The sequence below is a fragment of the Triticum urartu genome, chromosome 4, assembly GCF_003073215.2.
Source record: "Triticum urartu cultivar G1812 chromosome 4, Tu2.1, whole genome shotgun sequence".
Lineage (NCBI taxonomy): Eukaryota > Viridiplantae > Streptophyta > Magnoliopsida > Poales > Poaceae > Triticum > Triticum urartu.
In genome coordinates this window covers 120,789,417-120,930,197 of record NC_053025.1, presented here as the reverse complement: position 1 = coordinate 120,930,197, position 140,781 = coordinate 120,789,417, and the positions used below count along the sequence as shown (strand labels likewise).

The 140,781-nt window shown below is 45.4% G+C and overlaps 6 protein-coding genes, 1 long non-coding RNA gene and 1 other non-coding gene across 15 annotated transcripts; 4 read left to right on the top strand and 4 right to left on the bottom strand.

The window, feature by feature from the left end:
* The first annotated feature begins 27,717 nt into the window (after nt 1-27,717).
* Nucleotides 27,718-31,477, top strand: LOC125551008. Of its 4 annotated transcripts, none has more exons than XR_007302156.1 (7): nt 27,718-27,974; nt 28,578-28,657; nt 28,766-28,858; nt 29,104-29,660; nt 30,671-30,822; nt 30,979-31,054; nt 31,144-31,477. It is a non-coding gene; the product is annotated as an uncharacterized LOC125551008 (long non-coding RNA). The 4 variants fall into 4 exon arrangements; XR_007302154.1 differs by having other exon boundaries at nt 28,117-28,657; XR_007302153.1 differs by having other exon boundaries at nt 27,718-28,657.
* A 201-nt stretch (nt 31,478-31,678) lies between these two features.
* Nucleotides 31,679-33,435, bottom strand: LOC125551007. Its single transcript, XM_048714152.1, has 3 exons — nt 32,812-33,435; nt 32,557-32,726; nt 31,679-32,119 (listed from the first exon to the last, which is right to left on the bottom strand). The coding sequence occupies exons 1-3, from the start codon at nt 33,329-33,331 to the stop codon at nt 32,108-32,110; spliced, it is 702 nt and encodes a 233-aa protein (XP_048570109.1). The 5' UTR covers nt 33,332-33,435; the 3' UTR covers nt 31,679-32,107.
* A 6,228-nt stretch (nt 33,436-39,663) lies between these two features.
* LOC125553665 (NDR1/HIN1-like protein 13) lies at nt 39,664-40,797 on the bottom strand. Its single transcript, XM_048717416.1, has one exon. The coding sequence runs from the start codon at nt 40,702-40,704 to the stop codon at nt 39,886-39,888; it is 819 nt and encodes a 272-aa protein (XP_048573373.1). The 5' UTR covers nt 40,705-40,797; the 3' UTR covers nt 39,664-39,885.
* An 8,060-nt stretch (nt 40,798-48,857) lies between these two features.
* LOC125551006 lies at nt 48,858-52,441 on the bottom strand. Of its 2 annotated transcripts, XM_048714150.1 has the most exons (3): nt 51,980-52,441; nt 49,966-51,556; nt 48,858-49,896 (listed from the first exon to the last, which is right to left on the bottom strand). In XM_048714150.1, the coding sequence occupies exons 2-3, from the start codon at nt 51,518-51,520 to the stop codon at nt 49,205-49,207; spliced, it is 2,247 nt and encodes a 748-aa protein (XP_048570107.1). In that variant the 5' UTR covers nt 51,521-51,556; nt 51,980-52,441; the 3' UTR covers nt 48,858-49,204. The 2 variants fall into 2 exon arrangements, with proteins under 2 accessions (XP_048570107.1, XP_048570106.1); XM_048714149.1 differs by having other exon boundaries at nt 48,858-51,556; nt 51,980-52,440.
* Nucleotides 52,442-56,847: 4,406 nt separating this feature from the next.
* On the top strand, nt 56,848-60,711 carry LOC125551005 (pentatricopeptide repeat-containing protein At5g43790-like). 2 transcript variants are annotated; one of them, XM_048714148.1, is made up of 4 exons: nt 56,848-58,843; nt 59,434-59,718; nt 59,797-59,917; nt 60,431-60,709. In XM_048714148.1, exon 1 carries the CDS (start codon nt 56,855-56,857, stop codon nt 58,643-58,645), a length of 1,791 nt encoding a protein of 596 aa, XP_048570105.1. In that variant the 5' UTR covers nt 56,848-56,854; the 3' UTR covers nt 58,646-58,843; nt 59,434-59,718; nt 59,797-59,917; nt 60,431-60,709. The 2 variants fall into 2 exon arrangements, with proteins under 2 accessions (XP_048570105.1, XP_048570104.1); XM_048714147.1 differs by having other exon boundaries at nt 59,797-60,711.
* Nucleotides 60,712-60,930: 219 nt separating this feature from the next.
* TRNAV-CAC lies at nt 60,931-61,004 on the top strand. The gene has a single exon. It is a non-coding gene; the product is annotated as a tRNA-Val (tRNA).
* A 569-nt stretch (nt 61,005-61,573) lies between these two features.
* Nucleotides 61,574-63,723, bottom strand: LOC125551003 (mitochondrial import inner membrane translocase subunit TIM8-like). Its single transcript, XM_048714146.1, has 2 exons — nt 63,522-63,723; nt 61,574-61,990 (listed from the first exon to the last, which is right to left on the bottom strand). The coding sequence occupies exons 1-2, from the start codon at nt 63,567-63,569 to the stop codon at nt 61,802-61,804; spliced, it is 237 nt and encodes a 78-aa protein (XP_048570103.1). The 5' UTR covers nt 63,570-63,723; the 3' UTR covers nt 61,574-61,801.
* Nucleotides 63,724-72,402: 8,679 nt separating this feature from the next.
* On the top strand, nt 72,403-79,247 carry LOC125551002 (alpha-L-arabinofuranosidase 1-like). Of its 3 annotated transcripts, XM_048714144.1 has the most exons (18): nt 72,676-72,817; nt 73,087-73,303; nt 73,689-73,743; nt 73,851-74,047; nt 74,262-74,383; nt 74,465-74,612; nt 75,022-75,091; nt 75,622-75,767; nt 75,855-75,900; nt 75,984-76,036; nt 76,338-76,482; nt 77,045-77,163; nt 77,299-77,370; nt 78,068-78,171; nt 78,262-78,318; nt 78,400-78,592; nt 78,670-78,813; nt 78,935-79,247. In XM_048714144.1, exons 1-18 carry the CDS (start codon nt 72,708-72,710, stop codon nt 79,055-79,057), a joined length of 2,121 nt encoding a protein of 706 aa, XP_048570101.1. In that variant the 5' UTR covers nt 72,676-72,707; the 3' UTR covers nt 79,058-79,247. The 3 variants fall into 3 exon arrangements, with proteins under 3 accessions (XP_048570102.1, XP_048570101.1, XP_048570100.1); XM_048714145.1 differs by lacking the exon at nt 72,676-72,817 and adding an exon at nt 72,403-72,669 and having other exon boundaries at nt 74,262-74,612; XM_048714143.1 differs by having other exon boundaries at nt 74,262-74,612.
* Nucleotides 79,248-140,781: the final 61,534 nt, after the last annotated feature.

Below are 140,781 nucleotides of genomic sequence, written 5' to 3'. Positions count from 1 at the left end.
ATAAAATGTTCCCCCTCTCTTGAGATCTATTCGATGTAATCTTCTTTTTGCGGTGTGTTTGTTGAGATCGATGAATTGTGGGTTTATGATCAAGTCTATCTATGAACAATATTTGAATCTTCTCTGAATTCTTTTATGTATGATTGGTTATCTTTGCAAGTCTCTTCGAATTATCAATTTGGTTTGGCCTACTAGATTGATCTTTCTTGCAATGGGAGAAGTGCTTATCTTTGGGTGCAATCTTGCAGTGTCCTTTCCCAGTGACAGTAGGGGCGGCAAGGCATGTATTGTATTATTTCCATCGAGGATAACAAGATGGGGTTTTCATCATATTGCATGAGTTTATCCCTCTACATCATGTCATCTTGCTTAAGGCGTTACTCTGTTTTTAACTTAATACTCTAGATGCATGCTGGATAGCGGTCGATGAGTGGAGTAATAGTAGTAGATGCAGTCAGGAGTCGGTCTACTTGTCTCGCACGTGATGCCTATATACATGATCATACCTAGATATTCTCATAACTATGCTCAATTTTGTCAATTGCTCAACAGTAATTTGTTCACCCACTAGTGAAACCTATGGCCTCCGGGTCTATCTTTATCATATTAATCTCCTACTACTTAGTTAGTTCCTTTGCTTTTTACTTTGCCTTTATTTTACTTTGCATCTTTATCACAAAAATACCAAAAATATTATCTTATCATATCTATCAGATCTCACTCTCGTAAGTGGCCGTGTAGGGATTGACAACCCCTATTAGCGTTGGTTGTGAGGATTTATTTGTTTTGTGTAGGTATGAGGGACTCGGGCGTAGCCTCCTACTGGATTGATACCTTGGTTCTCAAAAACTGAGGGGAATACTTACGCTACTTTGCTGCATCATCCCTTCCTCTTCGGGGAAAACCAACGCAGTGCTCAAGAGGTAGCAAGAAGGATTTCTGGCGCCGTTTCTGGGGAGGTCTACGCAAAAGTCAACATACCAAGTACCCATCACATACCCTTATCTCCCGCATTACATTATTTGCCATTTGCCTCTCATTTTCCTCTCCCCCACTTCACCCTTGCCGTTTTATTCGCCCTCTCTCTCTCTATCTATCCTCCCTCTCTTTCTCTATTTGCCTCTTTTTGCCCGCTTGCTTTTTGCTTGTGTGTTAGTTTGCTTGCTTGTCACGATGGCTCAAGATAACACTAAATTGTGTGACTTCACCAACACCAACAATAATGATTTTATTAGCACTCCGATTGCTCCTCCTACCGATGCTGAATCTTGTGAAATTAATACTGCTTTGCTGATCTTGTCATGAAAGATCCGCTACCCATCTAAATAGCTTCGTTGATTTGTGTGATATGCAAAATAAGAAAGATGTGGATAATGATATTGTTAAATTGAAGCTATTTCCTTTTTCGCTTAGAGATCCTGCTAAAGCTTGGTTTTCGTCTTTGCCTAAAAATAGTATTAATTCATGGAATAAGTGCAAAGATGCTTTTATCTCTAAGTATTTTCCTCCCGCTAAGATCATCTCTCTTAGAAACGATATTATGAATTTTAAGCAACTTGATCATGAACATGTTGCACAAGCTTGGGAGAGAATGAAACTAATGATACGTAATTGCCCTACTCATGGTTTAAATTTGTGGATGATTATACAAATATTTTATGCCGGATTGAATTTTGCTTCTAGAAATCTTTTAGATTCGGCCGCGGGAGGCACTTTTATGGAAATCACTTTAGGAGAAGCTACTAAACTCCTAGATAATATTATGGTTAATTATTCTCAATGGCATACTGAAAGATCTACTAATAAAAAGGTGCATGCGGTAGAAGAAATTAATGTTTTGAGTGGAAAGATGGATGAACTGATGAAATTATTTGCTAATAAGAGTGTTTCTTCTGATCCTAATGATATGCCCTTGTCTACTTTGATTGAGAATAATAATGAATCTATGTATGTGAATTTTGTTGGTAGGAACAATTTTGGTAACAACGCGCATAGAGGAAATTTTAATTCCTACAACAATTCTTATGGAAATTATAATAAGATGCCCTCTGATTTTGAATCTAATATTAAAGAATTTATTACTTCGCAAAAGAATTTCAATGCTATGATTGAAGAAAAATCGCTTAAGATTGATGAGTTGGCTAGGAACGTTGATAGAATTTCTCTTGATGTTGATTCTTTGGAACTTAGATCTATTCCACCTAAGCATGATATCAATGAGTCTCTCAAATCCATGAGAATTTCCATTGATGAGTGCAAAGAAAGAACCGCTAGGATGCATGCTAAGAAAGATGCCTTTAGAAGAGCGGGTTCTTCTAGTTCCTATGAAAATAATGATGAAGATCTAAAAGTTATTGATGTGTCCCCTATTAAATCTTTGTTTTGCAATATGAATCTTAATAATGATGGGACTGAATCTGATCCACCTTTACCTAGAATGCGTTCCAAGAATTCAGAATTTGTTGATCTTGATGCTAAAATTGATAAAAGTGGGATTGAAGAAATTAAAACCCTAGATGTCGCTAAACCCACTATTTTGGATTTCAAGGAATTTAATTATGAAAATTGCTCTTTGATTGATTGTATTTCCTTGTTGCAATCCGTGCTAAATTCTCCTCACGCTTATAGTCAAAATAAAGCGTTTACTAAACATATCTTTGATGCCTTAATGCAATCTTATGAAGAAAAACTTGAATTGGAAGTTTCTATCCCTAGAAAGCTTTATGATGAGTGGGAACCAACTATTAAAATTAAAATTAAAGATCATGAATGCTATGCTTTATGTGATTTGGGTGCTAGCATTTCCACGATTCCAAAGACTTTGTGTGATTTGTTAGGTTTCCGTGATTTTGATGATTGCTCTTTAAACTTGCACCTTGCGGATTCCACTATTAAGAAACCTATGGGAAGAATTAATGATGTTATTATTGTTGCAAATAGTAATTATGTGCCCGTATATTTTATTGATCTCGACATAGATTGCAATCCTTCATGTCCTATTATTCTTGGTAGACCTTTCCTTAGAACGATTGGTGCAATTATTGATATGAAGGAAGGAAATATTTGATTCCAATTTCCATTAAGGAAAGGCATGGAACACTTTCCTAGAAAGAAAATTAAATTACCTTATGAATCTATTATGAGATCCACTTATGGATTGCCAACCAAAGATGGCAATACCTAGATCTATCCTTGCTTGTTATGCCTAGCTAGGGGCGTTAAACGATAGCGCTTGTTGGGAGGCAACCCAATTTTATTTTTATTCCTTGCTTTTTGCTCCTGTTTAGTAATAAATAATTTATCTAGCCTCTGTTTTGGTTGTGTTTTTTTGTTTTTAATTAGTGTTTGTGCCAAGTAGAACCGTTGGGAAGACTTGGGGAAAGTCTTGTTGAACTTGCTGTAAAAAATAGAAACTTTAGCGCTCACGAGAACTGCTGTCATTTTTATTTGGAAAGTGATATTTAGTTAATTATTTTTGAAGATGATTAATAGATAAATTCCTCACGTCCAGCAATTTAGTTTAGAATTTTTGGGGTTCCAGATCTTGCGCTAGCTACAGATTACTACAGACTGTTCTGTTTTTGACAGATTCTGTTTTTCGTGTGTTGTTTGCTTATTTTGATGAATCTATGGCTAGTAAAATAGTTTATACACCATAGAGAAGTTGTAATACAGTAGGTATAACACCAATATAAATAAAGAATGAGTTCATTACAGTACCTTGAAGTGGTCTTTTGTTTTCTTTCGCTAACGGAGCTCACAAGATTTTCTACTTTAAGTTTTGTGTTGTGAAGTTTTCAAGTTTTGGGTAAAGATTTGATGGATTATGGAACAAGGAGTGGCAAGAGCCTAAGCTTTGGTATGCCCATGGCACCCCCAAGATAATCTAAGGACACCTAAAAGCCAAAGCTTGGGGATGCCCCGGAAGGCATCCCCTCTTTCGTCTACTTCTATCGGTAACTTTACTTGGAGCTATATTTTTGTTCACCACATGATATGTGTTTTGCTTGGAGCGTCTTGTATGATTTGAGTCTTTACTTTTTAGTTTACCACAATCGTCCTTGCTGTACACACCTTTTGAGAGAGCCATACATGATTTGGAATTTGTTAGAATACTCTATGTGCTTCGCTTATATCTTTTGAGTTATATAATTTTGCTCTAGTACTTCACTTATATCTTTTAGAGCACGGTGGTGGATTTGTTTTATAGAAACTATTGATATCTCATGCTTCACTTAGATTATTTTGAGAGTCTTAATAGCATGGTAATTTGTTTAAAATCCTAATATGCTAGGTATTCAAGAATAATAAAATTCTCTTATGAGTGTGTTGAATACTATGAGAAGTTTGATGCTTGATAATTGTTTTGAGATATAAAGATGGTGATATTAAAGTTGTGCTAGTTGAGTAGTTGTGAATTTGATAAATACTTGTGTTGAAGCTTGTGATTACCGTAGCATGCACATATGGTGAACCGTTATGTGATGAAGTCGGAGCATGATTTATTTATTGATTGTCTTCCTTATGAGTGGCGGTCGGGGACGAGCGATGGTCTTTTCCTACCAATCTACCCCCCTAGGAGCATGCGCATAATAGTTTTTTTTGATAACTTGTAGATTTTTGCAATAAGTATATGAGTTCTTTATGACTAATGTTGAGTCCATGGATCATACGCACTCTCACCCTTCCACCTTTGCTAGCCTCTCTAATACCGCGCACGTTTCGCCGGTATCATACACCCACCATATACCTTCCCCAAAATAGCCACCATACCTACCAATTATGGCATTTCCATAGCCATTCCGTGATATATTGCCATGCAACTTTCCACCGTTCCGTTTATTATGACACACTCCATCATTGTCATATTGCTTAGCATGATCATGTAGTTGACATCGTATTTGTGGCAAAGCCACCATTCATAATTCTTTCATACATGTCACTCTTGATTCATTGCATATCCCGGTACACCGCCGGAGGCATTCATATAGAGTCATATTTTGTTCTAAGTATCGAGTTGTAATTGTTGAGTTGTAAGAAAAATAAAAGTGTGATGATCATCATTATTAGAGCATTGTCCCAGTGAGGAAAGGATGATGGAGACTATGATTCCCCCACAAGTCGGGATGAGACTCCGGACGAAAAATAAAAAAGGAGAAAAGTGGCCATAAAAAAAGAGAAGGCCAAAAAAATGAGAGAAAAAGAGAGAAGGGACAATGCTACTATCCTTTTACCACACTTGTGCTTCAAAGTAGCACCTTGATATTCATGATAGAGAGTCTCCTATATTATCACTTTCATATAGTAGTGTGAATTTTTCATTGTAGAACTTGGCTTGTATATTCCAATGATGGGCTTCCTCAAAATGCCCTAGGTCTTCATGAGCGAGCAAGTTGGATGCACACCCACTTAGTTTCTTTTTGAGCTTTCACATACTTATAGCTCTAGTGCATCCGTTGCATGGCAATCCCTACTCACTCACATTGATATCTATTGATGGGAATCTCCATAGCCCGTTGATACGCCTAGTTGATGTGAGACTATCTTCTCCCTTTTTGTCTTCTCCACAACCACCATTCTATTCCACCTATAGTGCTATGTCCATGGCTCACGCTCATGTATTGCGTGAAGATTGAAAAAGTTTTGAGAATGTCAAAAGTATGAAACAATTGCTTGGCTTGTCATCGGGGTTGTGCATGATTTAAATATTTTGTGTGGTGAAGATAGAGCATAGCCAAACTATATGATTTTGTAGGGATAACTTTCTTTGGCCATGTTATTTTGAGAAGACATAATTGCTTTGTTAGTATGCTTGAAGTATTATTATTTTTATGTCAATATTAAACTTTTGTCTTGAATCTTTCGGATCTGAATATTCATACCACAATTAAGAAGAATTACATTAAAATTATGCCAAGTAGCACTCCGCATCAAAAATTCTGTTTTTATCATTTACCTACTCGAGGACGAGCAGGAATTAAGCTTGGGGATGCTTGATACGTCTCCAACATATCTATAATTTTTGATTGCTCCATGCTATATTATCTACTGTTTTGGACATTATTGGGCTTTATTTTCCGCTTTTATATTATTTTTAGGACTAACCTATTAACCGGAGGCCCAGCCCAGAATTGTTGTTTTTTGCCTGTTTTAGGGTTTCGAAGAAAAGGAATATCAAACGGAGTCCAAACGGAATGAAACTTTCGGGAACGTGATTTTCTCAACGAACAAGACCCGGGAGACTTGGACCCTACGTCAAGACACAAAAGAGGAGGCCACGAGGTAGGGGGCGCGCCTACCCCCCCCCCCCAGGCGCGCCCTCCACACTCATGGAGCCCCTGTTGCTCCACCGACGTACTCCTTCCTCCTATATATACCTACGTACCCCCAAACGATCAGATACGGAGCCAAAAACCTAATTCCACCGCCGCAACTTTCTGTATCCACGAGATCCCATCTTGGGGCCTGTTCTGGAGCTCCGCCGGAGGGGGCATCGATCACGGAGGGCTTCTACATCAACACCATAGCCCATCCGATGAAGTGCGAGTAGTTTACTTCAGACCTACAGGTCCATAGTTAGTAGCTAGATGGCTTCTTCTTTCTTTTTGGATCACAATACAATGTTCTCCCCCCTCTTGTGGAGATCTATTCGATGTAATCTTCTTTTTGCGGTGTGTTTGTTGAGATCGATGAATTGTGGGTTTATGATCAAGTCTATCTATGAACAATATTTGAATCTTCTCTGAATTCTTTTATGTATGATTGGTTATCTTTGCAAGTCTCTTCGAATTATCAGTTTGGTTTGGCCTACTAGATTGATCTTTCTTGCAATGGGAGAAGTGCTTAGCTTTGGGTTCAATCTTGCGGTGTCCTTTCCCAGTGACAGTAGGGGTAGCAAGGCACGTATTGTATTGTTGCCATCGAGGATAACAAGATGGGGTTTTCATCATATTGCATGAGTTTATCCCTCTACATCATGTCATCTTGCTTAAGGCGTTACTCTGTTTTTAATTTAATACTCTAGATGCATGCTGGATAGCGGTCGATGAGTGGAGTAATAGTAGTAGATGCAGGCAGGAGTCGGTCTACTTGTCTCGGACGTGATGCCTATATACATGATCATACCTAGATATTCTCATAACTATGCTCAATTCTGTCAATTGCTCAACAGTAATTTGTTCACACACTGTAGAATACTTATGCTCTCGAGAGAAGCCACTAGTGAAACCTATGGCCCCCGGGTCTATATTTATCATATTAATCTCCTACTACTTAGTTATTTCCTTTGATTTTTACTTTGCCTTTATTTTACTTTCATCTTTATCACAAAAATACCAAAAATATTATCTTATCATATCTATCAGATCTCACTCTCGTAAGTGGCCGTGTAGGGATTGACAACCCCTATTCGCGTTGGTTGCGAGGATTTATTTGTTTTGTGCAGGTACGAGGGACTCGCGCGTAGCCTCCTACTGGATTGATACATTGGTTCTGAAAAACAGAGGGAAATACTTACACTACTTTGCTGCATCATCCCTTCCTCTTCGGGGAAAACCAACGCAATGCTCAAGAGGTAGCATGCCTCTACTTGACTAGCTCGTTGAATCAAAGATGGTTAAGTTTCCTAGACATAGACATGAGTTATCATTTGATTAACGCGATCACATCATTAGGAGAATGATGTGATTGACTTGACCCATTTCGTTAGCTTAGCACTTGATTGTTTAGTATGTTGCTATTGCTTTCTTCATGACTTATACATGTTCCTATGACTATGAGATTATGCAACTCCCGTTTACCGGAGGAACACTTTGTGTGCTACCAAACGTCACAACGTAACTGGGTGATTATAAAGGTGCTCTACAGGTGTCTCCGAAGGTACTTGTTGAGTTGGCGTAGTTCGAGATTAGGATTTGTCACTCCGATTGTCGGAGAGGTATCTCTGGGCCCTCTCGGTAATGCACATCACTATAAGCCTTGCAAGCAATGTAACTAATGAGTTAGTTGCGGGATGATGCATTACAGAACGAGTAAAGAGACTTGCCGGTAACGAGATTGAACTAGGTATAGAGATACCGACGATCGAATCTCGGGCAAGTAACATACCGATGACAAAGGGAACAACGTATGTCGTTATGTGGTTTGACCGATAAAGATCTTCGTAGAATATGTGGGAGCCAATATGAGCATCCAGGTTCCGCTATTGGTTATTGACCGGAGACGTGTCTTGGTCATGTCTACATAGTTCTCGAACCCGTAGGGTCCGCACGCTTAAAGTTCGGTGACGATTTGTATGAGTTTATGTGATTTGATGTACCGAAGGTAGTTCAGAGTCCCGAATGAGATCGAGGACATGACGAGGAGTCTCGAAATGGTCGACACGTAAAGATCGATATATTGGAAGGCTATATTCGGACATCGGAAAGGTTCCGAGTGATTCGGGTATTTTTTGGAGTACCGGGGAGTTACGGGAAGTCGTCCGGGGAGTCAATGGGCCTTAATGGGCCTTAGTGGGAAGGAGAGGCAGCAGCCAGGAGGTGGTGCACGCCCCTCCCAAGCCCAGTCCGAATTGGACAAGGGGTTTGGGGCGCGGCCCCCCTCTCCCTTCCTTCTCCCCTTCCCCTCCTTTCCCCCTTCTCCTAGTTGGACTAGGAAAGAAGGAAACCTACTCCTACTAGGAGTAGGAATCCTACTCCCGTGGCGCGCCCCTCCTAGGGCTGGCCTCCTCCTCCCTCCCTCCTTTATATACGGGGGCAGGGGGCACCCCAACACACACAAGTTGATCAGTTGATCTATTCCAGCCATGTGCGGTGCCCCCATCCACCATATTCCACCTCGGTTATATCGTAGCGGTGCCGTGCTGACGGAACTCTCCCGTGAAGCTCTGCTGGATCGGAGTTCGCGGGACGTCATTGAGCTGAACGTGTGCTGAACTCGGAGGTGCCGTGCGTCCGATACTTGGATCGGTCGGATCGTGAAGACGTACGACTACATCATCCGCGTTGTGCTAACGCTTCCTCTTTCGGTCTACGAGGGTACGTGGACTACACTCTCCCCTCTCGTTGCTATGCATCACCATGATCCTGTGTGTGCGTAGGAATTTTTTGAAATTACTACGTTCCCTAACATCTACAAGCAACATCGACAAGTCGAGTTCCAAGAAAGCTTCATCATCTCCAAGTCATCCTCTTACAACAAGCAACTTCAAGCCGAGAGCTTCATCATCATCTACTCCAACCGATGAGACCGTCAAGACGAGTTCCTTCAAATGCTTCACATGCAGAGGCCGAGGCCACAAGTCCTACGAGTGCACCAACAAGCGGACCATGATCCTCAACAACGATGACACTTATGACTCAATGAGCGAAGGAGAAATGGGCGCCCTTGGGCAAGTCGCCATGCACCGGCAAGTGAATGATGAAGAGGAACACGTCTTTTGCGATGAAGATTCAAGTCCCGCTCTCGTTGTCTCCAAGGTCTTGACTCTTCAACATCAACAAGAAGAAGACCAATGATGCCACATATTCCACACCAAGGCCGACATCAATGGAAGATCCGTCAAGGTCATCATCGATGGAGGGAGTTGTCATAACCTCGCAAGTGAAGAACTTTTCTCCAAGCTCCAATTGCCAAAGATGAAGCATCGACATCCCTACAAAGTTCAATGGCTTAGCGACTCCGGCACTATCCAAGTCGAGCATCGAGTACAAGTCTCCTTCAAAATTGGTGCCTATGAAGACACTTTGGAGTGCGATGTCATTCTAATGACCGTTTGCCACCTTCTTCTTGGACGCCCATGGCAATTTGATAGAGGTGTCATCCACAACGGTCGAACGAACCACTACATCTTCAAGATGAAAGGAAAGGAGTACGTACTTCCCCCCATGTCTCCAGCCCAAGTGATGGCCGACAAGCAAGCCACCCATCGTGGAGAAAATAGTGAGAGAGCAAGCAACCAAAAAGAGAGTGAGCGCCACAAGCCCAAATCGAGCGCCTCCACGATGAGCGAAAAGAAGAACTTAGTCCTATTTGCCACCAAAAGTGAGATAAGAGGAGTGTGTGAGAACCCATCTAGTGTCCTACACTACGTCCTTTTGTGCAAGGACAACGCACCAAACGCTAACACCTCTCACGCTCTACCTTTAGTGCTGTCTTCTCTTTTGCAGGAATTTCAAGATGTTTTCCCCGACGAGCTACCTCCGGGACTAACTCCACTACGAGGCATCGAGCACCGCATCGACCTCATCCCCGGAGCACCTCTTCCGAACAAAGCTCCCTACCGCTTCAACCCCGCAGAAACCAAAGAAATACAAAGGCAAGTAAAGCATCTCATAGACCATGGACATGTGCGTGAAAGTTTGAGCCCTTGTGCCGTCCCGGTCATTCTTATGCCAAAAAGAGACGGTAGCTTTCACATGTGCTCCGATTGTAGACCTATCAATGTTATCACCGTTCGCTATAGGTATCCCATTCCATGCCTTGATGATATGCTTCATGAACTTAGTGGTGCCACTATATTTTCCAGAATTGATCTTAAAAGTGGTTACTATCAAATCCGCATACACGAGGGTGATGAATGCAAAACCTCTTTCTAAACCAAGTCTGGGTTGTATGAGTGGTTAGTCATGCCTATGGGTCTATCGGAAGTACCGAGTACTTTTATGCGTCTTATGAATCATGTCTTTCGCCCTTACATTGGTGCGTTTTTTGTGGTCTACTTTGATGATATCCTTGTTTATAGCAATTCTCTTCAAGATCATGTCACCCATGTTCGAACCATTTTGCAAACTCTTCGAAACAAGCATCTCTTTGGTAACATGGAAAAGTGCCTTTTCGGCGTTGATAAGCTCGTTTTCTTGGGTTTTGTTGTTTCTTCTAAGGGTGTTCATGTTGATGACTCCAAGATCAATGCTATTAAGACTTGGCCCCAACCAACCAACTTGCAACAAGTGCGTAGCTTTCTTGTCCTTGCGGGTTTCTATCGTTGCTTTCTGAAAGATTTTAGCACCATTGCTTCGCCTTTGCATGCCTTGAGCAAGAAAAATGCGCCTTTTGTTTGGGGACCATCCCAAGATACCGCTTTCAATGAGCTTAAGAATTTGCTTACTCATGCTCCCGTGCTTGCATTACCCAACTTTGACAAGCCATTTGAGATTCATTGCGATGCTAGTGGTAATGGCATAGGAGGTGTGTTAACGCAAGAGAAGCGCCCCATAGCTTACTTTAGTGATAAACTTTCCGGAGCGCAACTCAATTACCCCATCTATGACAAAGAGTTATATGCTTTAGTGTGAGTTTTGCATGAATGGGAACACTATCTTCGCCCTCATGAATTTATCATTCATATCGATCATGAAACACTCAAGTACCTTAAGGGCCAAACAAGTTGAACAAGCGTCATGCTAAATGGAGTGAATTTATTGAGTCTTTTCCTTATGTCATCAAGTACATTTAAGGTAAGGAAAACGTTGTGGCGGATGCCCTTTCCCGCATATCCATGCTTGTTACTCAACTTGAATTGGATGTCATTGGCTTTGAGCACATAAAATACTTGTATGAGCATGATCCTACTTTTGCTATTCCTTATGCCAAATGTTTGAAGCATACCTTTTGGGAACGCTATTACATCAAAGATGGATATCTTATGAGAGCTAACAAACTTTGCGTCCCCGAGTCTTCTCTTCATTTGTTGCTTTTGCAGGAATCCCATGGAGGAGGACTAATGGGACATTTTGGACGCGACAAGACTTTTGCTACGCTCTCCAAGAACTACTATTGGCCCAAGATGTTTCGTGACGTAAATCGCTTCACCAACTGATGCTCTACATGTCACAAAGCTAAGTCTAAAGCCCAATCCCATGTCCTTTACATGCCTCTCCCAATTCCATATCAACCATGGGAAGACATTAGCATGGACTTTGTACTTGGATTGACTAGGACTAGAAATGGAAAGGATTTGGTATTTGTCGTTCTAGACCGTTTCTCTAAGATGGCACATTTCATTCCTTGCAACAAGATAGACGATGCTTCACATGTTGCGAATCTCTTTTGTAGGGAAATATTACGTCTACACGGAGTGCCAAAGACGATCATCTCGGACCGCGACATCAAGTTCCTAAGCTACTTTTGGAAGACCCTATGCGCCAAGCTCGGAATCAAGCTACTCTTCTCCATGGGTTACCATCCTCAAACCGACGGCCAAACGGAGATGATCAACCGCACACTCTCCACTCTACTTCGAGTGCTCATCAAAAAGAACATCAAGGAGTGGGAGGAGTGTCTACCTATCGCCGAGTTCGCCTACAACCGTGCAAGACACTCAACAACCGGCAAGTCCCCCTTCGAGGTCGTCTACGGATTCAACCCATTGTCACCATTGGACATCCTTCCTCTACCACTACAAGAGCGCATCAATATGGACGCAAGTGCACGTGTGACTGATACGTCTCCAACGTATCTATAATTTTTGATTGTTCCATGATATTATATTATCAACCTTGGATGTTTTATATGCATTTATATGCTATTTTATATGATTTTTGGGACTAACCTATTAACCTAGAGCCCAGTGTCAGTTTCTGTTTTTTCCTTGCTTTTGAGTTTCGTAGAAAAGGAAAACCAAACGGATTCCAATTGACCTGAAACTTCACGGAACTTATTTTTGGACCGGAAGAAGGACATGGAGTAAAAGAGTTGGGCCAAAAGAGTCCCGGGCTGCCCACGAGGGTGGGGGGCGCGCCCACCCCTCCTGGGCGCGCCTCCCTACCTCGTGGACATCCCGGAGACCCCATGACTTATTCTCGATGCCAAAACCTCTTATATATAATGAAACCTCCAGAGCATAACCTAGATCGGGAGTTCCGCCGCCGCAAGCCTTTGTAGCCACCAAAAACCAATCTAGATCCATTCCGGCACCCTGCCGAAGGGGAGAGTCCCTCTCTGGTGGCCATCTTCATCATCCCGGCGCTCTCCATGACGAGGAGGGAGTAGTTCTCCCTCGGGGCTGAGGGTATGTACCAGTAGCTATGTGTTTGATCTCTCTCTCTATCTCTCTCTCTCTCGTGTTCTTGAGTTGGCACGATCTTGATGTACCGCAAGCTTTGCTATTATAGTTGGATCTTATGATGTTTCTCCCCCTCTACTCTCTTGTAATGGATTGAGTTTTCCCTTTGAAGTTATCTTATCGGATTGAGTCTTGAAGGATTTGAGAACACTTGATGTATGTCTTGCATGTGCTTATCTGTGGTGACAATGGGATATCACGTGATCCACTTGATGTATGTTTTGCTGATCAACTTGCGAGTTTCGTGACCTCGTGAACTTATGCATAAGGGTTGGCACACATTTTCTTCTTGACTCTCCGTTAGAATCTTTTGGGCACTCTTTGAAGTTCTTTGTGTTGGTTGAATAGATGAATCTGAGATTGTGTGATGCATATTGTATAATCATACCCACGGATACTTGAGGTGACATTGGAGTATCTAGGTGACATTAGGGTTTTGGTTGATTTGTGTCTTAAGGTGTTATTCTAGTACGAACTCTATGATAGATTGAACGGAAAGAATAGCTTCGTGTTATTTTACTACGGACTCTTGAATAGATCGATTAGAAATAATAACTTTGAAGTGGTTTCGTACCCTACAATAATCTCTTTGTTTGTTCTCCGCTATTAGTGATTTTGGAGTGACTCTTTGTTGCATGTTGAGGGATAGTTATATGATCCAATTATGTTATTATTGTTGATGGAAGTTGCACTAGTGAAAGTATGAACCCTAGGCCTTGTTTCAACGCATTGCAATACTGTTTGTGCCCACTTTTATCATTAGTTACCTTGCTGTTTTTATATTTTCAGATTACAAAAACCTTTATCTACCATCCATATTGCACTTGTATCACCATCTCTTCGTCGAACTAGTGCACCTATACAATTTACCATTGTATTGGGTCTGTTGGGGACACAAGAGACTCTTTGTTATTTGGTTGCAGGGTTGTTTGAGAGAGACCATCTTCATCCTACGGCTCCCACGGATTGATAAACCATAGGTCATCCACTTGAGGGAAATTTGCTATTGTCCTACAAACCTCTACACTTGGAGGCCCAACAACGTCTACAAGAAGAAGGTTGTGTAGTAGACATCAAGCTCTTTTCTGGCGCTGTTGCTGGGGAGGTTAGCGCTTGAAGGTATATCTTTAGATCTTGCAATCGAATCTTTTTGTTTCTTGTTTTATCGCTAGTTTAGTCTATAATAGAAAATTACAAAAGTGGAATTAAGGGTACCTCATATACTTCATCTTTTTAATGTCTTTCATGAAAATAAGGATTCCGATAATTGTGCCAAAGTGTTAGAAGAAGAATGTATTAAAATGTTTGGCACTAAATCTTTGGATGATGAGCATTATTGCAATGTTGTTAGTATGAATTCTTTGAATATCCATAGTACTAATGATGATCGCACTAGTTATGATGAAAATGTCTCGTATAAGCATGTCAATTTTTGTGGAGTGCATAGGGTTTGCAAGTACAAACCAAATAGGGAAGATAGATTTTGCAAGAGGCATAAGTATTTAGAAACTAAATGGTTGCAAGAAAGGCTAGATGTTTGTGCTAAAAATTTAAATTTTCTTAGCCATCCTTGTGAACTTTTCAATGAACGTGGTCATTTAAATATCCAATGCAAATTATTTCATGATCGAATCGTGTCCAAAAATTGTGATGACTTGATTTCCCTTGCGCATCATAATGAACTTAGTTTGCTTATGGGTTATGAAGAAATGAAATGTATAATCAAGGATATTCCAGAATTTTCCCTCGATAATTGTGACGCCCCCGATTTGGCCGTACACTAATCATACATGCAAACGTGTACGATCAAGATCAGGGACTCATGGGAAGATATCACAACACAACTCTACAAATAAAATAAGTCATACAAGCATCATATTACAAGCCACGGGCCTCGAGGGCTCGAATACAAGAGCTCGATCATAGACGAGTCAGCGGAAGCAACAATATCTGAGTACAGACATAAGTTAAACAAGTTTACCTTAAGAAGGCTAGCACAAACTGGGATACAGATCGAAAGAGGCGCATGCCTCCTGCCTGGGATCCTCCTAAACTACTCCTGGTCGTCGTCAGCGGGCTGCATGTAGTAGTAGGCACCTCCAGTGTAGTAGGAGTCGTCGTCGACGGTGGCATCTGGCTCCTGGGCTCCATCGTCTGGTCGCAGCAATCAGGTATAGGAAAGGGGAAAAGGGGGAGCAAAGCAACCGTGAGTACTCATCCAAAGTACTCACAAGCAAGGAGCTACACTACATATGTATGCATTGGTATCAAATGAAAAAGGGGAATCATATGTGGACTGAACTGCAGAATGCCAGAATAAGAGGGGGATAGTAGTCCTATCGAAGACTACGCTTCTGGTAACCTCCATCTTGCAGCAGAAGAAGAGAGTAGATGGTAAGTTCACCAAGTAACATCGCATAGCATAATCCTAACCAATGATCCTCCCCTCGTCGCCCTGTGAGAGAGCGATCACCGGTTGTATCTGGCACTTGGAAGGATGTGTTTTATTAAGTATTCGGTTCTAGTTGTCATAAGGCCAAGGTACAACTCCAAGTCGTCCTGTTACCGAAGGTCACGGCTATTCGAATAGATTAACTTCCCTGCAGGGGTGCACCACATTTCCCAACACGCTCGATCCCCTTTGTCCGTACACACTTTCCTGGGTCATGCCCAGCCTCGAAAGATCAACACGTCGCAGCCCTACCTAGGCACAACAGAGAGGTCAGCACGCCGGTCTAAATCCTATGGCGCAGGGGTCTGGGCCCATCGCCCATTGCACACATGCACGTTGCGAGGGCGGCCGGAGAGCAGACCTAGCAACCTCCATTACAAAGGAAGTTGCGTTACGCGGTCCAACCCGGCGGGCGCCGCTCAGTCGCTGACGTCACGAAGGCTTCGGCTGATACCACGACGTCGAGTGCCCATAACTGTTCCCGCGTAGTTGGTTAGTGCGTATAGGCCAGTAGCTCTCAGATCAAATACCAAGATCTCGTTTAGCGTCTTATTTAGAAATAACCGCGGACGTCGACCAGGGCCAGGCCCACCTCTCTCCTAGGTGGTCTCTGTCTGCCCTATCGCTCCGCCTGCCCTGTCGCTCCGCCTGCCCTGTCGCTCCGCCTCAAAGTAACAGTCGAGGGCCGTCGGGAACCTAGGCCCACCACTACCTGGGTGGAACCACCTGCCCCTTCAGCCCCCAACATCGGAATCACTTGCGGGTACTCAACGAGCCGACCCGACTTTAGTCACAACATGTATAGTATGTATGCATAGTATATACCCGTGATCAACACCCGACGTGATCACGGCCCGATAGTATAACATGGCAGACTGACAAGAATGTAGGGCCACTTATGATAATCTAGCATCCTATATTAAGCATTTAGGATTGTGGGTAAGGTATCAACAGTTGTAGCAACAATGATAGGCTATGCATCAGAATAGGATTAACGGAAAGCAGTAACATGCTACACTACTCTAATGCAAGCAGTAGAGAGAAGAGTAGGCGATATCTTGTGATCAAGGGGGGGCTTGCCTGGTTGCTCTGGCAAGAGAGAGGGGTCGTCAACACCGTAGTCGTACTGGGTAGCAGCGGCGTCGGTTTCGGTGTCTAGCGAGAGAAGAGGGGGGAGAAATAATAAATATAATGCAAACATATGCATGACGATGCATGACATGACAAGTAACGGCGCTAGGTGTGCCCTAGCGCGGTAGTAGGTGATACCGGCGAAGGGGGAAAACATCCGGGAAAGTATCCCCGGTGTTTCATGTTTTCGGACAGATGAATCGGAGGGGGAAAGTTGCGTCTTCGCTATGCTATGGATGTGTGGCGGACGAACGGGCTGCATATCCGGATTCGTCTCGTTGTTCTGAGCAACTTTCATGTACAAAGTTTTTCCATTCGAGCTACGGTTTATTTTATATTAATTTTAAAAGATTTAAATCAGTTTTAGGATTTATTTAATTATTTAAATCAACATTATCCAGAATAGTGTTTGCTGTCGTCATCATGACGTCAGCAGTTGACCTGGTCAACCTGACAGGTGGATCCCACCTGTCAGCGACTGTTTGACTAATTAACATTAGTTAATTAGGTTAACTAGTTATTAGGTTAATTAATCTTAATTAGTTAATTTAAACAGAATTAATTAAGTTACTTATTTAGTTAATTAATTAATTTTATTATTATTTATTTAATTCTTTTTTAACGTCTTCGTTCTGGGGGCATGGGGCCCAATTGGCAGGGGGGCATTTGGCCTAACGGGCTCTAGGCGCTAGCGGGTGCCTGGGCAGTGGTTAACGGGGGGCTGGGCGGCAGAGCGGGGCGGGCGCAGGCCATCGGGGTGCGGTGGGGCGCCGACCAGGGGGTGGCGCGGTGCCTGGCAGAGGTGGCCGCGGGGCGGATGCGGTTCACCGCCGGCGAGGTCAGGCGGAGATGGGCTGATGAAGGCGGGTGCCGAGGCGGCCATGGCTGCGGCCTGGAGCAGCGAGGCTCGCGCGGGCGCTAGCTACAGGCGGGAGGCAGCAACGGCGGCGGGCGCTTGCGCGGATGGAGAGGCGCGCGCGAGCGCGGCCATGAGGCTGTGGGCGGGGTGCGGTCGGGTGCTGCCCAGGGCATGGCCAGGGCGCAGCTGGCGCGTCGGCGGGCATGAGAATGCTAGCGGGGACGGAGAGGGAGCGAGGCGAGCGGGCGCGCCTGGGCCTGCGAGGCGCGCGCCCGGAGGTGCGAGCTTGCGCGGGGGCCAACGATAGAGGCGGGCGCGGTCATCAACGACGGGAGCGCGGCGGGCGGCGCCGGGTGCAGTCAGGCGCGGTGGCCGAAACGGGCGTCGCGGACGGGGAGAGGGAGGTGCTCACGGACAGTGTAGGGGAGTGGCAGCGGGTTCAGGGAGGAGGACGGGAACGATGGCAAAGTCGAGGCGGGGCTCGACGACGGCTCCGGGCGAGGACGGGAGCGACCGTGTCGGGGCGGGACGACGCCGGGGACGGGCGTGGTGACGGTGACGAGGCCCTCGAGCGGCGGCGTCACGGCGAGGGCGGCGGGAGGTGTTGGGGCCGAGCCCCAGTTCAGATCGGGGATGGCATGACAGCGAGCGAGAGAGGTGGGGAGACGCGCGCGGGGCTCTCCCCTGATGGCGTTGGAGGGAGAGGGTGGAGATCATGGGGGAGTGGGGGTTGCTTCTAGGGTTCGGTTGCCCAGGGGGGGTTATGGGGGAGTGGGGAGCACCGCCTGGGCCGGTTTGGGCCGGCCTGGCTAGCAGCTGGGCCGACTGGCCCAGTGGGGGTTGGGGTTTCTTTTTTTTGTTTTTTTGTCTTGTTTTTATTCTTTTCCTTTTTCTGTTTTCTCCCATCTCCTAAACATTTAGTTTTCGGAAAAATACATAGGTGGCACCTAATTTAGTAAACTTAATTATGTCACAGTCCAAACATTTTAGTTTTGAATTTTGAAAAAAATTATTGTTTGTCAAAAATTCAAATTTGATTTTGAAACGTTTAGATCTAACGCGAGGTTAGCAACAATATCAGAGGTGACGTGTCATCACTAGCGTAGGTTTACTGTAGCATAATAATCCGGGCATCACAATAATGTTCTTGATTTTGATCTAGAGGAAATTTTTATGTATTGTGCGGTGAATTGCATTGAAAATCCTTATATTGCCAATTACATAAAGACAAGAAAACAGATAGAAGATGAAGAGAATACTAATGAAAGGGAAGAGACTTCCCAATATCCTCCTATTATTTCTTATGATGAATCAGGTAACGAGGAGGAGCCTTCTATTCAACCAATCTAATTAATAAGGAGCTCCAAAAAGAGGATTAAACCACATGATGTGGAGAAGAAAAAGAGAAGACAGAGAAGCAAAGGTAAAAGGCACCCCTCTCAAATGATGTTGCTCCTACTACTCATTGTGATGATATTAGTTGCTATAATATTGGTGCTATCCATACTATTATTGATGAGAGTGATTATGCTTATGATATGAAAAGGCCCAAGCTTGGGGGTGCTATGTTAGATGAAAATGACATGTTTGAGAATTTATTTGCTACAATTAATGTTTTTCCCAAGCTTGGGGATGCTATGTTTGATGAAGATGATATTTTTTGTCCCCCAAGTTTTGATGAGAGAATTTATTTTGATAATAGCATGCCTCCTATTTATGATGATTATATTGATGGAAGTGGGTTTGTAGGAGTGTCAACTTTAGGAAGTAATGATCCCACTATTTTGGAGGGTGTTGAATTTTATTCTGACAATTATGAAAGTGGGTTTGAAGAGGTCATGACTTTAGTTAATGTTAATCCCATTATTTTGGAAGAGTGTCAACTTTGCATACATGTGGATCGTGTTAAGAATATGTTTTGTGATAGCTATATTGTTGAATTTGCTTATGATCCTACATGTAATTATTATGAGGGAGGAACATATGCTTATAGGAATTGCAAAAATATCAAGTTTCATCTTTATGTGTTGAAAATCTTGAAGATTTGCTTGTTTTACCTCCCTATGCAAGTTGATTATTGTTCCCACAAGTTGCTCACAAAATCCCTATGCATAGGAAGTGGGTTAGACTTAAATGTGCTAGTCATATTCTTCATGATGCTCTCTTTATGTTATAATTCTTATCTTTTATGTGAGCATCATTGAAATCATCATGCCTAGCTAGGGGCGTTAAACGTTAGCGCTTGTTGGGAGGCAACCCAATTTTTATTGTTGTTCCTTACTTTTTGTTCCTGTTTAGTAATAAATAATTCATCAAGCCTCTATTTAGATGTGGTTTTATGTTTTAATTAGTGTTCGTGCCAAATAGAACCTTTGGAAAGACTTGGGTGAAGTCTTTGTGATCTTGCTGTAAAAAAAGAAACTTTAGCGCTCATGAGATTAGCTGCCATTTTTTACTGGAGAGTGCGATTAGGTTGATTCTTTTTGAATATGATTAATAGACAAATTTCTCAGGTCCACAAATTTATTTCAGAATTTTTGGGGTTACAGAAGTATACGTTTGATATATATTACTACAGACTGCTCTGTTTTTTTGACAGATTTTGTTTTCTATGTGTTGTTTGCTTATTTTGATGAATCTATGAGTAGTATCGGAGGGTACGAACCCTAGATAAGTTGGAATAAATTAGATATTACACCAATATGAATTTAGAATGAGTTCACAACAGTACCTAAGTGGTGATTTATTTTCTTATACAAACGGAGCTTACGAGTTTTCTGTTGTGAAGTTTTTAAGTTTTGGGTAAAAGATTCGATGGACTATGGAATAAGGAGTGGCAAGAGCCTAACCTTGGGGATGCCCAATGCACCGCAAGGTAATATTCAAGGACAACCAAGATCCTAAGCTTGGGGATGCCCCAGATGGCATCCCCTCTTTCGTCTTCGTTCATCGGTAACTTTACTTGGAGCTATATTTTTATTCACCACATGATATGTGTTTTGCTTGGAGCGTCGTTTTATTTTGTTTTGCTTTCTGTTTGAATAATATCCCAAGATCTGAAATTTTTAAATATTAGAGATTCTTCACATATTTGCATAATTATTCAACTAATCATTGATCTTCACTTATATCTTTCGGAGTAGTTTGTCATTTGCTCTAGTGCTTCACTTATATCCTTTTAGAGCACGGCGGTGGTTTTATTTTGAAGAAATAGATGAACTCTCATGCTTCACTTATATTATTTTGAGAGTCTTTTAGAACAGAATGGTAATTTGCTTTGGTTATGAAACTAGTCCTAATATGACGGGCATCCAAGATGGGTATAATAAAAACTTTCATATAAAGTGCATTGAATACTATGAGAAGTTTGATACTTGATAATTGTTTTGAGATATGAAGCTGGTAATATTAGTCGTGCTAGTTGAGTAATTGTGAATTTGAGAAATACTTGTGTTGAAGATTGCAAGTCCCGTAGCATGCACGTATGGTAACCGTTGTGCAACAAATTTGAAACATGAGGTGTTCTTTGATTGTCTTCCTTATGAGTGGCGGTCGGGGACGAGCGATGGTCTTTTCCTACCAATCTATCCCCCTAGGAGCATGCGCATAATGCTTGGTTTTTGATGACTTGTAGATTTTTTTCAATAAGTATGTGAGTTCTTTATGACTAATGTTGAGTCCATGGATTATATGCACTCTCATCTTTCCATCATTGCTAGCCTCTTCGGTACCATGCATTGCCCTTTCTCAACTTGAGAGTTGGTGCAAACTTCGCCGGTGCATCCAAACCCCGTGATATGATACGCTCTATCACACATAAACCTTCTTATATCTTCCTCAAAACAGCCACCATACCTACCTATTATGGCATTTCCATAGCCATTCCGATTGCCATGCAACTTTCCACCGTTCCGTTTATTATGACACACATCATCATTGTCATATTGCCTTGCATGATCATGTAGTTGACATCGTATTTGTGGCAAAGCCACCATGCATAATTTCATAGATGTCACTCTTGATTCATTGCCCATCCCGGTACACCGCCGGAGGCATTCATATAGAGTCATACTTTGTTCTAGTATCGAGCTGTAATCATTGAGTTGTAAAAAATAGAAGTTGTCCCAAAAAAGGCCAAATAAAAAAAGGAAAGGCCAAAAAAGGCCAAAAAATAAAATAAAATAAAATAAGAAGGGACAATGCTACTATCCTTTTTCCACACTTGTGCTTCAAAGTAGCACCATGATCTTCATGATAGAGTCTCTTGTTTTGTCACTTTCATATACTAGTGGAACTTGGCTTGTATATTCCAACAATGGGCTTCCTCAAATGCCCTAGGTATTCGTGAGCAAGCAAGTTGGATGCACACCCACTTAGTTTCTTTTGTTAAGCTTTCATACATTTATAGCTCTAGTGCATCCGTTGCATGGCAATCCCTACTCCTCGCATTGACATCAATTGATGGGCATCTCCGTAGCCCGTTGATTAGTCGCGTCAATGTGAGACTTTCTCCTTTTTTTGTCTTCTCCACACAACCCCCATCATTATATTCTATTCCACCCATAGTGCCATGTCCATGTCTCACGCTCATGTATTGCGTGAAAGTTGAAAAAAGTTTGAGATTAGTAAAGTATGAAACAATTGCTTGGCTTGTCATCCGGGTTGTGCATGATGAGAGCATTTTTGTGTGACAAAAATGAAGCATAGCCAAACTATATGATTTTGTAGGGACAAGCTTTCTTTGGCCATGTTATTTTGACAAGACATGATTGCTTAGTTAGTATGCTTGAAGTATTATTATTTTTATGTCAATATTAAACTTTTGTCTTGAATCTTATGGATCTGAATGTTATTGCCACAATAAAGAGGATTACATAGATAAATATGTTAGGTAGCATTCCACATCAAAAATTCTGTTTTTATCATTTACCTACTCGAGGACGAGCAGGAATTAAGCTTGTGGATGCTTGATATATCTCCAACGTATCTATAATTTTTTATTGTTCCATGATATTATATTATCAACCTTGGATGTTTTATATGCATTTATATGCTATTTTATATGATTTTTAGGACTAACCTATTAACCTAGAACCCAGTGCCAGTTTCTGTTTTTTCCTTGTTTTTGAGTTTCGCACAAAAGGAAAACCAAACGGAGTCCAATTGACCTGAAACTTCACGGAACTTATTTTTGGACCAGAGGAAGGACATGGAGTAAAAGAGTTGGGCCAGAAGAGTCCCGGGCTGCCCACGAGGGTGGGGGCGCGCCTCCCTACCTCATGGACAGCCCGGAGATCCCCTGACTCGTTCTCGACGCCAAAACCTCTTATATATACTGAAACCTCTAGAACATAACCTAGATTGGGAGTTCTGCCGCCGCAAGTCTCTGTAGCCACCGAAAACCAATCTAGACCCGTTCCGGCACCCTGCCGGAGGGGAGAGTCCCTCTCCGGTGGCCATCTTCATCATCCCGGCGCTCTCCATGATAAGGAGGGAGTAGTTCTCCCTCGGGGCTGAGGGTATGTACCAGTAGCTATGTGTTTGATCTCTCTCTCTCTCTCGTGTTCTTGAGTCGGCATGATCTTGATGTACCGCAAACTTTGCTATTATAGTTGGATCTTATGATATTTCTCCCCCTCTACTCTCTTGTAATGGATTGAGTTTTCCCTTTGAAGTTATCTTATCGGATTAAGTCTTTAAGGATTTGAGAACACTTGATGTATGTATTGCATGTGCTTATCTGTGGTGACAATGGGATATCACGTGATCCACTTGATGTATGTTTTGGTGATCAACTTGCGAGTTTCGTGACCTCGTGAACTTATGCATAAGGGTTAGCGCATGTTTTCGTTTTGACTCTCCGGTAGAATCTTCGGGGCACTCTTTGAAGTTCTTTGTGTTGGTTGAATAGATGAATCTGAGATTGTGTGATGCATATCGTATAATCATACCCACGCATACTTGAGGTGACATTGGAGTATCTAGGTGACATTTGGGTTTTGGTTGATTTGTGTCTTAAGGTGTTATTCTAGTACGAACTTTATGATAGATTGAACGGAAAGAATAGCTTCGTGTTATTTTACTACAGACTCTTGAATAGATCGATTAGAAATAATAACTTTGAGGAGGTTTCGTACCCTACAATAATCTCTTTGTTTGTTCTCCGCTATTAGTGACTTTGGAGTGACTCTTTGTTGCATGTTGAGGGATAGTTATATGATCCAATTATGTTATTATTATTGAGGGAACTTGCACTAGTGAAAGTATGAACCCTAGGCCTTGTTTCAACGCATTGCAATACCATTTGTGCCCACTTTTATCGTTAGTTACCTTGCTGTTTTTATATTTTCAGATTACAAATTCCTTTATCTACCATCCATATTGCACTTGTATCACCATCTCTTTACCGAACTAGTGCACCTATACAATTTACCATTGTATTGGGTCTGTTGGGGACACAAGAGACTCTTTGTTATTTGGTTGCAGGGTTGTTTGAGAGAGACCATCTTCATCCTACGGCTCCCACGGATTGATAAACCTTAGGATCATCCACTTGAGTGAAATTTGCTACTGTCCTACAAACCTCTGCACTTGGAGGCCCAACAACGTCTATAAGAAGAAGGTTGTGTAGTAGACATCAGTGACCCATCTCAAAAAGGTGCATGAAGATACAAGGCACACCATCGAGCGCCAAGTACAACGTCTTGCAACCAAGCGCAACATCAACAAGCAACCTATGATATTCAACATTGGAGATCTTGTGTGGCTACACCTTCGCAAGGACCGCTTCCCCAACGAACGCAAGTCGAAACTTCGACCACGAGCGGATGGACCCTTCAAGGTGCTTGAACGCTACAACAACAATGCCTAAAAGATCGACCTCCCGAGCGACAAGTACTCCGTGATCGACATATTCAATGTCAAAGATCTCTCGCCCTACCGTGGTGATGAGGATTTCGATCCAAGGTCGGATCTTCTCCAAGGGAGGGGAGATGTTGCGGAGCATCCTACGGTTATCCCTATGGACCTACCATCGTCTCACGAAGTGCCAAGAGGACCCATGACACGAGCACGAGCTAGAGCTCTCGAGACCGAGGTGACTTCTCTCCTTAGTGATATTACATATGATCCTCTCGAGACATGGCTACTACCTAAGTCCGAGATGTTGTGCATGATTAGGTACCAAGAGGACCCTCCCGAAGATGCACGTGAAGACGGACAAGTCCCCAAGTCCACAGATGAAGAGAACCAACGAAAGGAGACAAGAACACCTCCCAGGCCCCGGACATCCGACCGTGCCCCCGGACATCCGGCCCCTGGAGTGTCGTCCACTACAGCTGCTCAACCACCAAGCACCTATAGGCCCTGGACGTCCGGCCCCGCCAGCCCGGACATCCGGCCCTTCCCGAGCTCCCGGATATCCGGCCTCCATCCCGGAAATCCGGACACCCCTGAACCCGAGAGCGACAAGGCCAGCCACACCAGCCCGGACATCCGGCCCTCCCCGAACGCCCGGACATCCGGCCCGATGCCCGGACGTCTGGCCTCCCCTGTCTGCGCACAGTGTAAGGGTCGAGGCCCGTGTACCCCTTTGCCCACCTAGACTATATATACTCTTCTCCTACCTACGTTTTAGAGTTAGCATTGGTTTAGCTCATATTTAGAGATAGAGCATTGCTCATCCACATCGGATCCACTCCACGAGAGAGACCGCGGCCCCTCTTCGGAGAAGATCCCTTTGGATTCAAGACCCCGTTACGGGAAGATCCCCTTATGGATTCAAGACCTCCTCACGGAGAAGACCGGCTACCTTTGTATCGTCCTTAGTTGTCCGTGGATCGTGTGATTTCTTATGTACTCGAGGATCTAGCACATGTGTGACTATTTCTTGTTGGTTTAGTGTTTCTCTCGTGTTTCCCCCGTGTTTTCCCTTGTTTCCCTCCTCGTGTTCTTCGTGTTCTTCGTGGTATCCGCTCCTGTCGTGGAAGATCGGCCGATTGGGGTTCTACCCTACATCAAAATTGGTTACAATATTTTTTATAAAAATATTTAATGTTTCGTGATTTCCACTTTCTACGGTAAATATCTCATTTAGTGTTTTTTGAGAGGGGAGTTACTTTGTATTTTGACGGTGTTTCCTCAAATTTTGCCTTGAGGTAACCGGGAATAATTCTTTTTGAAGAAAAACACTAAGATGAGAATCAAACCTGTATCTATACCTAATAATAAAAGAAGGTGTGTTTTTCTGTTTTTTCTTCATTCATCCATATTATAAGTTTACTTCCGTCCAAAAGTAATGATTTGTTTTTGCGCGGTTTTTGGGCCTTACACGTTGTTATTGTTATAGGTGTTTGGGGCACAGTGCCGCTATGGGGCATCGACGCCATAGTGATATTTTTTCACCTCAACAGGAAAAGTACAAGAGTTCCAGGGATGGAACTCCTGATCCCCCAACCAATTTCGTAAGCAACAACCAACTCAACCACATCATCCTCACGTGTAGAAAGTAGGATTCCTTTTTTATATATAAAATTGTAGTACATCACTCCCTTACATCTCTACAATCCAAAATCGATGAACAACCTATTGATAGGAAGGGAATTAAAGGAAAAGGAGATCTATGTCAATACAACGGAGAAAGAACAAAAAACACGTGCCAAAACAAGGATCACTTCTTCAAAGAAAATGGATCAAATGAGGGCTACGAAGGGCAAGTTAATGGACGGAACAAGGCTATAAGGGCAAGTTATATAGTGAAATCATGGAAGGAGATTGGATAAAGAAGAGCAATCTTGGAAAAGGGAAGAGATCGAATGAGATTGAAAAACGAAAAAGGAAAATCCTGATCGAATCTTTGTGCTGGCAGTAGTGTATTGAACTGATGAGCTAGCCAAGTTTCTCAAAATTCTGAATTGATGGAAAGGACTAGGCAACATATTTTAACACCCTCCTCCTCATGTCTAGGTTGTGGACATACATAAAGACCTTAGGCGTGGGATCGGGATTAGATCGCAACTATTTTTATACTCCCTCCATCCCAAAATAAGTAACTCAAGTTTGTACTAACTTTAGTATAAAATTAATACAAAGTCGAGTCACTTGTTTTAGGACGGAGGGAGTATTAAATAGTGCATTGACCATGATTTGACCCCGAGACCTTGTGGCTCTGATACTATATTGAACTGATGTGTTAGCCAAGTTTTTCTTAAAATCCGAACTGATGAAAAAGATTAGATAACGTATTTTAACACAGTGCTTCAACAAGCGGCGAAAAGGCTCAACAGAAGCGCGTGCAAGAGACAGCAGGCGGCCATCTAGCCCTAACAACAACGGCTGCTCCAATTTGTATGTGTGGCTACATCATAATGATCTATTCAAACAATTTTCAGGCCGATAATTGAATACCATGCACATGAACATATCACGTAATTATTTCCACTAATATTCTTCTATTCTTAAAGTAAGAGGTGCTTCTTCATTTTTTATTCATTGCTTGAAATTGCCTCTACAGTTAAAAAAAATTACCCACAATGTCATCCTTAAATAGAAAGAAAAAAAATGCTTTGACCCCCTCGCGATTTTTCCATCCCTTGAATCTTCCTCCCCTGATCCTGCATCATTCCTCATGTGTGCCGCTCGGCTCGCTGCCGTTATTATTCTTACTTACAAAAAGTGGTTTGAGTGATAAATTAATTTTGTATCAATTGCAATGCACGAGCCTTTTTGTTAGTTATAAGATTATAAAAAACAGCCCACAGAATCAGCTTCTCTATGACAAAAACAAGAGCCCTTCTCAAACGAAGAGACACTGGTTTTTCATATCTCTACCTACTAATAAACCACCGATTGCTTCTGGTCGTACGTCGCGGCAGTCTCGCAGAAAAGTCCCTGAGTTTTTTAGTATTCAACCCGCAGTCCTTTCGTAAGTGAGAAAACGTTTTGTTCAGCCATTTTGCAAATAAATCCCTACAGTTTACGGTATTCAACCCATGGTCCTTTTTAAGTTAAAAAAATCAGAAACCCACGCGAGAACGGGCTCTCCTCTCTCTCCCTCGCCTCCCGATCCCAGCCGCCAGGAGCCCCACCCCACGCGGCGGTCGATCCGGAGGAGCTCGCGGCCAGGTTGGCGACCGGGGGCCCCGGCGGCGTCGGCGGACCAAGAGGAGGAGGAGGATGCGGGCCTGGGCGGACCGGGAGGAGGAGGAGGACGCGGGGAGGGGGAGGAGGAGGACGCGGGCCGAGGCAGACCGGGAGGAGGAGGATGCGGGGAGGGGGAGGACGCGGGCCTGGGCGCCGTGCCGGTGGTCGTCGCGGTGCTAGCCAAGCCCGGCGCGTCACCGGCCGCGCTCGTCCATGCGGCGGCCGCGGCGGGGAGCTTTGCTTGCGGCATAGAGGATGGCGCGTGGGCCGTGCTTGCTGCTGGCGCCGTGGGGCACCTTACGCGGCTCCCCGCCCACCCGCACGGCAAGGTCTGCTTCCTTCACTTGCTTATTTCCTTCATTCTGTATGCCTGCTCGGTTTGGGGGCTCCAAAACTCTATCGGGTTGAAAATTGAACTATAGATGAAAAAGAGACAATGCTTACTTAATGAATGTTTTGTTTGGGAATTAGTCTGTACATTGGCCACAACCGGATCCACGGGGAAGAGGTGCTTGAGATGGAGGAGGACATCCAGATTGAGGTGCGAGGTCGATACCAACGCGGTCCTGGGAGGCGTGCACGAGATCGAAGGCAGGGAGCTCCGGAAGGCAGACGGGGGCATCGCCTCACTCTCTAAATTTACACTTATCTACTCCCTCCGTTCGGAATTACTTGTCTCGGATATGGATGTATCTAGAACTAAAATACATCTAGATACATCCATTTCTGCGACAAGTAATTCTGAACGGAGGGAGTAGAATCCAGTGCTTCATGACCATGGCAATATTGGCTTGACAAAACGATATATGAAGTAGTATCTATCTTCTTTTTCAGTTGTATGAATTTGGAACTGAGTTCTAATGGCATACAGTTGTATGACGTGCTTTGATTATGCTCAAAACTGTTCATTCCAATGCTTGATCGGAGTGCAGATTATATATCAACAACCAGGAACTACCATACAATCTTCATATCACACATTCCACCTATGAGTATGAAGATCCGTGACAAGGTACATGCTCAACTGTTGCTTTCTATGATCTTACTTGATCAAGTACTTTATAAATCTCTGATGCCAAATGAGGTGTTATATATTTTTCTAATATTATGCCTCATTTAGGCAAGAGCAATCATGAGGCCTTATATGCTTATCTATCTCATCCATTGATGATCTCTTTCAAGGAACAGAAGGACTTCTTGTTCATTTAGAGAGGTAAGAATAACATTCAGCACACTTTCCTGACTGAGTGAAACTGATATTAGAGGTAGGATCTACATTTATACTTGGATGGTTGGATGCACAAACCTCTAACCGCATCAGTGAACTACAGTGTCATTTTTCTGGCCCTGTAAAATTCTAATTATGCATATCAATGCAACATGTGCATGCTGTAATTTTATATTCAGTTCTAATATGCTCGCTACCATGTTGGTCTTCTGAAGCCTTCATCCGTGCAGGATCAATCTTTTGATTTTGGTACTTAATAAACTAAATCTTGAGCATTGGAGGAGGTAGCCCCTGGATTGGTGAAGAGGCAAATGGGGACACGAGGAGGGTCATGGTGGTTCCAGGCTCATCTCTTCGGTGAGCAGCAGTGCGCTACGTTGGACAGTTACCAAGGCTGGACGGAGGTGTGCCCGTGCGGCCGGACGGTGTCGTCCTGGTCGAGCAGATCACCGTACCAAGGCTGCCTGCCGGACTCCAATTCCCTACCGCTGTCAAGCTCTAGATCAAGCTCCACATGGACCTGTCTATCCGTGCGATACTGTGTTTCCTCTGGTGGCCGTCTGTTCCGCTTGGCGTTTCGTCTGGATCTGAGAGGAGAAGGCCTCAAGCAGGGAGATGAGGAGGTTCATGGAACCATAGAAGTTTTCAGATGAGATTAGTTGAAAGAAAAGGGTAATTTCCCATGCTGCCATGCGAGAGTCAGAGGTGGGTGAGTTCCCTGATCCCCGGCTGTAGCAACATTGGCCACCACTCTATGCGCATCTGTGCCGCCAAAATCAGATTTCATGTAGGTAACAAGCATGCTTTCCTCTTTTCATCTGGTCTAAAATATGGTGCGAATGCATGGCTATGCTTTTGATTTTTCTTCCTGTGCATTGACTTGATAAGTATAGAGCCTAATGAGCACTGATGATCAGCGATGCCATAACATAAGAATTTATATGCCATCTCGATGCTCATGGTTTCTTCAACATATATAGTCTACTATGTAATTATCTGTGCAACCAAGTTAACTGTGTAAGAGCCATTAAATATATCTTTAGACTTGCACAGAAGTAATTCTTGTTAAACTGTTGTTTGGTGATTGTGTCTCTTGCAGCCAATTTCTAGAAGACCAAGTTAACTGTGTAAGAGCCATTAAATATATCTTTAGACTTGCACAGAAATAATTCTTGTTAAACTGTTGTTTGGTGATTGTGTCTCTTGCAGCCAATTTCTAGAAGATTCATTACATGAATAATCCAAGTTCCTTTTACTATTCTGGCTGCAGCAGACTATCCTGCATTTTTCTAATTGTAGAATTACTAAGTTCATGTTGACTAAGGACCTATTGCGGATGTTTGCAAATTGTTAGAATTTCATCACTCTTCATTTTCTTCAGCATTTGCTGTGTCCTGTAGGTTTCATATCTTTCTGGGTATAAACTACATACACCTAGCAGTAGATTATTTCTTAAGATTAATCTATCAATGTTGTATACACACACACACACACACATTGTTGGCATAAATTGGTGCACAGTATTGTGGCTGACTTCTGGCAGAAAGTTTGGTCCTAAATCCGAAATTCGTTGGTGGACTTATAGCAATCCATTGTGACATAATCTTGGATGAAGTTATGTTTTGATCAAATTATGATTTTTGACTGTAGTATATATAAATTATAAATAGCTAATCTGAGCTATTCATGGTTGGATAGGTTTCTATCAATCATTATTTTCTTCTCCGTCATAAAAATATTTCTCTTCTCAGTTATGTTGAGGTGAATGTAGCTGATGGTCACACTTTATCAATATAGGCCTATCAAGCAGATTGTGAAGAAAATGTACCTGAAGATGGTTCCTCAACATGAGAATCCGATTAACATTGTCTTCAAGAATTAAGGCAAATTGTTTGTATGTCACTAATCCTCTCCTGTGAAGATTCAGAATCATAAAAGATAGTATTCAGGTACGTGTACGTCCGCTCGAACGCAATCACATTCCGGAATAGTGACTTGCTGGAGTCGTTGAGCTCTAGCTGTGGGATCTCCCAGCAGCTCAAGTCTAGGAAGCTCGTCACCATCTTCCTTAAATTTCACTGACCGATGTTCTAGCTATTTTGTAGGTACAGATGGACAGGCTTCATGTTCAGCAATTTGACACACACGGTGGAGATTTAATGGACTAACTACTTTTTTTAGGTAACATCATGATTAATTACCGACACATGTAGTTATTGGCTGCATTCTATTAGACATACAGAGAGCCACACTGACAAATTTCTATTTAGAGGAAGAAGTGGGCACAAGTAGACTGGAAAAACACAAAACAGTGGGAGATGTCATGTTCAGCAGCGACAACACCATTGCTCTTCATGTTTTAAGTTAAAGTTGTATTACTTCAGAATGATTAGTCAAAGATCGGTGATTGTTAGAGGCCTGAACTTAATGTGAGAGGAAGGAGCATGAGTGGTCTTTTCAATACAGTAATTTTTCCTTACTGGCATAGGTTATCAAGGATTGTTCTATCCGTCTGAGAGAAATGTGTTCAAAGTGAATTCTTCTCAGGACTGAGACTTATTTTACAGTAATAACTTACATAAGCCCTTCGGTTGATCGGTTCAATGGCTGCAATCTAGAAGCTTTATGAGATTCCCCAAGTATCATTTTCTGAAAAAAGGTCATGTTGTATAAGGTAAGAACAACATAGAGAATTGATAGTAACCAAACTAATTGCTTGCTATTGATTACAACATACTCCCTCCGTCCTGTATTATATTATGGTTATGGGATGTGTTTCTATGCTACTTGGAGAAAAACGCAAACTGATGATACCGAGTGCCTTGCTACTAATTAGATTATACTTTCGTTAGTGAATGTGTTCCTGCGCCATCCCGAATAAATAGAAACTTCAGATACAATGACGTGGGTACGTGAGCCACATCGTTCTCTTTTGAATCTCCCCTTTAGATATAGTCCGCAAGATAAAAACTTTAGACACATTTTTTTTCTATAGCAACGCACACGCAATGACAGTGCCATTGGCCGGCCGCCGGCCTCGACTAACACAACAAGGGAGGATGCCCGTCATCTGGGCCTTGGCAAGGATGTTGGGCAGATGTGTAGTAGGAGGCCATGGTCGCATTAGGTCTATCCGATTCCGAGGATTCTCGAGACAGACTGTCATGCCCTATCATCATGGTGACAGTCAGGCTTCATTTTTTTTTACGGGAACAGTCAGGCTTCATTGTGGGGCTAGGATGGATCCTGGTAAGGCAAAAAAAAGATATCAATCAAGGGACGATTGTATTCCCGTTGCAACGCACGGGCCATTTTCCTAGTTATATTTAAAATACTCTTTTCATTCAAAAATGTAGTGTTGTTTTTTTAAAGTCAAACATGTCAACATTATAGACCGGACGGAGTACCATATTTTCGAATGCGAAAGTGAAGTTTGGCACAGATCAACGTTTCACGTGGATTACGTGGCGTGGCTTGTTCTACTCCATTCAGAAAATAAACGAGTAGTATCAGATTGCCCTGGAATTTTTTTTGTTTACAAAGTTTCATCGAATTTGTTGCATCTGGCTGGCTACCTAGCTACGAGTATACAACAAAAATGGAACTACTAGCTACGAGTACTCGTGCGCGCGCTGGAGCGCCGCGAGGTGCTGCTCCGTGGCGTGTAGCGATGGAAGTTTCACCGTGCGTGGAGGAGCGAGGTAGTCGCCGGATGAGCGGCCGGAGAAGAGAATGCTCGGGACGCCGTCCGCGTCGACTCCCTGCCGGTACAGCCGCTGCCCGGCAGCGAAGTCGCCGAGCAGCTGGTACGAGGTCGCGGAGCCATCCATGGCCAAGCACAGCTCGTCGTTACCTGATCGATGCGCCATAGCTTCATCGGAATTGGCAGGTTCAAATCAATTAAGTAAACTCGATCGTGGTGGATGAGGATGACGTACATGCCGCGAGCTCCTTCTGGGTGCGGTAGAGGAAGCTGAGCACGGCGGCGACCTCGTCCCGGAATCGAGAGAAGGGCCCTTGGTCGCCGTCGTCCTCCAGGCGCAGGCGGCGGAGCTTGCAGAGGCCTTCCCCGAGCTCCATCATGGCGCCGCGGTGGTTCTGGTTGAAGAGGTGGTGGAAGCCTACGGCGCACTGGAGGACGCCGTGGAGGAGCGTCCGGCCGGGGTCCTCGGCGCTGTACCAGAGCTCCTCTACCACGTCGTGGCACGCGTGGTACTCCCCGCCGTTGAATAGCGCCACCGCTGCGTCGAACCCAGCCACCTCCCCGTCGTCCTCATCGTCATCCGGAGCCGGGCGCTCTCCCCGCGCGCTGAGCAGGCGCCGGCGGCAGCGCAGGCCGGCGCCTCGCCGGCGGATGGTCCTCCGGTTGAAACGATGAAGAACGTATGGGCGAGCGGAGGCGGCCGCCGCGGCCGGCGAGCCGATATGCGCGCGGGACAGCGGCGCCAGGACGTCCATGCCGGAGACGGGGTGAGAGGCCGCCACCGCCAGAGAAAGAAAGCAAGTCGTGTCACGGCACACGGCAAATGGTGCCGTGTCATTTGTGGACGGCGGCGACAGCGCCGGTCAACCACACAAGAGTGCCCGTCTGAAAGAAGAAAAAAAACTGAAAGAGCGAAAATATCTAACAGCGGACCCACTGAAAAAGTTTTTTTTTTACGAAAACTAGGGAAAGGAAACGTTTGCGGGAGATATCGATCAAATCGAACGACATCATTGGCGCAAGGAAGGAGTTCATAACGAACGATTTCTTCATGCGATCTATTTCTACTGGCCCAACAGACACGAACCAGTCGGCCCAAAAATAAAAAAGGCCACTGCGATAGAGAAAAACATATATTTTCTACTAAAAAATATAGGAAAAACATATTACAAAAAAGACATGGCAAAATGGCAAGGCAAAAGTGCTTGCCATGGAATTGTTTTCGAAAGTGTTTTGTCCTGGCAAACTAAATGCTGCATACTTTTTTGCCATCATATCAATAGATACATGCAACATGACTTTGTCAACTTTTTTCCTACTTTTTAGCTTTTGATCTTTGAAAATTATTTTCCCCCAAAAGTAGCCATTTTTTTAGCACATGGCAGTATGCTATTCAAAGTTTACAGTAAAATTTAATTTGTGTTGCAAAAAAGTTAGAAAAAATACATGGCAAAACTTAGTTTATATCAATGGCAAATATATTGCATGTGCTATGGCATTTTTGTACTGATCACAAGAATATCCATGACAAGAAACACATGGTTTTTGTAATGAAAAAGAACAAGAAAATTTACCATGATCAGAAAAAATGCCATGGTAAAATTGCAACATATTTGCCATGTTCTGTTTACTAAGTTTACCATGGTCTAGGATTTTTTTGCCATGTAGTATGGAAAAATCTATTGCATGTGCTATAGCATTTTCATACTCAACACACACAAAATACCCGTGGCAAAACAAACATGAAATTGCTTATGGACCAAACAAAATTTGCCATGCCCATAAAATTCAAAATTGCCATGGTTCCAAAAATGTGATAGATTACCACAATCCGTTAAAAAACTATATTTACCATGGTGTGTGATCTAAATTTCCCATTATGTATGGGATAAATTTGCCATGGTCTATAGAGTACATTTTATGAAAAAGTGGCAATTTTTAGGGATTTGTTCTTACAAGATAAGACAGTGCTAAAACTTTTTTGGCATGGCAACAAGTTGTACTGGTGACATGGCAAAAGCTATATTAGATGCATGGGAAAAACTATAAAATCTTTTTTGGCAGGGCAAATAGATTAGCAAATCTGCCATGGTAAAAAAATATGTGTATGGCATGGTAAAAGTTGTGGTGGTGACATGGCGAAAGCAGTATTATAGGCATGGAAAAAAGCTATGAAATATTTTTTTGCCATGGCAAAAACAGTGCTAAATTTTTTGCAATGGCAAAACAGTGCTAATTTTTTTTTGCCATGGCAAACAGCTTAGCAATTTCATGGTAAATAATGTGTTTATGGCAAGGCAAAAAGTTTTAGACATGGCAAAAGCTATATTAGAGGCATGGCAAAAGCTATAAAATCTTTTTTGGCATGGGAAATAGATTACCAAAAATTGCCATGGTAAAAAAAGGTAATATCACCATGAGTCACAGAACTTGCATCGCATCTTCAGTTTGGTGCTAGAACTTTAAAAATACAGTTTTGTGGTCACCTAACTTGACTCAAGCATTCAGATACGGTCACGGTACGCGAAAAAAGTCAACCACCGCGACACATATTTGGCGTAAATTGACAAAAAAAACAAGGTCGCTGGGACTCAAACTTGCAAACAACAGTTTTAACACGGTACGATCTAGCCACTACAACCTCCAGGTTAATATGTCTAAAACCGATAACTAACTTATATATTGATTTCGAGGAAGTTAACTTTTTTTTGAATTGAAGACAACACATGCGGAGCTTAAATGGCCTGCATATACTGCGGCCCATTTGCACGCGCTATTTTTTAAGGTATCTGTAAAAAAAGTAATAAAGTTATGTTCAAATATTTACGTGTTAAATATATTATACATACATATGATGATTAGTAAATATAAGCATGTGTATCATATATGAAATATTTGGTAAAACGTAAGTAATAAGTACATTTAAGATATTTGAAACCATGAGTATTAAAATTAAGTTCAAATATTTGTGTGTTAAAATACTATACAAACAAACCATGATTAGTAAATAAAAACATTTAAATATAAACATGTGTATTATATAAAATATATTTAGTTAACATGGACATTGAAAATGTTTACTAAATAAATATGTTTAATGAATCCAAAAATTACAAACTTGTGGCTTATATTTAAACTATACAAAATGATGAATACAACCATTTACTAAATATTTATGAATATTCACTTGTTTATAATTTTTACTCATGACTTATATTCAGAAACAATTATATAAGTTAAATATTAGCAACGACTCAATGTCCATATTAATAGTTTAAATTTAAAATTATGAATATTTTTAATCATGCGAAAATCAAATTACACAAATGTGCGTATAATTATTGAAATGTTTTTATAATTTACATAATTTTTGAATTATAATTATGAAAACAAAATATGTGATACACCAATTTATATAACACACTAGTTTATATAATACTCAAGGTTTATAACATATTTAGTAAATGGTTTTTAGGGGTAAAGCCATTTATATAAAAACAGGAGAAAAATATGTAACAAACACATTTATATAACACACATGTTTTACAAATATCTTTAAAAAAGTACCGCGTCCAAAATGGGCAGAAATATATGCAATACAATTAAGCTTCACATGCGCCACTTTTGAGTACATAGGAGCTCGTTATGGAAATTAGACAGAATTAACTGGTGGTGAAAAGGCTAAAGCGTTTTGTGTTAAAAGAGAAGGTCGTGTGTTCGAGCCCGAGGGTTCCTTGTTTTCTTTTTTCTCCTTAGTTTTTCATATAAAATGTGTTGTAGTAGTTGACTTTTTCGCAAATAAAAAAATATGAGGGCTTTTTTTGTAAAAATATGTCATGCCCAGCTCCATCACTCACCGACAAGTGGGTCCATACACATAGATACACTCGCATACGGGTACTATGACCGTATCTGCACGCCTGAGTCAAGTTAGGCGACCACAAAATCATAATTTCAAAGTTCTAGCACAAAACTAAACATACGACGCAAGTTCTATGATTTCTGGTGATATTACCTCTAAAAAATATGTACATGACACGGCAAAAGTTGTAGTGGTGACAAGGCACAAACTATATTAGAGGCATGACAAAAGCTATGAAGTCTTTTTTGCTATGGCAAAATAGTGCTCAGCAGTATATACTTTTGATTCATGGCAAAATCTATAAAGAAAATTATTCATGACTCATGGCAAAGCTAGAGTTTGTATGTACTGGTCACATGGCAAGTTTACAAAATTGCACTACAAACTACTTGCAGGAGGACAAATGGCCATGACAAATTGTTGAATATAAATCTCGCACTACACACTACACACTAATTGCATATTGTACTGAATATCATGTTCTACACAATTCGCCATGATAAGAAAAACTTTTCACGAAAAAATGGCTACTCGATGTCTACCAATGTGAACCATTAATTTAAAGTAAAAAAAACTCGAGAGAAATGTAAACGGTAACACGGGTTTACGAGAAATGGAGCCTAGGGACAATTTTGCACACCATACCACTATTCCACACTTGCTACTTGTATTATATTGTATTTTTATTTAGGGGTCGCCTAACTTATATTATATTGTATTTGTATTTTTATTAATAAGCAAACCTATCCTTTTATACCCTCAACGTAGTTTTATTTCTCGTTTCTAGATAAAACAAATGTTCGGTGTACGTAGTATTGTATCAGTGCTAGATAGGACCTGAGAGAATACCAACCCTAGGCGATGCTCCTTCGCGAGTCTGGTGCTGCCCTTTTATGAAAGTGGTAGGGTTGGACGTCATGGCGCCGTTGGCATCTGGTACAAGCGTTCCAAACGTTGTCTTCTACTCTGTATTGACTGCCGCGCCTCCCAATTAATCTGTTCTTTCTTCATATAAGGCCTTTTTCTCGTGGAAACAAAATAAAGAGAGGATTTTTGCATATAGTAATAAAATTATTCCACCATTTGCAGTCTGTCTTGGTTGTGAGATTTTGAATCGAGCCTGTAAACCGGAAGGGAGGGCTTAGTGTTTGCATAGACAATCAATATTTAATAGGTGTCGTAAATGAAGTGGCTTAAAGTGGCTTAACGGGAGATTTTGGATGGCTTCGTCTTCATGATGAGCATTTTCACTTGCTGATGCTGACGCAGCTGCAAGTTTGAAAGTTTTTGTTTGGTTATTGACCATGTGCATCGTTTGATCCCGAGTTCAAGAGAGTATTCTCTTCCATTATTGTGACGAAAAGAAAACAAGACTATTAGAAAAGGAAGTCCATTCGATGGTCTTCTTGTGACGTATAAATACAGCTGCCCCGCACGCGCCTTTGGGTTTAGACTTTGAGAAACCGACGGTGAAGTCAGATGATAGATATGTGGGCAATGGTTAATTTGCGACGCTTTTTTCGCATACGACCAAAATCAACTCAGGCTCCACTATTTCCCAAACAACGAAACATAGATTAATCAATTTTCGCGTTGTTGGTGAGGTTTAAGTCGTACCAAGGAGGCTTTCGCCATCCATTGCTGACAAAACAGTTTTAGAAGTTTTAACACACCCCAAGGCGAATTTGCTTATGTGACAAGCAATTAACAAAAAGAGAGATGTTTATGGTAACATAATACATTCAGAGATAAAATGAATCTACATCTAAATAAATAAAGCTTTGCATGATACCACACATACATTATGTTACTACACATTACGAAGGTGATAACATAGACTATGCATGTAAAAGTTCCGGCATATAATGAGTATTCTGTGAGTCTACATCTAAATCAGTGTAAGTTACTTCCAACTATGACCAGCCTAAGGCTGGTTGTAACGGGGAGTATCATATACTAGTATCATGCATATGATACTAGTGTATGATACTACCTCCCTAATGCATAGTATCACATATTAGTATCATGTAGTACTCTATTTATTGCCATGCATGACACAAAGTAGCATAGCATTTATTATGATACGGTATCATGATATGATACCCCACCCTTTTTTTCTTCATTTAATATTATGACACGTCATCAAAATTGCCTAGTTGGCATGCATAATACTAGTTATGATACTACCATTACGACCAGCCTAAGAGTAAAAGTCACCAATGCATGTAAAAGTTTTTGTCATTTATTGGTCACGCATGCATACATTGCAATTAATACATTGATAAACACATTTTTTTTAGAGAAAGAGCCTACTCCCTCTCTCTCAGTTTACATGGCGTGCTCGTATCCCTAGATCGTCAATTTGGTCAACCTAATACAAATCATATATTACAAAAAATATACCAATATAAACTTCGGAGTTTCTATTTTCAAAAGATATATTTTTTGTGTTATATAGTTTATATTAATTAAGATGATAAAATTGGCAACCTAGTTATACGCGTAGGACTTGTAGACTAAAACGGAGGGAGTATTAGTTGTGTACTTTTGCAAATAATAAAAAGTATTCCATCATTTTCCATATGTCTTGGTTGGTGAGATTTTGAATTGATCCTATAAACCGGAACAGATGGTTACGTGTTTAATAATAGACAATCAATATTTAATATATGTCGTAAATGAAGTGGCCTGACGGGAGATTTTGGATGGCCTCATCCCCATGATTTGCATTTTCACTTGCTGATGCTGATGCAGTTGCAAGTTTGAAAGGTTTTGTTTGGTTTATTGACCATGTGCATTGTTTGATCCCGAGTTCGAGAGAGTATTCTCTTTTATAATTGTGACGAAAAAAAAACATGACTATTTAGAAAAAGAAGTCCATTCGATGGTCTTCTTGTGATGTATAAATACAGCTGCCCCGCACGCGCCTTTGGATTTAGACTTTGAGAAACTGGCGGGCGAAGTCAGATGATAGATACGTAGGCAATGGTTAGATTGCGACGCTCTTTTCGCACAACTCAGGCTCCACTATTTTCCAAACAACGGAGCATAGATAATCAATTTTCGCGTTGTTGGTGAGGTTTAAGTCGTACCAAGGAGGCTTTCGCTATCCACTGCTGACAAAACAGTGTTAGAAGTTTCAGCTACCGCAGTTACATGAACGTGGACAGCCCCAACCGTAATTGTAAAATGACAATGACAAATGACTGGTTTTTGTACCAGGGATTCATCGACATGTAGTTTATTTTTATGCAAGAAGAAGCATACATGCATCTACAACTGGTCAGAATGCTCTGCTGATTGATTGTACTATTTGCATGCACCCCACACAAAAATCCTCCAGATCACACGAATTAATCCACTTCACCGGCAGTAATAATCGAATTGGATTCCGTGATCTTATCAAAGAGCCTCCGTGCTTGGTTCACGCCGCCCTGGCCCCGGCGATCACCACCACCACCAGAGCGGCTTGGCCTTGACCGTGCACCCCCGGTTGGCGGCCGTGGTCTCGCCGTCGATCCTGTCCACCGTGACCTCGCACCGCGCCCACACGTCCACGGTCCACGTCCGCAGCACCTTCCCGAGCCTCACCCGCACCGGCACCCGCGCCTCCACCGTCAGCGGCACGGCGCCCGCCGCGGCCTGCTCCGCCAGCCGCGCCCTCTGGTCGTCCGTGAGGGCCAGGCCGTCCCTCCCGGTGAGCGGCATGGAGATGAGCGTCACGTTCCTCGGCGGTTGGTAGAAGGCCGGCCAGCGGCCCGTGGCGAGGAGGACGCCGGAGTAGGAGACCCTGACCTCGCCGCCGGCGCGGTAGTCCACGCCGACCTTCCTGTTGGCGCCGTTGTCCGCGCGCACGGCGGCATCGAGCCGCGCGGGGGAGGCGTCGAGGAGGCCGGCGACGGAGAGGGACGTGACGGAGAAGGAGGGCGCCCGGGGGCGGAAGGCGAGGTAGACGGCGCCGACGAACGCGGCGGCGAGGAGCAGCAGGAGGAGGAGCGCGCAGCACGCGCCGCAGCAGGCGCGGCGGAGCATGCGGCGCCGCGCCGGCCGCGCGGCGAGCTTGCGGTACCTGCGCGCGCGGTCCGGGGGCGGGACCCGGAGCACCTGGTCCTTGGGTACATGCACGATGTACGACGCGCCCGGCGCCGCCGCCGCTGTGGTGGAGCGCAGCGGGGTGTTCTCCGCGGCCGCGTCGCTGTTGTCGGGTGGCGGGGCGGGTGGGGTGGAGAGCGGCAGCAGCGGCGCGGGGTGGACGCGGTCCGCCATGGGTGGGGGTGCTGGGTCGCCTCGGCTGTGAGGTGTGTGACTGAAGCTCGATCGGGGAAACGAGACGGGAGGAGAGTGTGAGCTGATGAGCTGCTAGCTGGGTCTTATGTATAGAGACTGGAGGAGGTAGCGCGTGGAGACGAAGCCGAAAGGGACACGTGGGAAACGGTCGCCACACGCTGTTCAATTCAAACCTGGAGTGTTTCTTTTCTTTTTGGTGCTGCTTTTGAGACGAGGCTGCGAGTCGGGTCGGGGTTGCCGCCGTTTGATTTCGTTTTCTTTTTCTCGTGTTTCGGGAAACAACTTCACTTTTTTTTAAACTTATTAAAACTCGCGTCATTTGGTCGATTAATCTAAGCTTGTAACCACTCCAACCCGGTACGTCGTCTGTCTCGAAAGCAAGTCGTCGTGGAAGAAAGCGTCAGAGAACACGTAGTACAGGTTAACTTGTGAGCTAGACAAAGACCTGAATATTCCGAGGGGATTACTCGCGGTTCCAGAAGCAAAGCGATTCTTCTATGGAATAATGAACGAATATCTCTAATTTTTTTTGTCTGCTTGAGATTGCTTGTAAAATTAGTATAAAATTGAGTCATCTATTTTGAAACGGAACAAGTATATATCTTAAGTGTACAACAACGGTACCTCTACTCCACTCTACTCTGCTTAACAGTCCCGGTGTCGTCTTGTCTTGTAATGCTTGTAATGCTTGTAATAGCAGGTTTTCAATTCGGGATAGTTTGTAAATGCGCGTATGTGCACCAGATGAGGTTTTTCTTCATAGACAAGGAAACGTGTGCAAGTAACCACCCTGACTACGACAATGTAAATACTGTAGTTAGTACTAGGTCCTTGTGTGCAAGTCTCGCGTTCCAAATCAAAAAGGGAGGGCCATCTATGAAAGTAGGAAAAGCGTGTGAGGATGCACACGCATGCTACAATTGTTTTTAGCTCCTACGTAGGATGATGATCGGTATAGAGCTCGCGGCTTTGACTATCTGCCTATCCGGGGTTGCATTGCACCGCACCAAACCAACACCAGGTCCTACATATGAGTAGCACATACACGCGCGCGCGCGCGCTTGGTTCATGTTAAAGTCCTCGTTTAGCCTGCCTTGAGACGTGACACGAAGCCGTCGGTTCACCATTAATCTATACTCGGTTCAAAGACCTACACATGCAAATAGATCAGTCGGTCGGTGAACATGCACCGCAACATAAACATGTGTGCAACGATGATGATACGCTGTGGGCAGGTATACACACAGTCAAATAAAAATCATGGCCAACTTACATTAGCACACACGAAGATCATAGTCAGCTTAATCAATAATTAGAACTTCCTCCACTTGAGTTCTTCGGGAAGGAGGGGATCTTGGGCCGTTCACACCGACCTTCCCAGAGTTGGCAATCACCTGCACAGTCTGTTGCCAAAGGTCATTATCTTCTATTCTTAAATTCTTAAACAGTTGCCATTGTTTCACTAATTTTTGTGTGGGCATAAACGGTACTATATAGTCCCTCCGTTACTAAATGTTTGCCTTTCTAGAGATTTCATATGACTATCATATACGGATGTATATAGACATGTTTTAGAGTGCAAATAGTTAGAGTGCAAATTCTCTCATTTTATTTCTTATGATGGTGCAAGTTTGTAAGGAGCAGTGGACGCGGTGCTAGGATAACAGAGACACCCAAAAATGCGAAGACCATCATAAGATGGAACCGCACCGAAGAGGAGCTGGTGAGGAGTGTAGTTCCAGCGCGAACGACATGGGCGGATGTTAATGAGAAGGCTGGCGGTCGCAAGCGCGTCCGGCCAGAACCGAGGAGGTACGTAGGAATGGAAGAGCAACGTGCAGACACGGTCATTAAGGGTGCGAATAACGCGCTTAGCGCGACCATTCTAGTGTGGCGTGTAGGGATAAGTGAGGCGAAATATGGTGCCGTGCGACGCAAGAAGATTACGGACGGCGACGTTGTCAAACTCCTTGCCGTTGTCAGTTTGCAAGGCGAGAATAGGACGACCGAACTGTGTGGTGACATATGAATAAAAATCTGTGAGTGTGGCAAGAGCGTCGGACTTGCGACGAAGAGGAAATGTCCACACATAATGAGTAAAATCATCCAATATCACCAAATAGTATAGATAGCCCGTGTTGCTCGTAACCGGGGACGTCCAAACATCACTATGCAATAACTGAAACGGAAAGATGAAAATGTTTGTAGACTCGCTAAAGGGGAGACGAACGTGCTTGCCAAGACGGCAAGCCTCACACGTGTGGTCGTCAACCTTATTACATGAGAAAGAAAAACTCTGAAGAAGGATCCCCATCATATGATCATCAAGACCTCCCAAGGAAGAAGGATCTACCTAGATTATCAAGGCCTCATCTCCTTTGCATTTGAGAAGAACCTTACCTTTGTGTTATGTTTCCTTAATTGTTCATGTTATACTTGTGGATCTCATGTATGCTATTTTAGTGGGTGTGTGATTTGAGTTTGTTTGAGTGATTTTCTCTTTGTGTTCTTATAGTTCTTCCCCTTTCCCCCTCCATTTGTGAAAAGATCATGAACTAGGATTCCATCCTACATCACGTGGTCTACGCCGTGACTGGTGAAGAGTGTAGAGAATGATTTGGTGCATCGATAATTGATTGATCGTGCACTAGGCACACACACACACACACACACACACACACATATATATAGGTACAAGGGGTGCGACCGGTGTCTTGTCTCCCAAGATACTACAGGTGCGACATACAAAACCCAGACCTACGTACATGTACACATGTTCAACACCCCCCGCAGTCGAAGCGTCGCCGGTGACGCAAAGACTGGACCAAAAGCCCTCAAACGTCGAGGTGGGTAGTCCCTTCGTCATGACATCAGCGAACTGCTGATTGGTGGGCACATGGAGAATTCGAACACGACCAAGTGCGACGTACTCCTTGACGAAGTGAATGTCGAGCTCAATATGCTTCGTCCGTCGGTGATGGACAGGGTTGGCAGCGAGATACACCACGGAGACGTTGTCGCATAAACAAGTGTCGCCTTGGTAACCTCGCATAGCAACTCCTGAAGTAGCTGTCGTAGCCAAGAGCACTCCGCAATGGTGTTGGCCATGACCCTATACTCGGCCTCGGCGCTCGATCGTGAGATCGTGGGTTGTCGTTTAGACGACCATGAAATCAGAGAGGGCCCAAGGTAGACGCAGTAGCCGGAAGTGGAGCGTCGAGTGTCGGGACACCCAACCCAGTCCGCGTCGGAGTAGGCGACAAGGCTGGTGTCAGGTGATGCCATCAGGGTGAGACCCATAGCTGTGGTTCCACGTATGTACCGAAGGATACGTTTCACTAGAGCCCAATGAGTATCACGAGGAGCATGCATATGAAGGCACACCTGCTGGACAGCGTACTGAATGTCCGGACGCGTCAGTGTGAAGTACTGAAGCGCACCGACGATGGAGCGGTAGAAGGGAGAGTTGGACGCCGGAGATCCCTTGACGGCGGACACCTTAGCCTTCGTGTCGACAGGCGTAGGAGTAGGCTTGCAGTTAAGCATGCCCGCTTGCTCCAGAAGCTCGTAGGCGTACTTCTGCTGATGTAGGAAGAAGCCAGTAACCTGGCGCACAACCTCGATGCCAAGGAAGTAGTGGAGAGCCCCCAAGTCCTTGAGGGTGAATGATACGTCTCCAACGTATCTATAATTTTTGATTGTTCCATGCTATTATATTATCAACCTTGGATGTTTTATATGCATTAATATGCTAGTTTATATGACTTTTGGGACTAACCTATTAACCTAGAGCCCAGTGCCAGTTTTTGTTTTTTCGTTGATTTTGAGTATCGCAGAAAAGGAAAATCAAATGGAGTCCAATTGACCTGAAACTTCATGGAGATCATTTTTGGACCAGAAGAAGCCCACGGAGTACCGGTGCTGGGCCAGAAGAGTCCCGATGCCACCACAAGGGTGTGGGCCCCTCGTGGCTCCCCTGACCGACTTCTTTCGCCTATATATATATCCATATACGCTAGAAACATTGGATAGCAGAATAGATCGGGAGCTCCGCCGCCAGAAGCCTCCCTAGCCACCGAAAACCAATCTAGACCCGTTCCGGCACCCTGCCGGAGGGGGAATCCCTCTCCGATGGCCATCTTCATCATCCCTGTGCTCTCCATGACGAGGAGGGAGTAGTTCTCCCTCGGGGCTGAGGGTATGTACCAGTAGCTATGTGTTTGATCTCTCTCAGGTGTTCTTGAGGTGATACGATCTTGATGTATCGCGAGCTTTGCTATTATAGTTGGATGTTATGATGTTCTCCCCCTCTACTCTCTTGTGATGGATTGAGTTTTCCCTTTAAAGTTATCTTATCGGATTGAGTCTTTAAGGATTTGAGAACACTTGATGTATGTCTTGCACGTGCTTATCTGTGGTGACAATGGGATATCATGTGATCCACTTGATGTATGTTTTGGTGATCAACTTGCGAGTTCCGTGACCTCGCGAACTTATGCATAGGGGTTGGCACACGTTTTCGTCTTGACTCTCCGGTAGAAACTTTGGGGCACTCTTTGAAGTTCTTTGTATTGGTTGAATAGATGAATCTGAGATTGTGTGATGCATATCGTATAATCATACCCACGGATACTTGAGGTGACATTGGAGTATCTAGGTGACATTAGGGTTTTGGTTGATTTGTGTCTTAAGGTGTTATTCTAGTACGAACTCTAGGATAGATTGAACGAAAAAATAGCTTCGTGTTATTTTACTACGGACTCTTGAATAGATCGATCAGAAAGGATAACTTTGAGGTGGTTTCGTACCCTACAATAATCTCTCCGTTTGTTCTCCGCTATTAGTGACTTTGGAGTGACTCTGTTGCATATTGAGGGATAGTTATATGATCCAATTATGTTATTATTGTTGAGGGAACTTGCACTAGTGAAAGTATGAACCCTAGGCCTTATTTCCTAGCATTGCAATACCGTTTACGCTCACTTTTATCATTAGTTACCTTGCTGTTTTTATATTTTCATATTACAAAAACCTATATCTACTATCCATATTGCACTTGTATCACCATCTCTTCGCCGAACTAGTGCACCTATACAATTTACCATTGTATTGGGTGTGTTGGGGACACAAGAGACTCTTTGTTATTTGGTTGCAGGGTTGTTTGAGAGAGACCATCTTCATCCTACGCCTCCCACGGATTGATAAACCTTAGGTCATCCACTTGAGGGAAATTTGCTACTGTCCTACAAACCTCTGCACTTGAAGGCCCAACAACGTCTACAAGAAGGTTGTGTAGTAGGCATCAGTGAACTCAGTGCCGAGGCGAGCTGTGATCTGCTGAAGGAACGCGGGCGAGGAGGCAGTCAGGATGATGTCGTCGACGTACAGGAGGAGGTACGCGGTGGCGAGACCCTGGTGATAAACAAACAGGGAGGCATCGGACCGTATGGACCGGAACCCCTGCTGCTGAAGGAAGGCCGCGATCCGCTGGTACCAGGCCCGAGGCGCCTGCTTCAACCCGTAGAGAGAACAGGAGAGCAAGCACACGTGGTCCAGATAGTCGGTGTCGACGAAACCAGTAGGTTGCTGACAGAACACCTGCTCGTCAAGATGGCCATGCAAAAAAGCATTAGACACATTGAGCTGGTGAACTGACCAGGCGCGAGAAACAGCAAGCTGGAGGACAGCGTGAATCGTGCCCGGTTTGACAACTGGGGCGAAGGTGTCGGTGAAGTCCACGCCGGCACGCTGGCGAAAGCCGCGCACCACCCAACGCGCCTTGTAGCGCTCGAGAGAGCCGCCGGGGCGAGTCTTGTGGCGGAAGACCCACTTGCCAGTGATCACATTGGCACGAGGAGGCCGCGGGGCAAGATGCCATGTACGGTTGCGTTGCAGGGTGTCAAACTCCTCACGCATCGCAGCAAGCCAGTTCGGATTCCGAAGGACTGCGCGAGTGGAGGTGGGGAGTGGAGACGGTGCCGAGGTAGATGCAGCACACGCGTACTCGTCAGACGCGTAGCGCGTGCTAGGACGAAATGTCCCAGTCCGAGTCCGAGTGACCACACCGGTGAGGGGTGCGGCCGCGACGACGGGGCGGACGAGGGGTTGCGACGGGGGCCGCCGAGGGGGGCGGCCGAGGAGGCCGCGGCGACGGGGGCCCCCGAGGGGTCCACCAAGGGGGCCACAACGGGGGCCACAGCGACGGGGGCGGCCGAGGGGGCCGCGGCGACAGGGGCGGCCGAAGGGGCCGCGGCGACGGGGGCCGCTGGCGCGGGGAGCGCGGGCAGGGCCGAGCCCAGTGCGCAGCTGGGCGGTTCGCCAGAGGAGGAGGAAGGGGCGAACCGCGCCGCGGGAGACGCCGAGGGTGACGGCACCTACTGAAACGGGAACACCGGCTCATCAAAGTACACATGCCGCGAAGTGAAAACGCGGTGGGACACTAGATCATAGCACCGGTAACCTTTTGTGTTGGGAGGATAACCAAGAAAGATGCATGGAAGCGACCGGGGGGCGAGTTTGTGAGGAGCAGTGGACGCGGTGCTAGGATAACAGAGACACCCCGAAAATGCGAAGACCATCATAAGATGGAACCGCACCGAAGAGGAGCTGGTGAGGAGTGTAGTTCCAGCGCGAACGACACGGACGGATGTTAATGAGAAGGCTGGTGGTCGCGAGCGCGTTTCGCCAGAACCGAGGAGGCACGTAGGAGTGGAAGAGCAACGTGCGGACACAGTCATTAAGGGTGCGAATGACGCGCTCGGCGCGACCATTCTGCTGTGACGTGTAGGGACAAGTGAGGCGAAAAATGTTGTCGTGCGACGCAAGAAGATTGCGGACGGCGACGTTGTCAAACTCCTTGCCGTTGTCAGTTTGCAAGGCGAGAATAGAACGACCGAACTGTGTGGTGACATATGAATAAAAAGCTGTGAGTGTGGCAAGAGCGTTGGAGTTGCGACGAAGAGGAAATGTCCACAAATAATGAGTAAAATCGTCCAATATCATCAAATAGTATATATAACCTGTGTTGCTCGCAACCGGGGACGTCCAAACATCACTATGCAATAACTGAAACGGGAAGGTGAAAATGTTTGTAGACTCGCTAAAGGGAAGACGAACGTGCTTACCAAGACGGCAAGCCTCACAGGTGTGGTCATCAACCTTATTACATGAGAAAGAAAAACTCTGAAGAAGGATCCCCATCATATGATCATCAAAAGCTCCTAAGGGAGAAGGATCTACCTAGATTATCAAGGCCTCATCTCCTTTGGATTTGAGAGAACCTTACCTTTGTGCTATGTTCCCTTAATTGTTCATATTATATTTATGGATCTCATATATGCTATTTTAGTGGGTGTGTGATTTGAGTTTGTTTGAGTGATTTTCTTTTTGTGTTCTTATTGTTCTTCCCCTTTCCCCTCTTCATTTATAAAAAGATCATGAACTATGGTTCCATCCTACATCACGTGGTCTACGCCGTGACTGGTGAGGAGTGTAAAGAATGATTTGGTGCATCGATAATTGATTGATCGTGCACTAGACACATATATATAGATACAAGAGGTGCGACCGGTATTTTGTCTCCCAAGATACAAGTAAATACAGAGGGAGAGAGACACTACGTGTGCGGCATACAAAATCCAGACCTACGTACATGTGCACATGTTCAACAAGGAGTACGAGCAACAGATGGTGGTCATGCCCCCTCGCTCTATCCTCCACGTAAACAATCCGGCCTGCAGAGAGCTTTTTTCATGCCATTACCCTTTGGAAGCGAAACTCTGTGCTTGTATGGGAGGTTTCTCATTTTTCATGCCGTGGGTTAAACTGAATATTGTTGAGATGGATTCCATCATTGCAGTCAAGTTAGTTCAGTCACAGGAACTAGATAGATCGATTCACTCCTCTATTGTTACAGAGGTCAAGCACCTTATGTATCTTCGTGAAATTTGTATTACTCGTGTTAGCCGTACTCAGAATAAGGTTAACAATAATTTAGCTAAGTTCGCGACAACCGAGGGCAGAACTATGACTTGGGTTGGTTCGGGTCCCCCAGTTTCTTTAGAGCTTGCTCAAGCTGATTGTAATGGCCAAGTGACTTGAGCAATACTACATTGTTTACAGCCGCAAAAAAGAAAAAAGAAAAAAAAGAGGGAGTACATGACATTACTACAAACTGACAGTTAGAGTTATACAAGAAATAAACAGTAGAAAAAAAGAACCATATAAACAGAAAGAACATAGCCATGTACATCCATCGTTCTCCAAATATTTCTGAAACCCTTAGTGACTTGTCTCAATGCAGCATCTCAAATCAAAGCCTTTTGAAACCTCTACAAAACACATACTATATGTTTTTCTACAAGTAGCCGAAAACGAATGGCTGAATCCTGTCACGCAAACCTCACACACCTTCATTGGCATCTCTACAACAGCAGTAGCTTCAGCACAACTTTATAGCCGTCAGATGCATCATCCAGAGTTACGGCGCCGACAACCCGCGATCTAGAGAAAGCTCCACTAGATCGACCTCCACTTGACACAATCCATCTTGAGGAATGTCCATTTTGCTACGACCATTGCTCAGCTGCGCCTCTTCTTCAAGTTGCTCGAACAGCGAGTTCATCTCCTCGACCGAGACATTGACAACTTCTACGACAGGAAGCTCGTCAGAATAAGTAGCCAATGTCTCATTTGGTTCAGACATACCTGCAGTCTGCTGCTCTCCTGCGGTTGACAGCTCTGAACTCTGCTCGTATACCACAGGCAATGCTTCGCTCGATTGGTCTCGAATCGACTCACTGTGGCCATTGAGCCCAGAGGCAGCACAGGTCGTCGGTGCTGCTTCGTCGGCTGTCAGGAGCTGAAAATTCAATTCCTCGATCGAACTCGCTTTGTTGGCATGCATCCACGAGTCCGAAGATAATGGGGCACCCGGTATAGCTTCAGGCTTGACTCCCAAGGGCTGACAGACACTGCCCTCTGAAACGGACTGCACCAGCACCTCCTCCATACGGCACCTGAACAGTGAGTTCATTTCACTCATGGAGTCTGCTTCCACACCGTGCGGTTCAGAATCATGTGCTCCGGGTAATGAGGCTGCATCATCTCTGGCATTAGCGTTTCTGTTTCCTTCGTCTGTTTCTTGATTTACCTCTCCCAGCACGCCCACGTCTGAAATTGCGGCACTTAGTATTTTCATCTCTTCGCCTAAATGTGCTTCCAGCAAACCAAATAGCTTACCATTGCTCTCTTCTTGCTCAGCATCGCCGTCCGAGTGACTATCGCCCATCTCACCATTGTGACATGGCAGATAGGTAGAGTGATTTTGTCCAAAAGAGTTCCTGTACTTCGTGTTTTGTGCTTGCGCTGATGGAAAGTGCGAGCGAGGAGTCCAAGTTTCCTGAAATCGACTGTGCTGGTGCACGACTCGGTCGAACGGAAGATCAAATAGGTTTCGCCGTCGAAGGAGAACTGATGGTGCTGAGCCAGGAATCTGCGGCAACTCTATCGATTCCTCAGAATCTCTTGAAGGGTTGAATGGGTTATGCCTTGGTGTGCAAATGGAAGGGACCTGAACACGGAATCTTGATGCATCCTTCAGCTTCCGAGTTGCGTCAGCAGCTTGCAGGTCAATTGACCTCATGTCAAGCTCAAACTTGAGCATGTTCTTTGCTCTTTGAAGCTCCACCAGATTCCCCAATTTATCATTTTGCTCCATATCCAAACAATTTAGCTGAACAACATCCTTCCAATTAACTCCGTTATCTTGCTGCCGTTCCGCTCCTTCATCATCATCTGAGCTAACGCTGTCGTCCTGCTCCTCCGCCTCCTCAAGGTCATATTCATTTTCATCTGATGAGGAATTCAAGTTCTCTCTGGAGGCCAAGGAAAGCTGACCAGTCCCTAAATTTATCAGTGGGTGCAGGTCCTCAAGCATTGGGATAATGTCGGTCATTGACGCGTCAGGAGAAGAGCTCTCATCAGTAAGATCAGATTCAGAGCCACAGTAAGGAAGATCCTGCCTCATAACAGGTTGCCAACATGATCTCATGAATTCACCAAACTGATACTGATAGTGTACACCGTTGTTACAGCTTCCAGTACAGGTGCTTTCAGGCTCTTGCAGCTCGGCCTTCTCGCTGATTTCCTTGGCGCGCTCTTCGCATTCCATGGTGCCATTGATCTCAGGATGGTTACAAGGCTCTGCACTTGGAACAGTATCATCTGCCACAAATGTGACCCTTTTCTCTTCACAGTGAGTATCATGCAAATTATCACTGGGAGTTGTCTCCTCCTCAACATATGCTTCACTAAGAACAGCAGCATCAGAGGCAATGTATGTGACATTTTTGTCTTCGCACAGAGCGTCGTGCATACAATCATCGGAAGCTCTCTCCCTGACATGTACTACTTCACAGCTGTCAGTCTCAGTTCTCTTCTCCAACTGAACCTCGACAGCAATATTCTCAACCTCTTTGTCTGAACAGCCGCTAACATGAATGTTGGATTTAAGGGACAGAGATTCATGCTCCTCCAGTGTCTCCTCTCCATCCAAGGGCACAGCAGCTTCACCGTAACTCAAAAGCGCTCCGAGAAGAAGCGCGGTTAAAACGATGACCGGAGAGGAAGACAGCACAAAGGCGAACAGAGGAGGACACAGAGCATGAAGAAACAACAACGCTATGCCGGCGCCGAGCGCTTCAGGGTGTCGGCAAGCAGAATGATACCCAAGTCTGATGGAGGAACGCACTAGTCTCCTGATGCGCAGCACGAGATTGTTCGTATCAAAAGCCATAGTTTTCTCTCCTTGGATTTAGCACCGAGAGCTGACCTGGTAACAAAAGGAATGAGAGAAGCGGGTTATTTCTATTGTACCATTGGTGATGATTCAGACGAGCGAGCTAGTCGAATCGTGTCAAGGCGAATCAAAATGCGCAAATAAGGTGACCATGCGAGCATTATTTTAGGAACAGATCAGTAAAAGCAACACGTTTAGCGCAACAAACACTTCATCCCTAGTCCCGTAGAATTCAACAGGTGGTACTAATTTGGTCAGGCATTTCTGAATCCACTATTAATTTTCAGTCATAAGCGCCTGATATCAGCCGCAAAAGAGAGACAGGAAAAAAAAAAGGCAAATGGAATCTAGCAGGGTTGAGAAAATTGGACGGGCAGATCAAACTAGGGGAAGCAAAAGCAATGGCACTTTGGCCCAAGAACATATCAGCAGCAGAGCTCGGCAAGAAGCACACACCTTCGACGGCGGCGGCGGCGGCGGCGACAAGAACACGAAAGTCCGGAACCCTCGGCTGCCTGAAGCAGGTGAAGGTAGGGTGGAAGGGGAAAGCCAGGAACGAAACCCGAAGGATGGAGACAGGAGACAGGGCGCTGCTCTGCCTCTGCCTGCCTCCCTGCCCTTTTTTCCTTAGGATTCTTTGCTTTGGTCGACTTTTTCTTTAGCTGTCGTGCTCACCTCGCCTCATTATTTCCTCCTTCAAAACAGCGCCGCCCATCTTCTCTCTCACCTGCCCTGAGTTCGTGCAGATTATGGTTGCGTCTTTATCTCACCATGCAGATCATTGGCTCGGAAGACTGTTATTGCATTCTTTTTCCAAGAAAAAATAAACCAGGTCAAATGTGCCATTTGGATTTCTGGATTCTACTAGTGACTGAATTTTGCAGATACAGAGTGTGCAGAACGCACTGAACTCTGTCCTTGTCATTAACCTCTTCCCCCCATGCGTAGGGTACTACTGTGATGATCATGGAGCATCATCATGTGCTCCACTTTTTTTGGTGTGGGGTATGTGTATGACTGGATGCTGGCTAGATTGACAACCAGGAATGATAATAAACAAAAAAGAAAGCCAGACAAGAGAGGGGCCTCAACAGCTCACCCCATTTCACTCATCTTCTGTCCTACTGTAGAACGTATGTAACTGTTCACGATGAAACTGTAACTTTGTTTACAGTACAAATGTTTGACTGGACAGCCACGACTTTAAATATGCCTTGACACTAGAACGAGGCTGCAGACTGTGACTAGTATTGCTTATCATTGAATCAGTGGTAACTATGCTTAACCGGTGTTAATTTCGTGCTAAATGAAAAAGCTCCAACAGGAGCAAGGTTTAATTTAGCTGTTCTGCGCGAGCAATTAAAAATTGATATGAAAACATCACTTAAGGGAGAGGACAGCTTTTTAGGTGAGGCTTGTGTTGTACTCTCTCTGTTCACTATTATAAGATGTGCTAACTTTTTTCTGAATCGCATGTATATAAACGTAGTTTAATGTGCTTGTTCATTCATTTTAATCCGTATGTAGTCCATATTCAAATATTAAAAACATTTTATGATAGTGAAAGGAGGGAGTAGCATTTATGGTTCTGAAAAGGATAGAAAAGAAAAAAAGAAATACATATACGGTCTTCAATATACATGCCATCCCACCCATCTCAACTCGACTGGATGGCACAGAGACTATATGAGCTCGGGGGCTGTTTTGAGTTTCCAATATATTGTCCAGAGTATCATCTCTTTGAATTCTCACATTATGAGAACATCAAATAAAGCTACATGTTTAAGTGCTTGTGTTTGAGAAAAATAAAGATTATAAAAGAACACATCTTAGATGGTTGTTAAAACACTAATTGTCGAGGGGAAAATCACATAGACTTTATCGCGAGGATTTCACACCATAGTTTACGTCTCCAATCGATCTTATCATGTTCATGGACAAAGTAGAAAGGTGAAATGTCGATCGGCCTTTCCATGCGTAGAAACTGACTTGCAAAAGTGCTTACTGCTGAACAACACCCGACCACAGTCTAGCACATCGGCGGTGATCGGAACCCACACACCTATATCCATGCCTGCCTATGAGGCATATACAATAGTGGCATATGGATATAGATGCCTCATGACAAAAAGTAATTTGAGGTATATGTGTTGATTTTTTTCTCCCCAATGTAAGTTACTACTAGTGGGTCTTATCAAAAAATAAAAAGTGACTCTCACTACACTTGCATCCCTTCTCTTCACTTCAACTTTTTCCAACTTTATGCACCGGACCACACTTTTCTCTCTAAGCACCCGCCTCCTGAAGAGGATCCTGCTTCCCCATCCGAACCTACTTTTTCTGTCATCCGATCCTACATGGCATGTGAGGCATCACCCTGGGGCTATGCATTGGGCATGCCCTAAGAACCTTCAACCTTGAAACTGTAGGAGCAGGAATAGGGTGGATCTTGTCAATGCTGCCTCACCATCAGCAACTTAGAGCATCTCCAGCCGTTGGCCCCCCGGGGGCGCCTAAAATCGCCCCTGGGGGTGAGCCAGCGCAAAAACTCGGCCTGGGGCCGAGTTGGTCCCCAGCCACCGGTCCCAGGGCCGTCCCCAGGCGCGGTCATTTTTTTTTTAATATGTTGCAAAGTTCAAAGTTCGGCGAAGTTCGGCATATATTACATTTAAAAAGTGGGTTTTTATTACATATATAATTAAAAAAAAGAACTGGCTAAAAGCCGAATAGTCGTCGTCGTCGCCGCCGCCGTCATCGTCGTCTGGCTTCTCCTCCTTGACGCGGCCGTCCCTAGTGGACCCCTGACCGGCGTCGCCTATGCGGGCTGGTGGCGGCGGCGCGGCGTCGTCGTCGCTGTCCTCGATGACGACGATTCCTTCCTCGTCGCGCCCCCGGCGGCGCTGCGCGAATCGCCATAGGGCGGCGCACTGGCGCTCCCTCGCCATCTTCAGGGAGTCCGTGCGCGCCCACTCTAGGGCGGCGTCGTCGTCGAGCTCGACGTCGGCGCCGTGCTCCGTCTTCACCGCGGGGAGGCCCGGCTCTGTCTTCACCGGTGCCAGGCTCGGCTCCGTCTTGGGCTTGACGAAGCGCGGAGGAGCCGACGAGGGGGCGCGCTGGCCGCCCTCATTCATGACTATGTCGGCGCTGCGAGTGCACCGGCCGAGCGGCGTCTCCGCCGCGGGCTCGGCCTTGATGCCGAGCAGCGCCGGAGCGCCGGACGAGTGTGAGGAAGAGCAGGAGGAGGAGGAAGAAGAGGAGGCGCCGAACCTCCTGGGCAACCATTGCCCGTCGCGTCGGCGGTGAGCCGCGGCCGTGGCAGCCGCCCTCGCCGGGGGGTATGCCAACGGCGGGTCATTGCCGCCCTCGAGGTACGTTAGAACGCCCTCGAGGGTCCAGCCGGGGACACCCCATCAGGAACGCCCTCTACCGTCACTGGGATCGAGCACCGCAAGATTGAACCCAAATCTAAGCACTTCTCCCATTGTAAGAAAGATCAATCTAGTAGGCCAAACCAAACTGATAATTTGAAAAGACTTGCAAAGATAAACCAATCATACATAAAAGAATTCAGAGAAGAATCAAATATTGTTCATAGATAATCTGGATCATAAACTCACAATTCATCGGATCTCGACATACATACCGCAAAAGAAGATTACATCGAATAGATCTCCAAGAGAATCGAGGAGAACTTTGTATTGAGATCCAAAGAGAGAGAAGAAGCCATCTAGCTACTAGCTATGGACCCCGAAGGTCTGAAGTAAACTACTCACACATCACCGGAGAGTCCATGGAGTTGATGTAGAGGCCCTCCGTGATCAATGCCCCCTCCGGCGGAGCTCTGGAAAAGGCCCCAAGATGGGATCTCTTGGGTACAGAAGGTTGCGGCGATGGAATTTGGTTTCCGTGGTGCTCCTGGATGTTTGGGGGGTACGTGGACTTATATAGGAGGAAGAAGTAGGTCGGTGAAGTAACGAGGGGCCCACGAGGGTGGAGGGCGCGCCCAGGGGGGTAGGCGTGCCCCCTGCCTCGTGGCCGCCTCGTTTGTTTCTTGACGCCCACTCCAAGTCTCCTGAATCACGTTCGTTGAGAAAATCACGTTCCCGAAGAGCTCGGTCGTGCGAGCGTTCGGCGGCGTGACGGCGGAGATGTGATCCATGAGCTCGTACTTGCCGAGGAGAACGGTGATGAGCATGCGCCACTTGGTGTAGTTGTACTGCTACAGGGCGAAGACGACGGGGACGTGCGTCTTGACGCTAGCAACGTGGACGAACCTAAGAGGCTGGCGACGTGAGGGTGGGCAATGCGGCGACGGCGGTGGTGTTGGTGAGGGCCCGAAGGTCTGCGCCCCAAGCATTGATGACGAAGATGTGGAGGTGGACATGACGGCGATCTGGGAAGGGAGGAGGGACCGCGACGGCGCCTAGGGTTTGGGGCGGCGGCGGTTGGGGGTGGAGCGGCGGAAGCTAGGTTTTAGGAAAGGAAGGTTGATACCATATAAACGAGAATCGGTTTGAGGGAAGACACCTCTGAAAAGACGATCGGCTCATATATTTATAACAAGATTAGAAGTCATGGAGACCAAGAAAAAAACCTATACGTGTATATATACAACCGTATGCAAATGAAAATACGCGTGGTTAGCTACACAAAGTCATACTTTAACAGTGAACTACTCCCGCTCGTAAGAACCGAGTACTAAGCTTGGTCTTGCTTTTCTCTAAACATTTGTCCCAGTGGAGCAAAGTCATATGAGTTGGAGGTCACCGCTTGATACAGATTGAGGTTGTCCGTCTCAAAAAGCACACGACCCACCCCCAGCTGCTCAGCTATCCTTACTGCATTGGGGAGGGCCATTGTCTCGGCCTGCAGGGCGTCAGTTAGTCCATCGACCGAGCCAGCCGCCTAGAACTTGATTTCTGAATCTGAGAGCCTGTTCGGCAGCTCTCCGGCTCCGTGGCTCCGCTCTTGGAGTGGCCAGAGCAGAACGCCCCATAGTGTATTTTCTGGGAGTAGCTGAAGTGGCGCTCCGTCCACTCATGTATTCGACGGAGCTGGACGGTTCCTGAACAGGGCCTGAATCTCTACAGATCAAGCCCCATCCACCCTGGCCCAAACTTGCATCAAACGCTGCATCCACATTGATTTTAACAATATCTTGCGGGGGCGGTTCCCAGCTAGCTTGCACAGGTGCTCAGAGTTGGAGGTCACTGCTTGAAATTAGCTTTTATTTTTATTTTTAGACAAAGCGGAACCATGGTATGTCCAGTTTCTGGGCCAAGACTTTAGTGTTACTCGAGCCCATAAAGGCAAATGATTCCCAATCAGCCCATGGCGCAAATGAGCCGAGACGCGGCTCCCTCCCGCCACGCTCTGGCCGCCGACCCGCTGCCGGCGCTCCGCCGCCTCCGGGCCGCCGCGCCGCGCGTCTTCGGGCAGCTCCACGCGCTGCTCCTCACCTCTGGCCTCGCGCTCCACTCCCCCAACTTCGCCCTCCTCCTCCGCCTCGCCTCCTCCTCCGTCCCCTCCGTCTCCCACCGGCTCCAGCTCCTCCTCTGCTCCCCGCTGCCGCCCACCGCTTTCCTCGCCAACTCCCTCCTCCTCGCGCACCTCCCTTCGGCGCTCCCCCTCTACTCCCTCCTCTTCCTCGCCTCTCCCCCGCTCCTCCGCCCCAACGAGTTCACCTATCCGGCCCTCCTCCGCGCCTCCCCGCCCCGCACCGCGCTCGCGCTCGCCACCCATTCGCTTAAATTCCTCGGCGCCGGGGCCGCCTCCCGCGACCGCGTCCTCGGCGCCGCGCTGCTCGACGCCTTCGCCCGCTGCGGTAGGATCGCGTCCTGCCGCCGGGTGTTCGACAGGATCGTCCAGCCGGACCTGCCGGCCTGGAATGCGCTGCTCACGGCCTACGCGCGCCGGGCCAGGGATTCTTCGTGCGCCGGCGAGGCGGCGGAGATACTTGAGCTGTTTGCGCGCATGGTCTCATCGACGGTCACGCCAAACGAGATCACGCTCGTCGCCGTCATCAGCGCATGCGGGGAGCTCGGCGCTCTCGGACACGGCCTGTGGGCGCACGCGTATGCTCTCAGGCACAGGCTAACCGTGAACTGTTACTTGGCCACCGCGCTCGTAGAGATGTACACCAGGTGCGGAGAAATGGACCTGGCCGAGCAGGTGTTCGCTGGCGTTACGGACATGGACACACGCTGCTACAATGCCATGCTCCAGGGCTTGGCATTCCATGGGCGTGGCCGAGCTGCCCTCACCTTGTTTGACAGGATGTGTGCCGAGGGCTTCCCGGTTGATAGCGTCACGATGCTGGCGGTGATGTGTGCGTGCGCCCATGCTGGGTTGGTGGATGAAGGGCAGTGGCTCTTCGACAGAATGGAGATTCAGTTTGGGGTCACACCGAGGATTGAACATTATGGATGCATGGTTGACATACTGGGCCGAGCTGGTCAGCTTGATGTTGCCGAGAAGCTTATCCGAGGGATGGACATTCCGCCGAACGCTGCAATGTACAGGTCTTTGATACGGGCATGTGGGATTCATGGCAAGCTAGAACTTGGGGCGAGGACGATCCAAGAGCTGATGAGGCTCGAGCCAGAGCACAGTGGAAACTATGTCCTGCTGTCCAACTTCTACGCGAGAATGAGGCTATGGGAGGACGCAAAGAAGGCGAGGAAGGAGATGAAGGCCATGGGCATTGACAAGAGCCCTGGGTCAAGCCTCCTTGACATCGACGGTGTTCTCCATGAGTTCTTGATGGGTGACAAGACACACCCTGCCTCAAGGGAGATATACGCCATGGTTCAAGAGATCGAGGCCAGATTGAAGGAAAGCGGGCACCGGCCGAGCACCACAGCTGTGATGTTCAACGTCGAGGAGGAGGACAAGGCAGATGCTCTGTCCTACCACAGCGAGAGGCTCGCCATTGCCTTCGCCCTGATTGCCTCCTCTCCGGGTGCGCCCATCAGGATCATCAAGAACCTCCGGGTGTGCAGTGATTGTCACGAGAGCACGAAGCTCGTCTCCCAGGTGTATGGAAGGGAGATCATCATGAGGGACCGCACCCGGTTCCATCACTTCAGAGATGGCCATTGCTCATGTGGAGATTTCTGGTGACTGGTCATTAGCTGTTTGCCATGTGCATAAGAATGTGCTGTAGATTCGTGTTCCTACTTGTTCTGTGTCCTACTCCAGACTGGACGATGGACGGCGTCGTGAACACGAAGCAGCCGGAATCAGCGGTCGGCGACGGCGTTGAAGTCTGCATTTGTTCAAAGAACCCTCAAGAACCAAGACTAGCCCCGGAAGAACAAGGTAAAAATCCTAATTTTCTAGGATAATGTTGCAATGTCAAGTGTCAAGGATGAGATTCAAATGATAATTTGCTGGGGCCTTATGCAGTATAACTGAATTTATGTTTTATGATTTAGTCAATAGCCAAGGAATGTTATTGATAGATTCATTGGGATGGGACACGGAGTTTGATTACGCAATAGTTGTAACCTAGCGAAGTGAGGTTTTATGGCCAATCAAACTGTATGGGTATGCCATGTTAGCATCAGTGGCGGAGCTACCAAAGAAAAGCTGGGCGGGCCACAGAGTAGAAACAATGCTAAAATCAATGCATAGTTGTGGGCTGGGCTTCATACAATTATTATTTTTGCTTCAGTGCTGGGCGGGCCACAGCCCATCCGTCCTTGCCGTAGCTCCGCCATTGTAGCATTATGACAACGTGCTCAGCTCATGAATATGCAACATATGTTGATCTGCCAATCAGTTGATGTGAGGCTGTGCCTTATTCTGAATTTAGTAAGATACGAAATTTCTGATCACAAATTTACAATTGCTTGGTGTATGCTCCAAAGGTTTAGTGTTGTTTGCATTAAAAGCCAGCATGTTGACAGGTGTTGCCATTTGCCTGCTTGCGTGTGAAGAGGAAAACACATGAATTCCAATTTTTAACAACAAGGGCGGGAGGTTTGTCCAAGCTGTGTATATAAGCAGGGAGTTGAGGGGTGGGACTGCAGGAAGATTCAGTTTCAGTCATCTATGCGAAGGTGTAGTTGGAGCAAGATCAAGTTTTAGTGGGAGGAGAAATAGAGTTAATGGCTCCGACCGAGTTATCTAGCACCTCCTCTGCGGTTACGCGGCTCAGAACATGCTCAACTGATGATGGTGGATTAACAGCTGTAAGTTCAGAACATTAGCTTGGTTCCTGTATATTCTGTATTTATATTTTGTAACCTGAAAGTGCCGTGACGGTGCAGGAAGCGGATGCGTCCGAATCGTCTGTGAATCAAGCGATAGGATCAGGCATGGCGGTCAGTGCAGCTTCAGGTGCCGTGACGGTGCAGGAAGCGATTGATGCCTGTAAAAGATTTGATCACTGTGTGTCCATGAAGTCTCCCTTAATTTGCAGCTAATATATAATGTAAAAGTCTTGATTTTACTTGCTATGGAAAGATGGCATAAGAATTGACTTCAAGTTCTGAACAAGGATTATATCACTATCGTCAATCCAATCACAGTTTCTGATTTGCTATTATTTTAAATCTGTGAATAAATCCACCTTTTGGTGTATTTGCTAACTTGGTAATTGGCCTTCTTATTAGTATAGTACATGCAGTCCGCTTATTGTTGTTGAACCACTCCCACCGTATCAAAATATACTTATATTTTGGTACAGGGGTAGTAATAAAGATTATTTCTGTGCTCATCTTAAGTTTGCCAAGGAAAAATGTAAGGAAAATCGCAGGAGCTTGTAAGCGTAGGCTTGAATTATGTTGTTTTTAGCTCTTGTTATGAAACAAATGCCCTCTTTACTACGTGAATTGCAGGTATTGTTTCTTTAGGCTTTCTTCTTGTGGTACACTCTGAAAGTATTATTTATTTTTGTTGCAGTTCATATATCTGTGGATCAACCTGAAGATTCCAGCCCACAGTGCTGACAAGGGACTGTTTACTTGCTTCTCTCTACAAAAATTTGAGTCATGCCAAAACATGATAGAAATAGGAGTCAAGACTGTTATGCCCAATTGATGTAAATGTGGATAGGCGTAGTGGTTGCTTGCTATGTTATTGTGTTTTGTGAATTTTGATTGACGCAAAAAGAAAGTGTTCTGTGAATTTTGATGGTATGTGGAATGCCCACTAAACCCACTTGTCCCACTTAAAATTATGTTGGTAGATGCGGGTCTCCCACTTAACATATGCGGCAGTTGTGGGGCGGATACGGGCCTCCAGCTTAGTGTACCACTTGCAGCCTGAACTCCAGTCCATAACATCTCTGACGCATCTGAGTCCATACATCTATGTTTTGTTTCATCTGACAGTCGGCGTGGTTGCGTTTAGCGAGACTCTCATACTATTATAAGGATTTGGGTTAGAAGTCTGAGCAAGTCGTCTGGGTGGTGTAGTTGGTTATCACGTTAGTCTCACACACTAAAGGTCCCCAGTTCGAACCTGGGCTCAGACAAACATTTTTTATTTTATATTTATGCTTATGTAATTATGTCAAAAACTATAGTTTCTTATCAAAGGGTAACAAAATTTCTGGCGCTTCGCTGGAATTTCCTATTGCAAGAGCTTAGCTATGTAGCGTATGTCATATATTGATTAAAAGTTGCTGAATCATCATGTTTTCTTTTGAAACTCTGAAACAGCACTAAAACCAACCCATTTCAGGTTGGGAGGCGGTGCATGCTTTTCCACTCCTTTTCTCGGCATCGGAGGCGACTGCAAGATTTGCATCCTCCTTCTGCATCTCATCATTGGTGGCCGTGTCGGCTGGTGTGTGCTCGCCGGTGCCGAGTCGTCTTCCTATCAGCGATGGCGACATATAAGGTTTCTGATACAGGCTGGTGTGAAGTCAGCGTGTCCATGCTAGTTTTCATGGGGATTTAGAGGGGATTGACAGGGATTGTGGAGGATAAAATCCCCTACAAGCCAAATTCCCCTTCAATCCTCTCCAAACCCCTAGGAGGAGGTTGAACAGAACAAAGGCCCAAGTACCATAAGAGCAGGGTGTTTCATACAAAAACATAATTGCTCAAATCTAATCACGCCGTAGCATCTGCCCATATCAAAGTGAAAACATAGTAGCAGTAACATTTTAATCACCATCTACAAATTTCTGGCAACCGTCACACTAACTACGGTCCAACAGCAAAAGAAGTAACAAAATCATTAATGTTGCGGAGAAAGATAGGTGGTTTGCATCAACTTTATTGGACTCCATATTCAGATGCGGCAGGCAGGAGACCTATTCTGGTCCTAGCTACTGCTGTTTGCTCGTTGCATGGTGAGCATCTTAACATCAATAAAGCGTTTTGCGCAGTTGGACAGGCAAGAGGTTTCGCTGTTGCTGAAGCTGCTCCCGATGCTTCCGGTGATGCATCTGTCCCAGCAAGTGTCAGTCAGCTTCGCTATCATCTCATTCATCATGGCCTTTTTCTTCTCCTCCTGCACAGAGACAAAATGTATGTGCTGATTAGATTTCTGTTGAACTACAGGTTGAATTAGAGATTTGTAAAATAGAAGCTAAATGAAACCAACTATTTACAATATCAGAAACTCCTGATGAGGGTCCCTGCAGCATGCTAGATGAAAATACTTGACAAGCTATAATTCTTCTCTTCAAATTCGACCATGTGATTATGTGAACCCCTATTTTTCCTCTTAAGTTGGGTTCCAACTATTAAACGTGTACTCTGATGTTATTTCTAAGCAAATATATTTCCTGCACATAAATGACCACGAACATAAGCTTCCAAGATGCGACAGCAAGTTGCATGCGGCGTTTCTTTTCCAAATAATAAGGATGACTGCTTATAGACAGGCAAGTGTTTTTGTATGAAAGAAGATTGTGAAATACCACTACATGGTGGATCAGCCACCTTTTTTTGGATTAGGTTATGTCATACAAAGTCCTATGTTATTTCAAATCTTGCAACTTATATGCAAGTGTTTCACCAAGGAAAGAACATGGCAAAATAATGCAAGTTTCCATCATATAACCATCAGCAAATTCTGGATGTAAATCACTTGAGCATTATAAATTTATAATCTCCCAGGAGATGATATGCGTCACTATTTGCACAAAACAACAAGATAGCTCCATTATATAATATAATTACAGACGCACTTGGTGTGTTCAGGGCTATTCTAATTTCAATGACCACCTAATGAGCCATGTATATTCATTAACTACAGGTTGCCAGAAAACCAAAGACCACGATTTTAAGCTTCCTTGTACCCTCCAAGTAAAAGATTTCAAGCCTTATAAAAGTAAAATGATTAACTGACTAATGGACCTGGACAGTCACGTGCTGCTTGAAACCAGATAGATTCCAGATGGTTCAGTTTAGAGTTTAGAGTAAGGGCTAGAGTAGTTCTTCTACACAAGGAATTGGACAAACTCTACTGGCAGAAGCTGGACTGCATCCAGTTCTACAATGGATCTGGGACCTTTTGAGCAGCTGGACAAGCTTTGAAGCTATGAGAAGAAGAAAATCGCTTTGGTGAGTTGACAGGTTTATCCATTGTGTTCCTAAACGGATCTACAATTTGTAATGCTGAATTCAGTCCCAATACTAACCTGCAGGACATATCTGAACCTAAGAATTCAGGAGCACCATAACTCCTAAATTTACTTTACTTTTGCTTTCTATATAAAGAAATTACAGCACGCCGACGGATTTGCACAAGAGTGAGAATAATCGGCGCGAATCTCACATCTCCAACTATTCTGTAATAAATCCGAGCGCAAAATACAGCACGAAGGGATGAAGGGAGCGCCAGATCATCCGTACGTCTTCTGGCGACGATTACATCGCACAAAAATTACCGCCGAAAACAGAACAAAAACGCTGCGCTGCGAACCAAGGCCCCGATGGGCCTGCGGGCACTACCAGGATCCGCGATGTTGCCCTGTCACCCCGACTGACGGCGTAGGGTTAGGGTCTACGCCTAGGTCTAGGGTTAGAAGGGTTACCTCTAAGAGCGCCTGAAACCTCGGGTCGTTGAGAGCTGAAGCGTCCATGGCTCGTGACTCGCGCCCCTCCTGCAATCTCCTCTCTTCCCTTGGCGGCAGACGGGCAGAGGGATGTCGGCTTTTGTTTTCCTTTCCCCTGGAGCAAGAAAGAGAAGGGGGAAGAAGACGATGGAGGAAGGGAGGATGCTCTATTTTTATTTTCTTTTGTGAGGAGGGTTGAAGGCCTATTTCGATCGAACAGCGCTATCTGGGCCACGAGAGACCAAATTAGGGCCGTCACGCCTTAATTAAAGGTTTCGACATGGGCCAGCCACTGGCACGCTACTGCGGCAGCCTATCGGACACATACGTGAACTAGTTAAACTCCAACAACCCTAAAAAAAAAGAGTTAAACTCCAACATCGACTCAAAAAAAGAAGTTAAACTCCAACATTGCCTAAAAAAGTTAAAATACAACAACCCCTAAAAAAATCCAACACATAGATTTTTAATTTACAAATCTAGAAAATGATTTATTTTTATTTTAACTAGTTTACTTTTATATATCAAAATAACTACTATCATGAAAACATATATTATTTTAACTTGATACAAACAAAATATTAAAACACCCAATGATCCGGAAGTCACCTTTTCTTTTCCTTGGGCAGTACCTCCTAACAAGATTGATCTGTTTGGATCTTGGTCCATGATGGCTTTTTTATTGATTTTGATGATCGGATCTCTCTATGAATGGAAAAGGGGTGCTTCGGATCGGGAGTAACCACTTTTGAAAGGGCAAAGGGGGGAAGGACATAGGAAAGAGGGATGCCTACCAAAAATCAATTGATTCGTCATGGTAGAGAAGAAAAACGGCGCACGGACCGTACTCGAGCTTCGGATCAATGTCCCCAGAAGCAAGGAGTATGGGGCAGATCCAAACCATCTCGACCGTCAAATCATGTTATCTAGCGGTTTAAATTGCTTCAATGTTTAGCATCAAACATGTTTAACGCTTTAATTACCCACCATTGTCATTGGTTATAAGCACGTATTGATTCAACACTATCCCATAAAATCTACCATGTAATTAATATCCTACCATTCCCGCGAAAAAGTAATTGATATCTTACCAAATAATACAAATGTGCAACAGATATATCTTACCTAATATAATATGCAACTAATATACTACCTAATATAAACGTGCATTGCACGTACATTATTATTAGTACAAACAAATGATAGAATCACCAAGTTTGGAAAACTAATACTTAAAACTTGACGTGTCCTTGTGCGAAATCCAACGACTTTGCAGATCGCAAAGTAATCATGAGGTCGTGTAGGGCTGGGTAGGTGCATGTTGGAAATATGCCCTAGAGGCAATAATAAAAGTATTATTATTATATTTCTTTGATCATGATAATTGTCTTTATTCATGCTATAATTGTATTATTCGGAAATCGTAATACACGTGTGAATACATAGACCATAATATGTCCCTAGTAAGCCTCTAGTTGACTAGCTCGTTGATCAACAGATAGTCATGGTTTTCTGACTATGGACATTGGATGTCATTGATAACGGGATCACATCATTAGGAGAATGATGTGATGGACAAGACCTAATCCTAAGCATAGCACAAGATCGTGTAGTTCGTTTGCTAGAGCTTTTCCAATGTCAAGTATCTTTTCCTTTGACCATGAGATCGTGTAACTCCCGGATACCGTAAGAGTGCTTTGGGTGTATCAAACGTCACAACGTAACTGGGTGACTATAAAGGTGCACTACAGGTATTTCCGAAAGTGTCTGTTGGGTTGACGCGGATCGAGACTGGGATTTGTCACTCCATATAACGGAGAGGTATCACTGGGTCCACTCGGTAATGCATCATCATTATGAGCTCAAGGTGACCAAGAGGTTGATCACGGGATCATGCATTACGGTACGAGTAAAGTGACTTGCCGGTAACGAGACTGAACAAGGTATTGGGATACCAACGATCGAGTCTCGGGCAAGTAACATACCGATTGACAAAGGGAATTGTATACGGGGTTGATTAAATCCTCGACATCGTGGTTCATCCGATGAGATCATCGTGGAGCATGTGGGAGCCAACATGGGTATCCAGATCCCGCTGTTGGTTATTGACCGGAGAGTCGTCCCGGTCATGTCTGCTTGTCTCCCGAACCCGTAGGGTCTACACACTTAAGGTTCGGTGACGCTAGGGTTGTGAAGATATGTATATGCAGTAACCCGAATGTTGTTCGGAGTCCCGGATGAGATCCCGGACGTCACGAGGAGTTCCGGAATGGTCCGGAGGTAAAGAATTATATATAGGAAGTGCTGTTTCGGCCATCGGGACAAGTTTCGGGGTTATCGGTATTGTACCGGGACCACCGGAGGGGTCCCGGGGGCCCACCGGGTGGGGCCACCTATCCCGGGGGGGGGGCACATGGGCTGTAGGGGGTGCGCCTTGGCTTAGATGGGCCAAGGGCACCAGCCCCAAAAGCCCATGCGCCTAGGGTTCCACTTAAGGGAAGAGTCCCAATGGTGGAAGGCACCTCTAGGTGCCTTGGGGGGGAGGGAAACCTCCCCTTGGCTGCCGCACCTAGGAGATTGGATCTCCTAGGCTGGCGCACCACCCTCCCTTGGCCCTCCTATATATAGTGGGGGAGAGGAGGGACTTGACACACCAGCCCCTGGCGCCTCCCTCTCTCCCCGTTACGTCTCTCTCGTAGTATAGGCGAAGCCCTGCTACTGTGACGCCCTGCATCCACCACCACGCCGTCGTGCTGCTGGATCTTCATCAACCTCTCCTTCCCCCTTGCTGGATCAAGAAAGGAGGAGACGTCATCCGCTCCGTACGTGTGTTGAACGCGGAGGCACCGTCCGTTCGGTGCTAGGATCTCCGGTGATTTGAATCACGTCGTGATCGACTACATCAACCCCGTTCTTCGAACGCTTCCGCTCGCGATCTACAAAGGTATGTAGATGCATCTAATCACTCGTTGCTAGATGAACTCCTAGATGGATCTTGGTGAAACCGTAGGAAAAATTTTGTTTTCTGCAACGTTCCCCAACAGTGCATGCATATGCGAATTTCTCTATGATTAGATCCGAACAAGGCCTTAAGCATTGTGAAAGTTAGCTACAAATGGATTCATGGGAAAGTCCATACGATGATTAGATAGTTAAGGGCATCTTCAACACAGTCTATAAAGACGCCCCTGAATGTCCGTGCCATGTAGTCTAGACACTTTTTAAAACATGTGGGAGCTTTAGAAGAGTTCAAACAGTCCGCTTGGCTCACTGTCAGTCGGAGCATATGTCCTTATAGTCCATATGTTTTCTCCTTTAGGTCTTCCTAGCCCACCATATTGTCCAGATTTAATTTTTTTTATGGGAAATGATTCTTTTCGTCTGGTTGATCTTTCTAACGCTTTTGTCGCCTCCCACGTGTGACACGTGTCCTAGGTGGGACCGCCACCGCTTTTACCCGGCTACCTTATCCCCCCCCTCTCCCCCCACTCCCATCCACACCACTTTTTTCCAAACTCTCTAGCAGTAGTTACAACATAAGCGAGCCAAGCCGACGTACGAGCTACAACTAGTGGCTAGTGCGGGCGTACGAGCAAACAACAGTGTCTGGCCAAAAAGACAGTTGATGGCGGCCATTGTGTAGGCCGGGTGACACCGACATGGACCTTCCTAAACGGTCGCGCACCCCAACAACATCGTCACTCGACAGTCGCGCTCGCCTCCATCATCCATGACCGCGCTCACCTCCATCATCCATGACCGCGCTCGCCTCCCCCATCCATGGCCGCGCTCTCCTTCCCGCTGCAAAGAAAATTTTTGCAACAAGACTCTTGTTGCAGAAGGTTCTCTGCAACAAAGCTTCTGTTGCAGATATCGACAGAAAAAAACCGGTTCAAAAAAGTTCTGGAACAAGGTTGCTACTGCAGAAGGCTGAGTGCAACATGGCTCGTGTTGCAAATATCAAAAGGAAAAACGGTCCGAAAAAGTTCCTCAACAAGGTTGTTGTTGTTGTAGAAGGTTGAGTGCAACAAGACTCATGTTGCAAATATCGAAAGGAAAAACGTTCGGAAAAGTTTGCAACAAGGTTTTTGTTGCAGAAGTGTGAGTGCAGTAAAGCTCCAGTTGCAGAAATAAAAAAAATGGTTCAAAGAAGATTGCAACAAGACCAATGTTGTGGAGAGATGAGCGCAACATTAAGCTTGTTGTAGAGATTATGACTCCATCTGACAGAGGATCTTTTCAGATTATCGACTGGCCGACATGTAGTGCTGCCTCTTTTTTGATGCATACAGTTGGATTACCGGCTCCCCTACTAATGCCCATGTCCGCAGACATTTAGTGTATCCGTTTTGGCGTACCGTGTCGGAGATGGCCTAAATTACTTTGAGGTTGATATCGACGCGGCGCGACGGGTTTCACTTTCATGGAGGCGTGGGCACAATCGGCACAAGTGCGCCGATACTGGCTTGGGCGACGCTTGCAAGCAAAGACAATGCGAGCGAGCCGATGGAGGAAGGTGACGCGCGGTAGGTACATACTCGAACGACCGCATCCTCATGGCGTACATGCGCGAGCGCCGAGTGGGATGGAGGCGTGCGCGCGCGTACATCCACCACTCTGCGAGGCCGATCGTATCCACCGCGGCGACGACGCTTGCAAGGCAGCGGTAGAGGGCGACGCGCGCCTTATCAATCTGCGCGCGCCGTCGAGTACGGGAGAATGCACACGCATGCTCGCCTTTCGCCGTCCGCGTGCGTAGTCCTTAAGGTGTGTGGCTGCAAAGGGCAAAGCTTTGCTAGTTCGTCCTTCTTGCTTGCCAGGGCCGGGCGGTCGATGTCTCTCTCGTCCTCCTCCTTCCTACTCCAGCTAGCTAGGCTTCCACCCTCGAGTACGCAAAGAAATAGCCATGTTTTGTTATTGCGTGGAGGGCACTATCCCGAATCTTGGCTAGTCAACAACTGGAAGAGACTTCCCTCAAGAAAAAAGGAAAAGAAACGAGCTCGAGGAGGCAGCTCAAATGCATTAATAAAGCTCCACTGGAAAAAGAAATGTCCAAACATATCCTGAAAATATATTTTTTATGACCATGGGAGAACGCACATGCCTGCGCAGGACGCGGAGTTTCTAATCTCAAGCTCAAATGCTCCTAGATGAACAACAACAACAACACCAACAAAAAACGGTTTTTCTATGTGGCAAACTTTATGGAATGTTTGGAGTGCATGTATAAATTCATCGTGAAATCACATCGGTGAAAGGCGTGGTAAACAAACAAAACTGATGCTCTGAAAATGTTCATACGCATTTTAGAGCTCTTATTTTGTTTTCTTGCCATGATTTCCACCAATATGATTTTGCGATAAAACTTTGCACGCACTTCAAACATTACTTAAAGTTTGCCACACAAAAAATTCAAATATTTTTGAATTATTTTTTATTCTTTTATAATTTTACTCTTCACACTTGGAGCCTTTTTTTAATTACTCGACGCATGCTTCCCTTTAGCGGATCATCCAACCATGAGCAACAAATAAAAATACACATGACATTTTCATTAATATTTAGATTTTTTTTACGTAGCAAAAGTAACCGGCGCTAGTCTACTCTTCGACGGACGTGGGCACATGACACATCTGTGTTCCACGTCCTACTCTTCGCCAGGCGTGGGCACGTCGGTGTCCCACGTCCTACTCCTCGCTGGAGTCCGCCACTTGAGTAGTGGACATCATCGGTGGAGGTGAGGCTGATGATCGAACCAGATGGTCCGACCACGTGTAGTCGTTGGCACGAACAACCTGGAGCTGCCGAGGCTGGCAGCTTTCCCGTCCACCACCCCTTGCGTCGCCTCCGTGTCCATCTTCGCTGCGATCTCCTCGAACAAGACGCACTTTGTCTTGTTGACACATAGCTATCATCGCTCATGGCCCACAACCTTCTCGTTCGCCTGCTTGTTGGTGATCTGGCCCTTTGTGAGCCGGTGGTGCTCGAGGAGTTATAGGTTGTGTCGTTGCTCCTCTAGCAACATTTGAAATGCGGATGGCGGCGGCGTGGAGAGCGAGCACACACGGCACGAGTGGCAAGCCAGAGCAACTTTCATGACCACTACAATGGTGTGAATGTCATTATGTTCAGCCATCAGGTGACAGTGACCGGTCACATCTCCTCTGAACCGGCATGAACGTGGCACGGAAAGAGAAGTACTAGTTGGAGTGGAATAAGAGAGGGTTTGTTGGATGGCTCAGGGTGTCGCAGGCCTACAGGGCGGACATGGATGCCCACAAACCCTGATTTGTGTGATTTTGGATGAACCGGCCCTGAATGTTTGTGCATGACTTGGAAAAATATCTGACCGTTCTGTCCGGATGTTGCGATGTTAAGATGCACGATGTTGGAGACTAGGTACACCTTTGAAGCTTTTTGTTGTTGTTGCCCTTGAAGCATTTTCTGTCTCCATGAGAAGAAGACGCCCCGCTGGACACGTGACAACAAGGCACGTGGGGTGCTTGAGCTTTCTTGTGTTGGGCGGCAAGCAAAGACAGCAAAATGCCAAGTTGAGCATTTCTGTCCATGAGACGAGACCGAGAGTGCAAGCCTTCATGAGAGTGCACACCCCTGTGCCACTATTTACAACTACGCTAAGGTACATTGTTAATTATTATCTCCATTCCAAAATAACTGAAGTTTCAATTTTTTTTAGAATAACTATCGATCTATTCATTAATTGTCAAAGTAGTACAGAGAACACTAAAAGTAAAAAATACATCTAGATCCGTAACCCAGATCCGTAACCCCTCTAGTGACGGCAACTAGCATTGGAGCGAGCCGAAGACGCGCCGCCGTCTTCACTCCTTCCTCATCGGAGCCGGGCAAATCTTGTTGTAGTAGACAGTCGGGAAGTCGTCGTGCTAATGCCCTATAGGATCAACGCAGCAGAACAACAACTGCCGCCGATGAAGAGCATCGTAGATCGAAAGGATCCGACACACAAACACAGACGAACGAATACAGGATCCACGTGGATCCACCGGCGACAAGCACCGACTGAATCCCGCAAGATCCTCCGGTGACAAACCTCCACACGCCCTCCGTCGATGCTAGAAACACCACCAGGACAGGGACTAGGCGGCGAGAACTTTATTTCATCCTCAGAGAGACGCCGCTGCCTCACATATCTGAGCAGGACACAAACCCTAACAAAACTCAAAAAAGCTTGAAAAAACGAAGCTCTCCCGCCGGGAAGAGCCGAGATCCACCACGCCTTCATGGCCCTAAGACCACAGAAGATGAAGTAGACCGGTGGTGGCACCGACGAGAGGCATGTGAAACCCTAGCCAAAGAGTTCTCTTTCTTCCACGGGAAGAAAGAAAACGATCTATTGGAACATTGGCAGGAGCTACTTGTTTAAGTTTCATCTAAGTCTATAACATTATATATTATAATAATATAAAATAGGAGTTGTATGTGGTATCTTTATAGGACAGTTATACTAACTAAAGACAATCTCGCCAATATATACTTTTTTTTTTGAAAGATCCAGCACTGTTGGCGTTTCATTGATTTAGAAGGAAGAAGGCGGGAAACATGATGATCAAGCGATAAGGTGGGTGGCTAGAGAAGAGCCCATGAAAAAGAAAAATAAAGCGGCCTCGTTATGCTAAGGGAGCCAGCAGAGGGCCTAAGAAAAGATCCTTAGGCTATAATTTCCCGACTGTCCCCGAAGGGGCTCATGAGATGCTTCGCTCCCGCCACTCTCCATTGATACAGAGCGCGCCGGACTGCAGCGAGGATGAATGTAGCCGAAGGGCACTTGCCTCTGAAAGTTGCCTCATTTCGCTCCTGCCAGATCTTCCAAGTGATCAGCACGATCATCGACTTAACCCCCCTCCACGCCTCGCTCGGTCGCCAATATATACTGGTTTGACAGTATATCAAATAGGTTTTGCATGCTAATAAGGGTGGGAGCGTTTGCCTTATTATGATCGCTTTGGCTATGTAGAAATAACATCTACGGTAAAACTTCTTCTCCTTTGCAGTTTTTTTTGACATCACCTTCTTCTTTGCAGGTTATTTTTGTTGTACGCACTTACTCCGTATGTGTTCTATGTTGCACCGAACGAAGTATCAACCGTTGTTCAAGACAATGCGCATGCGGTTGAAGCGAGTGGCCAGAGATGTTTTTTACCAAACGTGAGTGGCAACATAATCTTTGGCTCGGTACACCTCCTCCTTCGACATAGGCATAATTTCAGTCTCATAGGACTTTACTGCCACCAATTTGTCGTTTTTTTTGTCAACCTATTGGCTATGTGCATCCTATTTATGCAGAGGTTGAGTGTTGCTCAATATGATCATATCCGCTTGATGCTATATTTTAAACTAGTAAAAACCTCCTTTTATTGATGAAAATAAAAAGAATAACATATAGAACACCAAATTAGTCTCATGAGATTCTTTATGAGGAGTATATTTTCATATCATGGGTATTTTGATTTTGTAGGTCTTAAATATTTATCTATATATATAGTTGGTCAAAGTTACATTATTTTGACTTAATCATTTTAGAGGGAGTAAGATTTAAGGGAGTGCCCGGGGACATGCAATATTCACGTAGGAAAGCTAAACTCCGCGATGAATTTCTAAAATGCAATTCCCGTGCTCCAAACGGTCAACTCAAATATATTATTCCTCATCTGCTCTCTGGAGACTACGTATGGCACACCACCTGATAAACAAATGAGGCGATCTAAATGGATATTCAATTCAATCATCTGACAGTGGCCCGACAACAACCCCACCCTGTCTTATCGCAACAACGAAATGATTCCTTTCTCATTAATTCGATCTGGGATAGAGGATGGAAACTCTTGTCATACGGATAAAGCGGGTCCCGACGGCCAGTCAGCGCGCGCGAGCGGGCCAACAGACCAACCAACGGCCGAAGCTGCCCACTCCGGCAAGCAACCGGCCGTGGCCTCCGGCGTCCGATCGCCATCCCTTCCCTTCAAAGCCACTGCTTCCTCGCCGTGGCGGCTTCGCCTACTTAAGCGCGCGCCTCCGCTGCTCGTACACTCACTCGCCTGTCGCCTCCATCTTCCTCAGCCGCTTGCTGCCGGCTGTGGGGTTCATGGTGAGCAAATTACTAGCGCCTCCATCTCTTCTGTGGGCATGTCGCAGTATCGTACTCTCCGCCTTCCTGTTTCGGTCCTTTCCTGTTTGGGGTATGCAGGCAGGTTGTTCGATGAAACGCTCCAGGGAGGGGGTCAGTCAGTCAGTCGGTACAGTACCTATTTTTGTTAGAACAGTTTCTCACCGCTTCTGTCGGCTCTTAATCACTTTCCGTTTTGAGACGCCTGTGTCAGCTGCATGATTCGCAAACACATAGCTCCAGTCGGATTAAGTAGCTCATGGCCATTGTTTCGCACATCCCATGTTGTCTATTTTGTACTCCCTCCGTCCCAAAATATAAGATCATTTTTGACAATACTTCTTTCGATTTTCCATTTCCCAGCTAATTCAGTCTACTCCTTCGTTATTTGTTCGACAGACACACGGACTACATTAGTGTTCTTTACAAGATGACGCGTATGGGTCCCAAACAAGTGCTCGTTCCTACCGTCTCATTCTTGCTGCTCCTGTTCTGCCTTGGATGCAAATGCCGAGCATCAGAATTAGAGGCGACACAGAATGCCACCCTCAAGGTTGATGCCTCGTCACAGCTTGCCCGAAAGATCCCAGACACACTGTTTGGGATGTTTTTTGAGGTAAGATACCAGTTTGTTTGTACTATATCAGTTTATGTTTTTTCATGGTACATATTACTCCCTCCATTCCCTAATACAAGGCCATTTTGTTATTTCGTGTCAAACTTTGACTTGTAAGATATAGATTATATGTCATAAAAATATATCATCGGAAAATCTTTGAAATGTGCATGCAATGAAATATTTTTTGTGGCATATAACTCACTTTTTGTTGGTAAAATTAATGGTCAAAGTTAGACATAAAAATATGAAGTCCCTTGTATAAGGGAATGGAGGGAGTATATAAAGTGGTGGCTGGGGGCAAAGGCCCCCCCCCCCGCGCGACATGGATGTAGCTCCGCCGTTGATTATATTCTCCTATTAAGTACCTTGCATAATGTTGTAGGAGATCAACCATGCAGGAGCCGGTGGCATATGGGCAGAACTTGTTAGTAATAGAGGTAATTCATTATTGTTGGTTGTGGGACACCAGAACATAAAAATCCTACATAAATATTGTCCATACCTGAATTTCAGTGAAATCATCAAATGTATTTTTATGCTTCAGGTTTTGAAGCCGGGGGACTCCATACGCCATCAAATATTGACCCATGGTCTATAATCGGAGACGACGCTTCCATATTTGTGGCGACTGATCGTACATCATGTTTCAGTCGAAACATCATCGCTCTTAGGATGGAGGTTCTCTGTGATGAATGCCCAGCCGGTGGCATTGGCATTTACAACCCTGGGTTCTGGGGCATGGTATGACGCAATTTTAAGTTGACCGTAAGCATAAAAATTGTGGTTCAGTGAACTAATATATTTGATATCAATGTATCACATGATAGAGATGTAACCTCATGCAGCCGTGTCTTTTTTCCCCCTTGCAAGGCAGTAGCAGTATTTTTTACCTCCTTCTCCTAACCTTCCAACTATTATCCAATTTAGTAATTACCTTTACCATTTCATCTTTCAGAACATAGAAGATGGAAAGACATACAATCTTGTAATGTATGTTAAATCAGCAGAAGCTGCAGATTTGACAGTTTCATTAGCAAGCTCTGATGGGTTGCAGAAGCTCGCTTCAGTTACTGTACCGTTAGTATCGTTTATCTCAATATCTGGTAAGGAGGAGGACGACAATATTTCCATTAGTTTATGGGATATTTTTTGTTTCAGAGTCGCTGGCACTTCCAACTGGACAAAAGTGGAGCAAAAACTGATAGCTAAAGGGACAAACAGAACGTCAAGACTTCAGATAACATCTAACAAGAAGGGAGTTGTATGGTTTGATCAAGTATCACTCATGCCATCAGACACGTTCAAGGTATATTATACACTAATATTCTTGATATTGATATTGACAAGAACTGAAAGAAGGTAGAGATCCAAAGCTTTAGAATACCGAACTACACATCATTGGCGGATCTAGAATTTGACCAATGTGGGAGCAAGCAATGGCAATGATGGTTGAATTACACAAAAATGGGTAAATGTATATACATATGCACTAGTAAAAGTAAATATGCAAATTGCTTGTGGGGGCCATTGCCCCCATGACCCCCGCATTGGATCCGCCCATGCTACACATCGATTGAGGAGCAAAACCCTGAAGATTAGGGTTTTAAATGGATACTGTGCGTTGCTTTGCTATATCCTCGTAGTGCCTGATCATGATTAGGGCGCTTGAGTTTATCTGAGTATGTAACTGGCCCTTTTCTTTTCTATACATACAGGGACATGGTTTTCGCACCGAATTGATATCCATGCTTTTGGATCTAAAACCACGATTCTTGAGATTTCCTGGTATGGCCATATCCCATATGAGTCTTGTCTAACTTTTGCTCAGTTTATTGGTGGCTTCACACTAATGGCTGGACTTGTACAGTATAATTTACTAGACTGGATGGATATTTGCTCGTGTTGCTTTAACCTGAATATCTTTACTTTCCGATCAGAACTTGTGAGACCTAGCTGACTGAACCCTCAGTTCCCCTATTATCAGAGAAATCCACTGAGCCAACTACGGCAATGCCTAGTGAGGTGTTCACTTAAAATATGATAGAATCAAATATCATTATATTTTATTCGACTAATATATCTCAGTACCATATGCAAGTTATGTTATACTGACTAAAGTTTCATATATTCCCAGTCGAATATGTGCTCTGACCATATTAATTAAATATCTTATTTCATATAACATGTTCCCTTGACTAATGTAACATTCCATTAAAATGAACCCAACTCATCCCTAACTAAGTTTGTAAAGACATCTGATATTTTGTATTTTCCTTTTCCTTAATTTTACATGGTTTGCTCGGAATGCATTATAGGTGGTTGCTTCGTTGAAGGCGAATGGTTAAGAAATGCTTTCAGGTGGAGGGAATCTATTGGTCCATGGGAAGAGAGGCCTGGACACTTCGGAGATGTTTGGCATTACTGGACTGACGATGGCCTTGGATATTATGAGTTTCTTCAGGTACCAGCCAAGTGATGAACATTATTTCACCTTTTTCCTTTTATATTCTCACCTAACCATATGTTGCCTTCGAAATCTATATCAAAGCTTTCTGAAGACCTGGGGGCTGCTCCAATCTGGGTATTCAACAATGGTAAATATCTTCAAATTTTGTCATATCAATGATTAGCAGTGTCCGCCTTCTTAAATGTTGGAGTCCTCTTTCTTAAATACCAGGAATCAGCCACAATGATGAAGTTAGTACCGCTGCCATTGCCCCTTTTGTAAAGGTATTTTTGAAATTGTACTTCATTTTCTATCAGGGTAGACATGTAATTGTATGATGGATACTTCTAAGTCTTGAATGAACGGCAATTTGCAAGCAATTATAACTTAGCATTGCCATGGTGCATCAAAACAAGAGCAAATTACTTATTTGTTCAACCTTGTCCACGGACCAGTTTCTTCCAGTTCTATCATTTAATTCTGTGGTACTGTAGTATTAATGCCCGATGTGTTCCCAAGAGTTAAATTGTAATTAACTCGTTATAATCCCATGTACATTATTCTGAAATTATTGTCTTTCTGCAGGATGTATTGGACAGTCTAGAATTCGCAAGGGGGAGTGCAAACTCAACATGGGGCTCTGTTAGAGCTGCAATGGGGCATCCTGAACCGTTCCCAGTCAAATATGTTGCAATTGGAAATGAAGATTGTGGGAAAAAATACTACCTCGGTAATTTCTTGCCTACCTCTTAATGCAAATATGCTCAGCTCCTCTGTGTGTTCTTGATATTTTTTGTCAACTACTGTTCTTATTTGTTTGAGAAACTACTTATCCACCCATTTCACAATATAGGCCGAAGTCCCGAAGATGCCTTGTGCATGATAACTAAATCGTGTAAAACCATGGAAATAACAAGATTCAACCATAGCTACCCCTAAAAAGAAAAGTTCTTGAGATGATTATTCAGTCATAGTTTTCTTTCCAAAATTTTGGAGCATTACAGAGAAATATGATAGGACGAGTGAGCTAAAATAACACTTCATAATTAAATGATAGTGATGTATGTTCTCATCAAAAGAAAAGATGAAGTTAGCGAAGCATAACAAGTATAGCACTACTAACTAAAACAGAAGAGTAAACTATTACCTGGTAAATCTTCTTTAATAAAGTTACCTATTAAGTAGTTCCACCTGATCATTACTTCTGGTAGTTTGCTATTTCAGTCAAACTGTATAATGAATATTTGCAATAATCTTCTAGGTACATGATGTTCTTTAATTCCATTGAACAGGTAATTACCTCAAGTTCTACAATGCTATAAGAGAATCCTATCCAGACATTCAGATGATTTCAAACTGTGATGGTTCATCTAAACCACTTGACCATCCTGCTGATTTGTATGACTTCCATGTAAGTTACTTGTGACAAATTGGCTCAACCCATTTCCCCTGTTAAGATTCTCATTGGGTTTACTTGTGACAAATTGGCTCAACCCATTTCCCCTGTTAAGATTCTCATTGATTCTGAAAAAGTTGTTTTTTATAGGTCTACACCGATTCTAAGACTTTGTTTAACATGAAGGGTACGTTTGATAAAACTTCTCGTACTGGTCCCAAGGTATACCTCTATTTTCATGGTTTACTTTGTCTTTTCACTTTTATGACATGGGCCAGATGGCCTTTCAAATGCTTTGGTATCGATCTTGTACACAGTCCAGCATCTCCTGGCCTTTCTTTAGGGATGTTCTTGCCATAGCATGTATTTTATGTAGGGTTACCTGGTGTATCTTCATCGTTGTTCAAAACTCTGTTTCTGAATGATGATGAGAAATATAGGAATTGAGACCTCAAACCGAGCATCTTTTTGTATTTCTAGAAATTTCTGCTGGGGGTGCGGGGTGGGCTGGCCTGCACGTAGTTTCCGTGAAGTTCTGCCAAACATTGAGTGTAACTAGGGGCCATTAAAACAAGAACTGTTGGGGTCATTGTAAGAACAATTAGGAACCTGCAGGATCTAAGTAACACTTACTGAGGTCTTCGATGCTACTTGCATGTCCTGGAAAATCTTGGGCAGTAAATACATTCCTGTGTTTTGACAATATATTACTCCCTCTGTCCCAAATTACTTGTCGCAGAAATAGATAGAAATGGATGTATCTAGAACTAAAAATACGTCTAGATACATCCATTTCTGCGACAAGTATTTCCGGACGGAGGGAGTACTAAATAATATAGCTCTTCTGCGTATCAACATCCTTTCATCCTTATGGACAGTAAATACATTCATGTGTTTTGACAATATGAATATTTAATAGGCCTTTGTCAGTGAGTATGCCGTATGGAGAATTGATGCAGGTAGAGGAAGCCTTCTTGGTTCACTAGCAGAGGCTGCCTTCCTTACTGGACTGGAGAAGAACAGGTGATCCCTCACAGAGTTTGTCTACTCTCCTAGCAACTACCTATAGATCTGTACTGTGGGTTTAGCTGACTTCTTGTTGGTTCTTTGCAGTGATATTGTTCAGATGGCAAGTTATGCACCACTCTTTGTAAACGACAATGATCAAACGTCTGTATCCATATCTTTTTTTCATTTCGCGAGTTCTTGTTGATTAATATCGCAGTAATTATGTTTGAATCAAATAATCAGGTGGAATCCGGATGCTATCGTCTTCAACTCCTGGCAACAATACGGAACTCCTAGTTACTGGATGCAGAAGTTTTTCCGCGAATCTAGTGGTGCCATGATTCATCCAATTACAATCAGTTCCAGCTACTCTGGTTCTCTAGCAGCATCTGCCATCACCTGGCAGGATTCCAGGAATAGCTTCCTGAAACTAAAGGCAAGTAATGTTCCATTGTTATATCCGGAGGGGGGCGGTGAATATTTGTGTTGATCTTGAAAGCTCTTCCCTTGCAGATTGTGAACTTCGGGTCGGACACCGTGAGCCTCACGATCTCTGTGTCCGGGCTTCAGGCTAGCATCAACGCGCTGGGGTCAAACGCTACTGTTCTCACGTCCAGCAATGTGAAGGATGAAAATTCTTTCAGTAACCCGAACAAGGTAGCATACCACTTCTGTTTGTGGTTAGGTTCTGGAGTGTAGAGCTTATTGTTCGTTTCGGCATCAGTCTCTTGGGAGCTGTGTCACCTGAAGCTGAATCTTGCTTTGATGAACAATGCAGGTCGTGCCCGTGACAAGCCAGCTGCAAAACGCAGCGGAACAGATGCAGGTCACGCTCGCTGCGCACTCCTTCTCCTCGTTCGACCTTGCGCTTGCTCAGTCCGAGCTTGTCGCGGAGATGTGAAGCAGCTACACGGCGTTAGCGACGCGTGGAAACACGACAAATACACGAGGCCTGATATGGAAATGGAGGAGGTTGTCAGTAATTATGCTTATATCTTGGTAAAGCACTCACTGTACAGTGTAACAAAGAGGAGATACTCATACATACAGCAGTACTAAATAAAGTCCATATCAGGCTGATTTGCAGTTAATTTGCGTTGCACATGTTTGCTTTGGGTCCGTGAAATGGTGCCAACAAACCAACCTATGTCCGTGAGCATCAGATTGCAAAAAAAGTTCTGTACATTTACATTAACTCGCAAGGTAAGAGAAGCCAAAAGCATGCAGAGGAATTCATCTAGTAGCACTCTGAACCCACTTCCAGAAAAAATTGTAAGTACATAACTAGTTACAGCCGTGATGAACACAGCCTGTATTCATTTCCACACATTTTTGGATATGTAGTTGCTGAGCCTGAGATCCAAGTATACTTGTCCTAGCTAAGCTAACGATCATTGTCTTTGCAGTCGATGGGATCATCATCACAGATGTTGTTGAGCACATCAAATACTTCTTGCGCTAGAACTAAACTGGCCTATGCCTAACGAAGAGTACTCCTTTTTTTTGAAAAAGGGGGACATCCCTGGCATCTGCATCGGAAAGATGCAAACAGCCACCTTTATAAAACAAGCAAAGAGGTTCAACACAAATTTAAAAGTCTCAAACAAAGCTGCTCACAGAGCGGTAAAGAAGCAAAACAAATGCCACAGCCGGCCGTCAAGAGAAAGACAGGAAAACTAATTGCCTATCCTATTACATGACCGCCATCCAAACCGGCTGAAGATATCCCGTGCAACCATCTCCCATCGGATAGATCCAGTAACCAAACGCTCCGTGGCCTCCGTCGGAGTGAGTAATGACCACATACGGATCAAAGCAGTGGCTCGGAATATAACCTGCAAAAAATGAGTATTGGATGTTCTGTTAAAGACTAAATCATTTCTACAATTCCATATAGCCCATAATAACGCGCATACTCCAACACGAATGTGCCTCGCTGTTTGGGGCTCAATCCCATCCAACCATGTTCCAAATAACGTGTTAATATTCTATGGAGGAGCAATATTAAAGGCTATTGTCACTGACTGCCATAGAATTTTTGCCATAGGACAATCGAGAAAGAGGTGCTTAATAGTTTCATTTGTATCACAAAAGCTACACCGACTATATCCAGTCCAGTTGCGTTTAATCAAGTTATCCTTAGTTAAAATGACTTGTTTATGCATAAACCACATGAACACTTTAACTCTCAAGGGAACTTTGACTTGCCACACATGTTTCGACGTAGGAATAGAACTAGAGTTAATAACATCCAAGTACATAGATTTAACCGTAAATACTCCATTCCTCGTAAGTTTCCAACACAACCGATCTGGGCGCTGAGAAAGTTGAACCTCCATCAGTCTTTTCACAAGATGGAGCCAAGCTTCCCAACGGTTACCGGCTAAAGCTCTCCTGAAGCTAATATTTAGAGGTGTGGACTGACAAACCGTCTGAATGATCGCATCTCTTCGTTGAACAATACTATAGAGAGAAGGATACTGAACCGCCAATGGCGTATCCCCTAGCCAGATATCCTCCCAGAATCTCGTAGAAGTACCGTTACCGATAACCACCTTGGTCCGGTTAAAGAAGAGCGACTTAACTCGCATCAGGCCTTTCCAAAAAGGCGAATCCATCGGCTTCACCGTCACCTGGGATAAGGTCTTGGAATGGAGGTACTTATTACGCAGAATCTAGGCCCAAGTGGCCTCGGTCTCTCTCGAAAGCTTATACAGCCATTTACCAAGGAGACATTTTTCTTTACCTCAAGATTTTCGATCCCGAGACCCCCTTGGTCCTTAGGTCGACAAATAATGTCCCATCTAGCTAATCTATACTTTCTCTTCAACTCATCGCTTTGCCAGAAGAAACGAGATCGATAGAAATCGACTCTTTTCCGAACACCCATTGGTACTTCGAAAAAAGACAGAAGGAACATGGGCATACTAGTGAGCACCGAATTAATAAGAACTAACCGGCCTCCACATGACATCAGTTTGTCCTTCCAGCATCCCAATTTCTTCTCAAAGCGATCCTCAATGCACTTCCATTCGCTATTTGTTAGCTTACGGTGATGAATGGGTACACCTAAATATGTAAAAGGTAAATCCCCCAATTCACACCCGAACAATTGCTTATATGCCTCTTATTCCTCCTTGGCTCTACCAAAGCAGAACAATTCACTCTTGTGAAAATTAATCTTCAGACCAGACAATTGTTCGAACAAGCATAACACCAACTTCATGTTTCGCGCCTTCGCCAAGTCATGCTCCATAAAGATGATAGTATCATCAGCGTACTGTAGGACAGATACACCTCCATTCACTAGATGAGGTACCAGGCTACCTACCTGTCCAGCATCCTTAGCCCTCCCTATTAGAATTGTCAACATGTCAGCTACAATGTTGAGCAGAATAGGTGACATTGGATCTCCTTGTCTCAGGCCCTTATGTGTTTGGAAATAACGACCTATGTCATCATTCACTTTGATTCCAACACTGCCTTGTTGCGTGAAAGATTCTATCTGTCTTCGCCAAGCGAGATCAAAACCTTTCACCCTCAACGCCTGTTGAAGGAATGGCCATTTGACTTTGTCATGCGCTTTTTCGAAATCCACTTTGAAAACCACCCCATCTAGTTTTTTCGTATGGATTTCATGGAGTGTTTCATGCAGGACCACCACCCCTTCAAGGATGTTCCTATCCGGCATGGAAGCAGTTTGGGATGGCTGCACCACAGAATGCGCAATTTGTGTGAGTATATTAGTCCCAACCTTGATGAAGATTTTGGAACTTACATTCAGAAGACAGATGGGCCTAAACTACTCAATTCGGACCGCCTCTGTTTTCTTTGGCAACAAAGTAATCGTTCCAAAATTTAGATGAAACAATTGAAGCTGTCCAGCGAATAAGTCGTGGAACATCGGAAGCAAGTCTCCTTTAATAATATGCCAGCATCTCTTATAAAACTCTGCCGGAAATCCATCCGGCCCTCGAGCAGAGTTACTCTTCATTTGAGCAATAGCTTCAAACACCTCTTTCTCGGAGAATGGGTCAGTTAAGATATCATTTTCATCTGAAGCCAACTGGGGGATATCCTCATTCCGCGACTCATCAAGCGAAACAAAATTATCCCCCGGAGGCCCAAATAATTTCTTATAATACTCAGTGATGTATAGTTTTAAATTTTCCTGCCCTACAATCGTCCCTTCTTCTTGCTCAAGCTGAAAGATCCTTTTTCTTTCTGTGCTTGCCATTAGCGATCATATGAAAAAACTGAGTGTTGGCGTCCCCCTGGACGTACCTTCGCCCGCAATGCCCACTTCAGTTCTTCTTCTCGCAGAAGCTCTTTCAGCCTCATCTCCGCATCTCGCTTAACATGCAATTCCGTTGGACCTAAGATTGTGCACTCGGCTTTTACATCTAAGGCCTGGATAAGGGAAAGGAGCCTTTCCTTTTCGACCTTATACACCCCACTAAGATGCTTAGCCCACCCTCGTAACAAACTTCGCAGGTGACGAATCTTATTCTGCCATCTCTCTATTGGAGTTCTACCTCCTGAATCTTTAGCCCATTCCCTAGCTATAAGATCCAAAAAACCTTCTCTCTCAAACCAAGATAGTTCAAAGGAGAAGCTATTCTTGTTCCCCACGTGCGTTGCCTCCCCAGAGTAAACCAACAATGGGGTGTGGTCCGAAATTCCACGCGATAACGCCTGTACGGCGACTAGAGGAAACTTCTGTTCCCAATCAACGCTTGCGAGTACACGGTCAAGTTTCTCAAAAGTAGGAGTAGGCAAAGAATTAGCCCATGTGAATTTTCGGCCGGAAAGCTCTATCTCTCTCAGATCCAAGTTTTCAATAATGGTGTTAAACATGAACGACCATGTGCCATCGAAATTGTCATTGTTCTTTTCGTCTCTCCTTCTAATGATATTGAAGTCGCCCCCTACTAAGATTGGAAGCTGCTCTGAACCGCAAATACGGACCAGATCCGCCAGAAAGTCCGGTTTTAATTCTGGCTGTGCGGCACCATATACCGCCACCAAGGCCCAATTAAACCCGTCGATCTTGGACCTAACCCGAAATTTGACAGCGAAATCTCCCATGACCACACTCCGGACTTCCAGCATCTCACATCTAACCCCAAGTAAGATGCCGCCTGATCTTCCTCTCGGAGGTAGACAATGCTAATCAAAATCGGCCCCTCCCGATAGCGTATTAAGGAATTGAGGCGCAAAATTGCCTCTTCCGGTTTCCGAAAGAGCAATAAAGTCCAGCCTCTGTTCGATCGAAGCCTCTGCTAGAAAACGTCTTTTAGCCAAGTCCTTTAGACCTCTGCTATTCCCAAAAATTTCTCTCATAACTCATCATGAATTTTTTTTGGTCATCCGGTTCCTAGCACTTCTACGCACTGCCAAAGTCGGGTAGATTTTGCGCTGCCACTTGCGCTTAGGTTTGGGTAAATCCACCACCCGGTCCTCACAACCGTCGACAAGGAGTCCCTCGGAGAGGACCTCTATAGGATCGTCATCCCCCATCGTTAAAGAACCATCCTCCTCCCCTGACCCAGGGGGAGGGGGGCAATATCTGCACGGAGCGAATCTAACACCCTAACTCCCAACTGTGTAATCTCAGAGTTGTTCATAGGTTTAACTGCTGCTAGATTGCGAATCATGTCTAAAGCACGATCCGCTTCAAGATCCAAGATATCATTTACTGAATGTGAGATTTCATTATCATTACTACCAAGTGAAACACCTAACTGGTTTGCATTATGAATAATCTCAGCATCAGAAAAATGCAGAATAGAATTGGAGGTGTTAACTCACATACCAGTAGTGACCTCCAGATCACGAAGCTTGGCCGCCCGCTTGGCGCACCTCAGCTGCATGTCATCAATCTCCGGCTGGTCCTAGAGGCGACAACTCATCTGCCGCCCCTGAGACACAGGATCCGGGATCCCTCTAGAAGCGATTACTTCCTCCCTAGAAGCCTGGATAGGGGTCAGGCATCCCGCCTCACCCCCATCACTCGGTAGACGAGGAACTCCCGGCCCCGACCTCGGCCCTGGGACCGACATGCGCATAGGGGAAGGGAAGTGAGGGGCCGCCTGCCCCCCTCCCTTCTCGCCAGGCAGAGCTGCCAAGCAAGCTGGCGCCAGCGGGCCCGACCCCTGAGGCGTATCAAGGGATAGCCCACCCTTAGCTCCACCTGACGCCGTAAGAGAAGAGTGCGTAGCCACCGCAGGAGAAGAAAGACCAAAGGCCTCCTGCCCTGGTCTCCCTCTCACAGCCGACCCGACGGCAGCGGGCAGTGAAGGCCCCTCCCCAACGGTCCTCGACCGAGGAGAAGCCACGGGAGAAGAAGGGGAAGAGGGGGCCTCCTGCCCACTATTCCCCCCTCTCACAGCAACACCGTCAAACCCTGCAAAGTCTAAGGGTGGTAGCGTGGCCTCTAGCTCATCCACAGACTCCACCCGGTCGCTCCAGAGTCTCGGAGGAGCGGATGCAGGCTCAAACGAACCAAATCTCAAAGTGCTCATAGGCGCCGAAACCGAAGGGGCCACCCCAGACCCAGGTGCCTGCGAGGTGGAACTCGGCCCGTTGGCCAACTGATTCTCAACCTCATCCCCTCGTGATTCCGTGTTACTGGGACCATCATCCTTATCCTGCATATCCACATCTGTCCCTGCCATAGCCTCCGCAAAAAGATCTGTGTCCTCAAACTCTGTCTCAAGGTTGAAAACCTCCCCCTTATAAGTCCACTTGACCATGTCAGGTACAAACTCAATATCAAGGATACTCACGAGTAAGCGTGCCACTCCATTAGCTCTGGTGAAAGCCATGCCCACCTTCTCAGTTTTCTCGACCAGTATTCCCAAGCTAGCAGCAACTCGGGCATCATGAAGCGGCTTGGAAGGTGCCCCCGAGAAACATAACCAAACCTGAGTGAGGGGCTTGCCCTGCGGCTCAACTCGTTTCCACTCATGGAACTCGAGGATGCACTCAGTTCCAGGGACTCTGCACCACCCAAAACTGAGCATGCGCTCTAAGTCCTCCAAGGTCGGGAAGTCAACCTTAAAAGAATTATCCTTGAGGCGACTAAGTTCCCACACAAAGTCCCCTGGTATAAGCTCAGAAAGCCTGTGAATAATCTATGCCTCAGACACCTCACACTTAGTTACCTTAACAATCCCTGTATATGAACTCTGTGGCTCGTCAGGAATCTCCCTTGCACTAGGCGACTCAAAAAACATTAGCTCAGAACAGTAAACTCCATAAATGGTGATACTCGGCATCTGATCTCGCAAAATAGGGCATGCCCCGGAGTCATGCACCGGCTTAAGACATGTGTCACAGAGCTCCGTCTCACACTCAGCAATAAAGTGGCCTCTCTCGCCACACCGGCAGCACAACATCTTTTCCTTTTTCAAGCCCACTTGGATGCTCTCTCCTCCTCCGCCTTGTGAACAGCCCCGGCAGCCTCCGTCTCAACGGACTCTGGCAACAGCACGTCCGCAGACGCGAGAGCAGACACCACTTCCATAGCCTGCCCGGACAGCTCCACTTCCTGACCGGTGACATCGGCCGCCGGATCCACCGCGATCGGAGGTGGGGGCTGGCGGTAGCGGTTCCTGCCACCGCGACCACCGCGACCCCCACGGTGTCCTCGGTAACCACCTTGCTGCCTGTAGTCGGGGCCAGATGCCCCCTCGACAAATCCTCCTGGCGGACTGTAGAAAGGCTGTTCGACTGACCCATCTCCCTGCCATGCGTAGCCACGCCCGCCACCTGTAGACGACGAGCCACGATGTTGTCCAGCTCCATAAGCATTGAACCCATCATCACCCCACTTTCCTCGGGGCGGGCCATTGCCACCGTGATTAGACGTCGCCCGAGCCGCGGTCACACCTCCCTCTCCCGCTACAAGTAACGCTGATGCGGTCTGAACAGGCACCGCGCACTTCTGAGAAGGTCGCGCCACATAATGTGGCGGAGGCGCCGCCTGAGAGGGCAACCCCGGCACCGTAGCCGGCGAAGGCGGTCTCGGTGCAGCAGCTCCTCGCCCCATAGGCGCGGGCGTCGGCGGCCTTGGCGGAGCAGCCCTGCGCCCCGCTGGCACTAGCGTCGGCGGCCTCAGCTGAGCTGTCCCGCGGCCCGCGGTCACCGGCAAAGAAGCCGCAGGCGTCGAATGCCGACTCCCCTGCGCAGACCGCCCGGCTCCCACCTGCGTGAGCTGCTGCCCTGGCGCGGTCCCTCGACCGGCCACAACCGCAGGACGCGGTCCCTGACTCGCAACTGGCACCGTCGGCCGGGTCCCGGGGTTACCACCTCCGCGGCCCACAGGCGCAGCCCCGACGGCCACCGAACGATCCGCGGCGGCACTTGCAGTACCAGTCGGCGGCGGCACTACCCCGCCGCGGCCAACAGCGGACACAGCAGGAAGAGGTTTCTTCCCTGGAGGCCCCCCGAGCCATGGCCAGCCATCGCAAGAAGAGGCAGGATTCGTTTTGCTCGTCCAGATCCGCTAGAAGGAAAGCCAGGCCTTCCGCACCGACGAACCCTAGCAATCAGCGATGAAGCAGACGTACAGCGATCAACCAAATCGCTACCTGTGTCGGCGCACGCAGAAACGGTGGCCTGGGCCTCATACCCAACGATCTCCGTTCGTGCATGCACCGTCACGCAATCCATCGGGCTCTCATGCAAAGGTCCATTGGCCAAAGCACTCACGTCCAGACCCAGGGCTACGCACCGGGCCTCATACCCAGTGCGCCTCGGGCCCCGGATGGACAAGTCTGCCTCCGGCCCACTAAGGTCTAGCAGCAAGTTCAAACGAGCACGACGTGCCGCATGGATCTCGTCTGGTCCGACGGCCGCCGGCGATGGATGAAACACTGCCGGAGACACCTTCTTCTTCTTCTTCTTCTTCTTTCTAGTGATCATAGTCCAACCATCCGACGGAAAATAATCCAATAACGTGACTTGCGGCCGGCTTACCTTGGGAAGGGGGCCCTTCCAAGGCTTGATCCCCAACGCCATGGGTTTGCAGAGAGCCATCTGTCGTGGATCCGCGATCTTCCTGTCCTTGCGACCCTCGCCAGGTATGATCCGCATGAAGGAATCAGCTACTGGTGTCGTACACTTCGAAAACCGCACGAGCGACCTCGACCCCGTGGCACCAGGTGATCTTCGGTCTTCAGCGTCATCTTCTTCATGTTCATCGTCGGGCAAGACCCAAAACCTTCCTCCGATCTTCGGCTTCGGTATTGGGCTTCCAGGTTCCGAAGATAGATCAACGACCTCTACCTGATCCACCTCGACTAATGGAACCTGCATGCAATCCAAAACAAGGACCTCGAAATCATCAATGTTTAAATGTGTACCTGCATGAATCCGCTCATCCTCGTCCAAGTACCGTCCGGCTAGAATATCATGATCCTGATCTCGCACCGTCGTCCATCTCGACAGCGAGTGTGCGTACAGAAATCCATCCTTCCATTCCCCGGCCATCAGGCCGTCCTCGAAGCGAATTCGCCATCTCACCTGATCTAGATGCCCCACGGTCTGATCCTGATCCGCCTCGGAATCGGAATCAGATCCGCGAGAGACATGTGGTGATGGCGCCTGATCCACCGTCGTGGCCGTTGGCACCGTCAAGGGCGGAGGCTCCGGTGGAGGCGACAAGATCGCTGCCCCCTCTCCGTCTCCCTTACCCATCGACCACGTGACCGTAACAGTTGACCACAGTTTTCATCTTTGACGAAGAGTACTCCTTCCGATCCATAAAACCACAATACATATTTTGGATCGGAGGGAGTAGTAAATCCGGCAAAACAGAGGAAGAACAAGGATGAAGAGAAACCAGAGTTGTTCATATATATGTCGTGCCACCCAACCACCCACTCTCCAGCTTAGTATGCATGTTTATTACAAGAAGCTTCAGTCTCTTTAGACTGTTACAGTGAAGAGTATACCAACTAAAAAGGGAAAAATCCTAGCTACTCATCACAGTACAGGAGGGAAGCCTTCTACTAATACTAGTGACCTCGCATGTCGATGATGCCTTCTTCTTCATCGCAAGCCTAGAACTCGTCGGCCTGCTCCAAAACAGTCCCGCGACTTGTGGATCGCTCCAAAACGGTCCTCATATTACCATTACGGTACACGTACGGTCCTGCGTACGTTTCAGCATACGCTGGGCGCAGAGACGGGTGCCACGTCATCTCGTGGGTGGGTCCAGCCAGATCACATCGCTGTGTTATTCTGCAACTGCCTCGCTGATTGTGTGCTGTTTCCAGTTCGAGCCTTCACCCTTTCGCCGCTCTCTGTAATTCCTCGATGAAGACGACCATGGCTGGCGGCGGTGGGTGGTGATCGACGTGATCGCGGATACGATAAGCGGTTGTTCCCGGGGGATTTTGCGAGCCAGCGACTACATCATCATATGCCGTTGTGAATGGCACCGATGTCACATATTGAACGACATAGTGGCGGCCCTGTGCCCACGTATGGTAAGATTCAACCACCCTCCATAATCTCTCACATTTGCTTCGTAAGTACCTGTATTATGAATTTATGACCATGTCGATCGTTGCTAGGTGAAATGAGAATGCTATGCAATGTAAGATGTTCTGGATGGTTATGAATGATATGCATTTCTATTCTATTTGGCATGTCCTGGATGAACTTTTATAGCTTATGAGTGATCTTTTGTAGCTTCTGAATGCTGGTAGTTCAATTGTAAAGTAAAAGTGTGAGTTGCACTTGATGACTACAATGCAGCACTCGTTTTAACTGGCAATTCACACCTGATCAGTTGGCTGATCTATCAAAAGAACATAAACAATCAGTGTGGCCAAGTTTACACACAGAAAACAATTGCTTTGAGCAATCCTTTGAATTTGGACCATATATAATTCAGATTTGTTTTATTGACTACTATAAGAAAATGGCATGCCTGACAAGGACAACACAGACCATGTCAGTACATGATCTGTACCAATGTTGTACCAATTTAACTCCAATTCAGTAGTTGAATACATGCTCTGCACCAATTTAAAATCAGTTCAATACATTATCTGTACTTTTTTACCACCCACCTAGCATAAATGACCAAAATACATAGGAAAAAAACAGAACACAACATGTTCTTTAACATATCATACATGTTTTGCATACATGACAAAAAGACAGCAGTTTGCACACCAAAGACAACATTTGTAAACTTGAGGTTCATGACACGACCGTATCATAAATGCATGGAAGCAAAGTAAAAGATAGTGCTGCTAGTTAAGACACCACACATCATTTCGCATTCTCATCTCGCATGCTCATCTCGCATCCCTAAATATATCAAACATGCTTGTTTTCCTTGGTTTCTTAAAACCAGTTCTTGGCAGACTGAAATATGATCTTTTTGGCTGATGTGTCTGATCCGAAGTGCTTTCCTTTCCCTGGAATGCTGATGTGTCATGCATGGCTTGTTTATTTGCCTCCTCAGCTTGTCTCTTGTTCCGTTCTTCTGCTTGTTGACTTCTCTCTTCCCAATATTTTACCATGTATGTGCCTTGCATTTGAACTTGACCCTCCCAGGACTGCTCCCTTGAGTGCTCCTCCCTCTCATGAAAATCTCTGATCCTTTCTTGCTCCTCTGCCTGGAATATTAAAAATTCCATTTCTTCTTCTCTTAGTGCAGCTTCAACTTGCTGTCTTTTCTCATCAGTAATTCTCTTCTTTTCTGCAACCCTCTTAGTTTTTGCTTCCTCTGCTTCCTTCTTTCTAGCCTGTAGGGCATTCCTTTCGGCATCTGCAAGTGCTTTTTTCTCCTGTTGTGCGGCTATTTTTTTTCCTTTCTTCAATTTGTTTTCTTTTTTTCTTCAGCTGCCAACTGTTTCTCTCTCAACACAACTTTCTTCTTCTCCTCTACTTCTAGCTTTTTTGCTACAGCCTCTTCTCTCCTTTTCTCCGCAGCTTGCAAAATCTTTTGCTCTTCTTCTCTTATCTTGGCCATAGCTGCTTCAAACTTTGCTTTATCTGCAACCTCTTTTTTTCAGCTGTTGCTCTTAGTTTTGCGAGAGCTAGAACCTCTCTTTTTTCAGCTGCTGCTCTTAGTTTTGCGAGAGCTAGAACCTCTCTTTTTTTGTTTATGAACATTACCCTCTTTTGTTACAGTCGTTGGCTGCTGAGGGGGTTGGCTCGGGGCATTTTCTTCAATAAATGAAGAAGATGGTAAAGGTCCTGCATCAGGTGGATCCATGGTCTGACTTGCAACACTCTGACAACATTAAAACCAAATGAAATGCTCATTCCATGGCAGTGATTTTTTTTTGAAATAATGAGTGCATTGCATGGCAGTAAGAAAAGAATGAAATAGTAAGTGCATACAGTGTGAAAGTAATTGTACCTCTTCCAGTAAGGTAGTAATGATCTCTGCCTCATAATTAGGTGCTTCTTGCTAAGAAAAACCCATAGTTTGCATGTTCTCCTCCTACTCATGCACATTTGCACAAATACGTTAATCTTGCTCATGTACAGTAATTTGCATAAATAGGTACTCCCTCCGTTCGGAATTACTTGTCGCAGAAATGGATGTATCTAGACGTATTTTAGTTCTAGATACATCCATTTCCGAGACAAGTAATTCCGAACGGAGGGAGTAAATGTTTTGCTCATGTCAATTAGATGTGTCATGGCCACATATTCTTCGTCCGAGGAGGAAATTTCAGGCTCTGCTCTTACTTTCTTCTTTGCCAATTTCCTCTTTGGCTTTAAGCCCAATTTAAAATCTTTGCATCCACCTATGTTATGTCCTGCAAGTCCACAATAACCGCAATGCATAATAGCTCCACCTTTGCCAACTTTCCTCCCTGCCCTGCCCTCTTTCTCTTCAGGTTGTTGTCTTCTATTCTTTATCCTCCTGCCTTTCTTTATTTTAATTTTTGGAGGAAACACTTCTCTTCCATACATTTTCTGCCACTCCCTTGCATCTTTGCATGGCAATATAATGCGCTCATTGGCCTTGCGGTAAGTCTCAATAGAGTAACTTTGGTGGACCATTGATTCTGGTGGATTTTTTCATGTATCATAGCTGCCACTCCATGACAGCAAGGAATTCCAGTTAAATCCCACCTTCTGCAACTACATTTCCTCAACTTGATGTCCACACTGAACTGCCTATTTCTGTCTTGCACTTCAAACACACCCAAACCAACAGGATCTGCATGGCAAGTGTTTGCAGCATCAATATGCCTTTGCGTTCTTTTCCTAATTTTGGGACATATGGTTCCAGGCCAAGTTTCTGACTCCAACTTCTTACTATAGACTCTGCCCATCAACTGCCCTTTTACCCTCTGAATCATGCTCAAAAGTGGGAGTTCTCTTGCTTCCAAAATATACTTATTGAACACTTCACAATTATTGTTCAATAGCACATCGCAGTTGGGGAAATCACTTTGAAATCCCCTCACCCATGTTTTAGGGTCTAATTCCTCTAACCAATCATGAGCATCTTTATTAAGAACTAGCATTCTATCCATGTTCTCTCTCCACTTACCATGAGTTGTACTTCTAGCACATCTCCATAATTGGTTCTTCAATATTTCTCCTTTAAAAGTTTTAGTGAAATTCTGCCAGATATGTCTCACACAATATCTATGCTCAGAATCACTAAAGTGTTCTCTAACTGCCTTAATTAAACCATGTCATGTGAACAAATATTAATAACCATTTTAGAAATGAGAACAACTATTTGCAAGCACTGTAGAAAAACAAAACTAAAATTCCTAAACATTGTCATGTAAAAGAACAATTGTTCATAGGCATTGTCATAGAAAAGAACAAATGTTCGTAATCATTGTCATATATAATAAAATCATTTATAAGCATTATTTATAGTTGCTTTCCTTCTGCTTGTCAGACATGACTGTCCAACGTGAGGTGTTGACAATGCCAAGGTCTACTTTTAGAACACTCAACAACCATCTCCAAGATTTTGTGTTTTCAATTTCTACAACAGCAAAGGCCACATGATAGATACAGTCATTAGGATCCATTCCTATTGCAGTCAACATAATGCCTCCAAATTGAGTTTTCAGGTGACAACTATCTAAGAAAATAACATGCCTGCAAGCTGAAAGAAAACCCCTCTTGCATGCATCAAATGAAAAATAACACTTCTGGAATTGGCCATCATCAGCCACTTCCAAAAGGAATGAACTGCCAGGGTTTGATCTCCTTAATTCTGCTGCATAATCCCACAACATGTTGTATTGCTTTATGTCATCTCCATAGATAATGTTGAACGCTATTTTCCTTGCCCTCCAAAGCTTTTGCCTGTGCACCTTCATGTTCCAGTCTTGTTGTACCATCGACCCTAAACCCTTAAGAGAAATCTTATCATCTGCCCTTACTGAAAAAGGCTTTCACCCCACTTTATATATAAAGCAAAGATCACCAACAACCCAGTACAACATACGCACACACCTAAGGCAGGATACATAGGCACTGAGCGCAACAACACCACCTCTAGCACTACAAGAGCCACCGGGGGCCTCAACCGTGAACACGCCACCGCGAAGAGAAGAAGATACATACGACGCACCTTGGGCTCCAAGGCGGTGCCTACAGGAAGGTTACGACACCGAAGTGCCTCCACCGCCCGACCCAAGGATCAGAGTTTCCCCCGGAGCAACACGACGGGCAGCGAGAGTCGCGGCGACGCCTTCAAGAAAGGAATGAGCTTCACCGTCGCCGGTCAATCCGATGATAGAACATGTTTTCACCCTGACCAATATTCACCACCACCGAACGCCACACCATGGCTACCACGCCGCCCACACGGCCATGGCCACTAGGCAGCACCAAGTCACGGGCTTTGCCCAGGAGCACCGTGACACCACCACTAGGGCGGCCGCCCCAGCATCCAGGACCTTGACGCCACCTCACCCGCCACCCACCGCTGCCCCAACCAAAGAGACAAATGGAAAGGAACCGCCTTTCGCACTCCTGAGTGGTCCCCAGCGTCGAGACATGATAGTCCGGCCAAAACTGGCCACCATTGACTCGTCCTGCTGCCGGGCGCGAGACGAGCTCGGTCCTGCTGCTAGGCGCGAGACAAGTTAGGTCCTGCTGCCGGGCGCGAGACGGGCGATGGGCGCCGCTGGGAGAGGGCCAACCCTCCGATGAAGGTAGCGCCTGAACGACGGGGAGAGGAATCGAAGGTCGTCAAGGGCGCTCACCGATAGGCAGACGCCGAAGAAGTCCAGCCGCTGCCATGAAACGACCCAGACCACCGCCATGGGCCACCACCACGTCGTGGCAGCCCACATCCACGTCAGGACCCCAAGGGGCAGCCCCGAACCATCACCACCACCCTCGCCGCCAACAGCCGCCGCATGCAAGGTCGGCCGAAGCCCACACTGCCGCCAGCGCCACCACTAGCACGAACCACCACCACCACCGCGCCGCCTCTCCACCTACCACCATAGAGATGGCCGACCGCGGCCCAAGCTGCCCATAGAGACATAGCCAGCGCCGCCCGCCAGATGTGGCTACCGCTGCATCCGCCACCGCCAGTGCAAGGACAGGCACGCCACCGCCGCCAACCTCCGCCGGCGCCGTCGACCAAGCCCCTGCGCCAGATCGAGCGGATCTGGGCAGAGCCTCACCCGCGCGCCGCCTCCCGAGCCGGAGCACCGCAGCCGCTGCGCTTCACCATGCACGTGCCACCGGCGCCGCCTCCGACCGCCGCATCACACGCCCGCCGCCGCGCCGCAGGGCCCCGCAACAGCCCCGCGCCACCACCAGGAGCCGCCGTCCTGCGTCTGCCACTCCGAGCAGAGGAGAAGAAGGGGCCCCGCCACCGCCGTGCCAGCCGGCAGCGGCGGGGAGGAGGGGGAGAGGTGGGGACGAGGGGACCGACAGCTAGGGTTTCCCCCCGGCACTCGCAGGAGCGTCACGGGAGGGGAGGAGAGATCAAACCCTCATCTGCCCTTATCTTATCAACAAACTTGCTAGCTATGTATTTGGCAGTGGAAGCTTTAACATGCCACTTCTTACTGCATGTGTGCTCATCTTTAAATGTTTTAACCATTATACCCTTTGTTCTATTATCATAAGAAGCATATAAATACCATGGGCATCCATCATTGCACTTTGCTCCAATTCTTGTTTTGTCATTTTTGAGAAATGTGATTTGCAGTCTCTCCTTGCAACTATACTCCCTAATTGCATGTCTTAGCAATGCAATAGATGAGAAAACCTGCCCCACATGAAACTTGGGCTCATTCAAATCCTCTTCAGTGAAATGTTTGAAGTTGAACTTCATTTCTTCGTCATATGAATCTGGCAATTCTAGACTATCATCTTTAGAATTGGGCTCTTCTGCTAGTTGTTTCCCTTTTGTTCTCCCTTTCTTCTCATCATTACCATCTGCATGTTCATTGACCAAATCAACATCACCATCCTCCAGGTCATAGTCACTATCAACGAGCTCTGGGTCATAATCCGAGTCATCAGAATCTGATTCACTGCTTGATTCTCCGTTCTCCTTTGTTGTTCCTCTTCTAGTGCTCCTGCTTGATCCTTGAACATTCCTCTCACATGCATACATCATATCAGCAGTGTTGTCTTGAACAACAATACTTTGCTCTGAAGTACTGTCAATTGTTTTTCTCTTTGTTGGACCGATCATAGGAGGAACATGTGTACAAGGATTTGCTACATCATCATCCCATCCTCCTCCACCATAAGAGCCATCATGATCTAGATAGAACATAAGGTATTTGTGCCCCTCCCTAACAAACTTCCCAATGCAATTTGTGTCATTGTCCGTCGATATTAATTTCAGTCCATCCTCATTTATTTGCATTGCAGGTAGCAACAACAGTATGTCTATTACCGAAAAAGGCTTTCGCCCCGCTTTACAAATAAAGCAACCACCAAGCACAAAGTATCGAGTTCACAACAAAACACAACACACACTCACCCATAGCCACCGCGGCCCGGTCCAACACAAACACAAAGACAAACAGACCCAAGTTCAGCTGTGGGCACAACACAACAAGCCCAACACAGGAACACGATGATACAACACATAAACGGCAGGACGGTGGCGATGGCGAGAAGACGACGATCTAATTCGGTTCCGGTGGTGGTGGGGGAAGCGATGGAGCCATTCGGAGAGCCATCGCGTGAAGTTGGGTGATGATGGAGGTGATGGCATCTCTCTCCCTGGGGCGGCTAAGCGGCCGCCAAAGCTGCAAGTAACCAGACCATTTGAACAAAGTGTCAGTAGCATGATGGAGAGGAATGCGCTGAATCACAAGTTTATTCCTAACAGTCCACAGCGTCCAGGCAAGCACCCCAATGGCCAGCCACCTAATGCGGCGCAGTACGGATGGGATCGCCTGGAGTTCTGCGAAGAGAGTGGGGAAGTTGTTGTGGTCCCAGCTTCCACCCACTAACTCGCGGAAACAACTCCATAGGAACTGCGTGGACACGCATGTGAAGAAGATATGATTCGAGTCCTCTTCTGGCCCGCATAGCGGGCAGCGCCCATCACCAGGGCCATTGCGCTTCAGGACCTCCATGTCGGACGGGAGGCGACCGCGAATCCATTGCCACAAGAAGAACCTAATCTTCAGGGGCAGGCGAATTTCCCAGATGCATGTGAGAGCCTCATGGCCAGGCGATGGGGCGATGGCCTGGTAAAGAGATTTGGTGGAGAATTGTCGAGAAGGCTCTAGTCGCCAACTGGAATGGTCATCTTCGGTCGTAAGATCAGGCTCGTGCAAGGCAATGCAGTCGTGCAGCTCCTGCCAGTCGGCGACCTCGGCCAGGCCAAAAGGTCTCTGGAATGCGAGTTGCCCGAAGTCAATAAGTGCTATCGCTATTGAGATATGTGGGGGCAACCGCTATGGAGAACAGGTCGGGAAAGCGGGCCGCGAGGGGCAAGTCGCCAGTCCATCTATCGAACCAGAACAGAGTGGCAGTGCCGGATCCAACCTCGATCGAGGTCCCGATCCGAAGGACAGGGAGGAGCTGGATGACGGGTTGCCAGAACTGGGAGCCTCCAGACCGCTGCCAGAAAGCAAGAGGATGGCCACGGAGGTATTTCTGCTGAATGATGCGAAGCCACAGGCCACCGTCTCCGTTGGCAATCCGCCAAAGCCACCGAGTCAGGAGGGCAATGCTCATGCATTTTGAAGACATGATCCAGTCCGCCCTGGTCGCGAGGCTTGCAGATTTCTGACCACCTAACCATGTGGTACTTCTGCTTATCGCCCTCACCGGCCCAGAAGAAACGCCCCTGAATAGTGGCAATCTCGTGATGAATGGTCTCCGGAAGGCTGTAGAAGCTCATGATGAACAGGAGCTGGCTAGAGAGGGATGAGTTAATGAGCACCGTACGGGCCGCTTTCGGGAGCCAGCGACCCTGCCAGGGCTCGATACGGTGCTGAAGCTTCCCCACTGTGGGGCGCAGGTCGGCCACCATGAACCTAGTGTCACTAATGGGTATCCCCAGATATGTCATGGGGAAGCTCCCAAGCTGGCAGTTAATCCGATCCGCAATACTCTGACGCTCGTCCTAGGAGTGGCCCAAGACCATCACCTCGCTCTTGTCGAAGTTGACCCTGAGGCCCGACATCTGCTAGAAGCATAGCAGAAGGAACTTAGGTTCGAAATATCGCTCGTCGAGCCTTCCACCATGATAATGGTGTCATCCGCATGTTGGAGAAGGGAGATCCCATTCCCCCCAACAAGATGCGGGACTATACCCTTAATGTGGCATGCAGCCTTGGCCTTATCAAGGATGGTAGCCAGAGCATCGAACACCATGTTAAACAGGAACGGGGAGAAGGGGTCGCCCTGGCGTACCCCACAAAAAGTGGGGAAGAATGGGCCGATCTCCCCATTAATGTTCACCACAGTCTGACCCGAGGATACCATCTGCATCACCCTAGTCACCCAATGATCGTCGAAGCCCTTACGAAGAAGGCATTCCCGAAGGAAAGACCAGCTAACCGTGTCATATGCCTTATGGAAGTCCAGTTTCAGGAAGACTGCCTTGAGGTGTTTGGAGTGAACCTCATGAAGTGCTTCATGAAACACCAGGACACTGTCAAGGATATAGCGACCCTGGATGAAGGCTGACTGATCAGGGTGCGTGATCCGGTCGGCAATAGGGGCCACCCTAATGGCGTACCCCTTCGCGAGGATGCGAAAGATGACGTTAATCACCGTAATCGGCCAGAATTGGCGGATATCCGAGGCCCCAGACACTTTGGGATGAGGGTGATTACGCCAAAGTTGAGCCGGGCGAGGTCAATGGACCCGACCAAGAACTCATCAAAAAGGGCCATCACCTCAGGTTTGATCACCTCCCAGAAGGTCTGGAAGAACTTCAATGGGAGCCCATCCAGGCCGGGAGCTGAGGATGGATTCATGCCCTTAATTACCGTCCAAACTCCAGCCTCAGAGAACGGGGCCGTGAGGGCCACGTTGTCCGCAGGTGAGACGCAACTGTGGGCAGACCAAACATCTTGTGCAAGGGCAAGACCTCCCCGAGGGGAGGCAGAGAATAGGTCTCCATAGAAGCCGTCAACATGTGCCCGGATGTCCTCGGGCCGCTGCAGGAGGGGCGCTCCGTCCCAATGGAGGGGGATGGAGTTCCGGCGCTGGTGGCCGTTAGCTAAGGCCTGGAAGTAGGTGGTATTGGCGTCCCCTTTGAGGACCCAATTTTGAGCACTCCGCAAACGCCATTATGCCTCCTCGTCTGTGTATATGACCGTGAGCTGGTCTTCCAAGTCATATCTAAGCATCCATTCGTCGACAAAGAGGCCAGTGGTGTCGGCCCGCATGTCAAGAGCCTGGATGTCTTCAAGGAGAGCTTTTTTCCGCTCCCGGATGTCACAGACGATGTTTGCACCCCAACCCTTCATGAATTGCCGTGACCGCTTGGCGTAGAAGTGCCAGTTGTCAACGGCCGAAAGGGATCAATGGGGGCCTCACGAGCCTCGCGCCACCGTGCGCCCACCGCGACGGAGAACCCAGGCTGGCGCAACCAAAAGGTTTCGAAGAGGAGGGCGCTCATTCTTCGAAGAGAGGAGTAGGGGGACGTGATCTGAGCCAATCCATGTAATCGCTCGGAGCGAAGCTAGGGGGCAGTGAATGTCCCACTCAGGGGAGGCGAAGACCCTATCGAGAACCGAGCGGGTCGGCTCCACTTGACGGTTTGTCCAAGTGAAACTGGCCCCGACTCAATCGAGCTCGTGGAGCCTGATACGTCTCCGTCGTATCTACTTTTCCAAACACTTTTGCCCTTGTTTTGGACTCTAAGTTGCATGATTTGAATGGAACTAACCCGGACTGACGCTGTTGATACGTCCATTTTGCATCATGCTTTTATATCGATATTTATTGCATTATGGGCTGTTATTTCACATTATGTCACAATACTTATGGATATTCTCTCTTATTTATAAGGTTTACATAAGGAGGGAGAATGCCGGCAGCTGGAATTCTGGGCTGGAAAAGGAGCAAATATTAGAGACCTATTCTGCACAACTCCAAAAGTCCTGAAACTCCACGGAATACCTTATAATAAATAATGAAAAATCCTCGCCAAAGATGAAGACCAGGGGGCCCACACCCTGTCCATGAGGGTGGGGGTGCCCCCCTAGGGCGCGCCTCCCTACCTCGTGGGCCCCCTGGTGGCTCTCCGATGACCATCTTCTGCTATATGAAGTCTTTCGTCGAGAAAAAACAAGAAGCAACCTTTCGGGACGAAACTCCACCGCCACGAGGCGGAACCAATCTAGGGCTCCGGCAGAGCTGTTCTGCCGGGGAAACTTCCCTCCTGGAGGGGGGAATCATCGCCATCGTCATCACCAACGCTCCTCTCATCAGGAGAGGGCAATCTCCATCAACATCTTCATCAGCACCATCTCATCTCAAAACCCTAGTTCATCTCTTGTATCCAATTCTTGTCTCCAAGTCCGTGATTGGTGCTAGTAGGTTGCTAGTAGTGTTAATTACTCCTTGTAGTTGATGCTAGTTGGTTTAATTGGTGGAAGATCATATGTTCAGATCCTTTATGCATATTATTACCCTTCTGATTATGAACATGAATATGCTTTGTGAGTAGTTACGTTTGTTCCTGAGGACAAGGGAGAAGTCTTGCTATTAGTAGTCATGTGAATTTGGTATTTGTTCGATATTTTGATGAGATGTATGTTGTCTAGCCTCTAGTGGTGTTATGTGAACGTCGACTACATAACACTTCACCATTATTTGGGCCTAGAGGAAGGCATTGGGAAGTAATAAGTAGATGATGGGTTGCTAGAGTGACAGAAGCTTAAACCCTAGTTTATGCGTTGCTTCGTAAGGGGCTGATTTGGATCCATATGTTTCATGCTATGGTTAGGTTTACCTTAATACTTTTGTTGTAGTTGCGGATGCTTGAAATAGAGGTTAATCATAAGTGGGATGCTTGTTAAAGTAAGAACAACACCCAAGCACCAGTCCACCCACATGTCAAATTATCAAAGTACCGAACGCGAATCATATGAACGTGATGAAAACTAGCTTGACGATATTCCCATGTGTCATCGGGAGCGCTTTTCCTTATATAAGAGTTTGTCCAGGGTTGTCCTTTGCTACAAAAAGGATTGGGCCACCTTGCTGCAATTTATTTACTTTTGTTACTTGTTGCTCGTTACAAATTATTTTATAACAAAACTATCTGTTACCACTTATTTCAGTACTTCCAGAGAATACCTTGCTGAAAACCGCTTATCATTTCCTTCTGCTCCTCGTTGGGTTCGACACTCTTACTTATCGAAAGGACTACGATAGATCCCCTATACTTGTGGGTCATCAAGACTCTTTTCTGGCACCGTTGCCGGGGAGTGAAGCGCCTTTGGTAGGTGGAATTTGGTAAGGAAAAATTTATATAGTGTGCTGAAATTTACTGTCACTTGTTACTATGGAAAGTAATCCTCTGAGGGGCTTGTTCGGGGTATCTTCACACCGACCAGTAGAGCAAAGAGTTGCTCCTCAACCTACTGAACCTATTGAAAATGAAATTCCTTATGAGTATCCTTCGGGTATGATAGAAAAACTGCTAGCTAATCCTTTTACAGGAGATGGAACAAAGCATCCTGATGAACACCTAATATATGTGGATGAAGTTTCTGGATTATTTAAGCTTGCAGGTATACCCGATGATGTTGCTAAGAAGAAGGTCTTCCCTTTATCTTTGAAGGGAGACGCATTGACATGGTATAGGCTATGTGATGATACGAGATCATGGAACTATAGAAGATTGAAATTGGAATGTCATCAAAAGTATTACCCTATGCATCTTGTTTATCGTGAGCGCAATTATATATATAATTTTTGGCCTCGCGAAGGAGAAAGCATCGCTCAAGCTTGGGGGAGGATTAAATCAATGTTATATTCATGCCCCAATCATGAGCTCCCAAGAGAAACAATTCTTCAAAAAATTTATGCTCAGCTTTCTGAAAATAATCGCACCATGCTCGATACTTCTTGTGCTGGCTCTTTTATGATGAAGACTATTGGGTTTAGATGGGATTTATTGGATAGAATTAAACGCAACTCTGAAGATTGGGATCTTGACGAAGGTAAGGAGTCAGGTATGACACCTAAGTTTGATTGTGTTTAATCTTTTATGGATACCGATATTTTCCGTAAGTTTAGCACTAAATATGGACTTGATTCTGAGATAGTAGCTTCTTTCTGTGAATCTTTTGCTACTTATGTTGATCTCCCTAAGGAGAAGTGGTTTAAATATCATCCTCCCATAGAAGTAAAAGTAGCTGCACCTATTAAATTTGAAGAAAAGACTGTCACTTATAATGATCCTATTGTTCCTACTTGTTATGTTGAGAAACCACCTTTCCCTGTTAGGATAAAGGATCATGCTAAAGCTTCAACTGTGGTTCATAAAATCAATATTAAAACATATACACCTCCTAAGCAAGTTAAAGTAGAACCTAATATTGCTATTGTTAAAGATCTCCCGTGTGATAATATTGATGGGCATGTTATTCAGTTCTGCGGTGAAACTACTAGAATTGCTAAACCTTGTGCTAAAGATAAAAATAGACCTGTGGTAGGCATGCCTGTTATTTCTGTTAAAATAGGAGAACATTGTTATCATGGCTTATGTGATATGGGTGCTAGTGCTAGTGCAATACCTATGGACTTATACAAAGAAATTATGCATGACATTGCACCTGTTGAGTTAGAAGAATTGATGTCACTATTAAACTTGCTAATAGAGATACTATTTCAACAATGGGAATTGTTAGAGATGTTGAAGTCTTGTGTGGGAAAACTAAATATCCTTCTGATTTTCTTGTTCTTGGTTCCCCACAAGATAGCTTTTGTCCCATTATATTTGGTAGACCCTTCTTAAATACTGTTAATGCTACCATAGATTGCACAAGGGATGTTGTTACTGTCGGTTTAGATGATATGACTCATGAATTTAATTTCTCTAAATTTAGTAAACAACACCGTGAAGAAGAATTGTCTAGTAAGGATGAAATTATTGGTCTTGCTTCTATTGCCGTACCTCCTAGTGATCCTTTAGAACAATATTTGCTAGACCATGAGAATGATATGTTTATGAATGAAAGAAGGGAAATAGATGAGGTATTCTTTAAACAGGAACCTATTCTGAAACACAATTTGCCTGTTGAAATCCTAGGGGATCCCCCTCCACCTAAGGGTGATCCCGTGTTTGAGCTTAAACCGTTGCCTGATAATCTTAAATATGCTTATCTTGATGAAAAGAAGATATATCGTGTTATTATTAGTGCTAACCTTTCAGAGCATGAAGAAGAAAGATTATTGAAAACTCTGAAGAAGCACCGTGCTGCTATTGGATATACTCTTGATGATCTTAAGGGCATTAGTCCCACTCTATGTCAACATAAAATAAATTTGGACGCAGATGCCAAACCAGTTTGTGATCCTCAACGACGTCTGAATCCTAAAATGAAAGAAGTGGTAAGACAAGAAATACTAAAGCTTCTGGAGGCAGGTATAATTTATCCCGTTGCTGATAGTCAGTGGGTAAGTCATGTTCATTGTGTCCCTAAGAAGGGAGGTATTACTATTGTTCCTAATGATAAAGATGAATTGATTCCACAAAGAATTATTACAGGTTATAGGATGGTAATTGATTTCCGCAAATTTAATAAGGCTACTAAGATCATTACCCCTTACCTTTTATCGATCAAATGCTAGAAAGATTATGCAAACATACACACTACTGCTTTCTAGATGGTTATTCTGGTTTCTCTCAAATACCTGTGTCGGCTAAAGATCAATCAAAGACTACTTTTACATGCCCTTTTCGTACTTTTGCTTGTAGACGTATGCCTTTTGGTTTATGTAATGCACCTTCTACCTTTCAAAGATGCATGATGGCTATATTCTCTGACTTTTGTGAAAAGATTTGTGAGGTTTTCATGGACGACTTTTCTGTCTATGGATCTTCTTTTGATGATTGCTTGAGCAATCTTGATCGAGTTTTGTAAAGATGTGAAGAAACTAATCTTGTCTTGAATTGGGAAAAGTGCCACTTTATGGTTAATGAAGGTATTGTCTTGGGGCATAAAGTTTCTGAAAGAGGTATTGAAGTTGATAAAGCCAAGGTTGATGCTATTGAAAAGATGCCGTGTCCCAAGGACATCAAAGGTATAAGAAGTTTCCTTGGTCACGCCGGATTTTATAGGAGGTTCATTAAGGACTTCTCAAAAATTTCTCGGCCTCTAACTAATTTATTACAAAAAGATATACCATTTGTCTTTGATGAGGATTGTGTAGAAGCATTTGAAATACTTAAGAAAGCATTAGTCTCTGCACCTATTGTCCAGCCACCTGATTGGAATTTACCCTTTGAAATTATGTGTGATGCTAGCGATTATGCTGTAGGTGCTGTTCTAGGGCAAAGAGTTGATAAGAAATTAAATGTTATCCATTATGCTAGTAAGACTCTAGACAATGCTCAAAGAAATTATGCTACTACTGAAAAAGAACTTTTAGCAGTTGTATTTGCTTGTGATAAGTTCAGACCTTATATTGTTGATTCGAAAGTAACTATCCACACTGATCACGCTGCTATTAAATATCTTATGGAGAAGAAAGATGCTAAACCTAGACTTATTAGATGGGTTCTCTTGCTACAAGAATTTGATTTGCATATTGTTGATAGAAGAGGAGCTGAGAACCCCGTTGCAGACAACTTATCTAGGTTAGAGAATGCTCTTGATGACCCACTACCTATTGATGATAGCTTTCCTGATGAACAATTAAATGTCATAAGTACTTCTCGTAGTACTCCTTGGTATGCTGATTATGCTAATTACATTGTTGTTAAATTCATACCACCTAGCTTCACATACCAACAAAAGAAAAAGTTCTTCTATCATTTGAGACATTACTTTTGGGATGGCCCGCATCTTTATAAAGAAGGATTAGATGGTGTTAATTAGACGTTGTGTACCTGAGCATGAACAGGAACAGATCCTATGCAAGTGCCACTCCGAAACTTATGGAGGACACCACGCGGGAGATAGAACTGCACATAAGGTATTGCAATCCGGTTTTTATTGGCCTACTCTTCAAAGATGCCTGTAAGTTTGTCCTATCTTGTGATGAATGTCAAAGAATTGGTAATATTAGTAGACGTCAAGAATGCCTATGAATTATTCACTTGTTATTGAACCGTTTGATGTTTGGGGCTTTGATTATATGGGACCTTTTCCTGCCTCTAATGGATATACACATATTTTAGTTGCTGTTGATTATGTTACTAAGTGGGTTGAAGCTATTCCAACTAGTAGTGCTGATCATAAAACTTCTATTAAAATGCTTAAAGAAGTTATTTTTCCGAGGTTTGGAGTCCCTAGATATTTAATGACTGATGGTGGTTCACATTTTATTCATGGTGCTTTCCGTAAAATGCTTGCTAAATATGACGTCAATCATAGAATTGCATCTCCGTATCACCCATAGTCTAGTGGTCAAGTAGAATTGAGTAATAGAGAACTCAAATTAATTTTGCAAAAGACTGTCAATAGGTCTAGAAAGAATTGGTCCAAGAAACTTGATGATGTATTATGGGCCTATAGAACTGCATATAAATATCCTATGGGTATGTCTCCGTATAAAACGGTATATGGAAAAGCATGTCACTTACCTCTCGAACTAGAACATAAGGCATATTGGGCTATTAAAGAGCTCAACTATGATTTCAAACTTGCCGGTGAAAAGAGGTTATTTGATATTAGCTCACTTGATGAATGGAGAACCCAAGCTTATGAAAATGCCAAGTTGTTTAAAGAAAAGGTTAAAAGATGGCATGACAAAAGGATACAAAAGCGTGAGTTTAATGTAGGTGATTATGTATTGCTATACAACTCTTGTTTAAGATTTTTTGCAGGGAAACTTCTCTCTAAATGGGAAGGCCCCTATGTTATCGAGGAGGTCTATCGTTCCGGTGCCATAAAAATCAACAACTTCGAAGGCACAAATCCGAAGGTGGCAAACGGTCAAAGAATCAAACATTATATCTCAGGTAGTCCCATAAATGTTGAAACCAATATTATTGAAACCGTAACCCCGGAGGAATACATAAGGGACACTTTCCAGAACGTTTCAAACTCCGAAAAGGAATAGGTATGTGGTACGGTAAGTAAACCGATTCCAAAACAGTTTTTATGGCAATATTTCTCCATTTGGGAATAATTAGAAAAATAGAAAATTAAGTAGCAGTCCGGGAAGGACACGAGGGCCCCATGAGGGTGGAGGGCGCGCCGTACCCCCTGGGCGCGCCCCCCTACCTCGTGAGCACCTCGTGTGCCTTCCGGACTCTGTTTTCCTGCACGATACGTATTTTGGTCGGTAAAAATTCACTATATATTCTCCCGAAGGTTTTGACTCCCATATCACGCAATTATCCTCTGTTTTTGTTTCGAGCTGTCCCACTGTAGATTAGATCAACATGTCTTCCCAGGATTCGGAAGGAGAAAGCTATGTGGATGATTACTTAGCTAATCCTAAGGTCTATGGAGATGTGGAGCATGATGGTTGGACCAGGAGGAAGAAGAGGACTATGAACCCAATGGGAAGGAGGAGACGAGCTCAGATGAAGATGAAGCCCCATTACCTCAACCTGGGGATATGCACGTGGAGTTCAAAAAGTCAAGTCTCCCTGATAGGGTAAAGAAACCAAAATTCGAGTTTATCCCTTTTCGTCTCTTGCAGGAAAATAAGCAGGACCTATGCAAAAAGATATTAACCCTGGAGTGGGAGATTGATGATCTGAGGGATCAAAATGCCGTCCTCAAGCGTAAATTAAGGGAGAAGTCTATGCCATCAACTAAGTCAACAACACCTTCACCTTCTTCACCAACCAAGGAGATATAATCACATGGGTATGGGCACTCCCCTTGGCAACTGCCAAGCTTGGGGGAGGTTCCCCGGTATCGTATCACAATCACAATTCCTATCTTTACCATTTTCCTTAGTTCGATCCTATTAGTAGTATTTTGATCTAGTAGAATAAAGTTTATGGCATGATCTAGTTTTGAGTTTTGCCTTATGATCTCTCTTTGTAATCGAGTTCGTGAGATATATAATAAAGATTAGTGTTGAGTCAAGGGGTTGATTTTCTTGCTATGATCTTGGGTGAATAAAAGAAAAGAGAAAAAGAATAAGAAGAAACAAAAGTTCATATTGATCTTATTGATAGTAATGACTTCACATAGAAAGAGTGTGACGATTAAAAGTTGTTGGGAGTTGGCAGACATAGCTTTGGTCATCGTTGCAATTAATAGGAAGTAATATGGAAAGAGAGGTTTCACATATAAATATACTATTATTGACATCTTTTATGATTGGGAGCACTCATCAAAATATGACATGCTAAAGAGTTGATGTTGGACAAGGAAGACAACGTAATTGGTTATGTTTTCTTATATCTGAGATAAAGTATGTTGTCATGGATCATCCAACATGTTGAGCTTGCCTTTCCCCCTCATGCTAGCCAAATTCTCAGCACCAAGTAGAGATACTACTTGTGCTTCCAAATACCCTTAAACCAGTTTTGCCATGAGAGTCCATCATATCTACCTATGGATTGAGTAAGATCCTTCAAGTAAGTTGTCATCGGTGCAAAGCAATAAAAATTGCTCTAAATATGTATGATTAGTGTGGGAGAAATAAGCTTTATACGATCTTGTGATGTGGAAGTAATAAAAGCGACAGACTGCATAATAAAGGTTCATATCACAAGGGGCAATATAAAGTGACGTTCTTTCGCACTAAGATTTTGTGCATCCAACCATAAAAGCGCATGGCAACCTCTGCTTCCCTCTGCGAAGGGCCTATCTTTTATTATTATCTTCTACCTTATGCAAGTGTCATGGTGATCTTCACCTTTCCTTTTTCATTTTATCCTTTGGCAAGCCCAGCATGTTGGAAAGAACCTGATATATATATCTAATTGGATGTAGGGGGGCATGAGTTATTATTGTTGACATTATCCTGGAGGTAAAAGGTTGTGGGGCGAAACTATAAGCCCCTATCTTTCTCTGTGTCCGATTAAAACTCTGTAACCACAAGTATTGCGTGAGTGTTAGCAATTATGAAGGACTAGATGATAGTTGAGTATGTGGACTTGTTTTTTTAGCTCTGACATAGACTCTTTCTGATGTTATGATAAATTTCAATTGCTTCAATGACTGAGGTTATAGTTTGTTGGTTCTCAATAAGGTTTCTGATTCATACTTTTGCATTGTGAATAGATCATCACTTGAACATAAGTAATCATATGACAATATCTATATATGTTGCTATTATGAGAATAATCGTGATGCCTCCATGTCTGTATTTTATTTTTATCGACGCCTCTACCTCTAAACATGGGGACATATTTATTGTTATTGTCTTTCGCTTGAGGACAAGCGAGGTCTAAGCTTGGGGGAGTTGATACGTCCATTTTGCATCATGCTTTTATATCGATATTTATTGCATTATGGGCTATTATTTCACATTATATCACAATACTTATGGCTATTCTCTCTTATTTTATAAGGTTTAGATAAGGAGGGAGAATGCCGGCAGCTGGAATTCTGGGTTGGAAAAGGAGCAAATATTAGAGACCTATTCTGCACAACTCCAAAAGTCCTGAAACTCCATAGAACACCTTATAATAAATAATGAAAAATCCTCGCCAAAGATGAAGACCAGGGGGCCCACACCCTGTCCACGAGGGTGGGGGCGCCCCCCTAGGGCGCGCCCCCTACCTCGTGGGGCCCCTGGTGGCTCTCCGATGACCATCTTCTGCTATATGAAGTCTTTCGTCGAGAAAAAAACAAGAAGCAACCTTTCGGGACGAAACTCCGCCGCCACGAGGCGGATCCTTGGCGGAACCAATCTAGGGCTCCGGCAGAGCTGTTCTGCCGGGGAAACTTCCCTCCCGGAGGGGGGAATCATCGCCATCATCATCACCAACACTCCTCTCATCGGGAGAGGGAAATCTCCATCAACATCTTCATCAGCACCATCTCATCTCAAAACCCTAGTTCATCTCTTGTATCCAATTCTTGTCTCCAAGTCCGGGATTGGTGCTAGTAGGTTGCTAGTAGTGTTAATTACTCCTTGTAGTTGATGCTAGTTGGTTTAATTGGTGGAAGATCATATGTTCAGATCCTTTATGCATATTATTACCCCTCTGATTATGAACATGAATATGCTTTGTGAGTAGTTACGTTTGTTCCTGAGGACAAGGGAGAAGTCTTGCTATTAGTAGTCATGTGAATTTGGTATTCGTTCGATATTTTGATGAGATGTATGTTGTCTAGCCTCTAGTGGTGTTATGTGAACATCGAATACATAACACTTTTGCCCTTATTTGGGCCTAGAGGAAGGCATTGGGAAGTAATAAGTAGATGATGGGTTGCTAGAGTGACAGAAGCTTAAACCCTAGTTTATGCATTGCTTCGTAAGGGGCTGATTTGGATCCATATGTTTCATGCTATGGTTAGGTTTACCTTAATACTTTTGTTGTAGTTGCAGATGCTTGTGATACGTCCATTTTGCATCATGCTTTTATTTCGATATTTATTGCATTATGGAATGTTATTTCACTTTATGTCACAATACTTATGGCTATGCTCTCTTATTTTACAAGGTATACATAAAGAGGGAGAATGCCGGCAGCTGGAATTCTGGTCTGGATAAGGAGCAAATATTAGAGACCTATTATGCGCAACTCGAAAAGTCCGGAAACTCCACGGAACGTCTTAGAAGAAATTTAAAGAAAAATCCACGCCAAAGATGCAGGCCAGGGGGCCCACACCCTGCTCACGAGGGTGGGGGGCGCGCCCCCCTACCTCGTGGGCCTCCTGGTGGCTCTCCGATGCCCATCTTCTCCTATATGAGGTCTTTCAATGAGAAAAAATAAGGAAGGAACTTTTCGGGACGAGACTCTGCCGCCACGAGGCGGAACCTTGGCAGATCCAATCTAGAGCTCCGGCAGAGCTGTTCTGCTGGGGATACTTCCCTCCCGAAGGGGGAAATCATCACCATCGTCATCACCAACGCTCCTTTCATCGGGAGAGGGCAATCTCCATCAACATCTTCACCAGCACCATCTCATCTCCAAACCCTAGTTCATCTCTTGTATCCAATTCTTGTCTCAAAGTCCGGGATTGGTGCTAGTAGGTTGCTAGTAGTGTTGATTACTCCTTGTAGTTGATGCTAGTTGGTTTAATTGGTGGAAGATTATATGTTCAGATCCTATATGCATATTATTACCCCTCTGATTATGAACACGAATATACTTTGTGAGTAATTACGTTCGTTCCTGAGGACAAGGGAGAAGTCTTTCTATGAGTAGTCATGTGAATTTGGTATTCGTTTGATATTTTGATAAGATGTATGTTGTCTAGCCTCTAGTGGTGTTATGTGAACGTCGACTACATAACACTTCACCATTATTTGGGCCTAGAGGAAGGCATTGGGAAGTAATAAGTAGATGATGGGTTGCTAGAGTGACAGAAGCTTAAACCCTAGTTTATGCGTTGCTTCGTAAGGGGCTGATTTGGATCCATATGTTTCATGCTATGGTTAGGTTTACCTTAATACTTTTGTTGTAGTTGCGGATGCTTGCAATAGAGGTTAATCATAAGTGGGATGCTTGTTCAAGTAGGAACAACACCCAAGCACCGGTCCACCCACATATCAAATTCTCAAAGTATCGAACGCGAATCATATGAACATGATGAAAACTAGCTTGACGATATTCCCAGGTGTGCTCGGGAGTGCTTTTCCTATTATAAGAGTTTGTTTCGGCTTGTCGTTTGCTACAAAAGGATTGGGCCACCTTGCTGCACTTTATTTACTTTTGTTACTTGTTGCTCGTTACAATTTATCCTATCACAAAACTATCTGTTACCACTTATTTCAGTACTTCCAGAGAATACCTTGCTGAAAACCGCTTATCATTTCCTTCTGCTCCTCGTTGGGTTCGACACTCTTATTGAAAGGACTACGATAGATCCCCTATACTTGTGGGTCATCAAGACTCTTTTCTGGCGCCGTTGCCGGGGAGTGTAGCGCCTTTGGTAAGTGGAATTTGGTAAGGAAAAATTTATATAGTGTGCTGAAATTTACTGTCACTTGTTACTATGGAAAGTAATTCGCCGAGGGGCTTGTTCGGGGTATCTTCACCCCGTCCAGTAGAGCAAAGAGTTGCTCCTCAACCCACTGAACCTATGGAAAATGAAACTCCTTTTGAATTTCCTTCGGGTATGATGGAAGGACTGCTAGCTGACCCTTTTACAGGAGATGGAACAAAGCATCCTGATGAGCACTTAATATATGTGGATGAAGTTTGTGGATTATTTAAGCTTGCAGGTATACCCGATGATGTTGCTAAGAAGAAGGCCTTCCCTTTATCTTTGAAGGGAGACGCATTGGTATGGTATAGGCAATGTGATGATATGAGATCATGGGACTATAAAAGATTGAAGCTGGAATTTCATCAAAAATATTACCCTATGCATCTTGTTCATCGTGATTGCAATTAAATATATATAATTTCTGGCCTCGCGAATGATAAAGCATCGCTCAAGCTTGGGGGAGGCTTAAATCAATGTTATATTCATGCCCCAATCATGAGCTCCAGAGAAAAATAATTATGCAAAGTTTTTATGCTCGGCTTTCTGAAAACAATCGCAACATGCTCGATACATCTTGTGTTGGCTCTTTTATGATGAAGACTATTGAATTCAGATGGAATTTATTGGATAGAATTAAACGCAACTCTGAAGATTGGGACCTCGACGAAGGTAAGGAGTCAGGTATGACACCTAAGTTTGATTGTGTTAAATCTTTTATGGATACTGATATTTTCCGTAAGTTTAGCACTAAATATGGACTTGACTCTGAGATAGTAGGTTCTTTCTGTGAATCTTTTGCTACTTATGTTGATCTCCCAAAGGAGAAGTGGTTTAAATATCATCCTCCCATAGAAGTAAAAGTAGTTGCACCTATTAAAGTTGAAGAAAAGACTGTCACTTATAATGATCCTATTGTCCCAACTTCTTATATTGAGAAACCACCTTTCCCTGTTAGAGTAAAGGATCATGCTAAAGCTTCAACTGTTGTTCGTAAAAGCAATATTAGAACTTATATACCTCCTGAGCAAGTTAAAGTAGAACCTAATATTGCTATTGTTAAAGATCTCTTGTCTGATAATATGGATGGGCATGTTATTCAGTTCGAAGGTGAAACTCCTAGAATTGCTAAACCTTGTGCTAAAGATAAACTTAGACCTGTGGTAGGCGTGCCTGTTATTTCTGTTAAAATAGGAGATCATTGTTATCATGGCTTATGCGATATGGGTGCTAGTGCTAGTGTTATACCACATACCTTATACAAAGAAATTATGCACGATATTGCACCTGTTGAGTTAGAAGATATTGATGTCACAATTAAACTTGCTAATAGAGATAATATTGCACCAATTGGAATTGTTAGAGATGTTGAAGTCTTGTGTGAGAAAACTAAATATCCTGCTGATTTCTTGTTCTTACTTCCCCACAAGATAGCTTTTGTCCCATCATATTTGGTAGGCCCTTCTTGAAAACTATTAATGCTAAGATAGATTGTGAAAAGAATGTTGTTACTGTTGGCTTGGATGATATGGTTCATGAGTTTAATTTCTCTAAATTTAGTAAACAACATCGTGAGGAAGAATTACCCAGTAAGGATGAAATTGTTGGTCTTGCTTCTATTCCCGTACCTCCTAGTGATCCTTTAGAGCACTATTTTCTAGACCATGAAGATGATATGTTCATGAATGAAAGAAGGGAAATAGATGAAGTATTCTTTAAACAGGAACCTATTTTACATCATAACTTGCCTGTTGAAATTTTGGGGGATCCTGCTCCACCCAAGAGTGATCCCGTGTTTGAGCTTAAACCTCTGCCTGATAATCTTAAATATGCTTATCTTGATGAAAAGAAGATATATCCTGTTATTATTAGTGCTAACCTTTCAGAGCATGAAGAAGAAAGATTATTGAAAACTCTGAAGAAGCATCGTGCTGCTATTGGATATACTCTTGATGATCTTAAGGGCATTAGTCCCACTCTATGTCAACATAAAATAAATTTGGAAGCAAATGCCAAACCAGTTCGTGATCCCCAACGACGTTTGAATCCTAAAATGAAAGAAGTGGTAAGAAAAGAAATACTCAAGCTTTTGGAGGCAGGTATAATTTATCCCATTGTTGATAGTGAGTGGGTAAGTCCTGTCCATTGTGTCCCTAAGAAGGGAGGTATTACTGTTGTTCCTAATGATAAAGATGAATTGATTCCACAAAGAATTATCACAGGTTATAGGATGGTAATTGATTTCCGCAAATTAAATAAAGCTACTAAGAAAGATCATTACCCCTTACCTTTTATCGATCAAATGCTAGAAAGATTATGCAAACACACACACTATTGCTTTCTAGATGGTTATTCTGGTTTCTCTCAAATACCTGTGTCGGCTAAAGATCAATCAAAGACTACTTTTACATGCCCTTTTGGTACTTTTGCTTATAGACGTATGCCTTTTGGTTTATGTAATGCACCTGCTACCTTTCAAAGATGCATGATGGCTATATTCTCTGACTTTTATGAAAAGATTTGTGAGGTTTTCATGGACGACTTTTCCGTCTATGGTTCCTCTTTTGATGATTGCTTGAGCAATCTTGATCGAGTTTTGCAGAGATGTGAAGAAACTAATCTTGTCTTGAATTGGGAAAAGTGCCACTTTATGGTTAATGAAGGTATTGTCTTGGGGCACAAAGTTTCTGAAAGAGGTATTGAAGTTGATAAAGCCAAGGTTGATGCTATTGAAAATATTCCATGTCCCAAGGACATCAAAGGTATAAGAAGTTTCCTTGGTCATGCCGGTTTTTATAGGAGGTTCATTAAGGACTTCTCAAAAATTTCTCGGCCTCTGACTAATTTATTGCAAAAAGATATACCATTTGTCTTTGATGATGATTGTGTAGAAGCATTTGAAATACTTAAGAAAGCATTAGTCTCTGCACCTATTGTCCAGCCACCTGATTGGAATTTACCCTTGGAAATTATGTGTGATGCTAGTGATTATGCTGTAGGTGCTGTTCTAGGTCAAAGAGTTGATAAGAAATTAAATGTTATTCATTATGCTAGTAAGACTCTAGACAATGCTCAAAGAAATTATGCTACTACTGAAAAAGAGCTTTTAGCAGTTGTATTTGCTTGTGATAAGTTCAGACCTTATATTGTTGATTCTAAAGTAACTATTCACACTAATCATGTTGCTATTAAATACCTTATGGAAAAGAAAGATGCTAAACCTAGACTTATTAGATGGGTTCTCTTGCTACAAGAATTTGATTTGCGTATTGTTGATAGGAAGGGAGCTGAGAACCCCGTAGCAGACAACTTGTCTAGGTTAGAAAATATTCTTGATGACCCACTACCTATTAATGATGACTTTCCTGATGAACAATTAAATGTTATAAGTACTTCTCGTAGTACTCCATGGTATGCTGATTATGCTAATTATATTGTTGCTAAGTTTATACCACCTAGCTTCACATACCAGCAAAAGAAAAAGTTCTTCTATGACTTGAGACATTACTTTTGGGATGACCCACATCTTTATAAAGAAGGAGTAGATGGTGTTATTAGACGTTGTGTACCTGAGCATGAACAGATTCTACGCAAGTGTCATTCCGAGTCTTATGGAGGACACCACGCTGGAGATAGAATTGCACATAAGGTATTGCAATCTGGTTTTTATTGGCCTACTCTCTTCAAGGATGCCCGTAAGTTTGTCTTGTCTTGTGATGAATGTCAAAGAATTGGTAATATTAGTAGACGTCAAGAAATGCCTATGAATTATTCACTTGTTATTGAACCGTTTGATGATTGGGGCTTTGATTATATGGGACCTTTTCCTGCCTCTAATGGATACACACATATTCTAGTTGCTGTTGATTACATTACTGAGTGGGTAGAAGCTATTCCAACTAGTAGTGCTAATCATAACACTTCTATTAAAATGCTTAAAGAAGTTATTTTTCCGAGGTTTGGAGTCCCTAGATATTTAATGACTGATGGTGGTTCACGCTTTATTCATGGTGCCTTCCGTAAAATGCTTGCTAAATATGATGTTAATCATAGAATTGCATCTCCTTATCACCTGCAGTCTAGTGGTCAAGTAGAGTTGAGCAATAGAGAGCTCAAATTAATTTTGCAAAAGACTGTTAATAGGTCTAGAAAGAATCAGTCTAAGAAACTTGATGATGCATTATGGGCATATAGAACTGCATACAAAAATCCTATGGGTATGTCTCCGTATAAGATGGTTTATGGAAAAGCATGTCATTTACCTCTTGAACTAGAACATAAGGCATACTGGGCTATTAAAGAACTCAACTATGATTTTAAACTTGCCGGTGAGAAGAGGTTATTTGATATTATCTCACTTGATGAATGGAGAACCCAAGCTTATGAAAATGCCAAGTTGTTTAAAGAAAAAGTTAAAAGATGGCATGACAAAAGGATACAAAAGTGTGAGTTTAATGTAGGTGATTATGTATTGCTATACAACTCTCATTTAAGATTTTTTGCAGGAAAACTTCTCTCTAAATGGGAAGGCCCCTACGTTATCAAGGAGGTCTATCGTTCCGGCGCCATAAAAATCAACAACTTCGAAGGCACAAACCCGAAGGTGGTAAACGGTCAAAGAATTAAGCATTATATCCCAGGTAATCCCATAAATGTTGAAACCAATATTATTGAAACCGTAACCCCGGAGGAATACATAAGGGACACTTTTCGGAACGTTTCAGACTCCGAAAAGGAATAGGTATGTGGTACGGTAAGTAAACCGACTCCAAAACAATTTTAAGGGCAATATTTCTCCGTTTTGGAATATTTAGAAAAATAGAAAAATAAGTAGAAATCCGGGAATGACACGAGGGCCCCACGAGGGTGGTGGGCGCGCCCTACCCCCCTGGGCGCGCCCCCCTACCTCATGAGCGCCTCGTGTGCCTTCTGGACTCCGTTTTCTTGCACGATACGTATTTTGGTCGGTAAAAATTCATTATATATTCTCCCGGAGGTTTTGACTCCCGTATCACGCAAATTTCCTCTGTTTTTGTTTTCGAGCTATTGCTGCTGCAGATTAGAGCAAGATGTCTTCTCAAGAGTCAATCGGGAAGATCCGGGTATCTAATCCGGCACCGGAACCAAGGGCAAACAGTGACGCTGACCACTTTGGGCCAGCAACAGAGGAAGAGGTGGAGGCTGACTTGATGAGAGTAGATGCCATGGAGGATCAAGAAGTCACCTCTCGCCTCCGAGCTGGATTCATGATGGGGGAACTACAGAGCTCAGCTATCCCAAACTCGGCTATCCCTTCTAATGTTAGATTTCTTTCTTATGAAAATATGAAGAGGAGTGTCACTTATTCTCCCGCAACTATGCAACACCCTTGGGTGCAAGGAGCTTTAGCTGTCACAGGAAAGCTTCATAAGGAAATAATGGACCTCAAACAGCAAGTTAATAAGCTTGAGGAGGAGAACCGCATCCTGAGGGGAATCATAGCCAAGAATATTACACTGACAACAAAGAAGGAGACATAATCACATAGGTTTGGGCACTCCCCTTGGCAAACTGCCAAGCTTGGGGGAGGTGCCCCGGTATCATATCACAATCACAACTCCTATCCTTACCGTTTTTCTTAGTTCGATCCTATTAGTAGTATCTTGATCTAGTAGAATAAAGTTTATGGCATGATCTAGTTTTGAGTTTTGCTTTATGATCCATCTATGTAATCGAGTCCATGAGTTATATATAATAAAGATTAGTGTTGAGTCAAGGGCTTGATTATTTTGCCATGATCTTGGGTGAATAAAAGAAAAGAGAAAAGAATAAAAAGAAACAAAAAAGTTCATATTGATCTTATTGAGAGTAATGACTTCACATAGAAAGAGTATGATGATTAAAAGTTGTTGGGAGTTGGCAGACATAGCTTTGGTCATTGTTGCAATTAATAGGAAGTAATAAGGAAAGAGAGGTTTTCACATATAGATATATTGTCATTGACATCTTTTATGATTGGGAGCACTCATTAAAATATGACATGCTAAAGAGTTGATGTTGGACAAGGAAGACAACGTAATGAGTTATGTCTTTCTTATATCTGAGATAAAGTATGTTGTCATGGTTCCCCTAACTTGTTGAGCTTGCCTTTCCCCCTCATGCTAGCCAAATTCTCAGCACCAAGTAGAAATACTACTTCTGCTTCCAAAATCCCTAAACCAGTTTTGCCATGAGAGTCCACCATATCTACCTATGGATTGAGTAAGATCCTTCAAGTAAGTTGTCATCGGTGCAAAGCAATAAAAATTGCTCTAAATATGTATGATTGATTGGTGTGGGAGAAATAAGCTTTATACGATCTTGTGATGTGGAAGTAATAAAAGCGACGGACTGCATAATAAAGGTTCATATCACAAGTGGCAATATAAAGTGACGTTCTTTCGCATTGAGATTTTGTACATCCAACCATAAAAGTGCATGGCAACCTCTGCTTCCCTCTGCGAAGGGCCTATCCTTTATTATTATCTTCTACCTTATGCAAGAGTCACGGTAATCCTCACCTTTCCTTTTTCATTTTATCCTTTGGCAAGCTCAACACGTTGGAAAGAACATGATATATATATATATATATATATATATATATATATATCTAATTGGATGTAGGAGAGCATGAACCATTATTGTTGACATTACCCTTGAGGTAAAAGGTTGTGGGGCAAAACTATAAGCCCCTATCTTTCTCTGTGTCCGATTAAAGCTTTGCAACCACAAGTATTGCGTGAGTGTTAGCAATTATGGGAGACTAAATGATAGTTGAGTATGTGGACTTGCTTTTTAGCTCTGACATAGACTCTTTCCGATGTTATGATAAATTGCAATTGCTTCAGTGACTGAGATTATAGTCTATTGGAGCCCAATAAGGTTTATGATTTATACTTTTTGCATTGTGAATAGATCATCACTTGAACATAAGTAATCATATGACAAAATCTATATAAGTTGCTGTTATGAGAATAATCATGATGCCTTCATGTCCGTATTTTATTTTTATCGACGCCTCTACCTCTAAACATGAGGACATATTTATTGTTATCGGCTTTTCGCTTGAGGTCTAAGCTTGGGGGAGTTGATACGTCCATTTTGCATCATGATTTTATTTCGATACTTATTGCATTATGGACTGTTATTTCACTTTATGTCACAATACTTATGGCTATTCTCTCTTATTTTACAAGGTTTACATAAAGAGGGAGAATGCCGGCAGCTGGAATTCTGGTCTGGATAAGGAGCAAATATTAGAGACATATTCTGCGCAACTCCAAAAGTCCTGAAACTCCACGGAACGTCTTAGAAGAAATAAAGAAAAATCCACGCCAAAGATGAAGGCCAGGGGGCCCACACCCTGCTCACGAGGGTGGGGGGCGCCCCCCCCTAGGGCGCGCCCCCTACCTCGTGGGCCCCCTGGTGGCTCTCCGATGCCCATCTTCTCCTATATGAGGTCTTTCGATGAAAAAAATAAGGAAGGAACTTTTCGGGACGAGACTCCGCCGCCACGAGGCGGAACCTTGGCGGATCCAATCTAGAGCTCCGACAGAGCTGTTCTGCCGGGGATACTTCCCTCCCGAAGGGGGAAATCATCACCATCGTCATCACCAATGCTCCTCTCATCGGGAGAGGGCAATCTCCATCAACATCTTCACCAGCACCATCTCATCTCCAAACCCTAGTTCATCTCTTGTATCCAATTCTTGTCTCAAAGTCCGGGATTGGTGCTATTAGGTTGCTAGTAGTGTTGATTACTCCTTGTAGTTGATGCTAGTTGGTTTAATTGGTGGAAGATTATATGTCCAGATCCTATATGCAAGTTATTACCCCTCTAATTATGAACACGAATATGCTTTGTGAGTAATTACGTTCATTCCTGAGGACAAGGGAGAAGTCTTTCTATGAGTAGTCATGTGAATTTGGTATTCGTTTGATATTTTGATAAGATGTATGTTGTCTAGCCTCTAGTGGTGTTATGTGAACGTCGACTACATAACACTTCACCATTATTTGGGCCTAGAGGAAGGCATTGGGAAGTAATAAGTAGATGATGGGTTGCTAGAGTGACAGAAGCTTAAACCCTAGTTTATGCGTTGCTTCGTAAGGGGCTGATTTGGATCCATATGTTTCATGCTATGGTTAGGTTTACCTTAATAATTTTGTTGTAGTTGCGGATGCTTGCAATAGAGGTTAATCATAAGTGGGATGCTTGTTCAAGTAGGAACAACACCCAAGCACCGGTCCACCCACATATCAAATTATCAAAGTATCGAACACGAATCATATGAACGTGATGAAAACTAGCTTGACGATATTCCCAGGTGTCCTCGGGAGCGCTTTTCCTATTATAAGAGTTTGTTTCGGCTTGTCCTTTGCTACAAAAGGATTGGGCCACCTTGTTGCACTTTATTTACTTTTGTTACTTGTTGCTCGTTACAATTTATCCTATCACAAAACTATCTTTTACCACTTATTTCAGTACTTGTAGAGAATACCTTGCTGAAAACCGCTTATCATTTACTTCTGCTCCTCGTTGGGTTCGACACTCTTACTTATCGAAAGGACTATGATAGATCCCCTATACTTGTGGGTCATCACCTTGCAATAGAGGTTAATAATAAGTGGGATGCTTGTTCAAGTAAGAACATCACCCAAGCATCGGTCCACCCACATGTCAAATTATCAAAGTACCGAACGCGAATCATATGAATGTGATGAAAGCTAGCTTGACGATATTCCCATGTGTCCTCGGGAGCGCTTTTCCTTATATAAGAGTTTGTCCAGGCTTGTCCTTTGCTACAAAAAGGATTGGGCCACCTTGCTGCACTTTATTTACTTTTGTTACTTGTCGCTCGTTACAAATTATCTTATAACAAAACTATCTATTACCACTTATTTCAGTACTTGCAGAGAATACCTTGCTGAAAACCGCTTATCATTTCCTTCTGCTCCTCGTTGGGTTCGACACTCTTACTTATCGAAAGGACTACGATAGATCCCCTATACTTGTGGGTCATCAGCTGTTTTCAGCAGAATTGCAATGGTGTTATTTATGTGCAGAAACAAAAGTTCTCGGAATGACCTGAAACTCCACGGAGATTATTTTTGGAAATAATAAAAAATACTGGCAAAGAATCAAGGACAAGGGGCCCACACCCTAGCCATGAGGGTGGGGGCGCACCTGCCCCCCTGGGCACGCCCCCTGCCTCGTGGGCCCCCTGGAGCTCCACCGACCTCAACTCCAACTCCATATATTTGTGTTCGAGGAGAAAAAAATAAAGGAGAAGGATTCATCGTGTTTTATGATACGGAGCCGCCGCCAAGCCCTAAACTCTCTCGGGAGGGCTGATCTGGAGTCCGTTCGAGGCTCCGGAGAGGGGAATCCGTCGTCGTCGTCATCATCAACCATCCTCCATCACCAATTTCATGATGCTCACCGCCGTGCGTGAGTAATTCCATTGTAGGCTTGCTGGACGGTGATGGGTTGGATGAGATTTATCATGTAATCGAGTTAGTTTTGTTAGGGTTTGATCCCTAGTATCCACTATGTTCTGAGATTGATGTTGCTATGACTTTGCTATGCTTAATGCTTGTCACTAGGGCCCGAGTGCCATGATTTCAGATCTGGACCTATTATGTTCTCATGAATATATGTGAGTTCTTGATCCTATCTTGCAAGTCTATAGCCACCTACTACGTATTATGATCCGGCAACCCCGAAGTGACAATAGTCAGGACCACTCCCGGTGATGACCGTAGTTTGAGGAGTTCATGAATTCACTATGTGTTAATGCTTTGGTCTGGTACTCTATTAAAAGGAGGCCTTAATATCCCTTAGTTTCCGCAAGGACCCCGCTGCCACGGAGGGTAGGACAAAAGATGTCATGCAAGTTCTTTTCCATAAGCACGACTATATTCGGAATACATGCCTACATTACATTGATGAATTGGAGCTATTTCTGTGTCACCCTATGTTATGACTGTTACATGATGAACCACATCCGGCATAATTCTCCATCACCGACCCAATGCCTACGAGCTTTCCATATATTGTTCTTCGCTTATTTACTTTTCCGTTGCTATTGTTATCATCACTACAAAATACCAAAAATATTACTTTTGCTACCGTCAAGGTTGTTAGAATCGCGATTCTGTTATATGATTCTATGACTTTACGATCCAAACTTACCCATCTGATTCTACGATTGTAGTTCATAAAATCTACGTTTCTACGATCCTGGTAGTGAAGATTCTATGATTTACGATTCTACCATCAGAGCTCCGATCTGATTCAAAATAGCGATTCTGACAACCTTGGTTGCCGTTACCTTTTGCTACCGTTATCACTACTATCATATTACCTTGCTACTAAACACTTTGCTGCAGATATTAAGTTTCCAGATGTGGTTGAATTGAAAACTCAGCTGCTAATACTTGAGAATATTCTTTGGCTCCCCTTGTGTCGAATCAATAAATTTGGGTTGAATGCTCTACCCTTGAAAACTGTTGCGATCCCCTATACTTGTGGGTTATCAAGACTATTTTCTAGCACCGTTGCCGGGGAGCATAGCTCTATTCTTTGAGTCACTTGGGATTTATATCTGCTGGTCGCTATGAAGAACTTGAAAGACGCAAAAACAAAAATTTACCCCTCAACTACGAGGGGAGGTATGGAACTGCCATCTAGCTCTGCACCTGATTCACCTTCTGTTTTGAGTAAGCTTGCGACACCTAAACCTGCTTCTGCTATTAATTCTGATATGTCGCATATTATTGATGATGCCAGTTCTGCTATGCATGATACTTATGATGAAACTACGTCTATGCTTGATACTAATGTGCGACTTCGTGAATTTCTTGATGAACAACTTGCTAGGGCTAGAGAGAATGAAATTATTGAAACTGATAATATTGATGAAAGTGATGATGAAGGCTCTCCTAATAAATATGAATTGCCTGTTGTGCCTGAGGGCTATGTTATCGATGAAGAAACTGAAAGAGACTTTCTTGCATGCAATGATAGAAGTGATCTTAAGAAATTATTAGCTAAGCTTAAACAAAAAACTCTGGATGCTAGAATGAGATATGATCCTGCTTATGCTACTTCACCTATCTTTGTTACTGATAAGGATTATGAATTCTCTATTGATCCTGATATAATTACTTTGGTTGAATCTGATCCTTTTATGGCTATGAATCTGAAACTGTTGTGGCACATCTTACTAAATTAAATGATATAGCTACCCTGTTCACTAATGATGAGAGAACTTGCTACTTTTACATCCTTAAAATATTTCCGTTCTCATTAAAGGGTGATGCTAAGATCTGGTTTAATTCTCTTGATCCTGGTTGTGTGTGTAGTCCTCAGGATATGATTTATTACTTCTCTGCTAAATATTTCCTTGCTCATAAGAAACAAGTTGCCTTAAGGGATATATATAATTTTGTGCAAATTGAAGAAGAGAGTCTCCCACAAGCTTGGGGAAGGCTTCTCCAATTACTTAATTCTTTACCTGATCATCCTCTTAAGAAAAATGAAATACTCGATATCTTTTATAATGGACTAACCGATGCTTCCAGAGACCACCTGGATAGTTGTGCTGGTTTTGTTTTCAGGGAAAGAACACTGGATGAAGCTGAAATTCTATTGAATAATATGTTGACAAATGAAAATAATTGGACACTTCCTGAGCCAACTCCTGAGCCTATTCCTAAACCAACTCCGAAGAAAAGGGGTGTTCTATTTCTCAGTGCTGAAGATATGCAAGAGGCAAAGAAATCTATGAAAGAAAAGGGTATTAAAGCTGAAGATGTTAAAAATTTACCTCCTATTGAAGAAATACATGGTCTTAATTTACCGCCTGTTGAAGAAATATATGGTTTTAATCCATCACCTATTGAAGAAACACATGGTCTTGATAACCCGACACAGGCAGTAAAGGTAAATTCTCTCTATAGATATGATAAAGCTGAAATCCCTCCTACTAAGTTTGCTAGCCAATGTTTGGATAAGTTTGATAGCTTTATGGTTAGGCAAGAAGACTTCAGTGCTTATTTTGGTAGACAATTGAAACAAAATGCTTATATGATTGAACACTTGGGTGATTATATGTCTAGAGTTAAAGGTGAACTTAAACTCATTAGTAAACATGCTTCTATGGTTACCACTCAACTAGAACAAGTACTTAAAGCTCAGAATGATTTTCTCAATGAATTAAATAGTAAGAAAAATGATAATGTTGTTAGAGTTATGACTAGAGGTGGTAAAATGACCCAAGAACCTTTGTATCCTGAGGGCCATCCTAAGAGAATTGAGCAAGATTCTCAGAAAAATAATATAGATGCACCTAGTCCTTATAAAAAGAAGAAAAAGAAAAATGATAGGACTTTGCATGCTTCTAGTGAACCTGTTATTAACACACCTGAGAATCCCAATGATATCTCTATTTCTGATGCTGAAACACAATCTGGTAGTGAACATGAAACTAGTGATAATTTTAATAATGATGTTCATGTTGATGCTCAACCTAGTAATGACAATGATGTAGAGAGTGAACCTGCTATTGATCTTGATAACCCACAATCAAATAATCAACAATATGATAAAAGAGACTTTGTTGCTAGGAAACACGGTAAGGAAAGAGAGCCTTGGGTTCAGAAACCCATGCCTTTTCCTCCTAAGCCATCCAAGAAAAAGGATGATGAGGATTTTGAGCACTTTGCTGAAATGATTAGACCTATCTTTTTGCGTATGTGTTTGACTGATATGCTTAAACTGAATCCTTATGCTAAGTACATGAAAGATATTGTTACTAATAAAAAAAGATACCGGAAGCTGAAATTTCCATCATGCTTGCTAATTATACTTTTAAGGGTGGAATACCTAAGAAGCTAGGAGATCCAGGAGTACCAACTATACCATGCTCCATTAAAAGAAACTATGTTAAAACTGCTTTATGTGATCTTGGAGCCGGTGTTAGTGTTATGCCTCTCTCTTTATATCGTAGACTTGATTTGAATAAGTTGACACCTACTGAAATATCTTTGCAAATGGCTGATAAATCAACTGCTATACCTGTCGGTATTTGTGAGGATGTGCCTGTTGTGGTTGCAAACGTTACTATTTTAACGGACTTTGTTATTCTTGATATTCCCGAGGATGATAGTATGTCTATTATTCTTGGAATACCTTTTTTGAATACTGCAGGGGCTGTTATTGATTGCAACAAGGGCAATGTCACTTTTCATGTTAATGGTAATGAGCATACGGTACACTTTCCAAGGAAACAACCTCAAGTTCATAGTATAAACTCTATTGGAAAAATTCCATCTATTATTTTTGGAGGTTTTGAATTTCCTCTTCCTACTGTCAAGAAGAAATATGATATTCTTATTGTTGGGGATGTGCATATCCCCGTTGAGGTAACCTAGTGTTATTTGAAAATTCTCTGGTTCCATGTTACTCGGAATGAGTTTGTTAACAAGACTTGATCAACCTTGTTAGTGGATTCCTTTTGACGAGCATGAGATGGATGAATTTAGAAAACACAACTCTCTGTACCCTTTTTGTACTTTCTGTTATTTATATTAAATAAAGCAAAAATAGTAATTTCGGTCTATTTTCTGAATTATCCATGCAATATAAAAATACCCCGAAAATAAAAGTTCTCCAAATGCCCTGCCAATTTAATATGATTTTTTCTGGAATATTTGAGAATATCTAGCACTGAGAACACAGCAGGAGGAGCAAGCACCTGGCCACGAGGGTCCAGGGCGCACCCACCCCCCTGGGCGCGCCCCCTGCCTCGTGGGCCTACGGTGGCTCCCCTCCACTTATTCCTGCACCCACACACTTCTTCTTCCTCCCAAAAAATCACCATCCAGATCAAGCACGAGTTCTAGCTCATTTTGCTGCAATTTTCGATCTCCTTGCTCAAAGCACCTCTCACAAAACTGCTTTGGGGGATTGTTCCTTGGTATGTGACTCCTCCATTGGTCCAATTAGTTTTTGTTCTAGTGCTTTATTCATTGCAAATTTGTGTTGCCTAGGTGACCATGTTCTTGAGCTTGCATGTCAAATTTATATGGTTCCAAGTAGTTCTAATGCATGATATAGGCTCTAGGCACTTGTAGGAGTAGTTGCTATCAAGTTTGTTGAGCTTGGTTTACTTTTATTTGAAGTTACTAAAAATTTCAGAATTTTTCAGAAAATAATGAAGAGATTTTTGAGGGGCTCATCGAGCCGAAGCTCGAAGGAAAAGCAAAATGAAGAAGCAAAGAGGCCCAAATATAATCTGCCTCGCACCGCGGAGGTTCGGCCGTGTGAATGGCCTTCCGATGATTTCTTGAGAGCAACCGGGATTTATGATGATTTTTATGAATTGGCTAAGAATGCAGGCCTCACCGACTTCCTCCGCGACCAACGCGAACAGTATCTCTTACTCACCAATACTTTTGTGCAAAACTTCTACTATTATCCTAGGGAATCACCTCCTTCAGTAGAGTTTCATTTATATGATGTGGTTAAGAAGATGTCACTATATGAATTTTGCAGGGTTTGCAAAATACCTTTCGAGGGTAGCTTAGAGGAACCACATCGTAGAGATGTGGACGGGTTTATTGACACTATCACTGTAGGGGAAACTAGGAAAGTTTCCGATGCAAGAATCACTAGCATACATTTTCCTGTTTTACGCTACTTTGCAATATTTGCTAGTCATTGCTTAATTGGTCGCGGAAACTGTGGAAACCTTAGTGTTCCTGGTATTATTATTTTGTTCCATGGTTTATTCCGTGACGTCTCTGTTAGTATGGGCGGTATTATTGCCAAACGGTTAAGTCTGAACTGTACAAAGGGCCCCATCTTTGGAGGTTTCTATGCTTCACGCCTTGCTACATACTATAACATACCTATTAGGCACTAGGAAGAGGAAGAAAAATTCTTGCCTACTGTTTATTTAGATTATAAGAGTATGGTAGCACATGATTTTATTGTTAAGAATAGGGAAAATGAGCTTAAATACAAATTGTTCTTTGATAAACATCATCCTGAGACTATTACCCTGCCTGCTCCTTCCTTGTTTGATTTATCTGCAGGCAAGTACCTTGTTCCGTTGGAGGCCATTCACGCCTACCGGAACCCTACATCAGCTGCAGAGCCAGAGCCGGAACCACAATTTGAGCCTCCACGACAGTCTGATTACCAGTGGGATCCGGAGGTGATTGCCAGCCAGTGGCAATCTGAGTATCCATCACAGTACGACCCCAGTTACAACTTTGGATATCCGCCAGCCCAGCCGTGGCCATAGACCAACTTAGGCTAAAACCCTAAGCTTGGGGGAGTACGTATCTCTCACCGACATTACATTCTTGTTCACACACTCATGCTAGTTGTCGGTGCTCATACTTTTTCATTGTAATATCCATGCTAGTTTATTTTCTTTTTATTCTTTCTTCTTGTGTGTTTGATAAACCTTAAGAAAAACCAAAAAAATAGTTGTAGCTTTTAGCTAGCTTTCATTTCTATGCTTGTAGTAGTAATTAAAAAGAAAACCCAAAAAGATTTCATGTTCTTCTTTTGCTTGTTGGGAGCTTTCCCGTGTAGATAGTTTTATTTCTTTTCTTTGGGGGTCGATAGGAGAAGACCATAATTAAATTGTTGAAGTGACTCCTATATGCATTATTGTTGATTTAACCAAGAGTCCATATTGCCTTGTCTTCTCCTGTTTATTGAATGCTTGCAGATTCCAGCTTAGTCCAATGCACGTGCACTGTTATTATTATTCACATCATTCGGTCGTGCAAGTGAAAGGCAATTATGACGATATATGATGGACTGATTGAGATGGGAGAAGCTGGTATGAACTCGACCTCTCTTGTTTTTGTAAATATGATTAGTTCATCGTTCCTGATTCAGCCTATTATGAATAAATATGTTTGCAATGACAATTAGAGATTATAGTTGCTTATGTCATGCTTAATTATCTAGGAGCTTATAATGGTTTACCTTGCGTGCCAACATGCTATTAAAATGGTTGTGATGTGGTATGATAGGGTGGATCCTCTTTCGAACGATCCGAGTTGCTTGACTTGGCACATGTTCACGCATGTAGTTGAAAAAAAATCAACATAGCCTCTACGATATTTATGTTCATGGTGCATTATATCCTACTCATGCTTGCATTCAGTGTTGATTAATGTTAATGCATGTTCATGACTGTTGTCGCTCTCTAGCTGGTCGCTTCCCAGTATTTTTCTAGCCTTCACCTGTACTAAGCGGGAATACTGCTTGTGCATCCAATCCCATAAACCCCAAAGTTGTTCCATATGAGTCCACCATACCTACCTATATACGGTATCCACCTGTCGTTCCAAGTAAATTTGTATGTGCTAAACTCTAAACCTTCAAATAAACATTCTGTTTTGTATGCTCGAATAGCTCATGTATCAACTAGGGATGTCCGTATCTTCCATGTTAGGCGGGTTATTCTCAAGAGGAGTGGACTCCGCTCCTCACTCATGAGAAAATGGCTGGTCACCGGGATGCCCGGTCCCATGCTTTATGCAAATCAAATCAAAATAATTGCAAACAAAACTCCCCCGGGACTGTTGTTAGTTGGAGGCACTCATTGTTTCGAGCAAGCCATGGATTGATGCTTGTTGGTGGAGGGGGAGTATAAACTTCACCATTTTGTTTGGGAACCGCCTATAATGTGTGTAGCATGGAAGATATCGCCATCTCTTGGTTGTTATGTTGACAATGAAAGTATATCGCTCAAAATATTATTCCCCTCTATTTCAAAATCGAGCTCTGGCACCTCTACAAATCCCTGCTTCCCTCTGCGAAGGGCCTATCTATTTACTTTTATGTTGAGTCATAATCCTCTTATTAAAAAGCACCAGTTGGAGAGCACCGTTGTCATTTGCATTCATTACTGTTAGTTTACATTGAGTATGACTTGACTCGATCTCTTTTACCATCAATTACAATGTCTAGTCAGTCCTTGATCTTTAAAGGTGCTCTGCATTTATGTTTTGCGGTCTCATAAAGGGCTAGCGAGATACCATCTTGTTATATCATATTATGATTGTTTTGAGAAAGTGGTGTCATCCGAAATTTATTATTATTGCTCGCTAGTTGATTATGCCATTGATATGAGTAAACATGAGACCTAAGAGTTATTGTGAATATGGTTAGTTCATAATCTTTGTTGAAAACTTGAATGCTGGCTTTACATATTTACAACAACAAGAGCAAACAGAGTTTGTAAAAGTTTTTCTTTATCACTTTCAGTTTGTCAACTGAATTGCTTGAGGACAAGCAAAGGTTTAAGCTTGGGGGAGTTGATACGTCTCCGTCGTATCTACTTTTCCAAACACTTTTGCCCTTGTTTTGGACTCTAACTTGCATGATTTGAATGGAACTAACCCGGACTGACGCTGTTTTCAGCAGAATTGCCATGGTGTTATTTATGTGCAGAAACAAAAGTTCTCGGAATGACTTGAAACTCCACAGAGATTATTTTTGGAAATAATAAAAAATACTGGCAAAGAATCAAGTCCAGGGGGCCCACACACTAGACACGAGGGTGGGGGCGCGTCCCCTGCCTCGTGGGCCCCCTAGAGCTCCACCGACCCCAACTCCAACTCCATGTATTCGTGTTCGGGGAGAAAAAAAGGAGAAGGATTCACCGTGTTTTACGATACGGAGCCGCCGCCAAGCCCTAAACTCTCTCAGGAGGGATGATCTGGAGTCCGTTCGGGGCTCCGGAGAGGTGAATCCATCGCCGTCGTCATCATCAACCATCCTTCATCACCAATTTCATGATGCTCACCGCCGTGCGTGAGTAATTCCATCGTAGGCTTGCTGGACGGTGATGGGTTGGATGAGATTTATCATGTAATTGAGTTAGTTTTGTTAGGGTTTGATCCCTGGTATCTACTATGTTCTGAGATTGATGTTGCTATGACTTTGCTATGCTTAATGCTTGTCACTAGGGCCCGAGTGCCATGATTTCAGATCTGAACCTATTATGTTTTCATGAATATATGTGAGTTCTTGATCCTATCTTGCAAGTCTATAGTCACCTACTACGTGTTATGATCCGGCAACCCCGAAGTGACAATAGTCGGGACCACTCCCGGTGATGACCGTAGTTTGAGGAGTTCATGTATTCACTATGTGTTAATGCTTTGGTCTGGTACTCTATTAAAAGGAGGCCTTAATATTCCTTAGTTTCCGCAAGGACCCCGCTGCCATGGGAGGGTAGCACAAAAGATGTCATGCAATTTCTTTTCCATAAGCACGTATGACTATATTCGGAATACATGCCTACATTACATTGATGAATTGGAGCTAGTTCTGTGTCACCCTATGTTATGACTGTTACATGATGAACCACATCCGGCATAATTCTCCATCACCGATCCAATGCCTACGAGCTTTCCATATATTGTTCTTCGCTTATTTACTTTTCCGTTGCTATTGTTATCATCACTACAAAATACCAAAAACATTACTTTTGCTACCGTTACCACTACTATCATATTACCTTGCTACTAAACACTTTGCTGCAGATATTAAGTTTCCAGGTGTGGTTGAATTGACTACTCAGCTGCTAATACTTGAGAATATTCTTTGGCTCCCCTTGTGTCGAATCAATAAATTTGGGTTGAATACTCTACCCTCGAAAACTGTTGTGATCCCCTATACTTGTGGGTTATCAGAGCCCCATGGCAGCAATGCAGTCATTGAACATCTGCATTCGAGGGAAGTTCACCAAATTATTGCTCTTGTCTTCTTCTGACCGGATGAGGTTGAAATCACCTCCCACCACAACCGGAAGCTAGGCGGCCACCACCTTCCTACGGAGCTCACCGAGGAAGCCCTCCGAACGGCAGTGGTCGGCTGAGCCATAAACCGCAATGATTTCCCATTTGAAGTTCAGGGCCCGCTCGAAGATTTCCATGCTCACGAAGAACTCGCCCCTATCCATGCTACCCACCTCAAAGGTGGCATCCTTCACCCCTAGGAGGATGCCACCCGAGTGGCCCGTACTCCCACTAGAAGGGAGCCAGTACCAAGCAAATAGGTTGGAGCTCAAGTGCTCGAGCTCCGACAGAGAGAATTCCGTACGCATTGTTTCTTGGATGGCCACGATGTCGATTCGTTCAGTTCGCATATACTCTATTAGTTGGCGGCGTCGGCCATCTTGGCTGAAACCGCGGATGTTCCAGAAGAGGGTCCGCATCATTCATCCATCGGGGGGCTGCTTGACCCAAGACATGTGAGGCGCTCCGGGCGCGGAGTGCAGCAGTGCGAGAGCGGGTGCGGCCGCGGATCTCAACCGGGTCGGCCTCCGAGCGAGGCGGAGCGCTCGGGGCAGTCCCCGAAGGGGCGCCCTAGGAGGAGGGTAAGCGTGCACGGGCCTCGGCAAGCCGTCCATCTAGGATTTCCCGTGCACGGATAGCCTCAATCTGAACTAGCGGGGGGCAACCTCTACCCGAAACACTATTGCCGAGTCCACCGCCACCTTCGCGAGGTGGCCTAGCGAAGCCGACTCCAAGGCAGAAAAGGAGCATGTAGCGGAAGAGGCAAGGATGTGTGGTGTACCTGGCTCAAGGTTCCGGGCCGCTGCCCGGAGCTCTACCTGCGGCGTGAGGAAGTCACCGAAGACGAGGTCGAACTGCCCCGCCTGGAGTAGGCCGCGGTCTGGGGGGTGGAGGGGGGCGGCCACCGGGGTGGTCACCACCACCTGCAGCCCCATGGCGGCGGAGTCCGGAGCCGCCAGAGGCGGGGTAGTAGGAGCCAAGCAGGGAGACCCAGCGGGGGCCCGAGGAGTCGGAGTCGGCTCGGACACAGGAGGCTGGTCATCCACCCCCAGGCCGGGCTGGAGGCCGCAGCAGGCAGCGTGGGGGAGAGTGTCTCCATCGCCATGTCGGCGGCCCCTGCAGGAGGTCCAGGGGGAGCGGGTGCAGTACCACCTCGACCGCCCCCGGAAGCTCCTCCAAAGGTGCGACAGTCAAGGGCATGGCCGAAACAATCGGGTCCGGAGCGGTCCCGGCGGAGAGGGAGGTGAAGCCTTCAAGGAGCGGACCATCAGGGGAGCGAGGTGATGAAGCAGGGAAGACCTGAAGGCTAGCATCCGAAGCATCGAGACCGTCGGTGGGTGACGGTGGAGCGGCCAAGGAGTGGGAGCGGCCGGTCCCAGCGCCACCCCTAGCAGCCGGAGCGGGAGGCTGGTCGTGAGGAGGACTGTCCTCGGAGTCATCGTCGTCCTCCTCCGAGCCGGAGCGGCGTCCGTGGCGGGGGTCCCGGTCGCTGCGGCGATCCCCCATGCCATCCCCATCCGGACCACCCCCCAAGAAGCTGTCGTCGGGGATGCGGGGGCGGCCAATGTGGTTGGGAGGCTCGGGGGAGATGCGGAGATCAAAACCCTGGTCGTTGAAGAACACACGGATCGTGGCGCGGAGCTCGGATGAGTCAAGGGATTTGACCTTGACCCGGACCTCCTCCTCCTTGCGGAGAGACAACTCGTCCACCACCACCTTGTCGAGGATGCAGGACATGTTTTGAATGACCCGCTCTGAGCGGGCGATGTCGGGGAGGCCACCGATGAGGATCCAAGCCGTGTCCAAGACAGCCACCGCCAGGGGGTCCCCCACCGGCACGGAGATGTCCACCACTAGCTTGTAGAGGGCTAGGGTGATGTCGCCGCTGTGGGTGCCATAGCCGTGGCTAACAGCGTCGGGGAACATGACCGAGAAATGGCCTCCAGGCAACATGGTGACCTGCCAATCCCAGGAGCAGTGGTGGAGGTGGTTGAGCTCGGCCTCTATCATATCAGGCGAGGTGACCCCATCCTTGACGGTGACTGAGGGAGTCCTGGATTAGGGGGTGTCCGGATGGCCGGACTATACCTTCGACCGAACTCCTGGAATATGAAGATACAAGATTGAAGACTTCGTCCCGTGTCCGGAAGGGACTTTCCTTGGCGTGGAAGGCAAGCTTGGCGATACGGATATGTAGATCTCCTACCATTGTAACCGACTCTGTGTAACCCTAGCCCTCTCCGATGTCTATATAAACCGGAGAGTTTTAGTCCGTAGGATGAACAACAATCATACCATAGGCTAGCTTCTAGGGTTTAGCCTCTCTGATCTCGTGGTAGATCTACTCTTGTACTACCCATATCATCAATATTAATCAAGTAGGACGTAGGGTTTTACCTCCATCAAGAGGGCCCGAACCTGGGTAAAACATCGTGTCCCCTGCCTCCTATTACCATCCTACCTAGACGCACAGTTCGGGACCCCCTACCTGAGATCCGCCGGTTTTGACACTGACATTGGTGCTTTCATTGAGAGTTCCTTTGTGTCGTCACTTTTAGGCCCGATGGCTTCTCCGATCATCAACAGCGATGCGATCCAGGGTGAGACTTTTCTCCCCGGACAGATCTTCGTATTCGGCGGCTTTGCACTGCGGGCCAATTCGCTTGGTCATCTGGAGCAGATCGAAAGCTACGCCCCTGGCCATCAGGTCAGATTTGGAAGTTTGAACTACACGGCCGACATCCGCGGAGACTTGATCTTCGACGGATTCGAGCCACAGCCGAGCGCGCCGCACTGTCACGATGGGCATGATTTAGCTCTGCCGCCGAACAGTGCCCTGGAGGCCGCACCCATGTCCGCTCCGACCCCTAGCTCAGAGCCGATCACACCAACCGAGGATGGGTGGTTAGACACCGCCTCGGGGGCTACAATCTCTACGGCGATCGAGCCGAACACCAGCCCTATTCTCTGCGAAGCCCGTGACTCCAAGGAGCTGGACTCCTCTCCGGACTCCGAGCCCTCTGCGCCCCGACCGATCGAACCCGATTGGGCGCCGATCATGGAGTTCACCGCCGCGGACATCTTTCGGCACTCGCCCTTCAACGATATTCTGAATTCACTAAAGTCTCTCTCTTTGTCAGGAGAGCCCTGGCCGGACTATGGTCGGCAAGGTTGGGAGGCGGATGATGAAGAAATTCAAAGCCCACCCACCACCCACTTCGTAGCCACTGTCGATGATTTAACCAACATGCTCGACTTCGACTCCGAAGACATCGACAGTATGGACGCCGATGCAGGAGACGATCAAGAACCAGCGCGGCACTGGAAAGCCACCTCGTCGTATGATATATACATGGTGGACACCCCAAAAGAAGGCAATGGCGATGGAACGGCAGAGGATGACCCCTCCAAGAAGCAGCCTAAGCGCCGGCGTCAGCGGCGCCGCTCTAAATCCCGCCAAAACAAAAACGGTGACTCTGGCACGGGGGATAATAACACCCCGGACTGTGTCGAAGACAACCACCTCCAGCAAGATTCAGCACAGGAGGATAGAGAAGCCAGCCCTCATGAGAGAGCGACAGACAGAGAGGTCAAGGACGATAATTATATGCCTCCCTTCGAAGATGAGGCAAGCCTCAACGACGACGAATTTGTCGTGCCGGAGGATCCCGTCGAACAAGAGCATTTCAAACGCAGGCTTATGGCCATGGCGAGCAGCCTCAAGAAAAAACAGCAACAGCTTAGAGCTAATCAAGATTTGCAACCGATAGATGGACTGAAGTCCTTGCGGCCGAAGAGTATGAACTCGAACGCCCCTCCAAGAGCTACCCAAAGCGCAGGTTGCTACCCCAATTAGAGGAGGAAGCACCTAAACCTACATCACCAGCGCATGATGCAGCCGACCGGCCACCCCGTGGCCGCGACAGAGAGGCCTCTCGGCCCTCCACTCAAGCCGCACCCCGGCACCGCTCAAAAACTACCAAGGCATGGGAAAATGCGCCAGACCTGCGAGATATATTGGAGGATAAGGCAAGGCAAACAAGATCAATCTACAGATCACGTGGGCGCCCCACGGCACGAGACGGTACTCGTCACGCCGGATACAGTAAATTCGGCCGGGCCGAACACAGTAGACAAAGCTCGTTTGAGCTGCGTCGTGATGTATCCCAATACAGAGGCGCCGCACACCCACTATGCTTCACAGATGAAGTAATGGATCATCAAATCCCCGAGGGTTTCAAACCCGTGAACATCGAATCATACGATGGCACAACAGATCCTGCGGTATGGATCGAGGACTATCTCCTTCATATCCACATGGCCCGCAGTGATGACCTACACGCCATCAAATACCCCCCACTCAAGCTTAAAGGACCAGCTCGACATTGGCTCAACAGCTTGCCAGCAGAATCAATTGGTTGTTGGGAGGACCTGGAAGCCGCATTCCTCGACAATTTCTAGGGCACTTATGTGCGACCACCAGACGCCGATGACCTAAGCACATAATTCAGCAGCCAGAGGAATCGGCCAGAAAATTCTGGACACGGTTCCTAACCAAGAAAAATCAAATCGTCGATTGTCCGAACGCAGAGGCCCAGCAGCCTTCAAGCATAACATCCGCGACGAGTGGCTTGCACGGCACCTAGGACAGGAAAAGCCGAAATCTATGGCAGCCCTCACGACACTTATGACCCGCTTTTTGCACGGGAGAAGACAGCTGGCTAGCTCGCAGCAATAACATGACCAAGAGCCCTGGTAATTCGGATACCAAGGACAGCAGTGGTAGGTCGCGTCGCAACAAGCAAAAGCGCCGCATTAACGGCGACAATACTGAGGATACGACAGTTAATGCGGGATTCAAAGGCTCTAAACCCGGTCAGCGGAAAAAGCCATTCAAAAGAAACACTCCGGGCCCGTCCAGTTTGGACCAAATACTCGACCGCTCATGCCAGATACATGGCACCCCCGAAAAACCAGCCAATCACACCAACAGGGATTGTTGGTGTTCAAGCAGGCAAGCAAGTTAAATGCCGAAAGCAGAGACAAGGGGCTGCATGGCGATGACGAGGAGGAGCCCCGGCCGCCGAACAACAGTGGACAGAAAGGATTTCCCCCACAAGTGCGGACGGTGAACATGATATACGCAACCCACGTCCCCAAGAGGGAGCGGAAGCGTGTGCTAAGGGACGTATACGCGATGGAGCCAGTCGCCCCAAAGTTCAATCCATGGTCTTCCTGCCCGATCACTTTTGATCAAAGGGACCACCCCACTAGCATCCGTCATGACGGATTCGCCGCATTGGTTCTAGACCCAATTATTGACGGATTTCACCTCACTAGAGTCCTTATGGACGGCGGCAGTAGCCTGAACCTGCTTTATCAGGATACAGTGCGGAAAATGGGCATCGATCCCTCGAGGATTAAACCCACCAGAACGACCTTTAAAGGCGTCATACCAGGTGTAGAAGCCAATTGTACAGGCTCAGTTACACTTGAAGTGGTCTTCGGATCTCCGGATAATTTCCGAAGCGAGGAGTTAATCTTCGACATAGTCCTGTTCCGCAGTGGCTATCACGCACTGCTCGGTCGAACCGCATTTGCCAAGTTCAATGCGGTACCGCACTATGCATACCTCAAGCTCAAGATGCCAGGCCCTCGAGGCGTCATCACGTTCAATGGAAACACTGAACGCTCTCTCCGAACGGAGGAGCATACGGCAGCTATCGCAGCGGAAGTACAAAGCAGCCTCTCAAGGCAATTGTCCAGTCCGGCCATTAAACGTCCGGACACCGTCAAGCGCGCCCGGAGTAACCTACAACAAGACCGCCTGGCACGTTCCGAGCAAGCGTAGCAATGCGGCCCCAACCCCAGCCCTCACGAACTTGCGAAACCAGTGTTGCGCGTACATAACTACGCTCTAGAAATATCATGGGCACAGGGGGAGGGGCACCATCACGGCACGCCCGAAACGCGGCTTAAACCGCACTAGGGGCTGCCGATTTCTTAATTTTCTCTTATTTTCAGGACACCATTCTTCGGAAGGCTTGTCCAGCAATACAATTGCCGCACAAATGATACAACCAGGGAAGCAGAAAGCTACGTCGCACTACGGAACTCTAAGGTGGTCTCTATAACAAGCAGTATACCTGTTTCACATAACATTCCGCAGCTCGCCCCTGGAAAGGACATATTTGATAGTCCCATCTTTTGTTTATCGCACTATTTGTATCGGTCTGCTTTGATTGCAGCTTTTTTAAATAAACAATGCATAGCTTCCGTCTATTATTGCATTACCTCTTTTTACGAATATATGTTCATTAATGACATGTTGCACCCGTACACTTTGGTATGGCCAATACGCCAGGGGCTTAAGTACCCCACAACATGGTGTGAGAAGTCCGAACACTTTCACAAGTGCGGCACCCCGAACTTATAGCATTATATGCATCGGCTTCGAATCATGTCTTGGGTCAATAGTTGGGTTTGCCCGGCTCCTATGTTTTGGTACCTTATGTTCCGTCATATCGGCTAAGGTAGCACTAGGAGAACTACTGTGATTGTGCCCCAGTTGAGCTGGGCTAAGCACCTCAGTAGAGAAAGCTAAAACTGACCGTCATGATGAGGCGAGAGCTGGTCGCTGTTTGAGAGGTTTTCGAGTCCCTAAAGACTTATGCCGCTTAGAGCGAGGAGTCGGCTTTGTCCGGCCTAGGCGTGGATAGCGCCCCGAACTCGGTCTTCCAAACACTAGGGGCTTCGCCGAAATTTAAAATTATAGAATTCTATGGCTAAGTGAGAGTGTTCAAGCACTATAGTCCGATTGCCTTGTTCGTTGTGTTGAGCGCCTCCCTCGAAGGACCCAAGAATGGGAAAAAGAGCGCTCATGTTTATCCCGAACACCCTAGCACTCGTGCCATGGGGGCAGAAGCCGACGACTCGCCATCTCTCAAATTTGATAAACGGCCGCACAGAAGGTAATATTTTAAATTCAAAAAGCATTGCTTAGCGCACATGAACAAGTTTTCAGCGCACAGGACAAAACGAGCGAGTTCACTGAAAAATTACATTCATGGAACATTCATCCGCCACAAGGCGGGCACCCTTCAGAACACCCTCATAATACATCTCGGGCTTGCGATGCTCCTTGCCCGGCGGTGGCCCGTCCTTCACAAGCTTCTCAGCATCCAGCTTGCCCCAGTGCACCTTCGCACGGGCAAGCGCCCTACGGGCACCCTCGATGCATACGGAGCGCTTGATGACTTTGAGCCTTGGACAGGCCTCCACCAGCCACCTCACCAGCCCGAAGTAGCTCCCAGGCATGGCCTCTCCAGGCCACAGCCGGACTATGAGGCCCTTCATGGCCTGTTCGGCCACCTTATGGAGCTCGACCAGCTGTTTTAGCTGGTCTCTTAAGGGAACCGAGTGTTCGGCCTTAGCATACTGAGACCAGAACACCTTCTCCGTCGAGCTTCCCTCCTCGACGCGGTAGAAGGCGGCGGCATCCGACACGCTACGGGGCAAGTCTGCGAATGCTCCTGGAGAGCTCCGGATTCGGGTAAGTGACAAGTAATTCACTTTTACGTGCTTGCTTTGCATAAAGAATGCCTTACCCGCCGCTATCTTTTTTATTGCCTCAACCTCCTGGAGGGCCTTCTGGGCTTCGGCCTTGGCAGACTTGGCATCTTCAATGGCCGCCGTGAGCTCAGACTCTCGCGTCTTCGAGTCAAGCTCCAAACTCTCATGTTTTTTCATGAGAGCCTGGAGCTCTTGCCGCACCTCGCCAACCTGCGTCTCATGCTTCTCCCGCTCGGTGCGCTCCGTGGCCGCCCTCTTTTTGGCCTTGGACAGCGCTTGCTTAAGGGTCGCCACCTCAGTTGTGGCCCCTACAATAGCCACGTTAATCTTGTCACTTTTCGCAATTGCACCTTTCACATATTTCAATAAGGTATTTCTTACCTTCCTTCTCCTCGAGCTGCTGCTTGGCTAGGCCGAGCTCTTGCTCGGACCGCTTGAGGTTCTGCTTCAGCGTATCCACCTCCGCAGTCAGTGCGGCGGAGGCCAGCAGCGAAGCCTACATACGCATATTGACTTGATTATGTTAGACTCCTGCGATTATTAGACCCTCTATTCGGCTTTTCTTTCCGAACGCCGAATAGAGCATCAGGGGCTACTGTCTATGCGGTAATATTTTTATATATTCTTTACTTACCTCAAAGCCTGTTAGAAGGCTAGCACAGGCTTCAGTCAGTCCGCTCTTGGCGGACCGAACCTTCTGGATCACCACACTCATAACAATGCGGTGCTCCTCGTCGATGGAGGCGCCGTTAAGCGTCTCCAGCAAATTGTCCGGTGCCTCCGGTTGGACGGAGGTCACCGGCTCGGTAGGCTTGCTCCTCTTAGAAGGAGGCCACCTACCGGAGTCCGGAACCGTTGAAGGTTCCGGCGCGGTGTCCGGCTCAAGGCCGGACTTGGAGCCCTTGGGGGTTCTGTCCCCTTTACGCCTGGAGTCCGGGAGGTTGCCTTGCAGCGCCTCCAGGACCACCTCCTCCTGGCTTGGAACCTATTGGGACGCCACCTCAGCGCCGTCCGTAGGGTGGGGGAGGAAGCCGTCGGAAGCGAATTCACATCTGACGAGTCCAGGGAGCCGCTCGACGACTCGTCGAGCCCGGCCTTGGGCGGACTGCACAATCATGTTTGACGTAAGGAAAAGCTGTGCAATGGGGGAATACTATGAATCACTCTGGTATCCGGATACTTACGATTTCGCCAGGGGCTTGGCCCTGTGTGGCCACTCCTCTTCGCCGTCGTCGGCGTTGGTGGAGTAGTCCGGAGGAGGGGTATTCCCCCTCTTGGACCCTTCGGCCTCCCCGGTTGGGGCGGCCTTCCTTTTCTTCCCTCCCCCCGCTGGGGGGGAGAGGTCTCTTCTTCCTCCTCCTCGTCTTCATGGGAGGAGCGCGCCTTGGAGTCGTCGGATGGTGAATCCGACACCTCCTGGCGCCGGGCACTCTTTCGAGTCCCCGTGGCCTTCTTCTTGGCCTTCTTCTCCGGCACCACCTAAGGTGCCGGAACCAGCAGCTTCGCCAAGCGAGCGTCCGCTGGGCCTTCGGGCAAAGGAGCCGGACAGTTGATCTGTCCGAACGTCTCCTGCCAACCCTGTCAAAGGTAAGGGAACTTAGATCCCGCATGGAGTCAAACTATGAAAAACTAATACCCTGTAAAAGGTGAAAACAGCTTACCGCACGAGCGTGACGCTGCGTGCTGAATCCGCGATCCTCGGTAGCGGATGCGGGGGCCTCGGCGCCCTTGAAAAGCACCTTCCAGGCATCTTCGTACGTCGTGTCGAAGAGCCTGCTCAGAGTTCGGTGCCGCACCGGGTCGAACTCCCACAGGTTGAAAGCCCGTTGTTGACACGGGAGGATCCGACGGATGAGCATAACCTGGACTACGTTGACAAGTTTGAGATTCCTGTCCACCAGGGTTTGGACGCATGTTTGGAGTCCGGTCAACTCTCCTTTTTTACCTCACGACAGGCCCATCTCTTTCTAGGAGGCGAGCCGCGTAGGGGGTCCGGATCGGAACTTGGGGGCTGCGACCCATTCAGGGTCGCGCGGCTCGGTGATGTAAAACCACCCCGACTGCCACCCCTCTAGGGACTCCATGAAGGAGCCCTCGAACCATAGGACATGGGCATCTTGCCCACCATGGCGCCTCTGCACTCCGCTTGGGTGCCGTGCACCACCTTCGGCTTGACATTGAAAGTCTTGAGCCATAGGCCGAAATGGGGGCGGATGCGGAAGAAAGCCTCGCACACGACGATAAACGCCGAGATGTTGAGGACAAAATTCGGGGCCAGATCGTGGAAATCCAGGCCATAGTAGAACATGAGCCCCCGGACAAATGGGTGGAGAGGGAAGTCCAGTCCGCGGAGGAAATGGGGGAGGAACACCACCCTCTCATGGGGCCTAGGGGTGGGGATGGGCTGCCCCTCTTCGGGAAGCCAGTGCGCAATGTCGTTAGACAAGTATCCGGCCTTCCTCAGTCTTTTGATGTGTCCCTCCGTGACGGAGGAGACCATCCACTTGCCTCCCGCTCCGGACATGGCTGGAGAAGGTTGAGGTGGGGTGTGCGGACTTGGGCGCTGGAGCTCGAGTGCGCGGAAATGGATAGGCAAAGGAGGAAGAAGGCGTGGATGAAAAGGTGGATCCTTATACCCTTATATGGTCGGACGCGACCATGCGCCCCCACCAGCCTGGTAAAACTCGCTTGTCTCCCAAGCGCCGTAGTCAATGGCGCGGTTGGGTTACCCACACCCGCATTGGTGAGAATCCTGAAATAAGGGGACACGATCTCTGCTTTAACAAGACGTGCCAAGGAAACCGCCTCGCTAAACGCACTGAGGTAGAACAATAAAACGATTCGAATAAAGACTTGGCCGTGGTGTGATGTCACGCCACGGAATACGTCAGCAGATTAGATTTGTGTAAATATTATTCTCTCTATGGCAATATGTGGAAACTTATTTTGCAGAGCCGGACACTATCTTTGTGTTCAAAATCTTCTATGAAGTACTTGGAGGAGGAACCCGCCTTGCAATGCCGAAGACAATCTGCGCGCCGGACTCGTCGTCATTGAAGCCTGATTCAGGGGCTACTGAGGGAGTCCTGGATTAGGGGGTGTCCGGATGGCCGGACTATACCTTCGACCGGACTCCTGAAATATGAAGATACAAGATTGAAGACTTTGTCCCGTGTCCGGAAGGGACTTTCCTTGGCGTGGAAGGCAAGCTTGGCGATACGGATATGTAGATCTCCTACCATTGTAACCGACTCTGTGTAACCCTAGCCCTCTCTGGTGTCTATATAAACCGGAGAGTTTTAGTCCGTAGGATGAACAACAATCATACCATAGGCTAGCTTTTAGGGTTTAGCCTCTCTGATCTCGTGGTAGATCTACTCTTGTACTACCCATATCATCAATATTAATCAAGCAGGACGTAGGGTTTTACCTCCATCAAGAGGGCCCGAACCTGGGTAAAACATCGTGTCCCCTGCCTCCTGTTACCATCCGACCTAGATGCACAGTTCGGGACCCCCTACCCGAGATCCGCCGGTTTTGACACCGACAGTGACAATCGCCAGGAGTGATGGTGAGGGAGAGGGGATGTCAGGCACCTCGATGTGGAAGAAGCCAAGGCCCTCAATCCCATGCCCGTACATCATCAACTCCTCCGCCACCGGACGGTCGGGGCAAAGGATCGTCGGGTGATCCAAATCCGAGCAGAGGTAGCAGCACTAGGGGCGCGTACATGCCACCTAGGAGTGACCGGAGAGGCCACAGTTGAAGCACTTGACGAGGTCGGAGATGCGGTCATCGGGGAGTAGCGCGGTCGTGGTAGATGTCGCCGGGTCACGAGAGGATCCAATGGCCGGGGCGCGCCATTGGCACGCCCCAAGCCTCGCTTCTTCTTACGCTTGTCGCCCGGCCGGCCCCGGCCAGCACCATTGCCAGCCAGTGGGAAGCACAGTTCCCCCCATGGTGGCTGATATCGGCGCGCCTAGTCAGTGGAGGTTGGGGGGCGTGCGGGGTAGAGGGCTGGAGGCGGACGGGAGATCGGGGAGGCCACGGCGAGCCGGGGAGCGGCTGGCGTCCCGCCTGCGCACCGGAGAGGGAGGCCGACGGAGCTGGCGCGCCAATCAGCGGGCGGAGGGGGCGAGCGGGACCGGCCACGATGGTCAGACCGACCGGGAGAGCGGCGAGAGGGGGACTGGTGAGCGTCGCGGGGGGGAGACCGATGATCTCCGCGGCCGGATAGATGCCGGCGGAGGTCGGCCTCGTGCCGGAGCGCGTCGGGGGAGGGGCGGGAGGCGTCACGACGGTCCTCCGTGCGGGAGTCGTCGGGCCGGCGTTCGTCGGCGCGTCGCTTGGGGCGAGGCCCCGCGTCGTTCCAGTCCCTGGGCAATGCCGGCAGGGGGCGGCGACGGGGGGAGGTGGCGAGCGGCGCTGGCGGCGGGGAGGAATCGGGCGAGGGTTAGGGTTGGGACGGGCAGGGACGAACTGGGAGGTCGGG

Excerpts from the sequence above, each read along its gene's own strand:
- LOC125551007 (XM_048714152.1), bottom strand. The coding sequence starts at position 33,331 with ATGGACGTCCTGGCGCCGCTGTCCCGCGCGCATATCGGCTCGCCGGCC. Across the intron at positions 32,727-32,811 it reads CCAGAAGGAGCTCGCGGCAT|GTAACGACGAGCTGTGCTTG; the intron begins GTACGTCATCCT and ends CGCATCGATCAG.
- LOC125553665 (XM_048717416.1), bottom strand. The coding sequence starts at position 40,704 with ATGGCGGACCGCGTCCACCCCGCGCCGCTGCTGCCGCTCTCCACCCCA.
- LOC125551006 (XM_048714149.1), bottom strand. The coding sequence starts at position 51,520 with ATGGCTTTTGATACGAACAATCTCGTGCTGCGCATCAGGAGACTAGTG.
- LOC125551005 (XM_048714147.1), top strand. The coding sequence starts at position 56,855 with ATGGCGCAAATGAGCCGAGACGCGGCTCCCTCCCGCCACGCTCTGGCC.
- LOC125551003 (XM_048714146.1), bottom strand. The coding sequence starts at position 63,569 with ATGGACGCTTCAGCTCTCAACGACCCGAGGTTTCAGGCGCTCTTAGAG. Across the intron at positions 61,991-63,521 it reads GGTTTCAGGCGCTCTTAGAG|GAGGAGAAGAAAAAGGCCAT; the intron begins GTAACCCTTCTA and ends GTCTCTGTGCAG.
- LOC125551002 (XM_048714143.1), top strand. The coding sequence starts at position 72,708 with ATGTCGCAGTATCGTACTCTCCGCCTTCCTGTTTCGGTCCTTTCCTGT. Across the intron at positions 75,092-75,621 it reads ACGATTCTTGAGATTTCCTG|GTGGTTGCTTCGTTGAAGGC; the intron begins GTATGGCCATAT and ends AATGCATTATAG. Across the intron at positions 78,593-78,669 it reads ATAGCTTCCTGAAACTAAAG|ATTGTGAACTTCGGGTCGGA; the intron begins GCAAGTAATGTT and ends CTTCCCTTGCAG.